At 41.0% G+C, this 124,926-nt stretch overlaps 4 protein-coding genes and 1 long non-coding RNA gene across 5 annotated transcripts; 2 read left to right on the top strand and 3 right to left on the bottom strand.

Moving 5' to 3' along the window:
- Positions 1-20,685: 20,685 nt before the first annotated feature.
- Positions 20,686-30,498, bottom strand: exo1 (exonuclease 1). Its single transcript, XM_061087141.1, has 13 exons — positions 30,338-30,498; positions 30,086-30,205; positions 29,122-29,245; positions 27,921-28,058; positions 26,644-26,856; positions 26,018-26,205; positions 25,801-25,903; positions 25,498-25,711; positions 24,965-25,151; positions 22,723-23,260; positions 22,465-22,545; positions 21,108-21,304; positions 20,686-20,803 (listed from the first exon to the last, which is right to left on the bottom strand). The coding sequence occupies exons 1-13, from the start codon at positions 30,496-30,498 to the stop codon at positions 20,686-20,688; spliced, it is 2,382 nt and encodes a 793-aa protein (XP_060943124.1).
- A 5,766-nt stretch (positions 30,499-36,264) lies between these two features.
- On the top strand, positions 36,265-44,098 carry yipf4 (Yip1 domain family, member 4). Its single transcript, XM_061087158.1, has 6 exons — positions 36,265-36,502; positions 38,585-38,738; positions 39,171-39,342; positions 40,726-40,803; positions 40,917-41,030; positions 42,803-44,098. The coding sequence occupies exons 1-6, from the start codon at positions 36,445-36,447 to the stop codon at positions 42,938-42,940; spliced, it is 714 nt and encodes a 237-aa protein (XP_060943141.1). The 5' UTR covers positions 36,265-36,444; the 3' UTR covers positions 42,941-44,098.
- Positions 44,099-52,350: 8,252 nt separating this feature from the next.
- On the top strand, positions 52,351-53,946 carry LOC133020340 (tripartite motif-containing protein 16-like; the record flags this gene model as incomplete). The annotated part of the gene is made up of 2 exons (XM_061086865.1): positions 52,351-53,181; positions 53,404-53,946. Coding segments are annotated over 2 exons (1,374 nt in total), but the record flags the coding sequence as incomplete, so codon positions are not given.
- A 1,874-nt stretch (positions 53,947-55,820) lies between these two features.
- Positions 55,821-80,031, bottom strand: wipf1b (WAS/WASL interacting protein family, member 1b). The gene is made up of 10 exons (XM_061087064.1): positions 79,976-80,031; positions 72,883-72,992; positions 63,953-64,055; positions 63,631-63,760; positions 62,865-63,032; positions 62,073-62,763; positions 60,097-60,194; positions 59,764-59,985; positions 58,550-58,663; positions 55,821-57,700 (listed from the first exon to the last, which is right to left on the bottom strand). The coding sequence occupies exons 3-10, from the start codon at positions 64,010-64,012 to the stop codon at positions 57,648-57,650; spliced, it is 1,536 nt and encodes a 511-aa protein (XP_060943047.1). The 5' UTR covers positions 64,013-64,055; positions 72,883-72,992; positions 79,976-80,031; the 3' UTR covers positions 55,821-57,647.
- A 1,486-nt stretch (positions 80,032-81,517) lies between these two features.
- On the bottom strand, positions 81,518-82,249 carry LOC133020781 (uncharacterized). Its single transcript, XR_009682940.1, has 2 exons — positions 82,199-82,249; positions 81,518-82,029 (listed from the first exon to the last, which is right to left on the bottom strand). It is a non-coding gene; the product is annotated as an uncharacterized LOC133020781 (long non-coding RNA).
- Between the last annotated feature and the right edge of the window lie 42,677 nt (positions 82,250-124,926).

Raw genomic sequence — 124,926 nt, 5'->3', positions numbered from 1 at the left:
GCTTACAAGCATAATTCATATTTTGAGTTATTTAATGAACAAAAAATCAACAATTACTTTCACTCACACAATTGACTAAGCATTTAAAATGTTATGGTTAAGTAATGCAATTATCAAAAGCCTTAACAGCTACATTTGATCACATGCAATGCTTAGGGAGATATTGAATAATAATAAGTAACATATTTCCAAATCAAAAATGTTTAGAAAATAAAGCTCATATAAATAACAGGAATATACACATAGTTTATAAAAACAAGCTCCATCCTTTGGCAACCAGGTAATTTGTTACACAAGAGAGATACTGGAGCCGGCTTCATCTGGTGAAAACTGTGGTAAGAGTGAGTTAAACTTATTTATTTGTATGTATTTACAATATTAGCAAACTGAAGCTGTATGTATCAGGTTAATGCAGCAGGAATTAGTCAGCATCTTAATCCTTGACATTAAGGCCGAGCATATTGGAGAGGCCGAATGACATTTTGTCATTTTCATCTGATTTATTTTCTAATTTAAAGGTACCTCCTCTGACCAAGGAGGAATCCGCTGCTTCTGTAGATGCACTGGCATTTAGACTTGGGGTGGCAAGTTTCAGATCAATATCCGTTTTCACTTCAGTTGGTGTGACATTAGTTGAGGGTGTTTTTTGCATTGCCATCTTCAATCTCTCCATAATGTCAATCTTCTCTCCCCCTGCAGATTTTGCATTTAGTATTGGCAAGCGGATCCCTTTGCTGACAACATAATCCTCTGTGACAGGTTTTGATGAGCCAGGTGTTGATAAGCCAAACATATCAGTGGATTCAATGCCGTCAATGCTGTGTCTTGGTAGTCTGTGGGATCGGAATGCAGGAATCTCCATCTCATCACCTGACTCATCAGTTTCGGTGTTAAGGCTTGTGTCTAAATTTGGAGCAGACATGTTGGCATCCGCTGTAATATTGCCTATGTTCACCTTGGGTGCATCTATCCCAACCTCAGCTGAAGGATGAACACTGGGAACTTCTACTTCAGATTTTGAAAAGCCAAATTTTGGCATCTTGAAAGGCAATTTAAAGTCACCCAAAGGAGAATTAAAAGCTGGTTTATTGAACTTTGCATCAGGCCCATTGAGGTTCGCTTCGGGTAGGTTGATATCCACATCAGGTGCTTCCAGTTGCGCTTTTGGTAGCTTGGTGTCTATGTTTGGTGAAGAAAGGCTGAGATCTGGTACTTTCAGTCCAGCTTTGGGCAAACCGAGGTCTCCCTTTGCATTAATGTTCGGGGTAGAAAGCTTTAAATCTGGTAAATCTGTCTTAAGATCAGCATCCAGATCTCCTTTGATTGTGGGGGCAGAAAGGTTCCACTTTGGTGCTTTGACATCAGCTGATGGCAAATTAACATCTACATCAGGAACAGAGACACCTGGAGTCGTTAGCGCTGCATCAGGTAACTGAGCCTTTGGTCCTCCGATGTTCCATTTTGGCAGGCTGAATGAAGGCATTTTTAATTTTCCAGGAGCCTCAATGTCAACATCTGGTGTTTTAACGTCTACATCTGGTGCTTTCAGGTTCCAATCTGGGGCAGAAATGCCACCTTTGATTTTGGGGGCTTCAAGATTCAAGTCTGGGGCTGTTAGATCTGCTTTAGGTAGGTCAGCATCTACATCAGGAAGAGACAAATCCAGATCTGGACTTCTGAGGTCAGCATCCACATCAATGTTAGGTCCTTTGACCCTTGGCCCAGATAAGCCAAACGTTGGAAATTTTATTTTTGGCATCTTCATTTTTCCAGCTGAGGCATCAACCTCTGGAGCTTGAAGGTCTATATTAGGACTTTTGAGATCAGCTTTTGGTAAACTAATGTCACAATCTAGTGCATCAATACCCCCTTCAATTTTTGGTGCGGACAAAGAGAGATCCTGTGCTTCAATGACCGGTGCTTTTAAATCAGCATCCAATTCGGGACCCTTGGCATTTAGCCCTTTAAATTTTGGCATTTTAAATGTTGGAAACCTCAGTTTTCCTTCAGGTGTGTCAAGATCTGGACCATTAAGATCCACATCCAGACCTTTGACATCAGCATTAGGCAGGCTTAAATCTAGATCTGGAGTATCTAGCCCACCCTTGATGTTCGGTGCAGAAAGATTGACATCTGGTGCACTCAAATCTGCGTTAAGGTCAGCCTTTGGACCCTTTAGTGTGCCAAATTTGGGTCCTTTAAAAGTGGGCCACTTGATCTTCCCAGATGGAGCTTCAATGTTTGCGTCTGGTGCTTTAACACTGGGTAAATTCAAATCAATATCAGGATCCAGATTGAGGCCAGGTGTATCAGCATGAATGTCAACATCTGGTGATTTCACCTTTGGTCCAGAAAGCATGAACTTGGGCTTTTTGAGTGTTGGGAACTTGACTTTGCCAGAGGGTTGGTCAATGTTGAGATCTGCTTTGGGTAAATTCAGATCAATATCTGGTGTACTTATGTCACTCTCAAAATTTGGAACTGACAGACCGACATCTGGGGTGTTCAGATCTGCATTAAGGTCCATGTCAGCTTTGGGGCCATGAAATTTGGGTTTTTTCCACTTCTTGTGAGGCCAGTTGATTTTCCCTGATGGAGCATCAAAGTCAACATCTGGTGCATTTATATCTGGGCCATTCAGCTCAGCATTTGGTAGAGTAATGTTTGGAGATGAGAGTTGTACATCAGGTGTGTTTAGGTCGGCATCTATGTCTAAGTCTGCTTTTGGGCCATGAAATTTGGGTTTCTTCCATTTCCGATGAGGCCAGTTGATTTTACCAATAGATGCATCTGCATCTAAATTAGGGACTTCAAGGTCTGCCTTTGGCAAATTAAGGTCAACATCTGGGGCATTTATCCCACCTTCCACTTTTGGAAGAGAGAGATCAACATCTGGTGTGTTCAGGTTTGCATCTAGGTCCAGATCACCATTTGAGCCATGGAAATTTGGTTTCTTCCACTTCTTGTGAGGCCAGTTGATTTTACCAATAGATGCATCTGCATCTAAATTAGGGACTTCAAGGTCTGCCTTTGGCAAATTAAGGTCAACATCTGGGGCATTTATCCCACCTTCCACTTTTGGAAGAGAGAGATCAACATCTGGTGTGTTCAGGTTTGCATCTAGGTCCAGATCACCATTTGAGCCATGGAAATTTGGTTTCTTCCACTTCTTGTGAGGCCAGTTGATTTTACCAGATGGGCCATCAATGTCAATATTTGGGATCTGAGCACCTACCTCAGGGGCTTCGATCGAAGCTTTGGGTAAGTTAAAATCAACATCTGGTGCTTCTAGATCCCCATCAAACTTTGGTGTGGAGAGGCTGACACCAGGTGCAGACAAGTCAGCATTCAAGTTACCATCTGGCCCTTTGATCTTGGCACCTTTCCATTTTTGATGCGGCCATTTAATTTTGCCTGAGGGTGGCTCAATGTCAGTTTTTCCTAAATTTAGATCTGGCCCATTCAGATTCAATTTTGGCCCATTCAGATCCATATCTAGACCTTTAAGATTGAAGTTTGGGTCTGGTGTTCCAAAGGCAGGTACATCTATGTCTCCAGACGCATGTGGTGGACTGAGCTGAGGTAGATCGAAATGGGGCATTGAGAATTTTGGGGAATTGTATTTTAAGTTGCCTGTCTTGATTTCTGGTTTCGTAACTTCAACATTGGGAGTCGAGACACTGACATTGGGTGCTTTGAGGGTGCCATCTAGATCTCCGTTTACCTTTGGTCCCGTCAGTCCTAGAGAGGGCATTGAGAAGTTGGTGCCAGCATCAGCTGAAGGCGTATTTAGACTGAGACTGGGAAGGTCTCCATTCACAGTGGGACTCCTTAATCCCCCCCCCAACCCTTTGGAAGTATTCAGCTTTCCCCTCAGGCCATCAAGGGAAAGAACTGGGGCCTTAGCAGATGCATCCAATGACAGATCCTTGTTAAGGTTGGGAATCTGTTGGGAAGGAAGTGATAAGCAAAGCAGGTGAATATACACACTTTAACATAAGAAAAAATATATTTTAAGACAGTCCTGTGTAATCTAGCGATAATCTTGCTGGAAACCATGTGCCCAATGTTAGACATAAAAAATGTAATCAGAGGGACAATTGGAGTGACGCTTATCAGCTAGTTCAGACAGCCAACCTGAGCTGCGCTGCTCCAATAATGTGACATTCTTCACTCTACACAACCCTTCAGAATACACACTCGTCACAATTTGGTGGTCGCTTCAAAATGTAAGATTTCCCATCTGTCGCTTTGCTTGTCAATGCCTCTGCTGCCTGTCAATACAGCCCCTCCACCACCCCAGATACCGCCTGTAGTCTCCAACAGGGAGTTAAAGATATATTAATATATATTTACTCCAAACTCTAACTTTGTTCTGCTGCTTAAACAAAGCATTTCAGATCTAAGTTTTCTGAATGCTATGAGCACCGCAATGCAGTCCAATTCACCAATTTGCACTGGGTTGGCATCCAAAATTTTGCCAAACAAGACCAAACTTTGGGGGAATTAAGTGATTACATATCATTTTAGCCATAACAGAGACATCTACCTCTGCAGAGTTATTGAGACCGAATCCCAAGGAGCCAAGCCCAGCAGTTGCACTCAGGTCCTTCTTTGTCAGAACCTTCATGTTGTTATCATACGGCTCCAAGACCTTCAGGATGCTAAGCACTTCGTCTTTGTTGAGGTGGTCCAGGTGGATAGTGGCTGCAACAATCTCATCCCCTGCAACAAACAGACACAATTCACCAAAATCATTCCAGCAAATCAATGTCTTTTCCTCAAATCCTTTATCTGCAGCTGCTGTTCTTAAAACTGCTGTTAAAGAGTCACCGGGTTCTGTCTTACCTGCTTTCAGGCCACTCTTTGTGGCGATTGATTCATCTCTGACTCCTGTAACGATGACTCCTTTGTCTGAGTCATCTAGGACCAGGTTTTCTAAAAAACTAGTAGTCTTGCTGTTCCCGTTCTGTAATTAAAAGTGGTTTTACACAAAATAAGACAGGTCAGAAACATTTTCACACATGTACAACATTAGTTTTGTGATCATTCATATTTTCATAAATGATGGTTGATCTATTGTCCATTAGAATCAAGAATCCATTGTGAAAGTTGCTATCAAATAAATGCAGAGTATATTTCGGAACTATTTGTTTGTCTTACTCACCATCATTTTGTGGGTGTTTATATCCACATATCATGGAATTTATATTGAAGTACAAGAAACCATGGAAACTCACAACGACTGCAAGGCTTCCTGTAAACGCCAGAGAAAAGTAACATTGGTTTAGGATTATATTAGTATAAGTTTGATCAGAGACATGAAAATACAATGTGCTATACCTCGAGCAAGATGAAGAAAGCCAGTGTGGCATTTTTAACAAATGAGCATTTTTTCCAAACTGAAAGTCTTGTGTAATTATCACTGTTTGTGAAAAAAAGTTCCCTCTTTTATTAACCTGCCTACGTCCACAACACGAATACTGCCAGCAGCAGGATTTTCCTTCCAATAAAACACGGTATGTTATGAATTTTAAAAATGTCCAAAGTGGATATGACTGTGGTGAATGTTGACAGGTCATGATTTATTCTGTGGTCTTATTAAGTATTGAACCACTGCCCAAAAACCCTTTACTATGAACATGACTCTTCAGGTTGTTTTGATGCCTAATGTAACCTGTTATGCCAAATAAGTTACTCCACCTAAGGTCTGGCAATTCCTGATAATTCATCCCAGATGATAACATAACATAGAATACTAGAAATGACCTGGACAGAGGAGAAGATGGCAATACAACAAGTCTGTCAAAAGTCAATTCTTGAAAAGAGCATGACCTTTTCTTTTATATAGATTCTAGAAATCCTTCAAACCAACACTATGTAGCTGTCACTCATTACTCTGTGTGCACATCACTGTCTGTGCTCACCTGCTCCCTGATTTTCTGACCCTAGCTGACAGAGAAACAACGACGCCCACACATATATCTTGTCACCCTTCAGGAATTTAAAACTTCTGCTAGGTTTGTGCAGGGGAATGTAGGCATCCAAACCAGTCCGATTGGGTGCATTCTGAACACACACGCAGCCCAGCCTGCAGCCACACCCCAACATCATCACATGTAAATGCTAATGTATTCCACTTGTAACATAGTCGCATATAGACTAAGACGGAGCAGACTTTAAGCTGCTCAGTGCTGGGTTGTCAAAAACAGCAGGAGAAAGAAATTAAGAATCAAACTGTGTCCTAATGCTACAAAACAAACCTAATGTGAATCAGTCAACACGTCATCTGTGCTAAGGCAACAGCCCTGAACAGACTGCTAAAAGTAATTATATCTTCAAGTGGATGAACAACAAGGCAAACAATGAGTTCGCAATGAGACGCCAAATGGAAAGAAATGTGTGCGTTATACAATTTTAAAGAATATATATAAAGTGAAAGCTATCAGCACTGATCAGAGGAGCTGATGTCACTGTTCTTGCACAAACATCCTTAATTCTCAAAGAAATAACAGATGGAAATAAGGACATATGGCATAACTGCTTGGTGGCTTCAGGCTCTGTGCATGCGACAGCAAACCAGAAACTAGCATTGAGTCCAGGAAAATAGGAAAGGCAGTTAAGTCACAAGCGATTTCTCAAAAAATTATTAGAGCTTTGCTCTGATAATAGGTGTGTTGTTTTAATCAGGGTGTCAACATCAAGACTGATACCAACCACTGAGCAAAACTGCAGGGTGTGAGTCTGATGACTGTTTGGGCGGCATGTCCCAGTTAGGAAAGCAGTATGTCGCCATCGTGGCAATGTCCACAATCCCACTTTGACAACGCGGAACGAGACACAATTCTCTTACAGTATAGTCACATATGGGAAACAGTTATTTGTCTTTATACATTTGGCTCATCCCTCCCACTGTGGTTGGGGTTGTTACAAAGTCAAAGGTCAGGATCTTCTGATGAGATCCAGGCAACAGTGCCTTAGTTAAAGCATCAGGCCAAGATTCATTCACAGGATACAGCATGATCAAGGTTACATTGTATGAGATTCATTCATGATCAATCAAAGGGGAAATTAACCTGATCATATTGTGGTCAAAATGTTACATTTCCCTTACAGTCGCACAGACGGCACTATTCATTAGCAATCAGCGTATCAAACAATATATATTTGTATCTACAGTTTAATTATTTTTAGTTTGAAACATCACTTGTCAAATAGGTCTGGGTCATGCAGCTGGTTCGTGACATATTCAAAATGCATTGTAAAAACCTTGACTTATAAATAAAAGCAGAATATATTATGAGATTACCTAATTCCAGTGAATGTCAAGAATATGCACCTAAAGTTTCAAACAGCTGTTGAAAAAGCTGTCTGTGCGTATTCAATCACCAGAACTGGGAAAAAGTTTAATTTGAAGCTTCATATTCAAATCAAATCTTTTCCTCACAACTCAGTATAACTGAAGAACAAGGAGCTAAAATCTTAATCTGATTAGTATTATATTATTTTCTCTGCCCAATTACATTTAACACAATAGAGGATGTTATTAGTTTTCTCATATTAATTTTAAAGGTCTCACCGTGTGGTGCTGCCAAGGAGAGACGTCTCCTCCTCGGTGAATCCCTTCTGCTCTGTCAGGTAGGACGAGAGGGATCTGCCTGTTAAATGCCTATAAGCTTAAAGCCAGCCAGGAGAACAGGTTAGGCCACCTCAGAACCGCCTCTCCTAGTACCCCCTTTCCTCCATGCAAAGTACACGCACACACACACCCACACACACACACACACACACACACACACACACACATATGCACACACCTTGACTTCGAAATGTGTCACAGAGCAGAGCAGCCGAAACCGGGCTAGAAAGCAAAGGAGAGAGGGACATAGCAGCGAGAGACACACCACTCCTTATTAACAGGACTAACCAGGTTTACAAAGTAACAAATACGTAGCAACACTGTCGAGCACACAACAACACTTCACTAGCACATGTACATCATCTTCATATGACAGGCCACAGAATACCAACTTCGAGTCATTTTATCACCTTGGATTCCAATTGTCTTCCATAATTTGCCTATTTAAGTAATTTATAAATTCCCTAATAAATGATTTATTGATGTGTATTTTCTATATTCCTGGTTTCACTAGTTTTTAGTCATATGATCCCATGATTCCAATCAATTTGTAGAGCTTCCGGACTGCTTTTATAGCTTGAACTGTTATTGTTGTGTACGGACGTTGGAAATCAGTCAACACCACACTTAGATAACAGCAGTAAAAGCTGACTTGACAATGGTTTGTGTCTCTACCCTGAGATTTTCATTCCACAGGTGTCAATCAACGGCTGTCTGGAGGGTGGCGTTCAATACAATATGAAAATGTAATCAGTGTCACACTCAAACACACAGAGGTGTGAAATCAAGGCTGCATCCTGCAAAGAGATTGGTGTTTCTCAAAAATAAATATTGTTGAGGAACTTTTGACCATTCTCACACATCAGTGTATATGTCACTTTATATTCTGTATGTTTTGTATATTACATTATATCTGTACAGAAGAATAGAGCCTGTCTAATTCCACAGATACTCCCTTCTCTCTCTAAGCAGGACTGGTTATAGATAGAGGACCAACCAACAGTACATTGTAGTGTCTACATTGAGGGACTTTCATATCTTACTCAGATTCTAGTTTCTAATCGAGTGATGGATGTATGATAAACCAAAACTTTAATACAAGCAAGCTGCAGTTAGCAAAGCAAGGGCTCACCAGTAAACACAAACTAGACATACGTTAAAGCCAAACTGTTTTTAAGGTCCTTATAAGAAAGTCTCAATGCTCAGCAGCCATCTTGGTTTTTATTTTAGACTATTGAGACTAGGCTCCTGTCTATATGAACGGAACGCAACTGCATTCCAAAGGTCAGGTACATAGAAACAGTATGTATAGAATCCACAGTCATATCTGCTAAATGTCCCTTTCGGTGACTTTGCCCCAAGTCAAGGTTTTAAACGTACAAGTTATACTTTTACTACACATGCCCAAGCTGTCACTTGCATGAATGCAACAACACAGTTGGTTTCCTGTTTCCTGTTTGTTATAAAGCAGGGCATTGGCTCATTCATTTATTAGGCCTAAAAAAAAGCCTGAATCACCTTGCTTTATGCTAGTCAAGCTCAATGGAACCTTTTTTTAAAGCATTATGAAAAAATGTACGTATATATATATCATATATACACAGTTATATTTACATGTAAATGTCATATTTATCTAATGAAGAACCCTAGCCTAAATAAAGAAAGCATAAAATGTATTTAAAACGAAGGTGCTTCACATTTAAAAAAAACTATTATAATTCAATCAACAGCAAGCGTTAATAACATTTAATGTTTATTCATTCAGTAATTCACCATTCTATTTGGGCTACTCAGGAAACAAACAGTCCGTACAGGTGAGAGACCATTGTCATCATCGATCAGCCCATTGTCTTCTGCACATGTTTCATGAAACCAGTGGCTGCAGACCACGGGACAGACTCTTTTTGGATCATCTCTGTCCTACAGAGCAAACTGATTATTAGCTAGTTAACAAACCACACATCAGTTTAAACACACAGGGAGAGACTGTATTTAACATTAACTCCTGTCTAACAACTCCAGACATCATGCTAAATCTCTTTAGTTTATCATTGTTTTACTTCAGGAAGGCCATTAATGCACATTTCCCAATATGGAGAATTTAAGTGACTATCCCAGATTACCCAAAGTATGCTGTCCCAAATTATCAATCATGTTTGATAAAGTGGGACAAACACATTTTCAACGACTCAATATAAATTTTGTAACTTGAATACACCAGAAACATAATTTGATAACAATTACAAACATTGTCTTATTAATGACGTGTTTATATCCTTCACATCTTGTGATGCCAGTGATCTTGTCATGAATCTTGTCATGAAATTCCAGAGGTGCGGGCTTCTGATTCACATTTGCCTCGCCCCTTTCTGTGACATCCTCCCAAGGAAGTCATGTGATTTCAGTCAGATGATGTCCATACTTTTGATTTCCCACATTACCCAATGTCCCAGATTACCCAAATTCACCCTACATTAGAAACAGCCAGTTAACTCAGCTCAAAGTGAAGCCTGGAAGCAGCAGCAAAGTCTAAAGGTTGAACAAACACAACTCGGTCAGTGATGAAGCTATAAATGAAGGTTTAAACACTGGCTCTCTTCTTGAATTTGGGATGTAGCTGTGCTATAAGAGCTACTGTATAATGGACACCTTGATGCATTATTAATTACTTATTATTATTATTATATTTACATTAGCAGTGGTGGGAACTAAGCACATCTACCACTAGTACTGTAGTATTTTGAGACTTCCGTGACTATTGTACTTTCTATTCCAGCTACATTCATCGGGCAGTTTCCCTTTCACGTTGTTTTAGACGTCAAGATAAAGTAAAGAATAAAACGTTCAACCTGTTGTTATAACGAGCTCCACCAGCCACCACGTGATACTTCTGCACTCTCATTCTTACTTAGCTGATCAAAGGAAAGCACCTGATTATGTGGTCACTGTTTCATTTTCACATAAACAGGAATATATATGGGGGATAAAATATGAAATGGAATGCAATATGCCAGTAATGCAATAAATACCACCTTTGTGGTGTTTTCTCTATGTGGAAGAAGTGTTGCTTTAACCCTGTAGTACATTTTAAGTGTCTTTGAACTGGATTTTAGCTTTCTGTTATCAGGCCTTTCAGTTTTTTTGGAGGGTATTTTCGTTTGAACATTGTCCTTACCAAGTAGCATACCGAGCGATGAGTCACTACCCAACCCATCCATCAAATCAATACAAGGCGATGGTTGTATATGGGAGAGATTAAGATGGGTGTTGTTGCCAGGGCAAGACAATAGCTCAAGAATGAACTAGACCTAACCACTGTTAATTAGGAGAAGAGGAGTGAGTCACAGACTATTAGGAAACAGCTGTGATTAACTGCCTTAATAGTTCTTCATCACACGTTCTACCTCTAATAAAAGACAATGAAGCGGACACTTGCTCTCATTTAGTTACTATAGTTATTGTGAAATTGTAATCTGTAAAAACGGAATGCAACCAGTGAACAACCAGTCATTCAGAACTCTTTACTCCACAAGAACCATATGTTTGTTTTGAGCTCACAGACGTGTCCGATCTCACTGTTTGTGTGTGTTCGTGTGTCGGCGTGTGAGAGAGAGAGAGAGCAGTCACGAGGCGCTGAATAAATCTTGTGCAGCTGCAGTGAAGAAAGATTTTACCAATTTAAGAAAAGTATCAGTCAAGATTTCGGTGTCCTTCATATGTGAACCAGGTCGCATTCGCGGTCAAACTGCTGAATGTGGACACATGTAGGGATGGGTATCGTTTGGTTTTTATCCGATACCGGTTCCTAACCGATACTTTTAAAACGATACCGGTGCCTAAACGGTGCCTGAACCGATACTTTTTTCAAAAAAGTGCACAAAACGATACTTGACTGAGAAAGGCTTTTTTATTGCCAAATATATTAACTGTATAAAGTAGATTATAAATATGAATAAATACAAAACCCTTTTGAACTTAAAACTATGAATAACATACGAACTGTTAACAAAAGTTTACACTATACTTTATTATACACACTCTGACTCGTGACTCTGACTTTGGTGCCTGAGCCAACTGAAGACTGAGGGTTTCTTTTCCATCACTCAGAGACCCCCGTGTCTCCGCGGCTGGGGCTGTCGCAGGCAGACTTCGGCCCCCCGCCTTCGTCCCCCTTTTATGAAACATTTCTCGGCGTGGTCTTCGTTCCTCCAGCCCGAGCCTTTCCAAGCCGGTCCCGGAGCCGGTCCCGGAGCCGGTCCCGGAGCCGGTCCCGGAGCCGGTCCCGGAGCCGGTCCCGGAGCCGGTCCCGGAGCACCGCCAAGGAGGAAATGCGCCCGGCACGGGAGCCTGTCCTGTCAGGAGTCTGTCCACCGGCAGCTGAGCTCGCGGGGGCCCGGCGGGAGGCGCCGCTTCCCATGAAGGAAGGAGCGGAAGTGTGAGGAGGCGGGACGAGCGGAGACCTCAGTCTTCGATTGGCTCAGGCACCGAAATGAGGCACCGAAATCTCCGTTGCATTTCGGTCCGGGTAGGTACCGGTTGTATTGGAACCGGTTCCATATTGGAACCGGTTCTCGGTACCCAACCCTAGACACATGTGACCCAGACCACCTCCGAATGTGGTCAGGTGTGATTGGATTGCTATCTGATCTAAATGCGTTCACATCTGTACTAAGAGCTGTGTGTACAGGATCTATCTAGACCTGCCTGTGACCTCCTTACCCAATCCCCTGCACTTTGCATTATTTAACAGTTTTCACTCTTACAGAAGTTGCATTGGATAAAATCATCTGACAAAAAAAGATGATCATAAATTCTGAGGTAAAGCTGCTCAATCTCTGCTGAAGCTTACAAAGTGCAACCTGCACCCCAGACCAACCCCCATCCTCCAGGCTGCTCCCACCCCCGCAGCACAGTCCGAACTCTGTGAGACTCCTATTTGTATGCATATGTCCACATGACCTTTGATACGGAAATGAATTTCAGCTATTTGTGGGTTTCTGTCCTCCCAGTGCCCCAGGCCGATGGCTATAGTACAGGTGGGAGGAATGTACCATCGCAGGCTGAACACCATAGCTCAGCGTGCAGATTGTGAGGATTGATTGTACGTAGGAAAGAGATCTGCGACATAAACTGTACTGATCTGAATGAGACACCTCTGAGGAAGCTCCTCGAGGACTCTTAAGGTGTGATTATGTCACATTTGTGGCCTGCACGCTTTTTTTGGATAACCCAACTATACATTTGTGTTTTTTCCTTTTTTTTTGCCAAAACTGCAGCCACACCCAGAGGTGTTGCACAAGAATATGGTCCCTATGCATCTGTTGCATTCCCACACCCTTCTTCAGAACCCAGGCAGCCACAGACACCAATGCAAGGAACTTTGTTGTGGCAGCAGGTTGATTTCCAGTGCACCCTTCACATCTCAAATGTGTCTCAAGTATACAGAAGAAATTAAATTGTGAAAGTTGAGTCCTGACCCAACTTTACTGACCCCATAACTGAACCAAATGTAGTTGACAGTTCCCGTAATTTAGCCTATACACTGAGGGCAGCACAAGACAGGATTTCAAATGATTGAATTTTAAGTGTTTTTTTCACTTCCTCAAAAATAATGAATTTGATTTTGAACATAGGTTATTCCACCTTCTACATTAACTCAAGCGTCTGAATCCTTCCTTCACTTTTACCAGGGCTTTGAACAGGATGTGGAGACGTAGCTGGGAGGCCACAGGCAGAGCCGTGAGTGTGAAGGAACAGGGAGGGAGTGCACTTCAGTCAATGTAGGGAGAGGCTTCGCATTTGTCTGGCCTTGAAATGAGACTGGCTTGGTCTGAGTGGTTTTATCGTTGGCGATACATAAATCTGAGTTGGTTAAAAACAGCTCCTCAAGTCTCCTGGGGGGAGAGAGCAAAGACTTGCTATATTAGTTGTTCATTAACCCCCACCCACACTTGAACCATCAGTAGGAGACCACTTTCCCATCAGATTTTAAGACCCTATTGTAAATTAGTTCAAATTTTTAATTTAATTTGATCACAAAGATCTGTCATTACTAAACTTGCAGACGTGTTAGTGACAGAAGGGTGAGAAATAAAGGGAGGAATCAGTAGAAGGAAATTTAACCCTCAAAAACAGCCGGACATTTCCTTTCATTTCTGAATCAAATATATTTTCAAAGGGGATGCCTGTATGTGATTTCACTAGACTGCCCACAGTAATACTGTTCACCAATCCCAATATGAAGGCACTGAAGCCGCTCTCTGACATGAACTTTTCGGCTGAACAACGACATTCTCCGCTCAGACGGGTTCACAACAACACAGAAATCTGGATTCAGGTGAGGGGCGGAGCAGCCGGGAGAGACAGGACATGACATATCAACTCTGCTGCAGAGATCACATGTTTTAGATACTAGTGTCGGCCCTGATCACCCCAAACTCTCCTAACACCTTCGTCTGTGTCTTCTACATTTGTGCCTCCACTTTTTCTCCAAAGATATATATATATATTTTAGTGTCTTTTCAATTTGGCTTCTGTTTCGTGTTAGACACATTATCAACACCTCCACTGGCTCAAGGTTAATCCTGCAGAGGATCTCCTGCAGTTCTCTCGTTCCGATATTCTCCGGGGCTGGCTGGAGAAACTCCAAAGAAAGTCTGGAGCCTCTCACTCGGACATGTGCGCTCTCACATACAGCCCCAATGCAGAATGTCAGTCTGAAAGCATCTGAGAGTGCAGCCTGTAAATAAATGCATGATGATATCTGATGAAAGCAGGAGGGGCTGTGAGTCTGTCTTCCGACTGTTAAACACACCACACACAGACCATCTGCGTGGCTCTGTGTGTGTGTGGCGTCCCTGTGAATGACCAGAAGGCAACAGCACCTTGATATCAACCAGGTGTTGAGCTGCAGCTGATTTTGTTCATACATGTCTCTTAGCCGAGGGCTGCTTCTTTTAGAATCAGAGAGAAAGAGAGAGAGAGAGAGAGAGGTGAAGAAAGAAAATAAAGGCTCCTTGATTCATGTTTCATTCACTGTCTCCACTTCAGGTCTAAACTTGCTCCATTTAATGAATACTTGTGGAGGAGCATCGAGTTCTGTGAAACAAAGATGCACACACAAACACAGACATACACACAAACACACACACTGGTACAACAGCACGAATGTTGTTTGCATGAGTCAAACTAACTGGTAGGTTGTGGGTTCTGCAGCAGAGGTTTTGATTTCTTTGTCCAGCTATTGAGCAGCGGCCTCCTCATAGTAAAGGCAAAGTAAAATTCTTAGTTTCAGCCCGATGGCCTCTCGTTAGCTGTAGACTTGCAGTGCCGACACGTGCACTTGTCTCTGTTGTTGATGGGTGAGTGCACAGACATTGTCATTCCGGTTATTGCGTATAGCAGTGGTAGCCACAGTGGGGAAAGGCATGTGGAGCACGTGGAGGAAAGTGAGCTTTCTGCAGCGCTACAAGTTAACACTGAAACTGACACAGGCTCATTCATCCCGGCCCTGAAGTGTGCCAAGGGTTACATACCTCGTGTTTAGGTCGCTAGCAGCTCGTTAGGAAACCAGCCGGCAGAAAGACTTGTTGCTTCTCTTACACGCTTTCATTCACCCTGAAGACACTTGCAAGATGTTTCAGTGTCACTGCAACGCACACAGAGAGCCAGGGGCTAACCCAGAATCACTGCTTTGTTTCATCGAGACACACAAAGAGTGAACATGCTCATTCCAAAAGTAATGCTGCTGCGGCCTCCGTCAGTCACATGAATATGATGTCTCAGGAACACTTGGAGGGAATTTCCATATTTTCCACAACGTGCACTTCTCAGAGGATGAACAGATTTGATTTTGGTTGTCAAAGATCACTGTGACCTCATGTTTTTGACCACAAGTCAAATGTCCGGTTGGATAAAAATGATGATGTGATGACAATTTGCCTGACAAAGGTCAAAGGTCAACCTCACTGTAAAAGCTATCTCAGAAAATTTCTGGAAGCTGTTTTATGGAATAGCAGAGGGGGGAGGGGGAGTCAAATCTTGTTGTCCTCTCCAGCAGAGACATCCTGTTTAACCTGAGCCATCAGTTTCAAATAGCTGATAACAAGCTCGAGCTAGGGCATCCATCAGTTAGTGCCGGGCCCGATTCTTCAGCAGGTCCCAGCCATCGCCAAGATATTAGTTAATAATTACTCCATTAAAGTGTAACTGCACAATGGCTAATTATTATTCATTAAAGTAGACAAGTGCAGTGGCCGTTGTAAACCTGTCTGTTTGAGAATATTAGTTTAAGGGCAAGAAAGAAAATGATACCTTTGAGCATTCCAGAATGTCAAATTAAATAGGGTTCATATTCATAGAATTCATTAAAGATTCATTTTGTGTCATTCTTTTTATTTTGAACAGAATAACTTATTCTTGGAACAACAACATAAGGCTTTGTAACGGCGTAGATGGCTCTGCTGCATAAGGGCTCAATCGTTCAAAGAAGAGATGCACGATCTGAGATATATTCCTTTGGGGTTTTTGTATAATTAGATGGGTTAGGTTTGCCTCCAGAAATATGATCTTGACAATGTCACATATGTATATTCATGTAAACTTACTACATAGCATCAGCTGTATGCGGACCTCATGTATAGTAAATAAAGCTATGGTCAAAGGCAAAAATAACACAAAGCAAACAAACTGAAATAATGAAATAAACAAAAATAGGTCAAATACTATACCAACATTATTATATTATATTACATAATATTTGTTATTTAATAGGTCCACTATTATTATTGTCCTTTTTTATATAGAAAACCAAACACACACACACACACACACTCTGCTATCTGCTTTGTCATCCCAATCTGTTAGCTGGTCTGTACTCACTGTTTCTTGTCATACATTGTTAAATAAAAATATAAATTGATAAAAAGAATACAGTTATATCTGGTCCCAGTGTAACAGCGGTGTTTACCAGGCTGGTAAATGTTGAAGGTATTTCTTTAATATCCTCAATCAGTTCTTCAACTGCTTGGTGAGAGCGGCAGATATGGAAGCCGGATGTCGTGGTCACCACCGTTTCCTGATTATGGAAATCGCTTGTTTCCTTCAACTAATTTGATTCAATGATTTCTAGATTACAAAAATAGTAACACAAATCTTTAAATTGCATTTAATATGTCATATTTTTCAAGTTACACGATATGAAGTAAAAGTAGTACAGCATAAAGGATTCAAGCTTGTGCATACACTCCATCACAAATATAACAGTGGGTAAAGATACGATATGTGAGTGCCTCCCCTCCCCCGCTCTGTCTGAGGATGTGGTTAATAGGTGGTAAGAAACGTTCCATCCTCACAAGGCATCATTAGAAGATGGAAAGAATGCTAAGTGTTTGAACTATCATGGTCAAATTATGTAATGTATTCTTAAGTATATGTTTTATTTTAAACTAACTTTGAATAATCCCCCATGGTCAGCTGAAGGAAAGGAAATAGGCTTTACAGTTACACTTTTAAAACCATTGTTATTTTAAGGAACGAACTCTGGTCCAACACTGAAGCTCCAGTACAACACGTTAGTTTACCAGATACACAGAAGACAACAGGTGCTGGATGATAAATGTTTCATACACAGCTTAATGTGATCATGTGTGAAAGGAACGTGTTGAGACAGGCCTGTCTTTTTTATTAAAGCCTCCCATTAAAAACCTGTGAACCGGATCAAGCTGTCATAGCAACAGGTTTCCATGGTATCGGTCCTTGATATAGTGCTAGTACTGACCATATACTGTATGTGAAATGCATTAACTATGGGTTTGAAGAAGCTGTGGTATGCACTCATCTACTCATCTTGAACGTTACACTCACTCACACCTGTGACATTGATCTTCAGTCCGTCCTGGCAGAGGGATTCCTCACATGAGACTCTAGGGTTTCAGGGGGGGTTCACCCCTTTTCCAAAGTTGCACCTGTTAAGCCCCATGAGGCAAATTGTGATTTGTAAATTTGGGCTATATTAATACAATTTGATGACTGTGACACTTTGTATGCGCAGCCCCTTGAATTGTTGAGCCACAAGGTGAAATATAATGACCGTCACTGTGTAATTGATTTAGGTTTGTTTTACTTAGATTTGTTTTAACAAAAAAGTGTATTTTACATGGACCTGCTCGTGTCATGTGTTCAGAAGGGAATGCTGTGACACTGCATTCCTGGCACAGGGATGTGCAGAGCACATATTTCATTTCTGACTCTTTAAAGCTTCAACAACACATCCGCATCTATTCATTGTAGATAAAAAACGTTATATCCTATAGGTACATGTGATGAGTGAAACAATTACATCTTCTCTGCTGGTATCCAGTACCACAGACATTCCAAACATTCTGCAGGTTTACTTCCACGAGCATTCTACCAAAGCAGGATAATTGTACATCAACATCTGCACAAGTTTGTACAGGTAATATTATCTAACTAACCCTGTATTAGGAAATGAATACTTGGAAAGTAACCATGTCACCATGCACATGAGGAATCCTATTTCAACACTTGTAAATAACACAAATGCTTAACTGTGGTTTTGTGATTGGGATACGTGTGACCTGAGTGGTGCACCTTACTCCTGTGATTTGATGACTTCTCATTCACATTCTGAGCAACTCCTGCTTTAATTGCTTCGTAACAAGGTGGAGCACAGCCGGTAGCATTCTGCCAAAACTAACAGTTGAGTCTTCAAGTATGAAACATTTCTCTTCAACTGGTCCAGCAGCTTCGTATTGTTTCATTAACCGTGTTAAATGTCCCTTTGCACCTAATTTTTCTAATTTGTCCCATTTCCCTTTGAAACACCATTTCTTTTCACGAGATTGTGAAAAGGCAACATAAACAACAAGATATACAAGATCACACCTCAAAAAAACAGTTCAAATAAGTGGGATACAGACAATTACATCATATGAGCTGTTGTTGTCTCTTTAGCTGTCCTGTAACTAGGAGGCACTTGAGTCAAGGCTAAAGCAGTGATTTATTCCAATGGCCCCTGAACAACAATAAGTCAGGCTGGTTGAAAAGCGACTGAAGTATGCCTGGTATCTGGGTTAGCTCTGGTATTCTGGCCCACAGCAACATTGAGCAATGATTAAAGTAATAAACTTCCCTTCATACACACTCACCTTCTGTGACAACACGTATAGACTATGCTAACTATGACAGATAAAGCTCATAGAGATGGGAAGGTCTCCCTCCTTAGTCATGGAAGAACTATTCACACCACTTACTGACTAAAATACCAACTGAAGTAAGTACGATAGTATTATCAGATATACTGTTACAGCATTTCATGTTGTAGCTACTTCTTTATTTCAGTGGTTCCCAACTAGAGGGGAGTCGTCCTTTCATTGAGCTGCTAATAACTCCCAACTTAACCCGAACTTGAACTGTGAAGAGGGGCCCCGACTTTACACCTGAAAGGTTTTAGTCCCTAAAAGTCAAGTGATAATACTTTTGAAAATCATGAAACAAATAAAACGTGTGCGTCACTTTGCTTCATACAAACACCACTGCTCTGCTTCCTATGTGCAGGGGCCAGAAGCTTTATCTGGCTAAACTAAAACGAAAAAGGAAAGATGAAAAAGAGTGTGTTTTCTTCAATGTAAGTCTGTTTTTAATTTTATGTGAGTCAAAAGCATATGTAAAAATAGCAGTGGGCATGGGGGAAATCTTGGCTTTAAAATGTCCTGGAGGACATTTATGTAATGTTACAAATGTAATGAAGAAATATATCTGTTTTTGCATTTTACTCTTTATTTAAATTTTTAGGTCTTGTATATATATTTGTTTTATATACAGTTATTTCTTTCTTATGTGAAGTACTTATTGTGTTTTTATGCTTTATGTTAAATGTATGCACCTTTTTACCAAAGAAAATTCCAGGTAGGTGTAAACCTACTTGGCAATAAATCCTTTCTGATTCTGAAGTTACAATAAAATGTTCTGGGTAGAATTTTTATTTCATTAGATATAATTAATGAATATAAAATATAAAAAAGGAATGTCACCAGATGTAAGAAACCTATCAGTAAAGTGATGCAGCAACAGGTGTCAGCAAATCCACTTTGGGATTAGGACTTTGGATCGGAAGGTGAACTGAACCCGTCTTGTGTTTTGGAAAACTTTATACATATATAGTTTATAAAGTAGATGTGTGTGTGTGTGTGTGTGTACACAGCTGATGTCAAGTTTCAACAAATCGGTAAAATTGTAAATTAAAAGTGAATCCCTTGGGGTCAGGAGGCCTCAAGGCCTGACTCTGGGGACAAATAATTGGGGGTAAAATTGTCACCTTAAATCAGCCCGGGGGACGTTTCAATTCAGGAATTTCTGAATAAACTGGGTGGTACATGTAAATCTGATAATTTATAGACACAGAGCCATTACATCCTCCTCAGAAGTACTTGCACTTTGTCAGAAATGAAAAGTGCAAGCAGGATTACAAGAACCAGCCTTATCAGGGGTTTTATTCTGTCAAGTGACACAACTATAGATGAACGTAAGAGCCTTTGACATCACCACCACCATCATTATTATTATTGTTTAACAGAGCTCATACAATTCTTAACAGTCAACAGAAAAGTCTCAGCTCAGTTGGACAAGTGCAGATACTCAACACGCTTTTGAAGACGTAACAAGCCAGCAGTCTTCTCGCCACATTCTTTGGCTTGCATGCAGGTAGGAGGTTTTCAGGAAACACTCAAGTATGCATTGTGCATTCTTAGAGCCACCTTACTACATGTTACATTCTTTGACTGCTGTGCTGAAGGTAAACACACAGTTCCTGAAAGATGTTACGCAAACACTCTGGAGTATAATATAGTCATTTCAATGTAGAGTTTACTCAAAACTTAACCAAGGATACACTTTGATCATAAGACAGTTGCTTTATTTAAAACTACATTAAGAAATACAAGTTGATGAGAATATAATTGACATACATGGTATGTTTAAAAAACGTCCCTCCCACACAGAGTTGTGTGAAACATTCGAAGCATCTTTCAGAAGCTGGTGATTAAGCCGCTGTCTGTGTGAGACGAGCTGGTCAGCACGTTGTCTTTGACTGGAGACATGGGCTTCGGCTTTCCCTCAATACAGGAAGTCAGCTTCTGGGTGTCTCTGTAAAACAAAAGCAGCATGGTCTCAGAGCTCTTCCATTAGGAACTATATAAACTAACTACTGATAATAAAACATTCTGGTTTAACAGCCATGATTCAACAATGCCAGTGAGTTTACATAACGTTACAGGTCTGAGTCCATGCCTCAAAACACTTACTCTTTCCCTCAATGGCAATTTGTTTTAAACGATCAACTGTGAAGAGCAAAGAGCCAATACCTTTGGATATGGTCTTGTAAACTGAACTTATGACCCAAATATTATATTCTGATGATCTACAAAGTAATTGAGTATTCCTTATTTACTTTTTGAAGCTGAAGTTCTTCCACAGGCTGCTGATGGTGGCCTGGACTCCAGGGCTGTTCTCATTATTGGGGGAGGATACTTTCTTCCCAGATGCCACAGACTTCTTCCTCAGCCCACTGGCCCTGGCTGGGCCCAACGACGGCACTTTTGCTGCTGGACTGTGGTTGATGGACTTCAGTTTTGACAGACCTGAAACCTACAGACATAAAGACAAGATTAAACTACAAAGAAAAAAAACGGTGTTGAACTGAACTGTAACAGAAATGTCTTAAATGTTATTACTTTTAAATTGTGAATTTAATAATCTGCTGTGTGTGTTTCTTCTAGATGCTTCAGATAAAGAGACATTTGTTTGGATTATGTTATCAATTTCTAAAAGCTCTGATCACTACCATTGGACAGTATACACATCATTGACTTTATAAAGAAGATATAGATGAAAACTACAGCATCTATTGCACTTCTGTCCGTCCTGGGAGAGGGATCCCTCACATGTGTCTCTCTCTTGTTTCTATGTTTCTTTTTCTGCTTTTAATAGTTTTTTTGGTAGTTTTAACTCTACTATTCTTGTTGAGGGTTAAAGACAGAATATGTCACATCTTGTTAAGCCCTATAATACAAATGGCAAAATCCTCTGGACCTTCCACTGGTGGCTGGCTGTAGTATTGGTCATAAACCCTGCCTCCCTCATGTTAGTGGATGGGACATGGAGCAAAGTAACAACTCAAAGTACACATTAAATAATTATTAGATAACATAGTTTCTGTCAATTTATGTAGTTCTTATTACACTGTCATAAGTTTGTTGTTACAAAAGCTTTTATATGCAGAAAACTGATGTCGATGTCAAGTTAAAAGATATAATGTAAATTTACAACTAAATATCACTTATTAAATCGTGTTAAATCTGAACGATTGCGAATTAATTGACCATTTATAACTGGTGCTGATTTCACACTTCTGAACACCTGATTTTCAGCAGCTTAAGTTATGATAAAGTTGCAGGAAGTCGGAGCCCTCCTGCAGAGTTAAGGGCGGCTGTGGCTCAGGTGATAGAGTGTTAGGTGATATATGCACTGATTGAATGTGTGTGAATGGTTGAATAAACTGTACGGTCAAGTGAATTTAGTGGTCATCAAGACGTATGGTGTTAAATAACAGCAGGATCAGTGTTATTGCAGAACATTATGATGTCAAAGTGAAGTTGGCCTTTGACCTTATGGATATAAAAAGTCATCATTTCATTATTCAGTTACACATTTGTCTGGAAATGTATCATAATTATTATATTATTTTCTAAATACACAAGACTTAAAACTAAGATAGTACCCAAAGTCTGCTGGATGCTCAAACCCACCTTTGACCCCAGAATGCCAGATTTCTTATTTGAGTGTGTTGGACTCTGTTCCACCTCGGGATCTCTGTGCAGATTCATTTCCTGAGGAAGCACGTGAAAAACACATGTAAGAACACAATGCCAAGCGACTAAAATAGCTTTCTGCACACCCACTCATCAATCTATGATGATGATGATAATGTATTTGTGAAGGCGGGCCCAACTACATGGGATATATAATTAGGTTTATAAGTATAATGGAGATTTGTGTGAACATACAGATGTGTCGTCATTCTGGATGCTGTGGATGGGGACTTCCTCTTTGTGGCAGGCTGTGTGGTCAGGCTGAGACTGGGAGAAGTAGGCACTGTCCTGGGACGGAGGGCAGTCCGGGGGGTTATCCTCTGGGTTTCCGTCAGTGGGGGACGGACACAAGGACGACGTGTCTTTACAGGGATGTTGGGTCTTTGGAGAGGAGGAAAAACTCTCCCTCTTAAACTGAAATTGCTGAAGGGCAGCCAGGCCAGAGGTGGAATTAGGGCTTTTTGATTTGTCCATGGAGGAGGAGCTGCCCGACCAGTTAAACAGCCGGAGGCCTTGACTGGATGAACTGGGGGGTGAGGTGCCTGGTGATGGAGGTGGGCTCGGGGTGTCCACAGATGGAACATCGGGACCGTCGCTGTCATTGGTTTGGTCGCTGGGAGAGGACTTGTCGTCAGTGGGAGTTACAGCTGTGGGCTCCACACCATGAGGTAAACCCCCCCGAGCAGACTCCTGGGTGCTGAGACTGACTGTGGAGCTGGAACTGCTGAAGAATCTGTGTGCGGGAATAAACGCAACATCGTCATAATATTCACACGTACAGCTACTTGCTTAAAGGGACAGTTAAGACATTTTTGGGAATATACCCATTTGGTGTTAGTCAAAATGAAATTACACACAGTCCACACAAAGTATGAAAATCCCAAAAAATGGCCGAGGTATGTAAAACCATCAACAGGTGGGATACCGGCTGGAAATCAGCTTTACAAAAATAAACAAGACTCCAAATAAACACCACCTCTAAATCTGTAAAATTACACATCTCTATCGTATAATTAACAATCTTATTTGTTTAATCTGTACACAAAGAAATGTAAAAACAGTAACTTGTGCTTTCCTGGAGAATTAAATGCTCAAACTAATCACAGAATACTGCCAGGCTGCATCTCTGGCTACAGGTGATGACAAAAGTTATAAAAGTAGTGTGAAATCACCCAAAGCAGCATTTTGGAGCACCTATATATATTTTAACTTTCTTTTATTATTATTAAATTACTGCACTCTGCCGGAATTTAAAGGGCTGCGAGAAACGGAGTAATAGTTCTACCTGTTTTCAACCACGTAGCGAACTAACCGATAGCAACATAGCTAGCCTTGAGAGCTATTTTGACCAGATGTAGCAAAGCTTGACAGCAACTAGCCAGGTGATCAGTCACTATGTCAACCTGCATTTTGTCAGACTCATGTTAGTTTATGGCCCAATGCTTCCAATTTTATGCTGAGCTAAGCTAACCACACCCTGATTACATGTCCCCAACTCAATGCACTGGCATGAGCTCATGGATCATCTTATACACTCTGAGAATGAGTGAGTACGCTCATTCTGTCTAATCTAAAACTGTACTTAGGTTAACACGTTGATTTTAATAGGTTTGATCCATGACATATTTTTACGTGCATCGTGTGTCAGAGCAGCTTCCCTTATCTAATTGAGACTCTCTACTATTGTTTTACATGAGGTGCAGCTACATCTTTCTTAAAAGGTTCAGTGTGTAAGATTTAGGTGAAAGGGATCTATTGGCAGAAATGGAATATAAACTAATCCTAGTTATGTTATCACTGATGTGTTTTATCCAAATTGTATGAATTGTTCATTTCTTTACCCTAGAATAGACCCTTTATATTTAAATATTTGAGTTTTATATCGGGAGTAGGTCTTCTTTATGGAGGCCGCCATGATTTTTACAGTAGTCCAGACTGGACAACCGAAACCCCCTTTGAGTTTCTTTATGACCGGTGAAGGCTACCACAGGTTCTCTTTCATGTTCGGAAAGGGATGTTGATGTGAGGGGTATTCAGCTGCAACATGCAACTTCACTACTAGACGTCACTAAATTCTACACACTGAACCTTTAAAGAATTTCTTTAATAACAAAATCTTCAAATTTCAGATAAATCATTCTTACAAAACACTGCTTTCAGGATTTGATCCAGTAATCTCTCTGATGCCTTCTTCAACAATGTATCTCCAGCATTTTCCTGAAATCATGTGTTCTATGTTGTAATTCTTTTACAACATAGTTCTTTTACTCTTTTTGAAAAGGATCAAATGTATTTAAAGGCAACACATCCCTGCATTGTTAATGCACACAGCTGTACAGTTAAACTATTTGTGTTACTTAGACTAACTTCCTCTGTTAATAAACTGTAGTCTCAATAAAAGAGATGATTAGATGTGGTTAAGGCCATATGATGTCACCTGCTGCATGTGGCCTGGCCATCCTCCGCAGCTTCCTGGTTCCTCCTCTGCAGCAGCGTGGCGAAGCGGTTGCGTGGCTGTGACTGACTTGTTAGTTTGGGCTTGTCAGGCTGTTGGTCTGTCTTGGATCGTTTCTGACTGGAGGAGGAGTACTGCTGCAGCACATCCTGGTCTGACACTACAGAGTCTAAGGGAGAAAAAATGTACAATCCTGATATTAAAATCTGTTATACTACTAATACTATTACTAATACTTTTTTCCTCTGTCATAATAGGCTCTATACTACTAGTCTATACCTGCTGAGTTGGGTGAATCAATCAAGCAAACTAGGTACATAGAAACCAGGAGTCATATTTTCGACTTTTTAATGTTTTGGTCCATGACTTAGACGAGTCAAATTTTTATGTGTAGACACAAATGATTGGGTTTCAACAATGATTGTCAAGCAACATGGATTTCGAGCTGTAGATCAACTATGATTGTATATTGCAACAAATGGTATGTTGCAGTGAAACAATAGTTAGCAGCTCACCTTCTCTTGGTCTCTTCACCTGCAGCTCTCTGCAGGGCAGCCTCAGACCTTGTAAGCCGATGACTCTCTCCTTCCCCCTGGTGGAGGAAGTCTTGTCTGGAGACTCAGCAGAAGAGGGCGGGGCAGCAGGGGTCGGCTTGAAGCCTACACTCCAGATACTAGGCCCAGTGGGAGCTGGTGAGTCATTCCAGGACCGACTACGGCGTTTAGACTTCTGAACAAACATTAGAGAAGTTGTTATGCTTTAAATGCAACTCTTCACTTTGATAATCAGGTCTTATTTAACTGATCATGATGTGATACCTGTGAAGTGGGTTTGTCTGGGTTGAAGTCATCTATCCTCGCCATTGTGTTGATGTCCACGTTTCCTAAGGCCATTTGCAAGCCTTTGTCATCTCCTACATTTCTGGATTCAACATTGTCAAGGGCACAACAGTGGTAGATTGACTTTAACAGTATCTATTTTGAAAGCGAATGCAGAGATGTGACACTTCATCAGGTGTAATTCGATCCAGGATACGTTCCAGCGTAGCTGAGTGTGTCTGGGTCAATATGCTCAGGGTATGGGTTGAGCGGTACAACCTTCCTCCCGATGGGATCGAAGACGAGCTGGTGAAGGAAGGTGTTGTTGGCTCTGATGAACCCTTCGATGTAATCCTCGGGAACCACTAGACTAGATTTTAGGTACTGGCCCATCTTTCTGATCACCTAATAAAGACATAAAATTATTTTGTATTCAATTGTGAATATTATTCCTTAATCTGTAAACACTTTCATCGTCATTAGTTATAGTATTTTGTCATTGGTAAAAATGTAACCAATATTATGTACTTACCTAATTCATTTGGATTCTGTGGATATTATTTAATATAATTCAACGTAACATATGTTGATATCTATAGCATTTTTATGGGCACAGAATATGGAATCTTCTTTCATGCCTCTCACTCAAAAAACTGTCAGACCGTCTAAGAATGGTGAAGTCATATTTTTCAGTCAGCTGATTGCTAAGACAGCAGACCTCTTTGTCTTGGTTTGAGTCTGATGCCCTGAACATACAGCACTGTCTTCAGAAGCAGCTGTGGAGTCCCAAGGTCAAACAGGGGTTACATTGCTAAAAGCTTCATCCACTTCAACTGGTCTTACCTTCAGGATATCTGGGTCTTGGGCCAGCCGCAGCAGCTTGCAGGCTTTGCCCAGGCCAATGCCATGCAGGGAGGGCAGATAGTCGCAGCCAGAGAGGATGCACATGTACCGGAACTTCTCCTCTGTGAACACGTTCCCCAAGCTGCGACATCGGCCCAGGTTACTTTGGTCTATCTCCAGACCGTTGCCCTGCTTGTCCATTTTCAGAATCACCTAAATGATTGTGAAAGACAACTGTTGAGTGGGGTAATTGATTTTTTTTTGGGTAATGTCTGTTTTTGTTGAACTTTTAGTTTGCTGTAAAACAGACACTGCACACCCGTCCATGATATGATTCTCCTTTCTCTTCCCCATGATAAACCAATCAAATCGGTGTTCTTAATATAGTACATAAAGTATGCACCAGTGCTTTTCTCAACCCATTCTGTTTTGTCTGAATGAACAGCCGGTAACCTCACCCTTCACTATACAACTATCAGGGCTCCTCTACAGTTTATCTTCTTGGTCTTCTCTCCCTCAGGCTTTGAGCTTTAGTACATTCAATTTTAAATAAAATAATGGAAACTAAGTTAAAGTACCAAATTACAGCTTTGATTTAGTAGTTTTACACCAAATGTACAGTGCCAACATTTTGGCGGTGTCAAATTAAGTGGATACGAAGTAAAACAACATCATCATATGATATATTTAGTGGAAACTCCTTTACTGACAGTGTGAAATCTTCCACAGTAACAACTTATGACGCATTTGACCGAATCTGAACACAAAAAATACTCCTGTATATCTCCGATTTGCAAGAAATCTTCTTGCGTTTAATCATTAATTAATGTACCAGTGAATCAACTCCATTGGCAGCCATACATTCCTAGGGCATTATAGAACCAGCACCCTGATTGACTGATGAGGTGGTGGCTTTGTGTCCTGAGCCATTACGTTTTTCTCATTTTCCATAATTTTGACTCTGAACCAGTGAACTTTGAGAATAAATTAACATTGAATGAACAAACGCCTGCCCAAGAGATAGTTAGCCACCAAATAACCAGTTATGGTGCGTTAAAGGGATATATCTCATAGACTGTTGTTCTTTCATATAAATGTAAAGCTACCCAAAATAAATGTGACCCTTCAATGCGGTATCCATTGTTTTATGTTCAATTGAATGTTCTTGAATTCGGAGCTTGAAGAAAAAAAATTGCAATCGTTCAAATACTTGGACGTCTTGTCCATATATATACTATACTGTGTATGGGAATGCAGTCCCTGGTAGCTCTTCATACCTTTTTACAGCCAAAAGCCAGCAGGTCAGAGTCTTCGGTGATGACAGCCTGGGCCAAACCGGATTTATTGAGGTAAGCTAACTGAGCATCAGCTTCATATGGAGCCACCACACAGTCCACCCCTCTTGCTCTTGCAACCTGGTGGAGAAAAAAAAAAGTCACCCACAGAAAATCGTGTTATAACAAGCTAAATTATGGCACAAAACCAACGGAAATCATGTTACCCACCATCATCTTGCCAATGCACCTTATCTACCTATTGTATTGTATTTTATCTTTTGCTTCTGTTTTTTATTCTTTCTACCTCAATATTTTTAATTTTATTGTATTGTATTTTATTGTATTCAAATATACCGGCTGCTATGACAACTTAATTTTCCCTTCGGGGATGAATAAAGTACTTTATCTATCTATCTATCTATCTATCTATGTAACATGACTTCATTCAACAGTCTGGTTATAAATACAAATAGGTTAAGGCATTATTAAGTGTGCAACATTGGTTTAATCAATACAGTAGACATTACTGATATAACCAACAAACATCCTGATATATATTATATATATATATATAGCTTCATATTTCAGATTTGTTATTCTCCACTTTCTGTTAAATTGTGTGATACAGAAAAGACTATGTTTGACCGTACTTCTGAGTGCAGCTCCTTTAAGTTGAAGGTTTCTAAAAGTTATAGAGGTCTGAGAAATCTCCTGAGTTAACACACTAGAACTCTTCACCCTCCAGGCTGCACTCAGAGTCCCTTCCTGAGCTTGGCACACATGCTCAACAGGCCCATGGCTGATGGCTCATCTGGGAATTACACACAGTCTGCTGGTCAGGAAGAATGAAACAGAATGAGAGTAACAAATGTAACTGGGTCCTGTCTGTGAATACTGGCTCTGACATTGTTCACGTCACTTTTGAATCCAGTACGGTAGATTCTGTAAGGGACGACTGCTTGGTGTCAGGCTCGTGCATCAGGATTCCGATGTTGCCCAGGTCACACATGGCTTTTTCAGTACTAGGTCTCAACCTCCTGCACATGTGCATATCGAGGAACACCTCCCGTTACTGTCACAACATTTGTATGTCCTGTCTTTTGAGAGATTTAATTTACTGATGATTGTTTTAAGAATATTTCCCCCTCTCAAATCACCATAGTGCATTTGTAAAGACAGCATCAATAGCGTTGAGGCTCACCTTAATAAGATTATGAGCCATGGCTGGTGTGATGTTAACACAGCGGGTAAAACAGTCCCTGGCCTCGGACAATTTACCTTCACGGAGGAGCTGTCTGCCTTTTTGAAGGTTAGCTTGTCTGCGCCTGAAAGGTACATGAATGAAAGAGGATTACTATATCAAACACTCTCGACCATAGACAGTTCCAAGTCTCACATTGTAAAAACTAAATCAGAAGGAGAGAAGGGGGATATGTCCTAAAGCTGAGGTCTGATTCTGGACAATGATGCAAACCCACAAACAGACAGCTGTCTTGGTAAATTACTGTAAGATGTGTGTTTAGTTGAAGGTATCTTCAGACGCAGAGGAAGGTTTAATGTTGTGGTCTCACTTTTAAGTCGCTGCAAAGACAAAATTAGGACAGTGACAAATACAAATCAGTTTTCTTGTCAAGGAATTTTGGACGCCCCTTTGGATTCATGATGTTTAAACACGTTTGTGGGAGGGTGTTTGGTCTCACCTGTCTGCAAGTATGTACATTCCTCTCAGAAACTTTACACAAACAGTGCGGTTCTGTTGCTATTTTGAAATGCAGTCCTTCAAACAAACCAAGCATTGTCTCAGCCAGTTTGTTACCAGGTATGAGAAACACTGGATTATTGTGTTTGGTGCAGGACCAGAGTATTTCTCAGAAACACATGCTAATCTAGATGCACTTTTGTTGTCGGTGCAGCATTCTCCACTGAGTTCATTCCTGTTTAAGTGAAGACCTAATTCCTGTCTGACACATCTTCTTTACAAAAGGTTGGCGCAAGCATTTGTAGAATATCTGATCTAAAGCAGCAAATAAGCCATTTTTGATTAATCTGTCCATTATTTCTTAGATTAGTCTTTAAATGATCTATCTTATTATATCTATATTGAATTGTTTTTTCCAGAGTGTTCAGCATCCTCACACTCATCCACAGCGGAGGTAAATACTCACTCTCTGCGAGCCTTGTCCACTCCTTGTTTGGAAGGCAGGTTGCGTCCATCAAACACCAGCACTGGTTTGACCCCAAAGGTCAACAACATGTCCACAAATTTCATGCAGTACTGTACATATCTAGGTTTGGGAAAAATGAAATTATCCAAATCAGTTTGGGACGTTAAACACTTGTTACAGGCAGATTACAAGGTAAATAAATACTGATGCTTGTGAAAACATTCACTCGTGTAAAATGATGACCATGCTTACTGGTCAGTGGGTTCTCCTTTGGCCAGCTTCTCAGCACATGAAAACGCTCCTTTGTGCAGCCAGCAGTACGTGTCCACAGCCACTGTCTGGCCTCTGTACTTTTTCACGCTGATGGGCTCAGATGCATCATTGATGAACTGTAGTAGACCAGTGATTCCCATCTTCAGCTGCAGCTCTGAGCAACACAGAACCTGTGAAATAAACATCAAAATACTCAAACAATGCTCGTTGTTTAAAAACATATATAACATTAAGACCATTCCAGAGAGGAAGCAACTGCTATTTGGATCTGGAAATATATCTTATCCACCCGACTGTTAGATTTAATTTAAATTGAGTGAATGCAGCGAGTGGAAAATATAGTTTGATGGATATTCTTCCAGCATCTTCCCCGGTTTAAAAAAATGAGGCCAAACAATTCAATATAGATATAATAAGTACCTACAGCATCGAATAAAACCTGACTTGAATCCTTTATTATTATTACCGTCTATCATTGTACAATGCATATTCAGTACACGTGGACCTGCTTCTAAAATTAAACTGATCATGGGCTACAAAGAGACTGACAGAGTCTCTCAAAGACCTGATCCTGGAAAGAGGTCTGGATTTAAAATGTAGATTGTTTTTTTCTGTGTGAGGTTTGCCATGTATATGCAGTCCAGTCTTTCCTCTCCGTTCCCTCAGCTGTGACAAGGAATTGGACAGATATGTTTTCCTTTCCTGCCATATTTATTTTTCCCCTCACAGTTATTTGACTTGTTGCTAATAAGCTGTCCCTGCCAATAACGAAAAAAAAAAGATAACTCATAATTAATGTGTGTTAAGAATATCAGAGTACAATGCAAAGCCACAGATGTTTATGTTAAGCAATAAACATGTTTAGTAAATCACAGTAATTACAGGAAAAGTAAAACTTCAGTAAAGACAAAGCAATGACAGGCGTTCATTGACCTTTGACCTGGTTTAAATAAAACAGAGGAAAATATTTTAGGAAATTATATTATATTATATATAATATATATTATAATTATATTTAATTATGGTTATTTTATTTCATCCTCACTGTATAACCGTAATACACATACCGTTTAATAATTATCCCTGCACCTCTTTTCTTAGACTGTCGCACTGTTTGTATTGTATTGTTTTGTTTTGTGATGTGTATTCTGTGTAAGCACACTGAGAGCCACTTTACCGAGTCAAATTCCCTGTTTGTGCAAACTTACTTGGCCAATAACCCTGATTCTGATTCTGACATAAGATGAAGTGGAGTGATTACACATGTGAGGAGATTGTGATTAAGCAAATATGCAGTATTACTAAGTACAATAGTTAAAAAACCCTGATTTCTGATCCAACTCTATATTTCTATGAGTAGCAGCATAGCTCGAGCTGATGTGAAGTGATGAGATGTTCTCCTGCACACAGAAGCTCTGTGCTCATCCCCTGGTACGTGCAGTGAACACCTACAGCTGAGATCAGGTTGTACAGATACAGATCAGGTAAATTTCCGGAAACTTTCCATGGGAAGTTTAGCTCAGGAATTTTGGGAATTTTGAAAGAAAAACAAATACGCACAATTAAACGCTGAGCAATAAAAACATCATTCAAAACTCTATTGTAAAGATGTATGGAACGTTGAGTTTCAACCCTCCACTGTGCATTCTTCCATCACATGCACAGATAACTCCCAGCATGCTTCACTCTACAGCAGGGCTACTGAGGCCTGCTGTAGAGTGAAGGACTAGTCAGGTAAGTTTCCATGATATTACTGGGGAAAATATATTAGCATGCTGATTGAGGATTGTTCATCTGATCATCTAGCCTATTTCCATTCATTTATCCATCAATTGTAAAATATGAGTACAGATGATTCTAATTGTTTGGCTAACTATTTATATCTCTGGCATTGCATTAGTGTTTTTTTACAAACTTTTTTCTCATCTTATTCTACAGAACAATGCCACGTGCACTCTCTCATGTGTGGAGACATTTCACCCCATCCAATGTAGAAGGAAAGGCTGTGTACATTTGCAAATACTGTGCAAAGACCTATGTTAAGAATGACACAACGATGCAGAAGCATATAGTCAAGTGCCCAAAGTTTCCTCAGGGCTCAAATCAGCCTATGACACAACAAAATGTTTATATTTATGTTTGTATATGACAAGGTAAATACAGTTAGTATAAATTACCCACAACATTTCCAGTTTATTCCCGTTAATTCCCGCATATTCCCGTTAATTCCCATGGAAAGTTTCCAACTTGGAATATTCCCGGAATTTTGCAACCCTACTGCTTCCTGAGGTTTCTGTTGAGTGGCACTGACTGCTGGACGCCAGGGTGAATGTGGAGGCTGCTGCTCTCACATGGTGATGGAGACAAGGTTCACTGATCTGAATCAAACCGTATGAAATCATCGACATGTATCTGGTGAGAAGTTATGATCCATCACCTCCCTGTGTTTCGGGGTTTAGTGGTCATCAGTTATTCAAGCTTTGTGCGTCCAGCAGAGCTACAGGACAGGGCTAACCCACAGCTAGCTAACACCACACAGCAGTTTAACTAGAGATTTCTGGCAACTGATGAAGCCGAATTGAACAGATAACCCGGTCAGACTGAGGAAATGGTATCGAGTTGTTGTATCTTAGGATTTCTGAGCGTTCATTTATAAGCAGGTCTGTGTTCAATGAGGTTTTGACCGTGTGGTTCTCCGGGTTCAGGACCAGCGAACACTGACGGCTCGTTCTTCTCCTTCAACCGAGCGAAGGGCTCCAAGTGATTCACAGCAACACAACCAGTGGGCAGTGTCTTCGTTAATCTAACACAAAGTCCAGTGTGTCACAGGACGACACACAGGAACAAACATGCAACACAGGGAGTGTGGAGTTCAACTCACTTCTGTCCTGTTGTATTTATCCAAACACTCCAGCAGCTGCAGGAAGAAGAAACTGGAGCGAGTTTGGTTTTAGCGGTAAAACAAGGGCTTCAGTATAACCTGCTGTGATTGGTCAGATGGACCCAGAGGGCGGGGTTAATAGCTGTAAAGTGGAGAGGGTTGCCATGTCCGCGGTTTTCCGGATGAACTGGGCTTCATCTGAAGGGTTGCCAGAGATGCTGCCCATAAACGGATGGAGGACCATACATGACATAAGTATAAATAAATACAGAAATAAATACAGAAATAAATAAATAAAAAGGAAATTAATTAATTAATACAGAAATAAATAAATAAATACGTTAATAACAACAGAAATGTCTAAATAAATGTCTTCCACATTTATTTATTTATGTATTTATTTCTGTTTTTATTTCTACATTTATTTATTTATTTATACTTATGTCATGTATGGTCCTCCATAGCTGCCCTCCATCTCCCTCAATATCATATCATTGTTATATTATGATTCACTGAACGGGTTTGCTTCTGGTTTCATTCATTCATTGTGGCCATAGGAGGCCACGCTTTACACTCTGTCTTAAGTAAAAGGCTAGGAACTTTGTATGTATTTTAACATATGTTGTGTTGTATTTAAATTATTATATTTAAAGCAAGGCTTTAAGGGTAAAATCTAGAAATGTGGTCTAAGGGACGTTTTGGCCCGAACTTGGCCAGCGATTATAGAAAATATGATAATAATATAATATACTTGTGTGTATGTGCTGCAACACTGTTACTTTCAGCCCTGTCTTTCTATATGAGGGAGGCCTGGAATTTCATGTTTATTTACTGACTATGATTTCAGTCCCTGTAGCTGATACTGTTAATAAAAGATGATTTTCTGTTATATTTATTGTTAGAGCTAACCAATCAATGGTTGGGGGTAAAAAGACACAAACAAATAAAAAATGGGGGAAAAAATCATAAAATTTTATTACAAGATTTTAATACAAGTTAAAGCAACAAATCTTGACATTTGAAAAGCTGGATCCATAAAATTATAAATATTTTTGCAAGAATACCAAGTACCAAAGTATTCTTCCACCGTTTGCTGTCAATCAAATCATCAAATTGTAGAAGTTCTCTCCATGTTTTGTAAATAAAATCTTAACCATAACTTAAGCTGTAATATAAATGTAATTAATTGAGAGAGACAGCAATTCCATCTGAACTTAAAGTGGCACAAAGTACAAGTAATTCATACATTCCAAATTACATGCATAAACAAAGCTGTAATGATCTCCACCAGCCACCTCTTGATTTTGAACAAATGACTGTATGGACGACAAGACAGCTCCCAAAGTGAAGCCAGAACATTTTCATTGTCCCTCAGGTGGTTGGCTGCAGGATTTGTCACAAGCCTCGCCCTTCGTTCGCAGATGAGACATAATGTAAACTTCTTATTTTTTTAAATCAAAGAGTGCATCAATTTATTTTCCCCACAAAATAAACCAAACGGATGCCTGTTTCCTCCATAAACTCTTCTTCAGCACATTTTCAACAAATACTAATTCTTACAATAAACCCTGCCTGTTATATAAAGCACACCGACAGAACTCATTCAATTCATTATATTGTAATTTTACAGCGCCTCATCACAACATACATTGTTTCAATGAACTTTTGGCAACAGTTGAAAGAAAAAACAAATATGGCCATCTTACAGGGTGAGGACTCAAGCAGAAGTAGACTCAGGGTCTAAAAGTACAGAGATAGACGAGAGAAGACCAGGAACAGCCATATAACTGTTGTATTTAAGCAGATAAAAGTGTAATCATAGTGAGGTGCAATAATGTAGCATCACTACAACAGCACCAATGATAAAGCAGCATCAATAAACATTTTTACAATGATAAAAATAAATGATAGTTGAGTAGCGGTACCTCATCTGGATCATGCAGCTTCAAGTCACATACCTGCATAATGAAAACACGGAGACGGACGTCATATATTTCATTAAATAATCATTAGATTTATCACATCAATCATTCTATCACCCTGAATTTACACTGATTTAACCATTACCTTAAAGTTTGCCTCTCGATTGGTTTTGATATATTGAAAATATTATGATAACTACCCAACCTTTAAAATGTTTATCGATACATTTTCATATCATAATCTGAAGACACAAATTTAAAAATATTGAGTCAAACAGTGTGTGAAAGACAATCTCAACAACAGTTTGTTTGTGTAGACTATTGTTAACAAATCTCTGGGGTCATGCTTGACAAAAAAAAATGCATAACTAAGAATAACGTTGATATTCACATTTTTAAACAAGTGAAATCTTTTTTCTAGTAGCATGTACATACCCTGAATGAATGTGTGTAACTTCTGTGGTGATTAGTTGGACTACACATGTACATATATTATGTCCAAATACATTTGTGTGCTTTTCCTATTTAGTACGTAGACGTTTCCAAATATGATACATTTGAACGGGTAACTTTCCACGACACGAATATAAATATTGACCTATTGAACGGGTGTATTTGATATTTATTCATACATGTTGTATATATATGAATCCTACGGAGGAGGATTAGGGCCACTGTGGAAAAAACAAGTGAGTTCTGAGTTTAAACTCAGAATTCTGATTTGTAAAAATATTTATTGATGCTGCTATATCATTGTTGCTATTGTAGTGATGTTACATTATTGCATATATTAGTTTAAACTCAGAATTCTGAGAAAAAAGTCAGAATTCTGAGTTTAAACTCAGAACTCACTTGTTTTTTCCACAGTGGCCCTAATCCTCTTCCGTATGAATCATTGCTTAAACTAACCAGAGGATATATCTTAGTTGAGCTCACAAACTATATATAAAACTTCTACAATTTGATGATTTGATTGACAGAAAATAATGAAACTCTCCATACAATATGATTCTGTTTTCTTGGCAATGGGTTGTCTCTTTTCCCAGCTTTATGTCCCGCTCTGAATGCATCGTAAGACGTGTCTCATTACCCAGCATGCCCCTCTCTTCCGGCTTTCAGCAGCAGTAGTGACAGACGACTCGAAAAACAATATGACAGTTTAAACTTTAAACCGATGGGCTGTGTGCAAGTGACAGCGTCGTGAGCGCTTCCAGACAGTTTCCACTGAGCGCTGAGTTAAATGTAATTTCTCTGGACCTGAGGTAGGGACAGAAACAACAAGGATGCAGTTTCCTCCCACCAACGGAGACTTCACGTTCGTGTCCTCGACAGAAGCTGAAGGTAGGCTAATGCTAATGCTAGCGCAACTCTACGGCTAGCAGGCCTTCAACCAGCCAACCACATAGATGTTTACGTGTCTTGTTTTAGTTTTTCATTAGTTAGCGAAATAACCAAAATACGAAGCCAGTCGTTACTACTTGTGTTGTGCCGTTTGAGAGAGAGCTGGTGTAACACGAGTATTCGTTGGGTGAGCTATCATCGGGTTAGCCAACTTAAGGAAGTACTGCTACGTGTTGTTTATGTTTGCGTGAGAGGAACGAAGCCAACCAGAGAGCAGTCAGGTCAGACCTGAAGGATCTGCTACTCAAGTCCTTTAGTTCTGTGTCAGTGGATAAACGATCCGGATTGATATGTCCCTTACTCTGTTGTTTACACTGCTAACCCTGGAAATATAGATAGATATATAGACAGATAGATAGATAGATAGATAGATAGATAGATAGATAGATAGATAGATAGATAGATAGATAGACAGACAGACAGACAGACAGACAGATAGATAGATAGATAGACAGATAGATAGACAGACAGACAGACAGACAGACAGACAGACAGACAGACAGACAGACAGACAGACAGACAGATAGATAGATAGATAGATAGATAGATAGATAGATAGATTACTTTATTCATTCCCGAAGGGAAATTAAGTCGTCATTGCAGCCGGTATATTTGAATACAATAAAATAAAATACAATAGAATAAAATACATAATATTGAGGTAGAAAGAATGAAAAAAGAAACACAAGATAAATAGGTAGATAAGGTGCAGTGGCAATATGATGGTAATGTTATTGTTAGACAGTATATAAAATTAGTACAGTATAGTATATAATATATGATAGTAATTAAACCAATATAATAGCAGTATAGAGTAATAATGGCAGCAATAGTATATATAATAATAATAGTAAATATAATAATAATAACATGTACACATGCATAAATGTGTGTATATAGACTTATATTTACAAAGAATATACAGAGAGTATGATATAATATATGATATATAGTAGAGGTATAAATATAAGTATTTGACTATACAATAGATAATATAATATACTATGAGTGTAAGAATATGTAGACAGAGTGTGCAAAAGACAATATTATTGTATAAAATGATATATAATATCAATATGGTTTATATTAACACATATCACATATGATGTGAAGTAAGTGTCTATGGAGCGGAGTGTTGTACAGGACGCACAGTGCAAGGAGACAGGTATGTTTAGTGCAGTTCTGTGATGGTGGCTCTGACAGAGGTAGATGAGTTCATATAGTCACATCTTGTGGCGGATTGGAGCCTGCGAGGATGATTATTGGATATAGATTATAATATACCTTAACATTTGACTTCGTAATAGGGCTGGGTAATAGTAAAGTAGAAATGTGTATTTATTCAGCCAGTGTCTTCAAATTTTGTCACATTTTGTTACATGACAAGAACAGATGAGGAAGTTGTGAATCATTAAGCAAATATAATTGAGATAAATATGCAAACTAGTAAGATTATATCACATGTTAAACAATGATAGTAGTATGTAATATACAGCAGTGCAGGTCAGTTTTTTTGTTTTAAAGCGCAGCTTTGTCCTGTGCCAAATATTCAGATACTTGTTGTGAGGGTTAGAAATGCAATATTTGAACTTTTACAGCAGATGAATCAGAATCAGAATCAGAAGTATTTTATTGCCAAGTACGTTTACACATACAAGGAATTTGCTCTTATTGGTTATTGGTGCATACAATGAACGTAGAAACATAAAAACGCAATAAATACAACATACATAGGAGAGCAATAAAAAATAGGAAACCAGTATATATTTACTCACTGTTTACTTCTTATTAACTCACTTTTTGCCAATATTTATACAAAGTAACATTTATTTTGACATAAACATTTCTGAATAAAAATATATAAAAGATAAAAGATATAAAAAGTGAAGTAAAAAGTGAAATGCTAAATGCAAAACAGTGAACAGTGTCAATTGCAATATGCAATGTACTGCAATGCAATGCAATGCTCACTTATGTTAACAATGTGACGAATGAAAGTGTAAATACACATGTTCTCCATAGACCTCAGCGGCACCATAAGTGCCCCAGACATCAAGCTGAACCTGGGCGGTGACACCGGTAAAGACCCGTACACCACCACCTTCCTGAGGCAACGAGGCTACGGCTGGCTGCTGGAGGTGGAGGAGGATGATGGGGAAGAGATCAAACCTCTCCTGTGAGTAAATGTTCTGTCCAGTCTTCTTCTCTTTACAAACATGCCTGTTGTTTCATGTAATTAGGATCATTTAAATTGTGGTTGGAGACAGACAAATCTGCATCCTTCTTCAGTGTAAGAAAAGCTACAACAGAGCAAGGTGATTGGTTGATAGTGGTTCTGGTTGTATCTACTTATGACAGATAATACAATTAGTTTGGTGGCTGCTTCTACCATTTCAACTCATACACATACTGTTAAAGTTCACAGCAGTAAAATGAGAACATGCTTACCAGCTGAGTAGCAATATATCGTTACATACCTACACACGAAGGCCAAACAGTTTGGAATATTAGAAGAATTTGTTTTAATTTGGTTCAGATCTGACGTCAATAATAAGAATCCTGCAATTTTATGTTGTGTGTGTGTGTGTGTGCACGTGTGTGAGAGCAGGGAGGAACTGGACATTGACCTGAAGGACATCTACTACAAGATTCGATGTGTCCTGATGCCAATGCCATCGCTCGGCTTCAACCGGCAGGTGGTCAGAGACAACCCGGACTTCTGGGGCCCTCTGGCTGTGGTGCTGCTCTTCTCCATGATCTCCATCTATGGACAGTTCAGGGTGAGCAGGACATAATAAATACCACTTTGTGATCTGCCTTTGTAAAATCAAGCATTATTTCCCACCGTTTTAGCTCTTTTTCACAGTAACTTAACAGCCTGTTACCTGGAGCTTCTAACAGTGTAACCTTCCAAGGATGTGGGGAGGCTTTGGTGCCATGGTTTTCCTTGCTTCTACACTGTATTTTAATAAGCTTGTATGTTTTGGATTTCCTACATAAAATAATCCGACAATAAATCCTTATTGCCTACACTGCAGGGAATTGAAGAAGGTGGTTGTCGGAGAGACAATAAAATAATTTGGGATATTATCATTGGTTTTCTTTCATGTTGTGTCATACTGAATCTAGAGCACGGCTCAGGCTGGCAAAAGTCCAAACAACAATGGTGGCTTCTAAGAAGTTTAGCATAGATGCTGCTTAGGCATTGTTCATATCTTAACTGGAGAGTATTTCTTTATTTGAAGAAGAGCAAAGAATGATTTTCTTTACAGTACAGAAAAGAAGTTTATACTCTTCTCCTGACTCTCTTCAACAACTATGATAGATGATAAAAGACAGACAGTTCTTCTATCACCCACCAAATACTTTTGAAAGCACCTGTCCTTTGCTAAACAGATTCCACCAAAACCTTCTGGTGCATCAGGTTTACCTGAACTTGTAGTGCCAGGGCCTCGGCCCCAGAGGTCAGTCAGTAGAATTAAAAGCAGAACTATGTTATAAATGATGTTGCATTTGTTTAGTTCCTACAGTGAACTAGGGGTTAACCTGAAAATATCAGGATGAATATAGAGAGTTGTTTGTGTATTGAGCTGTTTTAGTTCATGTGGTTGAATCATGTTGATGATGTAATGTAAATGTCATATAACTAGTTAAGTTTATTGACTCATAGGTTTATTATATATAATTATTCTTTGTATATATAAGTCTATATACACATATTTATACATGTGTACATGTTATTATTATTATTATATTTACTATTATTATAATATATACTGTTGCTGCCATTATTACTATATACTGCTATTATATTGGTATAATTACTATCATATATAAATATATATTATGTTATATTATAAACTATATATACTGTACTGTTTTTATATACTGCCTAACAATAACATTACCATCATATGATCAGTACTATTACCATCATCTTGCCACTGCACCTTATCTACCTATTTATCTTGTGTTTCTGTTTTTATTCTTTCTACCTCAATATTTTTTATTTTATTCTATTGTATTGTAATTTATTGTATTCAAATATACCGGCTGCTATGACGACTTAATTTCCCTTCGGGGATGAATAAAGTAATCTATCTATATATCTATCTATATCTATCTATTCAATGATGACACCAAACTCCGCTTTGATTTCACAGGTTGTGTCTTGGATCATCACCATCTGGATATTTGGATCATTAACAATCTTCCTGCTGGCACGTGTTCTTGGTGGTGAGGTAGGTGCAGCCTATTCAGCCAATCGAAAGAACCTCAGACTTGACACTAACGTGGTTATCATAAAACATAAACGTTTTCTCATGGAGTCTTGTCTTGTGTTTCTTTTTGGTAGGTTTCATACGGCCAGGTTCTTGGAGTGATTGGATATTCCCTTCTTCCTCTCATCGTTATAGCCCCTCTGCTGTTAGTGATCAGCCGATTCGAGGTTGTCTCTACACTAATCAAAGTGAGTCAAAGACCACGTAGGAGTCTTTATATTCTTCATGGTGTGAAAGAACAAATGTATAGAATCTGTACAATGACAGTTGATAGGAGGGTCTGCCTCAAATTAAAGCAGCATAATCTCTGTTTTGTAATGCAGCTCAGGAAGATTTGCATTGTACTGCATTACAAAACAGAGATTATGCTGCTTTAAATTGTCATGTGTTTGCGGGAAAATAAATTCTTTTTAAAAAAATGTTTTTTCATAAATACTCATGTATCCTTATGAGAATTGTTATATAATACTATATATTATATTATTATTTGTAGCCTAATATCACAATCTCTGAGATCAACCTACAAGATGTTTAACATTAAATTGTCACTTATTGTCACTAATGCCCTAGTTTATCATCTGTGATATGAAATCATAACATTTCCGAAGGGTCAAGAAAAAAAAAACAGTTGAGTTATGAAAAAGCAAAAAGTGCCTGTGCTGCCGGGCTCTATTGCACAGAGGAGGGTGCACCTACTGACGTCTCACTCACCAGCATTCAGGCGTTGGTGCAGCCCACAGAAACAGGTCGCTCCGCATTGCTGTTCTCACCGTTTCCACTACAAACAACATGTGATCTATGTTGGATCAGTAGTGTCGTGGCAATTTCTACAATCCCACCTTAGCAACGAGGAAACAAGACACAATTCTCTTACAGTATTGTCACACTTTAATGCTCAGAGCCTGGTGCATACCACAAAGTTTAGTTTGTAATATGCACCCGGATAGAAAACAGTTATTTTATACCTAAGGCTAACCCCTCCCATACTGGAGCGGGTGTGTTTAAACAGTCAAAGGTTGAGATCCTTTGATCACATGAATACAACAATGCCTAGTCGAGAGCAATAAAGTCAATATACATTCAGTTTCTACAGGAAACACAGCATGATCAAAGAGAGGAATCAGACCAATAAACATTTAGTGTCTAGACAAAATTTAGGTTACAGTGTGTAGAGATTCAATCATGATCAATCAAAGGGGAAATAAACATTTTTATTATGGTCAACTGTTATATTTCCTCTACAGTAGTCAGAGGATCTGAGCCATGACTTTGTTGTAAAAGTTTAGAGTCCGCTATGCTGTTATTTTCCATTGCTGCGTGCATTGACATGGCTAAAAAAAGGGCAGGGATTTAAGGTTCAAAATGCTGCCCAAAATAGTTTGGGGCAGCCTTAGAAGCAAAAACTGGCCCAAGAATTGTGGAATGATGTTTGAAGTATTATTATTATTTTTGATTAAGTATAAAGCGGCAAATCTTCATTTGTAGGAAGAATGGAAAAAATGTTTTTGCTTGAGTACTTGACTCGGGTCAGAGAACCACAGTTACTAACTACATTGTTGAGACTAGATGAACTTGTTCACTTGTTTAAATCCAGCACACATCACCAGCTCTTTCAAACACTTCTTGAGGAAGAGTGTTCAAAAACTTTGTAACATAATGATTAATACATACGAACCTCAGAATTACAATCATAAGCCTGCTGTAAGTATGTTTATTCAAACCAGAAGAGCTATGAACTTTTATCAATCAATTAACAGAGTAAAATGTAGCATGTTGAATTTCCTTGTGATGTTTGTAAACAGTGAACTCAGGAACACCCAAGAAATAGTGTTTTATTCCAAAAATGGCATCAGAACACAAGACCTACCCTGAATAGTTCAGCCTGTTAGTAAATAAGTTTATATATAAAGTTTGGATGGATTAATGTATTGATTCTTTCTGGTTTGCTTTTGTGTTTCAGCTGTTGGGAGTGTTCTGGGCTGCTTACAGCGCTGCTTCACTGCTTGTCGGAGATGAATTCAAAACGAAGAAGCCCCTTCTCATATATCCCATTTTCCTTTTGTACATATACTTCCTATCGCTATATACTGGTGTGTGATCGGAGGAGTGGAGACTGGACCTTCTAATGGACAGTTACTCTGGATCATAGGGGAATAAGTCAAAACTTCGGGAACCAGGATTTTTTAAAAAGGTGTTTATTTCTTTTTTTAAGTCTGTTAAACTCCAGATGACAGGGATGCTGGGAATACAGTATGTATCAATGTATATAGTTTTGTCCCTTTTGTCTTTCGTCAATAAAATGTTTGTTGTTTGCACAGCTTCAACTTTGGTATGCAGACTTCTCGCTCACCAGTGCAATACAGTCACTTTTGTCCTATGTTTATTTGTAGATCATAAAGCTTGAAATAATCAGAGTTCAACATTAATGTAATGCTTTTTTTATGATATAACACTAAAAATGTTTTGCCAAATATTCGTGGCTTTTTTTTGCATTTTGAAGGAATAAGAAAAGCAGCACCATAGAAGAAGATTGTTGATCAGAAGGTTCTTTATTGTTGTTCACTGTAATGTACTATGAGAAATGTACATTTATGCTTTTAATGTTTCATGGACTTGTCAGTTGATTTATGGATTAGGCAGCCGATCAGATGGACAAGGGCAGTTACAGTGATATGAACCATTGTCTACTGAATGTGGTGCCTTGTTTTCCCTTCCATGAGTCTTGTTTGTCACTACAGGAATATAATTATTTGATCAACAATTACAGTAAATTATAAGAGAAATCATTTGGTATTTACTGACTTATTGCTGCTTAACATACTGTCAACACAGCTGGTCACCCTAATATAAAAATGAATGCTGTAGATTAATCACATTTGTGTTGGTCTCCAATGGATTCGCTCACAAAACCTCTTTCAAAATAATGGCTTTTGAATAAGTTGCTACATGCTAATGCTAAACATGTTTTAAATGTCAATGGTTGTCGGTTGTCACATTAGAGAAGTGATTAAATTAATTGTACTCTTAATGTGTATAGTGATTCTACAGCTGCACTACTGCTTCGATGAGGCTGGACTTAAACTCAGCAGTGCTTTCAGTGGAAATCATGTGAACATGCTTTAATGATGACCATTTCCAACATGTGAAACTGTCTTAGCATCACACACAAATTTGCTTCAGCAGACATTTTTAGAGTGAAGTAGGACCTCTCAACGGCCTAACAGGAGGTTCAGTGAATAAAAATGATGAAACGCAAGTGTGTTGGTGATCAAATGGAAGTTATGTATCTGTAACTGGTTCAACAGGTAGTTTAGAGAATGAGCTTCACCAGGTTATCAGTGTCAGAAACTAGCGAAAGCCTTAGGTCAGACCTTGTTCTATGTATTTGGTGTAGGTCTGACATACAGCTTTATTTGCTCAATTAGTGAGTGTATGGAATCAAAGAAAAATTATAAATGATTACATAGGTATCCAGAAATTGAGTGAATTGACAGAGTATGCTTAGTTTGAATGAGGAGGTTCCTGTTTCTTTACATCATCTGGTGGGAGACCCACATATAATACTTAAAAACATTCTTGATTTAAATAAAACTAAATAAATAATAAACTCAATAAAATAATCAAATAAAATGTCATAACCATATGAAATTATTTCATTAGAAAGGATTTGATACCCTTTCTGCTGTTTCATCCCCACTATTTATTCATTACATCTTGGACCTACACCTCAAGTTCTTCAGTGTGTTGCATTGTGGGAGAACAGCACAATTCAACAGAACAACGTTTGTGGTTCTCAGGTCTGAGCAGACTTACTGTCACACTTTCCTTGGTGAACACAATACACACTCAAACTCTGAACTATATGTAGCGTATACCAGAGTCATGTCCCAATCATTTGGAGTCAGAGATGAGAATAATGATTTCAAAGGTCACTTGTCAGTATGCTTGCAGCCTGTGGTTTTCTGAATGTGATATATCAGGGATGCTCGGAGGAAATTTAATTACGTCTGGCACGAAAATGCACTTAGACTTGAAGATGACATGATTAGAATGCAGAGGTCAAAGGCTAATATTCCTTACATTATGTTGTCAGAACAGCAGTCAAATACTGACAAGATGCTACTAACTGTGATTGTGAAACAAAAGCCTCTTAGCACCAACGCCGCCAATGGACACGTGGAAAGAGAGACCTTGCTGTCCAAAAACGGAGAAATAACATGGTCCTCGACGCCGTACGGCCGAGAGGGGCGATCCGCCTCCACCTCCTCCTCTACTTCCTCCTCCTCTGCTACGCCCGTCGGGGTCCCTTCCCCGGGCCCCACGACGCACGCGGGCGGGCGTGTACAGGTCCCGGGGCGAGGCCGCCGCCAGCCTGTGGGGCGCCGAGAGCGGCTGCGCAGTATTCCGCGCCACGATGCCCCTCAAGGTCTTTCACACGTACTCCAGACTGCTGCGCTTCGACGACCGCGAGACGAGACGCGCCTCTGACAAATTGGCGGCAGTTCGAGAGTTCTGGGACGCTCAAAGTGACCGTGGACGAGCAACTGGTTCCGTTCAGAGGTTATTATTTATTTTTTTTGTATTCTTTATTTTTTTCTTTGTTGTTGTTGTTGTTGCGTTATGTTACGTGGCCATGGCTAGCCAGCGACTGGCTAGTCCTCGTCGGTTGTCCGCTGGCGACTCCGAGCCTTCTTCTTCTTGTTCTTCTTCGTTGGTGGAGGTGTAGTTGTGAAGACAGAGGAGGTGAAGGAAAGCGCGTTCAAACTTATTCAGGTTTCTGTATGTTTATTGTATGTTCTTTGTTTTGTAGTATAAGTGTACGTTTAGTGTAGTTTTTCTGTGTGTTTGCCGTGTCTCGTGGCAGGGATGGCGTCCGCAGGGACGCCGCCGATGTCCCTGAGACATGGCGTCAGGCTCCCGGTTCGGCGGCGGCAGTGCCGGTGGCTGCGGTGAGGTCAAAGAAGGGATGTGAGAAACAGGTAGTAATAGGAAAGGTGGTTGTTGCCGAGCAGGAGCAGGAGAAGGAGATGCAGTGTGGTCCTGCACAGCAGGCAGGACCGGTACAGGCTGAAGTAAACAACAGTCAGGTTAGTGAGATGGATGTGGAGGAAGATTATGAATCTGATAATGCGTCTATAGCTGACAGCGTCTCACTAAGCGCGGATTTATATTCATTAAAAGAGGTCAATGAGTTTCTGGATGAATCATTTGGCAAAGCAGTGGAGGTAGGGGAGTATTTCCCAGACATAAAAAGTTCATTCAGACAGTCAGTACACTGCAGAAGGTGGTGGGGACGGATGTCCTGGATGAGAAAAGAAGATATAGGCTCAGGAAGCTTGTCACTGCGGCTAAAAAAGGTCTACCATGTAAGATACGATCCAAGAGAAGAAAAAGTTGTAAATAAAATTGACCATGACCATTCATCACTGGGTGTTTTTTTTCTGCTGTGTATACCTGTTTGTCTTTTTACGCTGTATTTTTTATCCTCTCATGGCATTAAGGGTAGCCTCATTAAACATAAACGGGGGTAGAAGTGCTCACAAAAGGTTTTTAGTATCAGAACTTTTTAAAGTAAAAAAGCTGGATGTTCTTTTTTTACAGGAGACTCATAGTGATTGCCCGAATGAGACAGACTGATCTAGTGGACCCGTGGAGGAGGCAACATCCTTCAGCCAGGCAGTATACCTGGATAAAGATAACAGACGGGAGGATCCATGGTGCCCGGCTGGACAGATTTTATATATCCGCTCCTTTTATCACCCATGTGACAAACTGTCAAATTCACCCGGTTGGTTTCACAGACCATCATTTAGTTCTAGTAGAGCTACTTTTAACTCCTGCTAGAAAACCTGGATCCTTCTGGCATTTTAATGTTAAGCTTTTAAAGGATTTAAATTTCTGTGGAAATTTTAAACTATTCTGGACCAACTGGGGATCAAAGAAAGAGTTGTTTCCCTCCCTGACTCAGTGGTGGGAGGTTGGAAAGGGTCAAATTAAGGTGTTCTGCCAGCAATACACTGCCTACTCTTCAGGAAACATTAAAAGAGCAATGGAGCAACTAGAGGCCGACATAAAGGAGCTGGAAAGTGTACCTACCAACACGGAAACATTAAAAGCTAAAAAACAACAACTGAACTCTTTTCTCCAGGAGAAGGCCAAAGGAGCTCTGGTTCGAGCTCGGTTCCAGAAATTAAAAGACCCACCACTTTTTTTTTTAATCTGGAGAGATCCGTGGCCCAGGGGAAGCAGATGGTGGGTCTCCGGCTGCTGGATGGGAATATCACAGCAGAACCAGCCGAGATGAGGAGACACGCGGTGGAGTTTTATACCGACCTGTTTGGGGCAGAGGAGTGTGACGCTGAAGCTGTGGCCGAGCTGTTGCAGGACCTCCCACAGCTGAGTCCAGGTGAGCGAGACATCCTGAGCTCGGACATCACTCTGGAGGAGCTGACCACTGCAGTGTCACAGATGGCTGCAGGCAAGTCACCAGGTTTGGATGGATGACCGGCAGATTTTTAAAAACATTTCTGGAACATTATGGGACAGGATCTGCTGGATGTCTTGAAGGACTCGTTTGGGAAGGGGCTTCTTCCAGCCTCCTGCAGACGGGCTGTAATATCACTCCCGCCGAAGAAAGGGGATCTAACCCTTCTGAAAAACTGGAGACCCGTCTCTCTTTAATGTAGTGACTATAAGGTTTTATCTAAGGTTTTAGCAAATAGATTCAAGGTTTTTATGGAAGTGTTTATTGGTGCTGACCAATCTTATTTTTGATTTGTGTACAACGTATAATATTAATATTGGCATTATTTCCATTGACCAGGAAAAAGCATTTGATCGTGTTGATTGGTCATTCCTGTTTGCCACACTGCAGGCTTTTGGTGTCGGGGAGCATTTTCTGTCCTGGGTGAAATTATTATACGTATAATGATACGTGTTGTGTTGTGAAGGTGGGGGGAGGGCTGAGAAGACCTGTACCAGTTGAAAGAGGGATAAGGCAGGGATGCCCCATCTCAGGCCAACTTTACAGTGTGGCCATCGAACCTCTCCTGTGTCGGCTCAGGACTCGGCTGAAAGGCCTGCATCTGCCTGAGCTGGCTCACAGCCCCCCGATAGTAGTATCAGCGTATGCGGACGACGGGAATATCTTTGTCCAGGATCAGAAGGATGCGAAGGCTTCAGCAGCGAAAGTGAACTGGGGAAAGAGTGAGGCCTGTGTGATTGGTCAGTGGGACGCAGGGAGAGTACCCCGTCTCCCTGGGAACCTGACATGGGAAATAAAAGGGTTAAAAGTCCTTGGCTTGCATATCTGCAGTGAAGAGATAGAGAGGCAGAATTGGGAGGGAGTGCTGGGGAAGGTGCAGGTCAAGTTGTCTAAATGGAAATGGTTGCTTCCCCAGTTGTCCTACAGGGGAAGAAGTCTGATCAATAACCTGGTTGCAGCATACCTGTGGCACAGACTCCAGGTGCTTACGCCTCCACCGGGACTCATGGAGCAACTGCAGAGGCTGCTGGTGGATTTCTTTTGGTCGGGTCATCACTGGGTTCGGGCGTCCGTTCTGTACCTCCCTGTGGCAGAGGGGGGCCATGGACTAACAGACATCATCTCCAGGACTGCTGCTTTAGACGAGTCTCATCACAACAAGATGGAGTACTAAAGTTATCAAAAGATCAACATTTTTCGTCAGAGCGTGTGACTGTGGCCTGGCGTCAAAGTTTGATTGAACGCCATCAAAACACGGGCTTCTGTATCTCAGACATATTTGGTCCAATCAAGTCCAAACTAGACAAATAAGACAAGAGTTGCGACCTGAAGACACCTACAAAGACACCATCACTTAAAATCACAGCGACACCTACTGGCTACAGGAAGTGAAGCGTTTATCCTTGCCCCAGTGCGCAAACGCATGCAACGCGGAGACGAGCGCTTGGTCATTGAACGCTCTCTCTTCCCTTCTGTAGCCCGTTACTGCTACAATGTAGCCCTAGTATTTGATTGTTTCCTAATGTTTGCCTTCAATTATTCATGTTCAACATGTGAAGCATATGAGAGATGTTGAAAGAGTTGTATTATTGTTATGTATTAATAATAAAATATATATTTACCAGAGAGCCTTTCCTGATTTTACCTAAATTAGATTTTAGATTTTTATAAATTAATTTGTCTTTTAGAGTTATTAGGGTATTTTGAAGGATTGTATTTCCCTTTTGGGCTTTTTAAGGCCTAGATGCTCAAATTCTTACCAAAATTTGCAGGAAATTCAAAACCATACAAAGTAATTGTATTCTGGAGTAATTTGAAATGGGCGTGGCAAAATGGCTCAACACCCCCATCTATGGAGAAGCCCCTCAGTTAGCTTTCACGGATCACCACAAAAATCGTAGCCCAGGTGTATCATGACTAGACAAAAAAAAGGTCTAGAGGTGCAAGGGAAAAGCCTAACAGGAAGCCCGCCATTTTGGATTTATTCGCCATTTTGGCCGTTTTCTAAATTGTTTCTTTGGCGTCCTTGTCCCAGGGTTTTTATCAGATCAACTTCATATGGACATGAGTGTCCTGACAACAAGATGGAGAAATAAGCTACTTCGAATTTTGAGTTTTCATCGGACGGTTTGATCCTGACGTGGTGTAAAAGTCTGATTACACGCCATCAAAACACTTGTTTTTGGAACATCTTACACTTGGAAGTATTCCTCATCACTGACTGCAACCATGTCAAACTGTATCAAAAGTGTCTCAAGACATTGATAATGGCATAAGATTACTGGGACTTTTCGTCAAACACCATATTAGTTGCGTGGCGTCAAAGTTCATCAATTCGTCCCTAAACACGAAAATGCTGTAACTTCAGTATTCATGCTTCAGTCTTCCTCAAAATACATATGTGTAACAACTAGGGCTGTCAGTTTAATGCGTTATTAACGGCGTTAACGCAAACCCATTTTAACGGCGTCAATTTTTTTAACGCGAGTTGAAGCAGAGCTGCAGCTGCAGCTTCAGTATCTGTGTTCGCCTCCAGTCTGACCTGCTCTCGCTTTTTGTTTTAATATTTCGCCAACTAAAATCTATATTTTAAAGCTATCGTAGCGTCCCCGCTTACACAGGACACGGAAGTTCTTCGTGGTTCAGTAACTTGTATTTTCCTCCACACGAACATGTACACTTCTCGCTCTTACTCCGTCACTCGCACACATCAACAACCACAGATATGAACACTAGATATCTCGGCCGCGTTGCCGGCCAACGGAGACAAACGTCACCACATGGCGGCCATCTTGTTGCGGGAGGCTCTCTCACCCATAACATTGTGTTGGTAGTGGTAAATAACCATAACTTGCTCAATTTTCAACCGATTTTGAAACGGTCTGGTTTGTTATAAACGTCAGAGATGTAGATATGACACTGTGTACTTATGAATAATTATGTTATTTTCTAAAAAAATGAATAATTTATGCAGTGTCATAACTACATCTCTGACGTTTATAACAAACCAGACCGTTTCAAAATCGGTTGAAAATTGAGCAAGTTATGGTTATTTACCACTACCAACACAATGTTATGGGTGAGAGAGCCTCCCGCAACAAGATGGCCGCCATGTGGTGACGTCCGGCTCCGTCGAGCGAGATATCTAGTCTTTATATATATCTATGTCAACAACACTTCACTTCCTCATTGATCCCCGATCCCGAAACAACCCCATCCTATTGGTCCAAACAGTCACATGTCCCACCCAGACCCCTTCAGTGACCCTCAGGATATCAGAGCGCTCCTTCAACACAGTGTTTTACTGAACATACGTCAAAACCAAACATAAACCCAGTCCGTTAAACTATTAGGCTGCAGCTATATGTTTTTATTTTTTCAAAATAGGGTACTTCTTATTTCAAACATTTTCCACAAATAAGGGGAGGACTCAAATAGCCCTACAAATTTCTGTGTTTAATTTATTTCAAAGTAGGCCGACACTTGCCTGTGCATTTTGTTTGTTTGTTATTTTGTTGCTTGTCTGTTTGAGTAGCTAGCTGAAAGCAAAGAAGTAGTAGGCTTACTTTTTATTGGTAACCCAACTGTTATGGTTCATTGTTTCTGAAATAAGAGGCCTGACTGCTATGTTCACAGCAAACTTGAAAAAAAGAAAATATTAAGCCATGGTTTAATTGCACTATAGGCTGAGTCCTTGTTTACCTGAAATGTGCACTTTATAATTTTATTTTGTACCGCCCTGTTTGGCAATGTTGTTTTTCAATAAAATAAAACCTTTGCATAAAGCAAGCCAATCCGCTTTTCCATGTTGATAAGAGCATTAAAACGAAAGTAAAATTATGGAAAAAAAATAAATGAAGGGACATTTAGAATAGATAAAAATTTGCGATTAATTGCGATTAATGACATAAATGTGATTAATCGCGATTAAATATTTTAATCATTTGACAGCTCTAGTAACAACAGCACCCCTATGAAGATATTAATATGGTTTTAATGGTTTTAAGGACAAATTAATTGAATAACGCCTCCTAAAGTGAAGCTCCGGCAATAACATTGGCCGACATGTACAAAAATCAATAGGGACATTTGTCTTTTCATGACAAACAAATAAGGCTGATGAACTTATATGTTTATATGATTTCATCACACAGTGTGACCGTGGCGTGACATTTTTCTTGATTCGCCAAAAAAAAGGGGTTTATTATAACTCCTCTGTGCATTTTTCTTTCAGCCGCAAACCTCATTCACACATTCACAGTCCCGCCCTGATCAGATCCATATCAATATTGACTCATCATTACAGCGCCACCTGCTGGCTACAGGAAGTGACATGTTTTAAACTTTGATGAACTGCTCTTGGCTGCTTTATAATATACAGCTCAAATGAGCTGTACATATGAAAGAACACTTCAAAGGATTCATTGCAAATAATTATTTTTTGTCAGTTTGCTTAAATGTCACAGTGTCAATGTTGTTAGAATCCTTTGATGTCTTAGATGTAAAGATGAAAGATTTATAAGATCTGAAGAGAGAAATTAGTGTTTTTGACCTGAATAGATCTATGAGTAAAGTGATAGTGATAGCACCACCTACTGCCAAAAGGAGGTAAACCTCGTTTTAAAACTAAATTCGATTAAGAGAAAGTTTTCACTACGGGGTCTAACTTGATGGGGTGGACCCTAATGCGTGATTAGTGAGCGTGGTCCAGCGGTGCGTGACAGACGCAGGAAGTGAAGCGCTTATCCTTGCTGCAGTACGCAAAACACATGCAATGCGGAGACTTGCGCTTTGTCATTGATCGCTCTCTCCACTAACTGCTTTGACATAAGGGCAGCAGCTGCTGAGGAGAGGTAAGACCAAACTGTTGCTCTTTTCAATAGTATGTTAGAACGTGGGAAAAAGAGGAAGTGAAGGAGAGAGGGAGGAGCAGAGATCTGTTTCGATTCAGAGGAAGTGAATATGTTCTACAGTCTCTGGCAGCAGCTGAAATGGAGCAGCAAGAAAATCAACTGGACAGAGAAAGATTCTGCTGTTCGATCTGTGTGGATCTACTGAAGGATCCGGTGACTACTGTCTGTGGACACAGCTACTGTAAGAGCTGTATTAACACCCACTGGGACAAAGAGGAGGAGAGAGGAAGCTACAGCTGTCCTCAGTGTAGAGAGACCTTCACACCGAGGCCTGTCCTGGAGAAAAACACCATGTTAGCTGATTTAGTGGAGGAGCTGAAGAAGACTGGACTCCAAGCTGCTCCTGCTGATCACTGCTCTGCTGGACCTAATGATGTGGCCTGTGATGTCTGCACTGGAAAAAAACGGAAAGCTCACCTCCAGCCTCATCTTCAGTCCCCTCCATTGAAGAAGCACAAGCTGGTGGAGCCCTCAGAGAAGCTCCAGGAGAACATCTGCTCTCGTCACGACGAGGTGATGAAGATGTTCTGCCTCACTGATCAGCAGTGTATCTGTTATCTCTGCTCTGTGGATGAACATAAAGACCACGACACAGTGTCAGCTGCAGCAGAAAGGACTGAGAGGCAGAGAGAGCTCGGGCTGAGGAGACAAACAATCCAGCAGAGAGTCCAGGACACAGAGAAAGACGTGAAGCTGCTTCAACAGGAGGAGGAGGGCGTCAATGGCTCTGCTGATAAAGCAGTGGAGGACAGTGAGGAGATCTTCACTGAGCTGATCCGTCTGCTGGAGAAAAGAAGCTCTGATGTGAAGCAGCAGATCAGATCCCAGCAGGAAACTGAAGTGAGTCGAGTCAGAGAGCTTCAGGAGAGACTGGAGAAGGAGATCACTGAGCTGAAGAGGAAAGACCATATACTGAAGGAGCTCTCAGACACAGAGGATCACAACCAGTTTCTACACAACTACCCCTCACTGCCATCGCTCAGTGGATCTACACACTCATCGAGCATCAGGATCCGTCCTCTGAGGGACTTTGAGGAAGTGACAGCAGCTGTGTCACAGGTCAGAGGTCGACTACAGGACATTCTGAGTGAGACAGAGACAGAGATTTTACAGATTGTGTCTCAAGTGGATGTTTTACTGCGAGAACCAGAGCCAGAGACCAGAGCTGACTTCTTAAGATATTCACAGGAAATCACACTGGATCCAAACACAGCACACACACATCTGTTATTATCTGAGGGAAACAGAAAAGTAACATGGATGTGTGAAGATCAGTCTTATTCTGATCACCCAGACAGATTCACTGATTTTTATCAGGTCCTGAGTAGAGAGAGTCTGACTGGACGTTGTTACTGGGAGGTGGAGGTGGGGGTGGGAGTAGTTTGTGTAGCAGTCACATACAAGAATATCAGCAGAGCAGGACGCTCAAAGGAATGTATATTTGGATTCAATGATAAATCTTGGTCATTATATTGTTATAGAAACAGATATGAATTTTATTACAGCAACATCGACACTCCAGTGTCAGGTCCCGTGTCCTCCAGAGTAGGAGTGTACCTGGATCACAGTGCAGGTGTTCTGTCCTTCTACAGCGTCTCTGACACCATGACTCTCCTCCACAGAGTCCAAACCACATTCACTCAGCCTCTCTATGCTGGAGTTTGGGTTAAGTATGGAGCCGCAACTGAGTTCTGTACACTCAAATAGACTTGAGTCATTAAAAGCAGTGATTAAGATTCTGTGTTTAAATCTTTAACTTATTTAGTCTCCATGTTTGTTGATCAAAGTTCGTCGTGGTGACGTTTCTGCTCCGCACAGAGATCAGCTGTCAATCAAACACTGACCTTCCTTTATCACACATATTTAGTTCTCACTTTATAAAGACAGAAATCTATAATTACACTGACATGAATGTGTTTGAAAGAACCCGAGCACCGAGCGGTGGGAGGCTCTATTGTATTTCGAACAACTTGCATTTCCATTTTGGGCTTTTTCAGGGCGAAATTGCAGTAACTTCGGTGTTCGAGGTTCAACCTTCACTCTGCATTATCCAACCAGCTCTGAACTACTGACCTATGATCACATTACTGACCTGAACACATCCATATATAAATATTAGTTCAGGGTCATGGCGCCACCTACTGATCAGTGTGAAATTAAGTTGTTGTAACATTGTCCAATTAACACAAAATTGCTCACAATATATCAGAGCGCCTACTTGAACAGATATATTCGTCTGTAGGTAATAATAGTGATGGCAGCACCTACTGGCAACAGGAAGTAAGCTTTGTTTTACAGCTATCATTCGATTTACATAAAATCTTCCCAGTGTGATTTGATAGCGTGGACCGTAATGAGCAATTAGCAGGCAAGGATCGACGTCGCGTGACGGACGCAGGAAGTGAAGCGTTTATCCTTGCCGCAGAGCGTAAAACGCATACAACGTGGAGACGTGTGCGCTTGGTCATCGATCGCTCTCTCCACCGACCGCAACAGACTTCAACGTGCGGGTGCTCGGGCTCGTTACTGCTACAAAGTAGCCCTAGTTTGACAATGTGTCTTAAATAAAGTTATTTAAAAGTCTTTTTCTTCTTCTTGTGGGTCTTCTTCTTCTTCGTCTTCTTCTTCTTCTTCTTGTTCGCATCACCTTGAATACACAACGCGGACAGCCGGGCGGGTCCGACGTTGCGACTCTCAGGGTCAGGGAGACCCCGAACGACAAGAGACAGGCCCTACGTAACAAATACATATGCAAGGGCTGTTCGCTTTCCTATTACCCTTTGTGCGCGTGCTGATGTGTGGTGGGCTGTGCGTCTGTGTGTTTGAAGCAGGGTATCACAACAAGCGTTGGTTAAATCGCTACCCAAACACTCACAGTCAACAGCATGGGGAAGCAGGGACAACACGAGGGTTAAGGCACCATGTCCGTGATTTAATTTGTTTACAGGTATGCATTTATTAGTTTTATACTAAATTCAGGTAGTTGTAATTCCTTTAATTGGTGAATTATTAAAGACTAAATTATGCTGACAATCCTAGTGCAGTGTAATGAGAACCTTTTGTAGTTACTCTGACTCCTGTGTGTCAGTCAAGATATAAGACATATCATTTTAGCTAATATGTCTTTGTCCAGGGAACTTTAACCAGATAATACACAAGGTCCCTCTGTCCCTGACAATGAGAAACTGAAAAACCGGGAACTTCATGATTACACAATGTGACTGGACAACAATGATGAATGACAACAAATATATAAACAATATGTCTACGTAAACATCTTAAAATTATAAATCTCGAAGTAAGAATGACTGATGCCTGCAAATGTTTATTTTAGATTGGTACAAATTATAACATAAAAAAAAAACATTCTAGACAAATTTCCAGACGTCTTAAATATCATGACACATTTTTGTATCAAATTAGTACCCAATTTTATTGCACAAACGTATAAATGATCCATACCACTTATCTGATGATACCCAACCAGTCACTACGTCTGTTTGCTGACGCTGCGACTCACCATCCTCGTTTATACACAAATGATTTACAACCTATAGTCCAATAAAAGCACAGAAAGCAGATTAAAGCATTTTATTTATTTATGTAAATAGACTTTATTCGAGTGTGATTGTCTTAAAGTAGAAGTTTCTTTGTCCAGCACATGATAATAATACATCACGTATACAAAAGACCACTCAAAGCAGTGCTGGGTGAAGCGAAACATCTTAATACTGCACAGTTCTTAGACATAACTTAAAAATAATACAGTCCTTTAATAGCACTGGATTAAATCTCACAGGCACAAACACGGCTCCTTCACTGCTGCTCTAAACAAAAACAGCAAAAATAATAAATCAGATCACCTGTAAACCAACACCCTGTCCTTTAAAACATCTCAGTCATACACATCACATGCACGCTCATATCTCCTGTGACAAAATGAAAAGTACCGTTCAGTGGATCCAACAGAAACACGTACAAGTGAAAACACAATGTGAAGGCACACGTGGCTTTGGCAAATCAAACGTGCACCCCCCCCCCCTGATCGTTTTATGCAGCGGTGGCAGGAAGCTGGAGCCATTTATAGTTTTGTTTCATGTTTAAGTATTGATGCTGGAATCAAGACACACATTTGCTTAATAATGTAGATCAGGGGGTTTCCAGGTCTGAGAGCATGGGCGTCCCCTCCGCTCCACAAAAGGCACTAACTCACTTTACTTACTGCTTGGTTTTGCTAACGATCGTGATGCTTGTGTGATTATGATCGTGTTATTTAATCCTATAAACACTCAGTTGAGAAAATGAAGCCTAACTTTGCTGTTTCATGTTACTTCAGATCAAATCAAACACATTAGTTCGGTCCATCTTAAGGCATTTACTGGTTTCTGACTGAGAAAGTGGGAAACGCAGGAACCTTACCCAAGATTACTGTATCACTAAACACACACATTTAGTTTATTCTACCTGATCTCCTTCTGAGGATACATGTGAAAACCTTGGCTCTGAATGACGTGGCCATCGAGCTGCTGTATTGCTTTATTGTTTTACATCAACAGAGGTGATCGAACCCTGGAGAGCAAACTTTTATTTACATCATTTAAGGCACAAAAAGGCTATTTCCCTCAACTGTTTAACAGCCTCAAAGTACAATCCTGAACAGAAAAAGGCACAACGAGAAACACAATGAGAGAAACAGCTTATTGAAACACTTAAGGAAAGCAACTGGTTGCATTAATATTACCATTAAAGAATGACTTATCCATATATTTTATGCTTTATCGGGGAGAACATGCAAACTGCGGACAGGAAGACGTGTGAGGTGACGGCGCTAACCCCTGTGACGCCCTTACATGTTGAATTACATTTCACAGAATGCTGTCGGGGTTTTGTAAACAGGTTTGGAGAAGTCACATGTACAACCTGTCAAATGCTGCTCTGTCTGTCCAGCTGGTTTTCTGAAAGTGCAGCTTGTTGATAAAATATAATAAGCAGGCAATTTATGGAATGTAGAGGAAAGAAAAGAAGTTTATGAACAACACTATAGTTCTTGAGTTCTTTACGTTTCACCGATGCCACATCGACAAAGCATCTTCCACTCACATGGTTGTAAACCATAAAAAAAACAGATTTCTCTTCTAGTACCCAAAGAGGTACGAGTCTATTTGACATTTGATCTGAACACAGTGTACCGCAGGGGAAACAGGCTTTGGTCTTTCAGAGGCACAGGATGTAAACTCCACGGTGGTTGTTTGGTGAGTCTGTCCTTTTACTTGGTCGACTGTGTTTCACACGTTGAGGTCACCACAAATAACAAACGCTGTCGTTTAAAGCAGAATGAGAGCAACACAGACGAGGAGGGAAACACAGAGAGGAGAGTTCCAGGTGTGGTGGTGGCGGCTGCCTCCTCTTCACCTGGGTATCGGAGGAAGAGGAGGAGCTCCTCTCTCCTTTTTACCAGAACCTGGAGAGAAGAAAGAAAAGAGAGGAGTCAGGGTTTTGAATTTGTGGTCAAACAATCTTTCTTCCACCAGGTGGCACTGTGTGGCATTTCAGAGGAATCTTGTAGGATGAAGTTATATAATTCAGTATTTAAATCTTTAAAAGAGAACCGTCTTGTTATTGAGTTCTCTCTCACTTGTCACTGCAGTCCAACATAACATTTAGAAGAGAATTTCTCCCCTGGTATCATGAGAAAGTGAGAAACTGTAGGTTTTTATGAAAACTTATGAAAAGACGAATCAACCACTGAACACTGCAGCGTTCAGGCATCTGATGATTCTCTTAGATCCTGGAAAAACCAACATTTTGGAGATATACCCTCATAACCAAATGGTGATATGAGCATGTTTTAAAGACAATGAGAAACTGAAAAACCGAGAACTTCATGATTACACAATGTTGATGGACAACAATGACAACACATATAACAATGTGTCTACGTTACCATCTTAAAATGATAAATCTCGAAGTGAGAATGACTGATGCTTGCAGATATTTATATATATATATAGATATTTATTTAAGATTTTTGACTGGTACAAATTATGCTAATAACAAAATAAAATACATTAGTCAAATTGCCATACGTCTTAAATATGACACATTTTTGTATCAAATTAGTACCCAATTTTATTGCACAAACGTATAAATGGTGCACACCACTTATCTGATGATACAAAACCAGTCACTACATCTGGATTCTGAGATTCACCTTGTTTATACACAAATGATTTACAGCCTAAGTCCAATATAAGCACATTATGAGCATGTTTGAATCATATAAAGACACGTGTGCACGTCTGTGTCTGACCTCTGCTGTCAGTCTTGCCGATCTTGCTGGGGTAGCTCTTCTGGAAGGGCACGTAGGGCTCCGGGGGGGGCAGGTCCGACACCGGGTGGAAGGTGAAGCGACACTCCCACTCGTCTGTGAAGAGAGAGAGAGAGACGGAGAGATCAGTGGTCGTCGTGTTTATCAGCAGAACTCAGAGTTCCAGAGAGGTGTGATGAAGGATATGATACGGATCTGTGCAGAAAAGATGATTTAAAAACTCAAGCACTCAGGCGCTCGGGACCCCCCCTCCCCCCCTCTCTCTCTCACTACCTGTCTGCACCATTCAAACTTACTGTCTTGGTTCAATGGGACAAAAGCAACACACTGGGAGGTCAGTGGGTTCCTCTGCCATCGCTGGACACAGAGGAACATGTGGCAAAAACAACACTGGGGGGGGGCGGCGGGTTTCTCTTGTTCCAACTATGCGAGTGCAGGAGCCTCAACCAGGCAAGTCACCAAATGAGGTGCACATGAGTTTATTTATTGTATATTAATTTCCTGCTTTGCTTGATTAAATGGTTTTTACTGTAAATAAATCTATTCTGCTGATGAAGTTCTGTATTTCTGGGTTTCGTTTGTGTCGTGTTTAGGGTTGCAAAATTCCGGGAAAGTTGGAAACTTTCCATGGGAATTAACGGGAATTAACGGGAATAAACTGGAAATGTTGTGGTAATTTATACTAACTGTATTTACCTTGTCATATACAGACATAAATATAAACATTTTGTTGTGTCATAGGCTGATTTGAGCCCTGAGGAAACTTTGGGCACTTGACTATATGCTTCTGCATCGTTGTGTCATTCTTAACATAGGTCTTTGCACAGTATTTGCAAATGTACACAGCCTTTCCTTCTACATTGGATGAGGTGAAATGTCTCCACACATGAGATAGTGCACGTGGCATTGTTCTGTAGAATAAGATGAGAAAAAAGTTTGTAAAAAAACACTAATGCAATGCCAGAGATATAAATAGTTAGCCAAACAATTGGAATCGTCTGTAAACATATTTTACAATTGATGGATAAATGAATGGAAATAGTCTAGATGAACAGATGAACAATCCTCAATCAGCATGCTAATATATTTTCCCAGTAATATCATGGAAACTTACCTGACTAGTCCTGCACACTACAGCAGGCCTCTATCAATATCAATATTCATAACCCACCCGACCAGCAGCACCCCCGACTCACCCTGGACCTGGTTGTGGTGAGAGTTCTGGAAGCCGTTGCCCATGGGTGGCGGAGGAGGGGGAGGGGCTCCTCCCGCCCCGGGCCTGTCTGGAGGTAGGGGGGGTCTACCGCCACCGCGATGGGGATCCGGGGCGGGCCGACCAATCGGAGAGGGAGCAGGCGATGACCTCACACTGCCACCGCCCACGCTGCGCCCTGAGGGAGGGGGGGGAGGAAGAGGCCCTGGGGAGGAGGAGGTGAGCCGGTGAATAATGGCTCCTGACGTTTTATGAAAAATCGGTGGCACATATTCATCATGTCTTTTGAACGACCAGTGTGATGAAGGTGGTTCACCTGAGCGTACTGACGGGATCCTCCCGAGAGGGGGCGGCCTCTCGTTGGGCGGGGGGGGGAGCGGTCCTGTCCGGCTGTGGGGCGGAGCTTGACCGAGGCTGGTGAGGAGAGGCAGAAATCTGATTATCAGTTTATCATATTCACAATATCTCCAGAATTAAGGAGTCATCTTGAAAAGAGGGCGTGGCACGTGATGGTCAAACACCCGGCTGCTGACTTCCTGTTTCCAAATCACACCTGGACACAAACATCCTCTCCAGCAGAACATGTCAAACACACATTTAAATTTGAATGGAACATCTCCATCTGTATCGCCCCCTGGTGGCTGGTTACAGTACAAGTCATACACCTCCTCCATGTTAGCAGACGGGAGCAAACAACAATCTAAGTAGACGTTAAATAAATGTTTGTAAAGATGTTTCTGTCGTTTCAGATGCTGGATCATGATCCTGCTGCTGACCAGAGACTATGATGCAGCAGGACTGTTTGACATTTAGTATTGAAGTTATCCTTCAAAATGATAACCCTCATCGATGCTGCTAAAAACTTTATCCTGATGATGTTCTCCTCTACACATCTGTTGCACTTGTGTCCGTCCTGGGAGACCGATCCTCTCATGTGTCTCTGAGGTTTCTACCTATTTTTACCTGTTAAAAGGGTTTTTAGTAGTTTGTCCTGACTCTTGTTGAGGGTTAAGGACAGAGGATGTCACACCATGTTAAAGCCCTATGAGACAAACTGTGATTTGTGAATATGGGCTATACAAATAAAATTTGATTGATTGAATGATGTATTTGATCGTAGTGTTGTGCAACTGCAAAATATAAACCTCTCCTAAACATCACAAGTTAAAAAAGTTAAAAACAAGAAGCCACCGAAGAGGTTTGGTTGCGAAAGTTCCTGTTTCTGCCGGAGAGAGGGAAGTATTTATTTGTATTTATATGCTGTACCTAACAGAAGTATGATTCTCAGAAAATTAGATTTGAATCTATTACTGGTTCAACTATCATGAATATTATCTCAGCGTCTGAAACACATCTGGCTTCACTGCGACTCAGCCAATGAGAGTGAAGACTCCATTATGCTTCTACGTGTCCGTGGCGAGGAGAGGGACGCACGGACACCACGGACTCTTTTTGATTTATGCTTCTCGGACAACTTTTCACCGCCAGAACAGTAGGTGGCGCAACGGGAGACGAGCTTAGAGAAGCCTAACTCTAGGTTCAAAGAAGAAGTCCACGGATGTTTAGCTCCTCCTGGCTTGCGTCCCACACACTGAACCATGGCAACTAACAGAACTGAATAAAGTGACACCCAGCAGGTCAAAATGCTGATGTAATCGTTTCTTAGCGCAGCGGTTCCCCGGTCTTGTTTCCGAACTGTGTTGCTAATTCCACAGCTTGAAGCTACACGGAGCTAGCTAGCTTCCCCCCCCCCAGCTTCCACACACAGTCAGCAGGGACTCCCGACACTAACCACTACCCAGTGTTTGCTTCTAACCTGACGGTATTATAGAAACAGTGTCATGATAGTGGTTGAATTGACAGCGGGTTTGTGCGCTTTTACCACTGCAGTTAGCATGGTGGCTAGCCTAGCCCGCTAGCCTAGCCCGCTATCGCCGTTATGACACGGCGTTATAACCGTATGTGACCGTGCACACATGCCCTCAGTGCCCTAACGAGCCACCGTCAGCCGGACAAATCCGCTGGCTTAACACACACGTCACATTAATCGTAGAATCATAGTTGTGTTTGGGTTTGTTCAGACACAGGGAAGGAAACAGGAAGTTTGAGGTCCGGAAATGGTGTCGTCCGTAGGCGCTCTGCCCACGGATAGTTAGAAAAATCAGAGGTGCACGGAAAGCTCTCGAGGCGCTCGGAGTGGGCGGTCCCAGCGGAGTGGGCGGTCCTATCTGTCCGTGTCTGTAAAAACAGAGAAGCATATATCGACCTTCAGAAGTCAAACCCCCCCGGTACCTGCTGAGCGAGAGGTTCCTCTGGGGCAGGCGGGGGGTGCTGTTGTCGTCCGCCCCGGCCGGGGTGGGTGGGAGAGCCGGTCGGCCCGGTGGGAGAGGAGGCCCCCCCCCACCGGGTGAGGAGCGAGGAGACAAGGAGCTGGAGACGGAGGGGGGAGGTTTGGAGTTGACGGAGGGGGGTGGGGGGGGCATGTCGCGGGGCATGGAGGGCCGGTGACCCCCCACAGGCGGTGGGGGGGGCCGGTCGTCGGGAAGCGGGGGCCTCCCTCCAGGAGCCGCGGGCACGGGGGGGCGGCTGCTGCCCGGAGGAGGAGGGGGGGGTGCAGAGAAGCCCGGTCTGGACCCGGGGGAGGAGCCTCCCGGTGGGGGGGGGAGGGGTCCGTGTCTCCCTGGGGGGACACTGGGAGTGACGGGAATGGAGGCCGGGCCGGGCCGGGGTCCTCCAGGGAGCGATGGGGGGGGCGGACCCCCCCGGGACGGGAAGGTCTGGGTGGGTCGAGGTGTGTTGGGCACAGGGGGGGGGGCGCCGCCTGGAGTCTCTGGTCTGGAGGAGAAGTTGTGGCGTCCCCCGGGGGTGCTGCTCCGCCCGCCGCCACCAGGGGCTCCTGGGAGTTTAGGTGGTCCGCCGAAGGGGGAGGGGCCTGCGGAGCGGCCCCCCGGGGGGAGCACGGGACCCCGGCTGGGTGCAGAGTCTGGAGCAGGAGAAGGTTCAGTTAGTTGTGTTACCAGGTGCAGTTTGTGTAGTTGTGTTGTTCATCTTCATCAGTATTAGAATCATAGATATTTATTTTACCAGATGTGCCTCGGTTTCCTGCAGACTTCAGTTTCGGCATCCCTCCTGCAAACAGACCTCCTAAACTTCCTCCTCCTCCTCCTCCACCTCCTCCTCCACCACCACCTCCTCCTCCTCCTCCACCTCCGCCTCTGCCTCCTCCTCCTCCACCTCCTCCTCCTTTCGGTTCTGAGAGGATAAACAAAGAATTCATGATTTTTTGCACACAATCTGTTCTGCTTCACACTTGTATAACCATGTGGATCTTTAGTTCCTCTAATTCTTTAAAAATCTCACCATTATACATACATTTATTGTAAACTATGAGTTTTAACACTATATATAAAGATGGTGGACGTGTCTCCACTTCCAGAAATGAAGCCAAAAATATCCCAGATACGAACGCCGCCATCTTGCACATTTGAGGCCAGCTATCATCATCATCATCATCGTCCTGGTAACCGGATGTTTAAACTCACTTGTATAAGCATGTGGGTCATTAGTTCTTCCAAAATCTCACCATTATTATTGATTTTATTTATTTTTTGTAAACTATGAATTTTAAGACCATATATAAAGATGGTGGACGTGTCTCCACCTTCCTGCCACGATCCAGAAATTAAGCCAAAAAAAACCCAGATAGGAACGCGGCCATCTTGCACATTTGAAGCCAGCTATCATCATCATCATCACCATCGTTGTCCCGGTAACCGGACGGTTAAACTCACTGGCTTCAGTGTGAGTAACCTGGCTAACTAGCAGCTCACTAGCGTTCCTGTGAACTCACGGTCAATGAGCGGCGAGCTGCGGTCGTTGGTCACAGCTTTCTTTAATTTGGCTCCTTTAGAGATGTCCGTCAACAGAGCGTTCCGACCCCGCTGCTCCGAGCCTTTCAGGTTGGGTTTGGTTGTGTTGGCCTGAAACACACACACACACACACACACACACACACACACACACACACACACACACACACACACACACAGACACACACATACAAACACACACAGGGTTATATAGTCGCTGAGTCAGAGTAAAGCTGCATAAAAGCAAAACTGCAGTAAACAGTGAGAGGACTCAACCGGAGCAAATGTGTGTCTTTGACTTACAACAGAGAAGGTGGGAGGAGGGGGGGGCCCGGGGGGCGGTGGGGGGGGCGGGGCTGGCATCTTCCTCTCTCCAGTTCACTCTATCTGCACTGGACGCTGCACCCTGGAGGACGGACCACACAACACACACTTCATCAAACAGAGAGCGGCACAGGAATCGAACTCACGGGTTCTGGTGCAGGTGCTTCCTGGAACCGCAAATGGGAAAAACAAATAGGTTCCTGATAACTAATTATGAATTCAGCCTCTGCATCATCACTTTATTCTGAATGTGCAACGGGAGCTCATTGATTTTTCACTGCTATTTTCAGAATGCGGTAGGCACCAGGAAATGACTCACAATTATTACAATCACCGATTATCATAGAATAAATAATCAAGTGTATTTATATAGCACATTTCAAAAAAGCTGCTGTACAAGTTAGAAACTAAAGACTGAACCCAATGAAATGACTCAAAATTATTAAAATCACTGATAATCAGAGAATAAATTGATTGAATAGTTATTTCTGCCGGAGAGAGGGAAGTATTTATTTGTATTTATATGCTGTACCTAACAGATTTATGATTCTCAGAATATTAGATTTGAATCTATCACCGGTTCAACTACCATGAATATTATCTCAACATAATATTTAGAAGACATTTTCTCCCCTGGTATCGTGAGAAAGTGAGAAACTGCAGGTTTTTATGAAAAACTTATGAAAAGACGAATCAACCACTGAACATTCAGGCATCTGGTGATTCTCTCAGATCCTGGAAAAAACAACATTTTGGAGATATACTCTAATAACCCAGTGGTGATATGAGCATGTTTTAATCATATAAAGACACGTGTGCATGTCGATACTATCATGAATATTATCTCAACGTCTGAAACTCAGAAATATTTATTTAAGCCTCGGCAAACACATTGAGGAATAAGACCCTCATTTACAATTGGGCCGAGGGTACAATTAAGAGTTGATACATTGAAGAGTTAATACATTGAATAAATAAGAATGAAATAAATATGCATATATATATATATACAGTAATACAAGGTATACAAAAATTTGTCAGTATAAAATACTATGGCCAAGTCAACTAGCAGTTACAACCACTGCAGGAGAAGTCAGCTGCACATGAGACCAGACTCGAGAACTCCCTCGATGAAACGAATGAGCACAACCTTAAAGATTTAAATAATAAATAATTAAATAATCAAGTTTATTCATATAGCACCTTTCAAAACCCAGTTACAAGCTGCTGTACAAGTTATAAACTAAAGACTGAAGCCAGTGAAATGACTCAAAATTATTAAAATTACTGATAATCAGAGAATACATTTATTGAATATTTATTTAAGCCTCGGAAAAGACATTGAGGAATAAGACCCTCATTTACAATGGTGCGGAGGGTAAAATAAAGAGTTGATACATTGAAGAGTTGATACATTGAATAAATAAGAATGAAATAAATATGCATATATATATATATATATTTATACAGTAATACAAGGTATAACATTTTTTGTCAGTATAAAATACTATGGCCAAGTCAACTAGCAGTTACAACCACTGCAGGAGAAGTCAGCTGTACATGAGACCAGACTCGAGAACAAATGAGCACAACCTTAAAGATTTAAATAATACATAATTAAATAATCAAGTTTATTCATATAGCACCTTTCAAAACCAAGTTACAAGCTGCTGTACAAGTTAGAAACTAAAGACTGAAGCCAGTGATCAACCTGAAAAGACAGATTCCAGGAGAAGTCTGTTTCTCACTCTCCACTGAGACTGAGGCTTTAAGTGGTTGTTTTCAATTGTGACAATTTTAAGGGAGTGTTGATAATATCATGAATTCTTGGAGGGACTGAAAGTTCAAACAGCCCGAGGAGAAAAGATTTCACTGCTGTTAAATATGTCAAGAAAAACCGGTTTCATCAGTGATCAGGTGATAAGAGCACTGAAGGACTCATTATTAATGTTTAATGTGTCAGGAACCTGAGTGACAAGTTCCCTAAAACACAACTTTAAAACATGCACTTCATCTCAATACTCATATACTTCTTATTGCCACACACCCTCCTCCAACCACTGATCATTTGAACATTTGTACATTTCCACTAACTGTTAATTTTTTTACTACTGTATTACCCCGCCTATAGTGTATTCATATTTATATATATTTATATTTTTTTCCTCCTCATAGTGTATTCATCGTCCTTATATCTTACAATTCCTGTTAATACTGTAATATTCCATATATATTTCTTACTGTACAGATCTTATTTATTTACATTTTCACTTTAATATGCACAATACTCTGCACTTTTACTGCCTGTTTTTTTGCACTTCTGGTTAGATGCTAAACTGCATTTTGTTGTATAAGTACTTGTACTGTGCAATGACAATAAAGTTCAATCTAATCTAATTTGTAAAAGTCAGACACCCGATGTCTGCGTTTCTGTTTGTGCTGTTCCTCAAAATCCACTTCACAGCAAATCCTCCGTGCAACATCTCATCAAGCAAACAACCACAAACACGTTTCTGACTGATTTGAAACCAGCTGCAGACACACGGCTGACTCTCTGTGACCTTCTCCTCTCACAGGGTCGCGGCATCGTGACCGGTGCGACTGGAACACACGTCGCACATACATCAATGATGCATACTTCAGATAAAGACGTTAAGAATTCGAGAGCCAGTTAAACGAGAAGAAGAAGAAGAAGAGGAACGATTGTACGACCTGCTCTCCCTCCGTGCATTCTTTCACATTCACACCTAAATCCTCCTGTTTCTCGTCACATCACTTCTCACACAGCTCGGCCTCTCGCCTCATTTAAAAAAAAAGAATCACACACAGGTCACACCTCTGACTTCCTGTATGCTGCTGACAAACAGGAAGTCACCGCAGCGCTCCGGCACCGCAGCTATCCGGTTACCAGGACGAGGAGGATGATACCTCTGCATCTCAGCTTCCTATGAATTCTCCTCCGGCTTCCTCTCAGCCGTGCATCAGCACCTCCGACGTGTTCATCACTTTTGTTTTTCCTCTTTCTCTCTGGTTCTGCACCGTCCTGATGTTCGTGCTCTGCCATCACGAGGTGAACTCGAACTTCTGCATCATCTAATCTAACTGACTTTGTCTCCATTGGTGTTAGAAGACAGAGATGAGAGGAAGGAAGACAGTTATGCTCACTGTTTGTTGCATTCACCTTTTGCAGAAACCTCTGATATGAATTATAAACTGTAAACTGGAACGATGGAGACAGTAATGTTTGGCTAGGTTTAAAAAGAAACAGCACCCCAAGGTTCTGCGGTTGCATCTGGGGACTTAAAAATGTACATTTGTTTTTTTTTTCTTTAGTTTTAAATATAACCAGTTTCCAGTTATTATCACCGATACACCTGCTCGACCAATCAGGCTCAGCCTCGAACACTTGAACAAACATCAGTGTGAGAAAGAAAAACATACAATTTCTAAAACTATCTTAGATAAAAAGCTCCAAGTCCCGTCTTCCAACATGGAGGAGGTTGGGTTTATGGCCTACACTACAGTCAGCCACCAGGGGGCGATCCAGCTGGTTTGGCTTCACTTTTGTGGGGCTGTCATATTGTCCATCTACCACATATGCATCAAATTAAAAAAGATTCTATTCTGCTCATTTACCTGGGAGACTTATGACATTACTATGAACCTCGGTTATACTCAGCTGCATCCATGGCTCAGTACTTTAATGCTTAAAGTCTTTATATAGCATGTGTATAAAAACACAATAATTTAGTGTTTTTCTCTGAATCTTATTCTATAGAAAAATATTCAGCCCATTATCTCCAGGTCAATCTTTCCAGTGAACAGATGATGACAATCTGACCAGATTGCTGTTATATCAGCACAGACAAATATGACATGTTTATTGAAATGATCATTCAATCTTCAGCCTGATATTTTTAATGGGCCAGTTAATGTGTTTTTAAAAAGATAAGCTCTTTATATTTATCTTCCATGAGACTGTCGAGAGCTTAAAGCTTTTCATGCAGATTGTGAAGCTAAGTTAATAAATTAGTAAAATTCAGGACACACTATTACAATCTTAAACGCTAGATGTCTGTTTAATCAAATAATGATATGAAAGCCTGTTATGACTCATGCTCCAGTGAACCAGTGAACCAGTGAGACCAGTGAACCAGTGAACCAGTGAACCAGTCCTTGGAAGGGGAACGTTACTGGTTTGCACAAACTTGAGCTGAACAGGAAAACGTCGCTCACAGATCAGAACCGGCAGCCGGAGCAGATTCAAAGATTCAAAGATTCAAAGCCAAACGCACATGTGCTTGTTCCCACTGTTCTAAATACTACACATGTTTCCACTGGAGCTACACAACGAGACTTTGGGAAATTTCCGCTCACCACACAGAACTTTAAACGAAGGAAAGTCAACTAGAAAGAAGTGAGAGCGAACACTGTCCCAGTCTTATGAACACAACTGATAAGAGTTTTCAGTTTGAATCAGGATGTAGAGAGTTACCACATCGACTGGTTTCCTGCAGCAGCGATGACTCGGAGGTGAAAGCAGCAGATTAAACATCTGTAAGTAAAAAACCCTCTGATGGGAAACTTTGGAAAATGTAATTTACACAACGTCCTTAAGAAACGTTCAGATGTAAAGAAACATGTGAAGTGAGTCCAGATAGAAAGGGACTGTCGGTTTGTGCAAGACGAGACTGACACAGAGAGACGTCTACTTCCTTCAGAGGAAACAGGCCTGGGTGTCGAAACCCAACATGCACAACTTCTTCCTTTTCTGGATAGCACACACGAGTACACACACGAGTAACCACACACATACACAGCCTAATATTAGCTAAGCATTCACAGAGAGAGAGAGAGAGAGAGAAGTTTAGGGGAGGAAAGGGAGATATGAGAGATTCCAGGGTGTGGACCCTTTGAAGAGTCACCGTCAGGACACACACACACACACACACAACACGCACACACACAACACAGACACACACTATGGCTTACATATGTTTCAGTTTAAAACTGGCCATAAAAAGGGTTCTCCATCCTGCCACTGAACCCCCTCCACAGCCTCATTAGACACACACACACACACACACACACACACACACACACACACACACACACACACACACACACACACACACACACACACACACACACACACACACACACACACACACACACACACACACACACACACACACACACACACACACACACACAATGAATGTTTAACCCGTGTTAAACCTTCTCTTTCTACAATATAGAACATGTATAAGATATATAGAACTCCATATCTTCTGATTCTTCAGTGCTTCTATACGGACAGAAAACACAGACAGAAGCACAGACAGAAGCACAGACAGAAGCACAGAGAGAAACACAGACAGAAAGCACAGACAGAAGCACAGACAGAAGCACAGACAGAAGCACAGACAGAAGCACAGACAGAAGCACAGACAGAAAGCACAGACAGAAAGCACAGACAGAAGCACAGACAGAAGCACAGACAGAAGCACAGAGAGAAACACAGACAGAAAGCACAGACAGAAAGCACAGACAGAAGCACAGACAGAAGCACAGACAGAAAGCACAGACAGAAAGCACAGACAGAAGCACAGACAGAAGCACAGAGAGAAACACTGACAGAAAGCACAGACAGAAGCACAGACAGAAGCACAGACAGAAAGCACAGACAGAAGCACAGACAGAAGCACAGACAGAAAGCACAGACAGAAGCACAGACAGAAAGCACAGACAGAAACACAGACAGAAGCACAGAGAGAAGCACAGACAGAAGCACAGACAGAAGCACAGACTGAAGCACAGACAGAAGCACAGACAGAAGCACAGACAGAAGCACAGAGAGAAACACAGACAGAAAGCACAGACTGAAGCACAGAGAGAAACACAGACAGAAGCACAGACAGAAGCACAGAGAGAAACACAGACAGAAACACAGACAGAAGCACAGACTGAAGCACAGAGAGAAACACAGACAGAAGCACAGACAGAAGCACAGAGAGAAACACAGACAGAAAGCACAGACAGAAGCACAGACAGAAGCACAGACAGAAGCACAGACAGAAAGCACAGACAGAAAGCACAGACAGAAGCACAGACAGAAGCACAGACAGAAGCACAGAGAGAAACACAGACAGAAAGCACAGACAGAAAGCACAGACAGAAGCACAGAGAGAAACACTGACAGAAAGCACAGACAGAAGCACAGACAGAAGCACAGACAGAAAGCACAGACAGAAGCACAGACAGAAGCACAGACAGAAAGCACAGACAGAAGCACAGACAGAAAGCACAGACAGAAACACAGACAGAAGCACAGAGAGAAGCACAGACAGAAGCACAGACAGAAGCACAGACTGAAGCACAGACAGAAGCACAGACAGAAGCACAGACAGAAGCACAGAGAGAAACACAGACAGAAAGCACAGACTGAAGCACAGAGAGAAACACAGACAGAAGCACAGACAGAAGCACAGAGAGAAACACAGACAGAAACACAGACAGAAGCACAGACTGAAGCACAGAGAGAAACACAGACAGAAGCACAGACAGAAGCACAGAGAGAAACACAGACAGAAACACAGACAGAAGCACAGACTGAAGCACAGAGAGAAACACAGACAGAAGCACAGACAGAAACACAGACAGAAAGCACAGACAGAAGCACAGACAGAAGCACAGACAGAAGCACAGAGAGAAACACAGACAGAAGCACAGACAGAAGCACAGACAGAAGCACAGACAGAAAGCACAGACAGAAGCACAGACTGAAGCACAGACAGAAGCACAGACAGAAGCACAGACAGAAGCACAGAGAGAAGCACAGACAGAAGCACAGACAGAAGCACAGACAGAAGCACAGACAGAAGCACAGACAGAAGCAACGACAGAAGCACAGACAGAAGCACAGACAGAAACACAGACAGAAGCACAGACAGAAGCACAGACAGAAGCACAGACAGAAGCACAGACAGAAGCACAGACAGAAAGCACCACAGAGCAAGCAAGCAGCCCAGTACAGACAGGTTCAAAACGAACACTGCACAAGTTGTGTTTGTGTGCGTTGTGTTTTTCCAGGCATTGTGTTATCAGTGTGTGGACGTATATACGTATCATTGTGTTATCACCTTTTCACTCAACTCGAAAAGTTACATAAACAATAAGACAATCAAACACACCTCATGTAAAACATTCAAACATAATATGTTCATATATATATATAAACTTGTCTCCACCGGTGATGAACGTGTAAAACATAAAGAGCTGCTACTGTATTTTCAACGTGACCTCGGTGAAAAGGTAATTTCAGACATTTCGAACGCGGCTCAGGGTCGAAATAAATGTGTCGGCTGTGCAGGAACAGTGCTGAGTGGCTGAGCTAACATCCTGTGGTGTGTTCACATGCACACAGACACACACACAGACACACACAGACACACACACCAGCTGTAACACATGTGGTTCATTTAGACTTTTAGGAGTTTTATTTGAAGAAACGATGCTCGGCAGGTTAAATTTACCCACAAATTAATTAACTGCTGAGAACATTTCATATTGGAGAAGTTCCACAGATGAATAACTTCCTCCAGAGGCTCGTTTGTATTCGTCTTGAGCTTGAAGGGATTTCTGAGTGTTGCTGTGTTAGCAAAACACGAGACTTCAGGACATTTAAGTGATGACTCTATTGAAGCTGTAAGGAGAGAGAAGAGGTTCCTGCTCACAAGCTTTAAACAGAAACCTGGGAAAGTTATCAGACCTCAAACTGAGGCAAATCCACTCGGTGACAATCATGTAATAAAACAACTTGTACGTTTTGTTCTTGGATTTCCTTCAAACTAATTTTCTTACTCAGTAATTCTGGAAAGTCAATTCCAACGTTTATTGTATTTAAATAGCAGATACCTTTTCCTGATATCCATCTGCAGGTGCCAATAAAAAACTAAATCAATTATGATAAAGTGTTTTACATCTGCAGTACATGTTATCTCAGCAGGACGCCGAGTTTCTGTATGAGAAACATGTTATATGTAAAAGATGAATCAGCTGAAATAAATCCAATATTAAAACCTTAATGATCTTCTCAACAGACATTTAGGAAACTGATGTTTCAGCTGGAGCTGCAACGACGAGTCCATCAGTTAAATTACTGTTCTGATAATTAACAGGTTCAAGCAAAAATGCCAAACAGCTGCTTTTTCGTCTCCTCGTATCTGATTCAACTCTTCTGTTTTCTGTTATCGTAAAATGAATATCTTGATGTCACGGACAAACCAAGTCGTCTGCAGACGTGACCTTGAACTAGCTGACCTTGACCTCTGACCTTCCTGTGGAGCTGAGCATTATAAAACACACTTAGAAGATAGAAAATAAAACCAGACAATGCTTGAGGAGGCAAATCAATATTCCCATTATTCACCAACTGGCAGAGTCCCAACTTTAGAGCTAATGTGTTCTGTCTCTCTCCACGCTCAAGAACGTCTGACATCTGGGTCGATGGTTTAAAAATACATGAACAACAAATCAATTATCTAAATACTTTGGACTTTCCATAAATCAATTAAGATTTAGAGCCAGATCGTTTCAGTCCAAACAGGAAACACCAAGTCAGATAGTTTTAACAAGACTGGGCTGTCGTCTTCCATTAAACTGCAGCCACACACACACACACTGACACACACACACACACACACACACACACACACACACACACAGACACACACGAGCAGTTCATTTAGTTAATTTACTTCATCTCAACAGGCAGAATAACAACTGCAGAGAAGAAGACACACGCTTCAGGCAAATCTACTCTATTCGGCTCTTTTCTTTACTTTTGCAACGTGCTGAAAATGTGACATCGGACTAAAACACACACACATCAGCGTCTCTCTACTCACTCAGTCTGTGTCCATAGAAGAATCAGCAGCGAGTTCAGGAGACAGCCGAAGAAGCTCCTTAGTTCATTCCTCCGGAAAATTCAAAAAGTGAAGAGCAGCCACGTAAACAGCTGAAAACAGAGAAAAAGAGGAAGATCAGCAGCATCTAAAAATGTGTTAAAAAAACACTCAGAGTCGAGTTCAACTTCTTGATTCCTCTTCCTCTAAACTCAGAAGAGAAGAAGTCAGACACGCACAACCGCACACACACACACACACACACACACAAGCCTTATATACAGCAAACACCACTTCCTCTTTCTCAGTTCTCCCATAGACTGTATATAGTTCCTCAACTGGGGGAGGGAGTCCCGCTGTGGCTCTGGATTCAAATAGAGTCTTTAATGACGTGTCGCAATAAGATAACCATGTTTATGATTTAATGAGATCATTTTAACCCTCCCGGTCGAAGGTCAGAAAAAATATAAGAGAAGACATTTGGCAAGAACCCCCAGGGCTCCACAGTCCTCCAAATGTAGAATAACTAATAATTTATATCAGTCTTAATATTGACAAACGCATTAAATAACTATTTAAGTAAGTAGCTGCATCCTCACTATTTATAATGCATTTATAAAAAATTAGAACGGAGAAATGCAACGTTAGTGTCATGCAGCCTAAACACAAAACTGTGCAGCCAACGCATGTTTGGAGTCATAATCATAATCATAATCTAAAAAGTTTAGTCGATTCTTTGGCGTTAAATTAGTGAGATTAATGAATGAATCTCGTGAGAGAATCGGATCCTCTTCTCAACTGATGAAAGATTCCAGGCTGTTCTTCCGCTGCGTTGTTCTTTGAGACGGAGACAAAGAAAAGCTCATGACGTGGAAAGCGTGAGACATCAGCACAGAACCGGGATTGTTGACACGCAAAGTTCGGCCGTGACTCTGTGCACGAAATCCCTTTGCAGCCCGATGAAGACGATGCAGAAGAGACGAAGATGAAGAAGAAGAAGAAGAAGAAGAAGACGCAGCAGCAGCAAATACTGGAGGAGAGTCCAGGACAAGTCATGGCACAAAATCACAGAAAGTAAAAGGCCTGTGTGACGCTGTTGCAGATTTCTGCATCATGTATTTGTCATTGTCTATTTCGAGTTTTTGTTTTCATTGTGTGTAACTAAATCTCATGAAGTTGAGTCAATAACATCTTTCCTCCTTGATCTGCAGCTGCCGGAGGACTCGACTATCGATCAACTTCATGTCTGAGACACACGTGAGTTCAGAGACACACCAGGGATCAAATGCACGAAGAAAAACAAACATTACACGAAAGACTTTCCTCCGTTTTATTCATAGAAACTAAAGTTCAGCTGCTGTTTTAACTGAAAGTGAATTGATCCCAGGCGTCGGCGCTTCTGGACAGAAAAGGGGTTCCACAGCTGCCACTTCCTGTGCTCTCAGTGTCACACTTCCTGCCTCGCAACACAGTCAGCGGCAGCGAGCCAGCCCTCCATCGGCTTCAGTACCCTCCCCCCCCCCTCCGGCTCGTTTTCCAGCCGAGGCAGAGCCGCATCTCAGAGTCACCTTGGCTTTCTTCCCTGAGCTCAGCTGCTTCTCTCTCCACCAGGATCCAGTCGAGAGGGGAAACGTGTCCGAGCTGTTACTTCACTCAACCAGTAGAAAAATAAAGAAGGGACCAGTGTTTCCCGTAGAGGAACGCCGCGATGCTCCAAACCACGTGTTCTTCACTGGAACTGATGAAGTGACTGAGAGTGAAAGAGCTAAAAACCCAAATAAACCTCCACATCCTCCAATGTAAAAGGTTAAAAAAAAATCTTCCTTGGAAATCTGGAGAGGGATTTCTGTCATTTTAAATATACTAAATGTCTAAATACATAAAGAAGCTAGTTGAACAAACTCAATGTTCAAGTTTCAGTAACACTCGTGATTCAAATTGTACTTTTAAACAAACCTTACATAACACTAATCTACACAAGGCTGGGTCCACTCAGGGTTTTCCAGTCGTACGTTTGTCTGAAGGAAAAGAGAGACGCTCTTATTGTAGGCGACATGCACGAGCGTGTGCATTTCAAAACTAAAACCATCTCTGTTCACACAAGATGCAACTGGTCCTGACGACGAGTGTTTCTCACGCAGCGCTGGGAGTCGAGTCCCGACTGCTGAGAACCAATCAGGACGCGGATGTGGCTGATCCTCATCTTCTCCTCTTTCCAACGCTGCCCCAGAGTTTTCAAACCAAAAGCTGCTTTTCCAAACATCTCCTAAAGTTAATTGGGACATCACAACTAACAGAAGATAACTTCGGTGAGCACACTGAGTCCAGAGGGTTTCTGCAGGGAACACGGTGTGAAGTATTGTGAGGAGAAATAGATCATATGATATCACTGCATCTCGGGCGACTCTTAATTCCTCCTGAGCTTCGTCTCAGTGTTTTCAGCTCGTCCTCTTCCTCACAATCGACACACAATTTCTGAAGTGACGTCATCGGGTTCGAGTGTTTCTCGTCCCACACGAGGTCGTGAAGCTCCGCAGGGCGAACGCACTCATTGAATCCATCGGCTTCAACACAAAGAGAGAGAGAGACAGCGGAGAATCCGTCCGGTGTGTGTCACAGTCACATGGGCGTCAGCGGCGCTCGCCCGCAGGCTCCTCGCTCACTTTAGATGCTTTGTGATCACTGGTCACACCGCGGGTGACTCACAGACTCTGGGCCGAGCCGAGACGCCACAGGATTCAAATGCTTCAGCTGTGTGAAAAACTGATTCTGAGAGATGAATCAGACAAAGGTTCATTCAGACGCAGAGAAAGACTGAGACACAACCGTCTTGTTATCAAAGAACCTCAACTACTTCCACTGTGGGATGTCATCTAGATTCTTTTATTCTCTTTCAACAGAAACGTTTCCTCGCAGGGTTTCACTGAGCATCGCATTCAGTCTGAAGAATCTCAGTCATCCAGCTCAGAGTATCTGCACCAGGTGAACTTGAGAGAAACTCAAGCAACGCCATTTACCTTTATGTGTATATGTACAACTCTTTAACACAACATTTTCATTCTTTAAATTGAAATATATTTTCCGTCTGGTGCAGGTTTGTGGTTTAGAAACTAGAGCAAAATCAAGTATTTATAAGTGTTAACTTAGTATTTTACCTCCACCACAGTCTAACAGTCACATTTAAATTCATTAGAACTAGATTTTAATTTGGATTTTCAGTAAATTGTCACACTTATGAATATCAGTTCCCTAAACACGCCTCCTGGATCTTCTCCACACGAGTAATCCTGCTGACTTACTAACAAACACCGATGAAAACATCACCTCCTGAATTGACATTTACACAGAGATTAAAGCTTTATGTAGAAAAAAAAAGAAGAAAGTTTAAAGAAGGGATTAAAGAGCAGGAACAGATGTAGCAGGTCTAATCTCAGCGGGAGAATCAACCCAGAGGCAGAAACACGACGAGCTGGACTGAAGGAAGAAGCTGAGCCGCTGAGCCGCCTTCAGATTCAAGTCTAGAGAAGGATGGGTTTTATTTTTAAAGCAACACACACAAATACATAAAGTCGACAGAACTAGAAACGCACAAAGTCATTTCCCGTCCTTATAAATAACTTTAAACCGGTGACTTGGACCTGTTGCATTATCAACACTCGGTCATGAGGCTGGAGCCGGATGGACCGAGAGGTGCCAGGGTCACGTGGTTTCCACAGGAAACAGAGCCGAGCACACACGGCACAGAGCTGCATTATGTTTCTACTACTGCCCACACACGCTAAACAAATGCACATGCCCCCCCCCCCCCGACCGCAGAACACGCTTTACATCACGGCACACAATGCTGCGATCGCTTTAAACGGCTCATCGCTGAGTGCACAGCAGGAAATGATGAGAGCTCCTTAAGATTGCAATATTGCAATATTTATATTTTCCTTTATACTATCTTGTAGTATTATTTATATTATGGTCACTTACTTTTAATTATTTTTTCTGTATCATGGTCACTACTGTTGCAATATTACTTATAATACTTTTGTTTTCATTACAATAACACTTACATCACTCCACTTTCTCCCCAGTACCTGCTTTTGCACAGTGTCTGTTTTGCAGGTTGTTTTTTGTTTTTGTTTTCTGTATATTTTTTTACTCTCATTATGTGTAGTTTAGTAAGTGTATATATTTTGATCTTTCTTTTTTATTGTTGCTTCGGCACTGTTATTTAAATTCTGTTTTTCTCTTTTTTGCTGTAACAAGTGAATTTCCCCGTTGTGTGGATAAATAAAGAAATCTAATCTAATCTAAAGAGCTTCTGACTTCACTCCGAGGCCGTGGAGGAGTTTCACCCAGCCGCTCGCTTCCTCACCGACTCGCAGCTCCGGAGGAATGCCAAGAACTCAAGAGCTGAAAACTAGTTCTGTCACAAAGCGCGTGGATGAGACCAGAGGCAACACGAGGGGGGGGCGTAAACAAGCCACCACGACCACATACCTCCACGTGTGGTTTAATCCTCCAACAGGCTCGGCTGCTGACGTCCTGCAGAGGAACCAGCTCAGTCCAAACCAATAAGAACCACGTGCACACGTCTATTCATAGATTTCCTATTACTGCAAAAATGAAAAATAGCCAGATGAGGTCAAGTCACGTGGATTAGTCATAAAAAGCCTCAGACTGCCGAGAAACACCAACATGACATCACCGACGTCACAAATAACTCTCCCTTTTCTTCTGGGACTTTTCTGTGCTCTGAAAAAAATCTGAGACAAACTCATATCTTTGTGAGATTGGACACATTTAGGAAACTGGTGTGGGAAGATCAAAGGAAAAACCACCGTTCCACGACCTTTCTGCAGCTCTGAGGCCTCGTGTTACGCTTCCAGCTGCAGAAGAACATTCCTCCATCACAGTTTGATGTTTGTCGAGCTGCATCTCGTTGTGTTGCTCTGTGAAAGCGTCTGATTTATGACGGTTGGTTCAGGTTTGACAACATCTCTGCTGCGTTCGCTGTTCAAACTGCAGCTTCAGGATTCAGGAGCCGCATGAGACGAGTGGAGGAAATTAGAGGATTTAATCGGTTCTCTGCAGTCGATTTGGGATCATGTGCATTGAGTAGAAGAATAAACCAAACAGGAGATTCAAAGGAAGGCGTCGGGACAAGTGGCAGAAACTTGGACTACTGGCAGAAAAAGGTCTCTGGTTCGACTCCACGGTTCGACTCCCCGGAGTTTCAACAAAAACTTACCTGGATGGAATAACAACAAAAAGACGAACCTGAATCTGTCCAAAAAAATCAAGACTATTCTCCCTACCCTGTCTAGTGCCCCTGAGCAAGGCACCTTACTCCCCCAACATCTGCACCAGATGGGTTAAAAGCAGAGGACAAATTTCCCTCAATTGCATGAGTGTGTCTGTGCATGTTTGTGCATGTGTGTGGGATAAATAAAAATGTATCTTATCTTATCCAAACTATAGCATATCCAACCTTACATGCAATATGAAGGGGGAGGCATTCCAAATATTATTCTTTGGGGAAATCTGCATTCAGGATGGTGACCTGATCAATGGTTATCGTTTTCTTTTACCTCAGTTTTCAGTGGAATCATATGTTCACATTACAAATTGAAATTAAAAAATAAAGCAGTGTTTTTTGCTTCGGTCCACTTGTTGTTTTGTTGGTTTGTTTGTCAGCAGGAGGTAAAAAACTATAGAACAGATTTCAGTGAAACTTGAAGGGAGAAGGGAGACACAGGCCAAGAAAAGAAAACATTACATATAAGCAAATTTTGAGTTCAGCAACTTCACAATATTCAGGGAACAGAAATCTATAGGTGTGTATAAATGTAAAAGGGGTTGAGGCATGTGCTCTATTCTCGTCGTTCTCGTCCTATTGTGATTCCTGTGTTTACTGTAGTCGAGCCCTCGAGATGTGATTTACATGATTGCGACATCCCATTCAAATAAAGCGAGTCAATTCATGTGAGATCAAGATAACAGAGGGAGCAGGTTTGAGGGAAAGCCTGATCGGAGGGAGAGATCCGAGGGAGAGATCCGCCCGGCGCCCATCAGATAACACACGTTCATTTACTCTGAATCCCGCCATTCAAAAGCAAACAGGCCTTTATAAACTAAATGTTTAGAGAAGCGAGTCCAGTGTGTGTGTTTATGTGCTTACGGCCAAATGGCGTTCTGTCAAACAGGTTGTGAACAAACACACACACACACACACACACACACACACACACACACACACACACACACACACACACACACACACACACACACACACTCCTCATAATGTACAGCAGTAGATTTGAAGGCATAGAAAGCATTTTACTCGTGTTGTGGAGACTAAAGATATAGTAAAAGTGACATTAAGGGAATAGAAACATTACACTTCAAGTTAAAGAAGCCCTGGAGACGTGTGTGTGTGTGTGTACTCGTTTGTGTGACCTTCCCAGGATCAACACTGACTTTGAGCAACCAGCAGTCTTCATGGGAACCATCAAACCCAGCTTGAGCTTTTGAATGGAAATCAATGCAAAGTCCTGAACAGGCACAAAGCTGCACAACCCTGAGAGTCCCACTCTGTTAGAAATAACAAGCCATGTGAAACCAGTGCAGTTCTGCTCACTGACCACAGGCCTGATGCTGTGTGTGACTGGGACCAGCTGCATCCTCCCTGCAGACACACACACACACACACACACACACACTGAATCCAACACACTGCTGAGGAAACACAGTGTGTGTTGGAGACAGAAACGCACAAAGCTCGGCCCGCAGCCACAGACACAACCAGCCTCAACCCAGAAACACACAACCAGCCTCAACCCAGAAACACACAACCAGCCTCAACCCAGAAACACACAACCGACCTCAACCCAGAGACACACAACCAGCCTCAACCCAGAGACACACAACCGACCTCAACCCAGAGACACACAACCAGCCTCGCTGCAGGAATCTGCTCCAGACACTTTCCAGAAGATGACAACTTCTCTCTCTCCGCTGGCGAAACAACTCGACTCTCCCTGCTCTGTACACACAACTACACAACTACCACACAACCTCACATGCAAACGTGTGCTGCACCTACCTGGGGCAGAAGGAAACGCTGTGCACGGTTAATGCGCGTCCATGGAGTGTCTCTCACACCGAGGCTGTGCCCGCGGACCAATCAGGAGCCAGAAGTCTGCAGCCAGAGCCACGCAGCCGCCGGGTTGAGTCAAGGCTCTGCTAATGGGAACAGCATGTGAGGAGGGACGGGATCATGGAGGAGGAGGAGGACGAGGAGGAGGAGGAGGAGGAGGAGGAGGAGGAGGAGGAGGAGGAGGAGGAGGAGGAGGAGGAGGAGGAGGAGGAGGAGGAGGAGGAGGTTTCATACCAGGAGACCATAAATAGCAAAGAATGAAGAAGTGAGTGCTGAAGATATTATTTAAAATAAGCCACATCCACAGATAGCAGACCAGAAACATCTGGTTCTCCAGGCAAAGTGTCTGAAGTGGCCCTTGTGTTAAATTATTAAATATGCATTAAGCATTAAATATTTTACATTTTTAAATTATTAGAATTTGATCTGGGTCATAAATGTGGTTCAGAAGATACAGGGCTCACCAGGCTCATTTCTTCAGAGCAACTTTGGAAAATGGAAATATTAATTTGACTATGTGTCTCTGTCCTGAACTGACTCTTGGTCCCTGGTCTTCCTGTTGACTGAACCCGGGCTCTGCGTGGCTCTGGCCGCTGCTGATGCAGCTGTGCCGGCTGGCTCTCTGATCATCCGGGGTATTAGCAGTGATGCAATGTTTCCAGATGTGGAACCTGAGGGAGAGAACATCTGGGTCAATGGAGCCTGGGGATCAACAGTTACTTCTCCACAACAAGTACATGTGTACGTGTGTGATACTGGTAGAGGGTAGGTGTGTGTGTGTGTGTGTGTGTGTGTGTGTGTGTGTGTGTGTGTGTGTGTGTGTGTGTGTGTGTGTGTGTGTGTGTGTGTGTGTGTGTGTGTGTGTGACACTGATGAGTGTGTTGGTTCTGTTGTTGTGTAGTTTAATGTGTTTTTCACATATCATATTAAAAACATTTGATGCCAGTGCCACTTAATCCTCAGTCAACACATTTGAAATAGTATAATTACATTTTCTTACTTTTTTTATTCTTTAACGTTTATTGAAAAAAATTGAAAGTGAGTTCAGGTTAAAATCATTTGACAGATACATGTAACTCAACATTATCAGCCTCCACAGCTGGAAACAGCTGAATCATCAGAGGCAGGACAAGGGCGCCTCCTGGTGGACATCACATGAGTAGTTATAAGCTCAGGTAATGAAAAGACAGTAAAATCTGCCTTGTGAGATATTGGGTTGTTATTTATCTGCTAATTTCAAAACACTTTCATCCCTGATTAGAGACCGATGAATCAAATGATCTCTCATAGTGTCATAGAACCTAATCATAACCTTCAGTCATGATTTATTGTGGTGATATTTACATTCTGAGACTAGAATGAATCGCTTACATTTCAAATAATGTTATGATTCTTATGAATAACTTTGTGTACAGAGATCTGCAACTTAGTGCAAAGTTAAAAATGCATTGTTGTTTCTTGGATGAAAACAAAGCTTTGAGGGAAAAATATCTTCATAACTTTATTTAAATTACAGGCTTTTCATACATTTCAAAAAGCATTAATATAATGAATATATGACAATTGATTTTGCAGACTCTGAGCAGATGACGAGTCAGAATAGTTTCATCCTTTGATAATGTTACTATTCAAATGTAATTATATAAAACAGGCATTAACCTTTAAAAAAACTTAACCAGAAGAAGTTCTTCACTTTCTCCCGTTAAATTCTCTCTGCTGCGTTCAGACCACTCTGCATAAAACACACTTAATACTCTCTTTAACACAATAAAGACTTGGTTCCCAGTTCTTGAAACCAGCGTCTAAACAGCAGGTTTGGTGAGTTGTGCACAGACAGATGCTTCTCACTTGTCTGGCAGCTCAGAGACAAAAGAAGAAGACATGAAGCTGATGTGCTGCTCAGATGCTCCTGCTGGTCAGACACTGGTTCACCACCTCAAGCAGAGAGGAGTTCTCCAGAGCTGCTGCCACTCGCTCTTTGTCGGCCAGCTGCTTGTTCACTGCACATGAAACAACAACAACACAAGTCACGTAACATAGAAACACATTCAACATGACCAGTGAATCTGATGATTTGAACACAACACACCAGGATAAAACCAGGAAACTCAACAGGATGTATCTGTGGGAAATGTTACAGTGGATGGGAAATATACTTATTGTTTTTACCTGCTTCCTCTGAGGCGTGAGTCCCAGGTGTGATCTGGACATCAATCTGAGGGGAAACCGGAAGTGAACCCGCATTTGGTTTAAGTTTTGTTTAGGCTGTTATATGAATAGTTGGCTATGCCTTCAAGTAATAATTGTGTTAAATATGTGACCATGCATTGTTCCAGGCATCTGGAATTTAGTTTATTAGCTGTTAAAGCTTCTGTGTTTTTACGGACCTGGAACACCCCTGTGGAGAATGTTATATTGGTTTGTTCCAGTGGTGGGGGCGGGGTTAGATACCATTTAAGCCAGACCTTCACTATGTGAAGGGGGCTGCAACTGAGAGGACGTGAGTCTGCGAGCTCCCTAGAAGTATTTTCACGGAAAGTATATTGATATTGTAATCATTTTTTCTTATTTTCAAGTGTTTTTTTTTTTTTGCTCTTTTGTTTTATTTTATATTTTACTGCCTTGTAAGCATTATTTTGGTAATAATAAAATGCCCTCTTACAAACGGCATCTCCAAGTACTCCTGAGAGTGATTTCCAACTAGCTCAGCCGCTCATCGTCATACCTACCTTTAACATTTGGTGGCAGTGGTGGGATCCAGTGGCCATGAGCGGCTCTCAGTGAGAAGAGATGGAGACAAGAAGTGGACGTCCGGCACCTCCTGGGGCTGACCCTACAGGAGACCCGGGAGCAAGGCCGAAATCTGCAGCGTTGTCCAGTACGCACCCTCCAATGGCCGTAGACCGGACTGATCGGCTGGAGCATATTATGAAGACGGTGGTGGACTGTCAGCGGAGGCAACAGGACCAGTTGGACGTAGAGGCACAACGGCATGACCAGAGGTGGAAAACCATGGAGCATCAATTTCACCAACTACAGCGGCTGGTGAGAGGGCAGCAAGACAACCCGCCCATCTCCCGCCCCTCTTCGACTCAAGAGCTACTTCCCCCTGTACCAGCTCCAAAGCCACGTCCCGGTCTAGTACCAGCGTCAGGACTACAGAGCTCCCTGAACTCCTCTGCTATCAGCCTAGCCACGTCTCCACACTTCCATCCGGGGTGGTCGAACCCCAAAATGTCCCCATATGAAGAGGACGAAGATATTGAACATTATTTAAAGACATTTGAAAGGCTCGCGGCAGCCAGTCAGTGGCCCTTAGATACATGGGCATTGTGTTTAGTGCCCTTGTTAAAAGGGAAAGCCAGAGCTGCTTTCGTAGCAATGAACATTGAGGACAGTCAGGACTATGTCAAAGTGAAGCAAGCCGTTCTCAGGAAATTTGAGATCAATGCAGAGACCTATCGCCAGCGTTTCCGCTCCAAGACTATCCTGGAGGGAGAGACGGCGAAGGAGCTCCAAGATCGACTCAAAGACCTCCTGGAGAAGTGGCTGGACCCAGAGACGAAGTCCAAGGAGCAGATCTGTGACCAGGTCATACTGGAGCAGTTCCTGGGGATGCTTAACCAGGAGCTACAGATATGGGTGAGAGAACGCACCCCACACTCCTCGGCTGAAGCGGCGGAACTGGTGGAGACCTTCGTAGCCGCCAGACAGTCCAGACGGTGCTACCAGCTGAGCCCACACGAGTCCTGGAGAAGACCTCAGCAGACAGCCCAGCATGAGCCGCTGAAGACACCGGTCGGTAAGCCTGAGGGTGGTAGTGGTCGTGTGTTCAGTCCCTCTAACAGCCCCTATAGGCCCAGCCCCAGTGTGAAGCCCCCTCCAGCTAGTACATCTCGGGTCCTGATCTGTCACCACTGTGGTCAGCAAGGCCACATTAGACCCCATTGCCCGGTGATGCAAGCCACTGACTCAAGACTGTGTTATCTCTCGGGCCCTAGTAAACACATAGCATTCACTCCGGCTGATGTAACTGTCCCCGTCATGATAGGAGGCAAGACGCTACAGGCTTTGGTTGACTCCGGTAGTAGTCAATCTTTTGTTCTTAAATCCTGTATGAAGTCTAATTATCAGCCACTAGGTAGCGTTAGAGTCCGCTGTATCCATGGTGATGAGTCTGTGCATCAGACTTGCGAGGTCCCCATTGTAATCAGCGGTCAAAAGTATTTACTTACCGTAGGGCTCTTGGATAAATGTCCCTATCCTGTGATTCTAGGCCAGGATGTGCCAGTCTTAACAGAGTTGTTGCAGAATGTTAACACAGCGTCTAGCTATGTTTTTTTTTTTTTTTTTAAATATATTTATTATTTTCCAGAATGAAAAAGGAACACAGGACAAACAAAAAAGAAAAGGATAAGAAAAAAGACTCCCACCCCAAACTAACAAATAAACTAAAAAGCATGAACAGGATCAGCACATCCTAGTAAAGAATTAACAGAAGCCACAGTCATGACAATAAATTAAACATACAAATTTACAAAAGACTACACAAAGTGAAGAGTAAACTAAAAGGTACACACAACAGGCGTTTCACAATGATCCATACTTTAGTCCTTTCCTTGAAACAGTTGCAGTACAGGGTCCCACATCCTATCATATATGTCTCCCCTGTCTTCATTATGAAATCTAGCTATGTTTTAACTAGGGCACAGGCCAGTAAGAAAACAGAACCAGATTATTTATCAGAGTTACCGTATAGTTGCCATGGGGGCAAACTAAAAAAATCCAAGGCAGAGAAGCGTAGAGCTAAAGTGGCAGGTACAGCGGTGCCAGAGAGTCTTTCCCTGCCACCACTGGAGGGCAGTGAAGTCCTTGTGCCAGATTTTGGCAAATTACAGCAGGAAGACCCGACCCTTAGCTCTAGCTTTGCCTCGGCGAAAACCCCAGATGAGGCTAGGGAAGACATCAAGGAGGGAGGTGTTTGTTTTGTCATGCATGATGGGAAACTGTACAGGGAGAGTGCAGACAAGGAACAGTTAGTGGTTCCAGAGGCTCTGAGAGGCCGAGTACTACAGCTGGGGCATAGCATTCCGTGGGCAGGACACTTAGGCAAAGAAAAGTCTGAGAAAATAATTGTGAACAGGTTTTACTGGCCTGGTTTTCAGAAAGACATAGCGGAATACTGCAAGTCATGTCCGGAGTGCCAATTGTCTGCTCGCTCGCATAGAGACTTGAAAGCTCCTCTCATCAGTCTCCCCATTATAGATGTGCCTTTCAGTCGTATAGCCATGGATGTAGTTGGTCCCCTAGAAAGGAGTAGGGCGGGCCACCGGTATATTCTAGTTATATGTGATTATGCAACACGTTACCCGGAAGCTTTCCCCCTCAGAAATACAAAAGCTAGGCAAGTAGCCAACTGCTTAATTCAATTATTCTCCCGGGTGGGGATCCCCAAAGAGGTATTGACAGACCAGGGCACCAACTTCACCAGTAAGTCTTTAAAGCAGGTGTACTCCATGTTAGGGATCCGGGGAGTCAAAACCACACCCTATCATCCGCAGACTGACAGCTTGGTTGAGAGGTTCAATCAAACCCTGAAGTCCATGCTGAGGAAATTCGTGTCTGACTCGGGAGCTGACTGGGATCAGTGGCTCCCCTATCTGCTTTTCTCCTACAGAGAGGTACCGCAGGCATCCACCGGGTTCTCCCCCTTCGAGCTTTTGTACGGCCGGGAGGTGAGAGGCCCGCTTGACATTCTCCGTGAGAGCTGGGAGGGGGACGCTCCTCACCAGCCGGTAAACATCGTGAGCTATGTCCTAAAGATGCGGGAGAAGTTGGAACAGCTGAGCTCCATGGCACATCACCATCTGGCCAAGGCTCAGACAAGACAAAAGACATGGTATGACCAGACTGCACGCAGCCGCTCTTTCAATCCTGGAGAGAAAGTACTGCTGCTTCTACCCTCATCTGAAAGCAGTCTGTTGGCTAAGTGGCAAGGGCCATATGAAGTGCTTCGCAAGGCCAGCGAGGTAACCTATGAAATTGCCATGCCGGACAGACGTCGCTCAAGGCACCTCTACCATGTCAACCTACTGAAGAAATGGAACGACCGTCTGGCGGCCGTCCAAAACCAGCTGTGGGCGCGGACCGTGGAACAGGAGGAAGAACCAGTGGAGCTGTATTTTCCTACAGCTGGTGGTGAGTCTCCCTACCCCTCCGTCACCCACCTGACACCTGAACAGCAGGAAGACCTGCTGAGCATCATCCCCAGAGGCCTGTTCCGAGACTAGCCAGGGCGGACCGAGGTTATCACCCATGACATCCAGCTCACGTCTCCAGGTCCCATCCGGCAGACCGCTACCAGGGTTCCAGCACGGCTGATATCTACGCTGAAGCAAGAGGTACAGGACATGCTGGAGATGGGGGTGATTGAGCCTTCGCACAGTGAGTGGTGCAGTCCGGTGGTCCTAGTTCCAAAAAAGGATGGCGGACTCCGCTTCTGTATTGACTTTTCAAAGCTGAACAGCATCTCGACATTTGATCCCTATCCCATGCCCCGAGTGGACGAGATGGTGGAGCGCTTGGGGAGGGCAAAGTTCCTCAGCACTTTGGACCTGTGTAAGGGGTACTGGCAGGTACCACCCTCCCCCCGAGCACAGGAGCTGACCGCCTTCCGTGCTCCATCGGGTCTATACCAGTTCTGGGTCATGCCCATTGGCCTTCATGGCGCCGCAGCAAGCTTCCAGCGTCTCATGGATGAGGTGCTGAGGGGCGCTGAGGACTACGTCCGCGGCCTATATTGATGACGTTATTATACATAGTTCCTCCTGGGCGGAGCATCTTCATCACCTCCGCGATGTCTTCCGGCGGATCCATGGAGCAGGGCTGGTGGTGAACGCCAGCAAGTGTCAGCTTGCCAGGTCTGAGGTCTGTTACCTAGGCTACAGCCTGGGTACAGTATGTGAGCCGTAAACTGTTCCCACGCGAGACTCGCTACTCCACTGTTGAGAAAGAGGCGTTGGCTATTAAGTGGGCCATTGACACTCTTAAGTACTATCTGATGGGCAAAGACTTTGTCCTTGAGACGGACCACAGAGCCCTACAGTGGCTCCGTCGCATGAGGGATTTTAATTCAAGGATTACCCGTTGGCACCTGTCGTTGCAGCCCTACAAGTTTACTGTGAAGTACAAGGCTGGCAAAGACAATGTTATTGCGGACTTCCTTTCGCGCCATGACATGGACGCTCTCTCTTAAGGAGGGGGGTGTGTGACGGAGCGCACGGCGTCCGTCACGTCAGTAGGACACTGCCCATTTAAACATATAAGTATGACTAATGTTAAGTGTATGCTTTGCTCGTTACCGTGGTTCAGTGTCGCGTCGGTGTTTGGGGAAGGCGAGCAGTCCGGAAGTACGGATATAAATAGACACTCACTTCCGGTTCACTTCCGGTGTGAACCCGCATTTGGTTTAAGTTTTGTTTAGGCTGTTATATGAATAGTTGGCTATGCCTTCAAGTAATAATTGTGTTAAATATGTGACCATGCATTGTTCCAGGCATCTGGAATTTAGTTTATTAGCTGTTAAAGCTTCTGTGTTTTTACGGACCTGGAACACCCCTGTGGAGAATGTTATATTGGTTTGTTCCAGTGGTGGGGGCGGGGTTAGATACCATTTAAGCCGGACCTTCACTATGTGAAGGGGGCTGCAACTGAGAGGACGTGAGTCTGCGAACTCCCGCATGAGGGATTTTAATTCAAGGATTACCCGTTGGCACCTGTCGTTGCAGCCCTACAAGTTTACTGTGAAGTACAAGGCTGGCAAAGACAATGTTATTGCGGACTTCCTTTCGCGCCATGACATGGACGCTCTCTCTTAAGGAGGGGGGGTGTAGTAGTAGAGTAGAAGTATTTTCACGGAAAGTATATTGATATTGTAATCATTTATTTGGGCCATAGTGCTTATTTGTTTTCTTATTTTCAAGTGTTTTTTTTTTTTGCTCTTTTGTTTTATTTTATATTTTACTGCCTTGTAAGCATTATTTTGGTAATAATAAAATACCCTCTTACAAACGGCATCTCCAAGTACTACTGAGAGTGATTTCAAACTAGCTCAGCCGCTCATCGTCATACCTACCTTTAACAGAAATTAATAACTTAATAAGGAAGTGCTTAATATAGCACTCCTCTAGTTTGATCAACCACCTAAAGGAACTTTCACTGAGGTTCTCTAGCAGAGGCCTGGGAGTCTGAGGGTTCTGTGTCATATCTTAACTGTTCCCAGGACTGTACTTTCCTGGACAGAGGCTTCAGGTGTTATACTGGGATCAGCTGGAACCACTACCACCACTGGGAACACATTGTATTTCACTGGTTGTAGCTGTTCTTTCCGCCCTTGTGTTATGTTCTCACACATTCTTGTGCCTCCCTCTCTTTACTCTCTGCTCTCCTCACAGGTGGATCTGATCATTGTGGCAGGAGAGGCTGTTCGATAACTTACTTACTTCACATCATATGTGATATGTGTTAATATAAACCATATTGATATTATATATCATTTTATACAATAATATTGTCTTTGCACACTCTGTCTACATATTCTTACACTCATAGTATATTATCTATTGTATAGTCAAATACTTATATTTATACCTCTACTATATATCATATCATACTCTGTGTATATTCTTTGTATATATAAGTCTATACACATACTTATACATGTGTACATGTTATTATTATTATATTTACTATTATTATTATATATACTGTTGCTGCCATTATTACTATATACTGCTATTATATTGGTATAATTACTATCATATAATATATATATTATGTTATATTATATACTTTATATAATGTACTATTTTTATATACTGTCTAACAATAACATTACCATCATATCATCAGTACTATTACCATCATCTTGCCACTGCACCTTATCTACCTATTTATCTTGTGTTTCTGTTTTTATTCTTTCTACCTCAATATTTTTTATTGAGATAGATATTTATCGGGGATGAATAAAGTAATCTTTCTATCTATCTAATGTGGATTCTGTTTCTTTTGTTTCTTTCTCTTTGTGGCTGGAGGTCTGGTTGTGTAGTTTTCTTGTTTCCTCTCTAGTTCAGTTTTATTTTGAAGTTTGTCAGTTTAAAAGGAGGAGGCCCAGAGTCCTACACTTCCTCATCCTTTTGGGATCTTTTAGCCAGACCTGCAAAACTTTTACATTTTGTAAAATAAACTTGATCTTGTGTTCAAAAACCAATGGGCAACATCCTGGCCTGAGCGATGAAGCCGATGCGGAAGTGAAAAAAGCTGCAGTTCCATGGGAAGCCGCTACGCCTGGCTGCAGAAGCAAAAAAGTCCCATTGACTCCCATGTTAGAAAGCCCGATTTTAGAGCAGAATTAAACCTGTTTACAGCCTGGTACAAAATTTGGTTTTAGTCTCAATCGCGAGGTTGTTCCTTCAAGATAACTCTGAGGGGGGTGAATTTAATTCTAACTCCCTCGTTTAAGCGATAAAGAGGTTTGAAATTCACGTGACGTCACAGTAAACTCGACAGACTGCCACTGTTAGCCTGGTGTCTGCTCGGCTCCACCGGAGCTAACAGGCTAACTGTTAGAGTGAACACAGCCTGAGACCGTGGACAGGCTTCACCCACACATCGGATGTGTAACACGGTTTGAAGAGCTGCTGGTTCTCCACACGGAGCAACTAGAGGTGTCTGCGCTCCCGTTTCTGTGGTAAGTGAAGTTTAGTCTTATATTTAGTTGTGTAATTAGTTATTCCCAGGTACCGATGTCTCTGTAGTAGGCTCGCTAGCTTAGCTACGCTAACCAGCAGTCAAGAGACCACCAGTAATAGGGATGCTAACTGGGCTAACCGGACCGGACGGGAGTTTACCTACACGCACCGGGATGCGCCGATCCCCCAGCACAGAGAAGCGGTAGAGTTTGGTGATGAATCTTTTAAACTGAGAGAGGAGACTGTGTGTGTCCGGAGCTAACGTGTCCGGAGAATTAGCTTCACCACGTATCATAACTAATGTTATAAAGCTGGTTCACTCACCATCCCATTTGACTTGACTGTGTGACACAGATTATTGTTCTGCAGAAACAGATTTACTGTGATCAACTGAACCCTGAGTATTTAAAGTCACATCTGCTTTGTAAGAGCAGCTGTTTAAAGTAGCCTAACGTCTCCTAAAGCTCTTTATTCAGAGTATTGGTGTTGATGTGTTGTAACGTGTTACAGTGAAAACTAATCGTGTCTGCTACCTTCAGTTTCTACATCGTTAATCTTAGGCAGACTTCACTGAATTATTGTGTTAATTATAAATAAATTATAGGAAGTGTAACTTTACTAGAATAGACAGTCACATAGAGAAGCTCAGGCTGATGTACACAACCTATTTCCTAAGCTGAAATGATTATGATCTGATGAACTTTGAAGTAATAAACTTTTATTTTTACCATGTAAAAGTTGTTAAGGAGTTAACCTGGCACATGTATGACTTAACATATGTGTATTTGTGTTGAATGTTCGTCTAGTGTTTTCATTACTTACATTCAAGCAAAGTATTGCACATAATACATAATGTATTAAATAATATATGCAATACTTTTAATGTGAATGAGCTCCATACTGTACATTAATTGTCTTGGTAGTGCACAGTTTAATCCAAAAGCATATTCAAATACATAGTTGAATATCCACAGAAAATAAGTACACAAACTTTGTTCATAAGTATCACTTCCTCGACAATAATGCCATACTTTTATGTTTCCTATCATTTTATTAGTTACGGATGAGCCTGAAGGACACAGCTGTGCTGACCGTTATTGACAATACACCACTGTTCACACACATACACACACTTTAACGTGTAGTCAGATACACATAGCGTAAACACACAAACATAACACATAGTTCTTCTCCTGCTTCTCAACCTCAGAATGTTTCATACTCCTTAAAAAGGGAGTCTGGCATAGCGGACAGATAACAGGTTTTCAAACCTCTGGCTTCATGAATCACTTCATTATATTAGTTCTGAGACTCCCTCACACACACACAGCGGACAGATTAGACTAGAGGTTTTCATGCCTTTCTCACAGTTTTCTATGACCTCACTTCACTTCACACACACATAAAATAAGCGCACACACGAGGCAATATGCTCATGAACTCTAGTAACCGACACCGCTTGCACGTCATCATGCAACGCCAGGAGGACGACCAAACAACGCCAGGAGGACGACCCGACGAGATCCGACCAATCCCAATCCAAGAAGAACCTCTGTCAAGCCCAGTATCGATATATAAGCTTTGTACGCACTCTGACTAAACGCCATTTTTCCTGTACAGGATCAGTGGACCATGCATGATCATTTGCTAGACACCGCAGTTTCCTGACCTGTGACCTCTGAATAAACCTGCTTAATTTTAACTTGAGAACGACGCCTCCTGCCTTTGATTTCCACCCGCAACACTTTACTCGACTGAACTAAAACCCACATGCTGTGAGGCAACTCTTTGACCTAATAACCAGTGTTGGGAGTAACTGTTACTGTAATTCCACTACTTTTAGCGGTAACGAGCATGTAACAAAGTATTTTTTTAAATCAAGTAACGCAGTTACAATTACTGAAATTTAAATGAGTTTGTTACTCCCGTTACTCTCTTTTGTGAAAAATTAACACTTGCAGACAAGAAGACAAGTGAAGCAGATCCCCCGAAAGATGGTCGAGACTTAAACTGATGTTCTGGTCGTTTATTTGAGCCGTCCTTGTAACACAGTACACCTTAATACAACTTCGAACAACTTAGAAACACCTTAAAACAACCGTGGACACCGTAAGAAATTGTGCTTCTTCGGAGGGTCGCTAAAAACATAATCCTTTTCCGGAGCGCCGTTGTCGTCATCACAGGATGTCCGCGACTCTACCGGAACCGTTTCAAAATAAAATCATGTAACATTTTCACAATAAAATAACTTATTACTTTTGATGTACAGTAACTGGTGAAGTAATTCAATTACCTTTAAAATAAGTAACTGTAACTAATTACTAATTTTCAGTAACTGGCCAGACACTGCTTATAACTGACATAGGACACAGTTCATACAGATAAAGGTCGCTGGATAAAGGTCAAACCTAGTCACTAGATACGAGGACATTCAAGGCAGGTTCACCTTTAGACTAGATATGACCTAAGTCACTTGAACACTGTCATATATGAAGACATTTAACTTTGCTACTAGTCAGTAAGATATTGATGATGTTGTATTTTCAATTTGCACGTGTTTTCCTCCTTTGTTGTGCTTTGATCTCTCTAGGTCACAGTGCTTGTGGTTTATTAAAGGTCACGTATAATAGTTGTGAAGTATACAGTGGAGTATTATAAAGAAACAGGAAGCAGGAAGAGAGAGAGAGACAAGAACAGCATCAATATAACATGGGATCGTTTCCAGCTCCCACTGCATACCAACATAAATGTTAAATAAGATATGTGACCATAAGTTTGTTTTGAAAGTTGTGGTTTAAGTGTAAATGCTCCCAATACGTGTAACTTCAAACAGTTTCCAGTAAAACAGGGAAGCTCTTGTACTAGCAGCTAACAGAGCTAGCAGCTAAAGTTAGCATCACAACACAGCACGTTTGACACAGCTGAGATCAACAGAGAAGTAACATTAGAATAACTCACTGTCAGGCGATCAGCCCCAGATATTAAAACAGGTTTGTTGTGATTTCAAACCAGAGTTAATCAAAGTGCTAATCCAGTTAGCTAACAACAACAGAGCAGCAGGAAACTACGCTAACACGATGACGTTTCTGGTGTTTCTCTCTTTCTCTTTTGTTAGCATGTTGTAATTAGCACTAGGCTAAATAAACACTTACATTCTGCGGTGTTCTGCGTGTTTCTGTTATTCCCGGTCACTCACACTACATATACGTTGTTGACCTATAGAACAAAAGCTGCTGCGAGCATTAAAAGTTCAACTTTTCTCTGTCTCATCTTTTCTTGCTGCATCTCTCAGGACGAAGTGAACCAGATTGTGACCAGTAACGTTGTGTTTCTTTTTTTATATATATTTCTATTTGCAGAGCTGCCAACTTTTCAAAAAACCTTGGAGTGAGATTTTGTCGGGACACACGTTGGTGGCTCAAATATCAGGGATTGGAATTAATTTGGCGTTGTACCCATGTTGTGTATTCTGGTGGTTTGGGGGGCCCAAAGTCGTTGATAGGGGCGGCCTACTGGAGATGGACAACATTGGTTACATTCTGTGAAGCAAAGACATAGCTGAAGGTCCACCCCCAGGAAATTTTGGTTTAAGTAGATGTTATTTCCTGCATTCTAGTGGATTTTTGGGTGGTTTGCTAAAGATGTGCAATACCTGAACTTATTCTGATTCATGTTCATCTGATCATGACTTGTAGGGCCTTATAGACTTGAGCTGAACATTCAACTAGAAAACTATTGTTGTGGCTCAATGACTGTCTATGTACCACAATATAGCCTAATTTATAGACCTGTGTTCAAGATTTGACCAAGGTAGGTTGATTGACGTTTTGATTACAATGGTATTCAACTAATTCTTAACTGAAACCTAACCTTTATTGTTAATAATTGTAGATAGATTTTTTCTTCTCTAGAAAACACATGTCTGTAAAGTATTGAGTATTACTTTTCTGTCTGCTTCATGTCGCACAACATGTCACACAACAACTCATGTCACACAACAACTCAACAATAAAGGTCAGGAAATTAGACTTGTTTTCCACCATTGAGTCTTCTGTTCCAGGTGTTACTGAAGGGGAGCCTCCCCCTTCATTCTTCATCATTTCCTCTACTTCACCACATTTAGTAACTTTCTTAACAGCCTCAGCATATGTGGTCCCTTTATTCATTTTTCTGCGCTGCTTCACCCTCTACTTTGCTCCTCAATGACCGTTCTACTGTTTGAGGGGTTTCTTGGCGGTTTTAGCTCATAGGTGCATTATTGCCACCTTTTGGACTGGAGTGGGAGCTTTAGCTTGGCAGCAGACAAAACTAAACAAAAAATGTTATTATTATTTTCTTAAGTCCTGTTTCTCTTAAGTAGTTCATTAGAACTAAATGTATATTCCTTGATGTATTCCCTAACAAATTTTCTAAAGTAATATTTAGCTTCTCGTGATAACAATTCCCATCTTTGTTCATTATATATGTCAAACTCTATCAATACATCGGTGACAGTTTCCGTATTTTTTTTATTTTTTTGCAACCAAATAGAAGCCTTAACACATCTCAACATCCAGTATATTTTACATCAATCAATCAATTCAATTGTATTTGTACAGCCCATATTCACAAATCTCAATTTTTCTCGTAGGGCTTTAACAAGGTGTGACAACCTCTGCCCTTAACCATCAACAAGAGTAAGTAAAACAATTAAAATTAGAAACACTTAAAACAGGGTAAAAAGAAAGTAGGAACCTCAGAGAGAGCCACATGTGAGGGATCCCTCTCCCAGGACGGACAGAAGTGCAGTAGATGCCACGTGTAATGGAGAACATCAGAAAGATAAGGGTATTTACAGCATTGATTAGAATAAACAGTTTGTAGCATAATGGAAGGTAAATTAATTGATAGATTATTGTCAGTAATGGCAGAATATCAGAGTAGAAATATTATATATCATGCATGTGATTGTCACATGCCCAGCCACAGAAAGCTGACATGAGCTGTCTGGTTACCATAGAATAATGTGAAACATTACTTCAGGATATTTTTACAATATATATATCATTATGTTGGCCTCTGTGAACATTTTGTGGATTCATCAACATAACTAAAATGTCCTCTATCTTGTGGTATCTGTCGAAAATCTCTCTGTATTCTTATTTAGCTGTAATGTGATCTTCATACCTCTCAGTCAAGTAGAGGCCATTCAACTGAGTCTATCGGTTCATATTTACCACCTCTTGTAATTTGTCTGTACTCTGCACAAGTCAGAGTCCTGTGGTCACAGTTGATTGAGGTCCTGGGCCTGCGTATTCTGCAGAAGTAAAATTGGTTTTTGATAAAAGAGGAAAACCAGATAAGCTCAAGTTGATGCTGTTTACTCGGAATGAGTTTGATCTAGAGACAATTATTTATTATAAGTGGGAGGGGGGAAATTATGTGTGAAAAAATCACACATATTTATGTGTGCAATTTGCTCAAAATACAAATGTCGAGTCGTAAAGTAATAGAAGTAAAATTAAGTAGTAAATCAAAACACAAAGTCCGTTCTGTAGCAATCCAACCAACGCTATGAGCAGAAGAAATAACGTTCACTTTAACTTTTATAGAAAAGCCTGCACATGAATAACAAGATGACAGGACGTCCCTGGAGGTAATGACACTTTAAATGAATTCCTTGTGATTGAGCTTTACAGTCAAATAGGTCTTAGTTGACAGAGCTGATAACTGCTCTACAACTGACCAGATCCATCCATAGTGATTCAGTTTCATCAGAATCTAACAGTTAAAAGCTGCAACTCACCTGCGGAGGCAAACAGCTGCAGTGAGGCCAAAGAGGAGCAACACAACTCCAGGTAGAATTGTGTAAAGATAATACCACGACAGGACTTCTGCAAGAAAATAAAGTGTATTTATGCAGGTAGCAGGACGGTGTGAACCTTGACTTGCACTAAGCCCGGTGCCCTGCTTACCTGAAGGTGTCCCAGCCACGGTTAAATTCCACTTGTTTCTCCATGCACCTTTTCTCCCACTCACACTACATTGATATAGTCCTGAGTCTTCATGTTGAGCGTCTGTAATTTGCAGCTTTGAAGGAAAGTCAACGTCTATTCTCACTCTGTCAGAGGTGAAATTTGAAAAATGCTGATTGTCTAACACACGGTAAGAATAAAGAAATCTGCCTTTGGACCAGTTCATTTGTTCTGGTTTGTTTGTAGATATGTTGCAAGTGAACGTGACAGAGTCTCCGCTGGACACCAGTATACTGCTGTTGTCATCTGGAAAAAACTCTAAAATCTCTAACAGGTAAAAGAGAAAATCAGTCAGTATACAATTAAATGTGTAAATTACATCTGCAGAAAATCACGCATCTAAAAACATAAACTTCTGACGTACCTGCGAGGACGGGACATATAACTACGAGATGAACAGCGAGCAGAGCAGCTTGGTTCAAGTGGAACATGGCGGCCATTAGACAGAGAGAGAGACAGACTGGAGCTTCACAGACTTTATCAGTGTTTGTGGAGGAGGCACAGAGAAAAGGAAGTGGTGAGTTGCTCTTTGTCGAAACCTGAAACTAAAGTATGCCTGATGAATGTGAATGAAACCACAAATATGATGATTCACTTCAAATGACAATATTGAGAATTCAAGCACCATCCTTCTTAATGCTAAAATGATGATGAAAATTGTGGGTATAAATATCACAAACGAAAATATATAATGTATGTAGTTGACATACTCAACGGCAGGAAAACCACATATGTTCAAGATGCTTACAGAGTGTGACCCTCCTGCTGAGTGTGGTTTCATATGGGGTGCCGTTTGTAAAGCAGCTCACGCAGAAAATAACAGCAACATTTTGTCACATTTAGCTTCAAACCATGTTTAAAAAACTGATGTGAATTTTTGAGAGTCACTTTTTTGCACATTTACAACAATATTTGTCAACTTAGAGATATTTTAAATATTTAAATCCAAATGTTAAATGTTACACTTAAATGTTAAATGTTAAATGTTAAATCTAAATGCTAAATCTAAATCTAAATCTAAATGTTAAATTTAAATCTAAATCTGAAATCTAAATGTTTAATCTAAATCTAAATGTTAAATCTAAATGTTAAATCTAAATGTTAAATCTAAATGTTAAATTTAAATCTAAATGTTAAATCTAAATCCAAATGTTAAATCTGAATCTAAATCTAAATGATAAATCTAAATGTTAAATCTTAATCTAAACGTTAAATCTAAATGTTTCGGTGAAACTAAATATTTAAATAATATGCAAAGTCAAATGCTGGTAACAGGAAGTAACAAAATAATGTAGTGGCTACAGGTCATAAGTCCGGCATCCTTCATCAAAGTGACACTATAAACTCAAAGTACTCTTCAAATAAAGTTTCTCCAAACGTGTTTGTTATTTTATGTAGTTAATATCACGATAATCCATGTCCAAGAGTCCATTTCCCCGGATAAGATTAATTTGTTATTTGCCACTATAAACACACTCTGACCTCCTCAAGCTTTTATTTTGTTATTTCCTGTTACCGGCATTAGAATTAGCATATTAGTTAAATATTTAGTTTCACCCGAAACATTTAGATTTAACATTTAGATATAGATTTGGATTTAACATTTAGATTTAACGTTTAGATTTAGATTCAGATTTAACATTTAGATTTAACATTAGATTTAAATTTAACATTTAGATTTAGATTTAACATTTAGATTTAACATTTAGATTTAACATATAACATTTAAGTGTAACATTTAACATTTGGATTTAAATATTTAAAATATCTGTAAGTTGACAAATATTGTTTTAAATGTTCAAAAAAGTGACTCTCAAAAATTCACACCAGTTTTTTAAACATGGTTTGAAGCTAAATGTGACAAAATGTTGCTGTTATTAAGATTTTCTTCAGCAATAGATTCTCTTCCCGAGTTTCTCCCGCGGTTGTCTTTGTAACTCTTCTTCTGTCCCTAACTTCGGGACTCCTATACTCTTTGGGGTAAATTGGATGTCTATGCAGCGAATAGGGTAAACGATGCGCTACTTAGCGCCATCTACCGTCGTTGAGTTTGAAAAGGAACGAACACGTCTCAGCCCAAAATCAGTTTTTTTTTTGCCGTGAGAAATTGGATGTGTGGCGTGAGTGCGTGTGAAAACATGCAAAAGCGTATGTTACACGGCGAAAGCGTGAGAGTTGGCAGCTCTGTCATCTTCCTCTGTTCGGCCTCCACTTGTTTTGACCTTTCCTTGCTCTAGAAAACACATGTCTGTAAAGTGTTGATGGCTCAACCTCTTCAATTCCAAGAACCCTCTCAGCAGTTTTCACCACATCTCTAACCACATCCGATTTACTTTTCTGTCTGCTTCATGTCACACAACAACTCAACAATAAAGGTCAGGAAATTAGACTTGTTTTCCACCATTGTTACTGGAGTGGAGCCTCCCCCTTCATTCTTCCTCATTTCCTCTACTACTGGGAGCTTTAGCTTGGCAGCAGACAAAACTAAACAAAAAATGTATTATTATTTTCTTGAGTCCTGTTTCTCTTAAGTAGTTCATTAGAACTTAATGTATATTCCTTGATGTATTCCCTAACAAATGTTCTAAAGTAATATTTAGCTTTTCGTGATAGCAATTGCCATCTTTGTTCATTATATTTGTCAAACTCTATCAATACATGAGTGACAGTTTCCGTATTTTTTTGCAACCAAATAGAAGCCTTAAAACATGTCAACATCCAGTATATTTTACATCAAGCAATCAATCATTTCAATTTTATTTGTACAGCCCATATTCACAAATCACAATTTTTCTCATAGGGCTTTAACTAGGTGTGACATCCTCTGCCCTTAACCATCAACAAGAGTAAGTAAAACAATTAAAATTAAAAACACTTAACAGGGTAAAAAGAAGGTAGAAACCTCAGAGAGAGAGACACATGGGAGGGATCCCTCTCCCAGGACGGACAGAAGTGCAGTAGATGCCACGTGTAATGGAGAACATCAGAAAGATAAGGGTATTTACAGCATTGATTAGAATAAACAGTTTGTAGCATAATGGAAGGTAAATTAATTGATGGATTATTGTCATTAATGGCAGAATGTCAGAGTAGAGATATTATATATCATGCATGTTATTGTCACATGCCCAGCCACAGAAAGCTGACATGAGCTGTCTGGTTACCATAGAATAATGTGAAACATTGCTTTAGGATATTTTTACAATATATATACCATTATGTTGGCCTCTGTGAGCATTTTGTGGATTTGTTTATTTGTATACATCATCATAAACAAAATGTCCTCTATCTTGTGGTATCTGTTCAAAATCTCTCTGTATTCTTATTTAGCTGTAATGTGATCTTCATACCTCTCAGTCAAGGAGAGGCCATTTAACTTAGTCTATCGGTTCATATTTACCTCCTCTTGTAATTTGTCTGTATTCTGCACAAGTCAGAGTCCTGTGGTCACAGTGTCTCTTGTTTGAGGTCCTGGCCCTGCATATTCTGTAGAAGTAAAATTGTGATAAAAGAGATGCCGTTTTTGATAAAAGATGAAAATCAGATGAGATCAAGTTGATGCTGTTTACTCGGAACGAGTTTGATCTAGAGACAAATATTTATTATAAGTGGCAGGGGGGAAATTTTGTGTGAAAAAATCACACATATTTATGTGTGCAATTTGCTGAAAATACAAATGTCGAGTCGTAAAGTAATAGTAGTAAAATTAAGTAGTAAATCAAAACACAAAGTCTGTTTAGTAGCAATCCAACCAACGCTTTGAGCAGAAGAAATAACGTTCACTTTAACTTTTATAGAAAAACCTGCACATGAATAAAAAGATGAAAGGACGTCCCTGGAGGTAATGCCACTTTAAATGAATTCCTTGTGATTGAGCTTTGCAGTCAAATAGGTCTTAGTTGACAGAGCTGATAACTGCTCTACAACTGACCAGATCCATCCATAGTGTTTCAGTTTCATCAGAATCTAACAGTTAAAAGCTGCAACTCACCTGCAGAGGCAAACAGCTGCAGTGAGGCCAAAGAGGAGCAACACAACTCCAGGTAGAATTGTGTAAAGATAATACCACGACAGGACTTCTGCAAGAAAATAAAGTGTATTTATGCAGGTAGCAGGACGGTGTGAACCTTGACTTGCACTATACTTGGTGCCTTGCTTACCTGGAGGTGTCCCAGGCACGATTAAATTCCAATTGTTCCTCCATGGACCTTTGATGTCCGATCTCCGCTGGACACCAGTATACTGCTGTTGTCATCTGGAAAAAGCTCTAAAATCTCTAACAGGTAAAGGAGAAAATCAGTCAGTATAAAATGAAATGTGTAAATTACATCTGCAGAAAATCACATATCTACAAACATAAACTTTGACGGACCTGCGAGGACGGGACACATAACTACGAGATGAACAGCGAGCAGAGCAGCTTGGTTCAAGTGGAACATGGCGGCCATTAGACAGAGAGAGAGACAGACTGGAGCTTCACAGACTTTATCAGTGTTGGTGGAGGAGGCACAGAGAAAAGGAAGTGGTGAGTTGCTCTTTGTCGAAACCTGAAACTAAAGTATGCCTGATGAATGTGAATGAAACCATAAATATGATGATTTACTTCAAATTAGAATATTGAGAATTCAAGCACCATCCTTCTTGATGCTAAAATGATGATGAAAATTGTGGGTATAAATATCACAAACAAAAATATATAATGCATGTAGTTGACGGCAGGAAAACTACATATGTGCAAGATGCTTACAGAGTGTGACCCTCCTGCTGAGTGTGGTTTCACAGTGTGACCAGTGGTGTACAAAGTACTTGAAAGCCATACTTGAGTAAAAGTACAGATATCTTCCCTGAAAGTGACTTTGGTAAAAGTAAAAGTCACCAGTCAGGAAATGACTTGAGTAAAAGTCTTAAAGTAGCTCATATTAAATGTACTTAAGTATCAAAAGTATCTGGTGTTGAAATGTACTTAATTATCAAAAGTAAAAGTACAAGTATCAAATCAAAAATGTAAAGTGCTTTTTATAGTAGGCCTACACAGAAACAAAACAACCTAAATTGTTCTATTCAGGCTTTATTTCAACTGATTTCAATTATTATTTATAAAATAATATAGAACTCATACATGAACCAGTGAAATTGGAAGTGATGAAACTTAAAATAAATATTAAATAACATTTTCTTACTTTCTAACAAAGAACTTTAACCACTTTAAACAAAAAATGTCGGGTTGTATTGTTACCGTGCCATGACAACCATGCCATATAACAGGACTTAAAGCGACACTTGTAGAACATAAACTGACAATGCATAAAATTACAAAACCCAACAGTGTTTTTTTCCTTTTTGTTTGTATTTACAGTGATTGATAAGGTCTGATTTTGAGACCCGTTTCACCATGCAACTACACAACCCAAACCTATACCAAAGTTTACAATTTTGAAATAAGCAGACCTAAAAACTCAATGCAGTGGTTAAACTTTGGTAGAGGTTTGGGTTGTGTAATTGCATGGTGAAATGCCTATAATTACTTTAATTTGTCATAGTGCTTTATTAAAAGTCAACAAACTTGTGGTTCATCTTCAGCAGAAGTTGACTCTCAAAATTGTGCGAATCCAGCCGAGCTCTTCGAGGGCTTAAGACAAGTCCTGCATAGCTAAACAGTCGTTCACAGGCTGCAGAGGCAGGCAGAGGTGTGTTCAGCTTAACAGACAACTTGCAGACAGCAGGGAACGTCTTCAGTACATCCATCTGATCTGCTGTAAGGGCCAGGTATCCATCTAGTTGCTTGGAGCTGTCTTGAGTTACGTGAGAGCTCTTCAGCGAAGAGAAGAAGTCTCCCTCATCAGATGAGCTGGATCTGGTGGCTTCTCCTGACAAGGAAGGATCCGCGATGTGCTCCTTGATGTAGTCCATTCCTGAAATACAGGGAGGGTCAAAATAGAATTAGTACAGCTGAAATACCATTAACCCTGATTTCATGTACACTCACATATTATTTTCCTTTACAAATGTCAACATTTATCATCTTCATTTGTCTTACCGATTCTGATTGTAGCAATATCTTTTGTCCATGCAGTTCTAAATTTAGGGAGGAGAATAGCAGCGGCAACCAATTCAGGGTCTGTTGACATGTGGCCAAAGCGCTTGTTTATCCCCACTTGTAAGGCTTCAACCAACGGCTTGCAGTACTTTAGATGGAGCTTGGCTTTCTCCAGTTTTGAACTCAACAGGGTAATAGTCGGAAGCAGCCATCCCATCTGGACATTCGTTTCGGCCTGAAGAATGTTGATGGCCTGGGCGACTGGGCTCATGGTGGTGACATACTCAGTTAGGAAAGTGAGTTCAACTGGATTTAACCTGTTCGGAAAAAACAAAACATCAGTGTTTTACCACGCTGCATAAATATTTTATCCAAATAATCAATAGCTTATTAATCTATAAGGTTTTAGGCTAAGGTTTTAAAGTAAATCATGTAGCCAATTCTGGGGTTGTCTACCGGTTCCTATTGTGGTTCAGTTTATTGGGGCAATAAAATATTTTTACCACTACTGGAGTTGCAGTAGTGGATAGGTTGTTGAAAGCTGAACAGGATTTGTAATGATGGATCAAAAGTGGATAAGTAATTTCCCCTTAGGGATCACTACATATGCCGGATTTTTTCTAAGGGGTCAAGAACAATATATAAATGTAGGTGTTGCTGTAATAGGTAACAAACCAGGGACATTCACCAAAGCCATGACAAAAGCATTACTATAAATTCAAATTCACACAACACATAATCCCAACTTACATTGGAACCTTCAATTCTGTGCAGACAGCTCTCAAAGCTGTCTCTCCCTTGTCTTTCAGAATCTTGAGCAGCCTTTCCACAGCCATAAACAGTGAGTTCCACCGGGTGGCATTTGGACGTAGCAGCTGGATGGAGCAGAGGTCTTCCACTGCTTCAGCTGCTAGAGTGGATCGCCCACATTTATTCCAGAGTCCATGACACTTGCTGAATGCTGAGCGATGCAGTTTTTTGTATGCATCGTTGGCAGTTGCTTTTTCAGCATCGACTGTAGAGACCAAATTGAGCAGATGACAGGCACAGCGTTGATGCTTTGGGAGCTCAACTTCCAAGCCATCATTCTGATTTAGGATCTCTGACACTTCAGCAAACTCCACTCCTTCATCACCCTCATTCTCTTCTTCCTCCCCTGGTTCTGCATCACCGCAGACTTCATTGTTGTTTGTCTCCTCCCCGAAAACTTTGAAAGCCTTTAGGAAGTTGGAACCGTTGTCGGTGGTTGTTCTCACAATTTTGTTCCTGATTCCATATTCTGAATGGATATCATTGAGTGCGGTGGCCAAAACATCAAAGGTTTGGGAACCTCTCAAATGTCTACAGGCCAGGGCTGCTGATTTTCTGGTTAGGCTGTCAGGGTCCACCCAGTGGGCAGTCACACCAATAAAGCTCCTTCTTCTGACTGACCAGCAGTCTGTAGTGGTGGCGATGTGATCCACAGCCCTCATGGCCTCAGATACCAATATTTTCATTTTCTTGGCGACAGCTTCAATCCTCGAACGCAGGGTGGCCCTTATGATGAATTTAGCATTAGGCTGTAGATCTGTGACAAAGTCTCTAAAGGCTTGATTTTCCACTGTAGAAAATGGCTGGAGCCCTCTGACAACAAACTTCACCACAGCTTTGTCTATTGAGCTTTGAGAGATGGATCTGGCATTCACCAATGTGGTCTGTTTGAGGGTGGAAGTCCCATTTTCCAAAGCCCGTTTTCTTTTCAGTGCAGTCAGCTCCTCGTATTTGGTTTTATGATTTGCATGCTTTCTCTACATCAAAAAAAGAAGAGAAAAATATCAGTTTGATGCTCATCACACAGCAGTTATTACAATGACAGGCAGCCTACAGTTTGTTTAAACATGAATGTTATTGTTAATACATTTTAATGTCCCTTTCACAGCAGAGATTTTGACACTAAACTAGTAGGGTAGGGTAAACAGTTATTATCAATGATATCTGCAGATGAATATATTACATTGTATATAAATAGAATTGCATCTTTCCTAGGTTACTGAGGTAGGATATGCAACTATATGTTGCAGCCAGAGAATATAAATGGGGGAATAAATTACCAACTGCACTCAGACAATGGACATACAGAATATACATAGATTCAGCAGAAAGAATATACTCTACAAATAGCTGTAAATGTAGTGAACTATAACAATTATGAGCTACATGCAATCCAAACAACAATTTGTGTATGCACGCCTCCGCTTGGACCATACCTGGACTCGCACGCACGTGTCTACTTTGTAGACACGCATGTTAAGCATGTTAAGTAAAATGCTCAGCTGTATCTGTTCTGTTAGCAAACTATATTTTACCAGCGGGACTTTTGCACTTATTCCTGGCACAATACATAACATGACTCTGGCTGCCATTACTTAATTCACTTACCTGAATGTGTTTTTTGAGGTTCGACGGAGAGTTTTGAAACGCCATTATTTCCGTCTCCCTCGGTAGACACAAGAGGCACTTCATTCGATAGGATGCATCTTGTATCCCCACGAAGGCAAACATGTTCGCGAGATACGGCCACGGGTGTGGTTGATTTGGTTCTTCGGCGGTGTCTTCAGCATCAGCGATGGATGAGGTGGATGAGGTAGCCATGGTGGTTTACTCCGGTTGAGTCGGGTTGACGGCTAACTGCTTATCTCCCGTGCCGCCCTCAAGTTATCCTCGCGAGACACCGTCGGTTCACGCACAGTCCGGATAATCCAATCGCGATGAGAGACAATTATAATTATATTCATATTTTAATTTGTAACGAGGTGTTCAATGAAAATGTAGCGGAGTAAAAGTATATATTTTTTCTTTTAAATGTAGTGGAGTAAAAGTAGAAGTCCTGATGAATAAAAATACTCAAGGAAAGTATACATCCTCAAAAAAACTACTTAAGTACTGTAACGAAGTACTTCTACTCCGTTACTTTACACCACTGAGTGTGACAAACACTGTCTGATGCTCATGAGAAGAAAGATAACTGTTTATATCACAGGACAATTGTACACTTTTACCTCAACTTGATCTGTTAAGTTAAAAATAACCTTTCTCTGTACCAGGGTGCTTAAATATCCACTGGTGACATTCATCTAATCCTAAACCCTGAACCATCTCTTAAAACGTACCTTTACTAAATGCTTGTTGTTTCAGATGTCTTGTTTTCTTGTTTTTATTTGTCCTCTGTGTGAAGCACTATGTAACAGCTGTTTTGAAAAGCGCTATAGAACTAAAGTCATGGCAAATACAATTTTGTAAACTCTTGCCCATTGGCCACGAGACTCCTGACATTCCACTGGAGGATAAGTATCATCACCTCAGAGCTGCAAACTTTTCAAAAAACCTTGGAGTGAGATTTTGTCAGTTTTGCTAAAGATATGCAATACCTGAACTTATTCTGACTCATGTTGATCTGATCATGACTTGTAGGGCCTTCTAGACTTGAGCTGAACATTCAACCAGAAAACTATTGTTGTGCCTCAATGACTGTCTATGTACCACAATATAGTCTAATAAATAGACCTGTGTTTAAGATTTGACCAAGGTAGGTTGGTTGACATTTTGATTACAATTGTATTCAACTAATTCTTAACTGAAACCTAACCTATATTGTTAATAATTGTATTCTTAAGATTAGGTAATGATTTATGTTCAGCAAAAAATGACACAAGATTAGTTAGGGAGAAATATTTTTCATTATTCAAAGCCTCTCACCACACGTTCCATCAAACAAAAAAGTGCAACAGATAAAGTGCTTAAAGTGCTTAAACATTAGCCTTTTTCAGCAATACAATGGATAAAGATAAATGCTATGTGAGCAGCCAAAATAAACAATGCTATGATGTTTTGAGCATGCAGTATACCACGAGGTTAACAAGGTGCTCTCCTGCTGCTTGTTATGACAGCTGAGTTAACATTCACAACACAAAATCAAATACAAAACACAAACAAATAATTTCTTTCAAGATTTAAAGTTTAAGAGAGTGAGTACTTAATTGAACCACATGTCATTAACATACCTAGTCTCTGCTCAGACTGAAGACTCAGACTGAAGATTTTCTTCAGCGATAGATTCTCTTCCTGAGTTTCTCCCGCGGTTGTCTTTGTAACTCTTCTTCTGTCCCTAACTTCGGGACTCCTATACTCTTTGGGTTAAATTGGATGTCTATGCATCGAATAGGGTTAACGATGCGCTCCTTAGCGCCATCTACTGTCGTGGAGTTCCAAAACGACCGAACACGTCTCGGCCCAAAATCAGTTTTTTTTTATGCCGTGAGAAATTGTGTGTGTGGCGTGAGTGCGTGTGAAAACATGCAAAAGCGTGTGTCACACGGCGAAAGCGTGAGAGTTGGCAGCTCTGCTATTTGTGTAGATGTGAAATAGCTTGAAAAATAAATCTCATTCAGTCGATACGTTTCACTGTTTCTTGTTGTTTTATCCACAGGTCGGACTTATTCCTGATCAATAAACTTGAGGACGACATTTAGGAATCATAAAAACACAACTATTGGTTTCTTTGGTTGCTTAAAGCACTTTATTAGACGTGCCATGCGTATAATAGACAACCAGCATTGGCAGAGAAGTACCAGTTAAACACAAATCAGAAAGTTCTGCCCAATGACTCAGGGTTCGCTGAGATCAACAACTAATGAGAAACACACTCAAAGGAAATCCTATGTGTCAGGTGTTTGACCCACAGGAAATATTTTGCTTCTTAAACCTGTGTTTCTGTGACGAGACGACACAGGTGATACAACATATTTACATTTGAACTATTCACAGTAACACGATGTTAGCCGCTAGCTGTGAGAAAAGGCTAACTCTTTGTGGGAGGCGTCGAAGAAGAGGAAAGAGAAAGTGACCAAATAAGAAACAGGAGAATGAAAAGAAGGAAAATATGAGTCCAATCCACAGTCTTCAATCTATGTGGAAACCCAACAGCAATTCATATTTTGTGTTGCGTTAATAACAAGAATAAACTGTTGTCACTAGTTCTCGTCGCTTCTTATTTGAATGTTGACATTGGACAGATTACACTGTGAGAAAATGAATATACGAGCAACAACCAAGGCACCAGCAGTCGGATGGCACATTTAAAACAAGCAAATTAATGAACGCACAAAGAATAAATATTTCAACACACACACTTGTCTTCAGCACCCTGAGGCGACACAATCAAAACCAGGCAGATACCAAAATACTTGTGTTAGATACAAGTGACATGTTTCAAAAATTGGAGCAAAATCGTAACAAAATACACCGAATAAATACAAAGAGAAATTCAGTTCAAATTATGTCATATTCATAGTCTAACCCTAACCCTAACCCTAGACAGCTGTGCATTTGGCAAAAATTATAATGAGACGTAGATAAATCAGCAGTAGTGGTGACAATTTAATGTGTTTTTCAGCTGTTTTACTGTTGCTCAAAAACCCAAATAAAATCCTCAAGGTAAAAAGTCAGCTCAGTCCCCGTCACAAAGAAAATCAAATAAACAACCAATTAGAACTTAGACTTTTGCCCTAACTGTAACCACTATGGACCCTTTCCTAAACCTAACCTCCAAACTAGACAAAATAAAACTGGCCGTGGCCTATTGCCCTAACCATTTTTAACCCATGCCTAAACCTAAGTCTCTTCTACTATTGCCTAAACCTAACCCACGTTCTCTCTGCCTAAAACCTAACCATTGGCCCTACCCCTAACCATTATGGACCTTTGCCAAACCTTAAACCTTCTTACTTGAGAAAAACAGTGTTTATCTAAGTCCAGATATTCTGTACAACATATTCTTGAAATTACACTAATCAAAAATAATAAATAAACATATATATATTGATTTACTCACAAGAACAAGAAAGAAACTCACAAATCACAAAGATTATTGAAAAAAGACAATTTGTGGATATTACGATGTAGTAATAACAACATGGTGGATCACAAAAAGACTACATGGATGTAAACAACTCGAATAACACTAAGGAAATAAATAATATGTAATTTGATATGTGACTTAAAACAATCACAGTTTATCGATACGAAATTCATTTAAAGTCACAAGTCACAATTTTATTTAAAATAGAATATAAATAAATAAATCACTTAGGTCAAATAAAATATAATATATTCATAGATACACGGTATCATGAATGAGAATATATATAAATAAGTTTATTTGTATTGGCAGTTATAGAATTAAAGGATCACAGCGGAATAGACAAGAGGGAGGAGTCTGTGAGAGGCAGCCTATAAATAGAGGAGCCCTCTGTCTCCTCTCTCACTCTTGCTCTGAACGTTGTAGTGGAAGGACCTCACAGCTCAGATAGAAATGTTTTGTTTTACTGCACAGCCCCGATTAAACTTAGGATGTAATAGTTCTTATTAACCTTCATTTTAAAAACTTTAGTCCCAGTCATGGAAAATGTCGACTTGGTCCATCTTGTGCAGGTCGTCATGGTGATTTTCCTCTGGTGAGAATCTTTGTAGGACTGAAATATCTCTACGTAAATCCTGCATCATAGTTCAGACCTCTGGACCTGCAGGCATCCAGGTTTCATCATCACCTCTAAAACAAACATGCGTTCCAATGGTTGTCCAAAGTTGAGTTTCAGTTTGTGACAATTGTCCATATTAACACAGCTCAGGAAAACCATCTCCAGCTAGAGAAGATGAGAACAGCTACTTTAATCAAACCCGACAGGGAACTAAAAAGTCCAACCTGTTGGAAATATGCAGTTGACAAGATGTTTTGATTAAAATCGGATTTTATTACAAAGCTATAAACGCTGAGGAGATTAAAACGAGTAGCACTCATTGCAGCACCACCAGAGTGCAGCCGCAGCCAAGGCTCCTTCCTCTGCTCCTCCCTCTGCTACCTTCCATCTGTAAAGGAACAAATAATAATATTTAAAAAATCTGTTAAATGTCTCCATTTTCACTCCTATGGTAAAGCAGCATCGTACTTGTTATCTTTCTGCTTTGTATTGATGTGTGTCATACCTTGTCCTGGCCTGGGAGTCTCCTGTGGACGCACTGGGGTCGACTCCAGGTCCTGCAACACAACAACAAACAAGCGTCAGATAAAACAAAGATACAGGCACAGAAACACACAGGAAACCCGTCCATTGTTCATCCAAACTTTTCCGTGCATGCTTCCTTCAACCATTACACCACTACAGTTTAAACACCTTTATACCCGTAGGTTTTCTGTTAAAATCACCACGCCACACAATGTCTTGTGTTATAAATGTTCCGTTTATTTAGTTTAAAATCTCACAATAATTCCATAGCAGTCGACTTCCGGGGTAACCGGAAGTGAACCCGCGGTGTTCTAATTTTGTTTAAGCTGTGCTATTATTAGTTGGCTATGCCCTTTTGGAGCAATTGTTTTGTAAATATGTTGCCGGGTATTTTTACAGCCATATGGAGTTTATTGTATAAGCTGGTACAGCTATGGGGATTGCCTTACCTGTGACACCCCTGTGTATGATGCTATTTTGGTTTGTTCCAATTGTGGGGGCGGGGTTAGGTCCCATTTAAGCCTGGCTGTTCATTCTGTTAGGGGAGTGGCGACTGGAAGGACGTAAGTCTGAGAGCTCTCCCAAGAAACATTTTCTGGAAAGTATAGTGTTATTGTAATTATTTGTCTGGGCCAATGTGCCTATTTATTTTCTTATTTTCAAGTGTTTGTTTTTTCCGCTCTTTTTTTAAATTTTATATTTACTTTGAATAATTCTGCCTTGTCGGCCTTACATTTGGGAATAATAAAAATGTCCTCTTCCTACTGAATCTCCTGCGATGCATTCTTGCACTGAGAAGACTTTAACTGCAATGCTTTATCTTTCTGTTAAAATAACCTAAGGAGACCCAGTTTTGTGAATTCTTGCTCACTGCTTGTGTGCGTTTCTATCTGTGTGTGTGATACTCTGTACCTCCAGAGGGGGGCGCACTCGTCTTCCTGGCCGGATTCAGGAAATAGCACTCCATACAGCGGAATGCTGGAGGGACAGAGAGAGAGAGAGAGAGATTTCAAAACAATAACCAAGAACTGAAAGTAACATTTACAGTTTGCTTTGTAATGACTTCTGACTCAAGTTCTTACCCAGGTATTCAAACTCCCGTTCAATGGCCATGCCATTATGGGAGGAACATTCTTGGCAGACCAATGCGTATCTGCGGGAAAGAAAGAGGAACGGAGGGAGAGACACTATTTATTTAAGGGTTATGAGACCTTACACAAAGGTCTTTACATCTGAAGCAGAATTACAAACAGTCAAGTTGAAGGAAATACTGTCACAATATCTCCTTCTGTTCCTGGGTCACAGGATTCGAATAACAGTGAGGAATGTGTCAGTGCAGAACATTGTGATGTCACAGTAAAGTTGAACTGTGACTTTCTGGACGTCATCATTTTATCCAGAGGCGTGAAAAGGGCTCTTCACCTGTTCCGTGGTCTGTCCACCAGCGGGGACTTCTTTGCCTCCCCCCCCTTGTGGGATCTCTGCATAGAGGAGAGAAACTCATTTGAACTGCGATGCATTCCTATGACAATAAATCCCTTGTTGTAAATCCCTTGTTGTAACTCTGGCCTCGTTCCAGTGGAGCTCTGGCCTGTCTGAGAGCACTGAGAAGACTTAAACTGCAATGCTTTGTCTTTCTGATTAATATTGATGTGTGTCATACCTGGGGTCGCCTCCAGGTCCTGCAACACAACAACAAAAGAGCGTCAGATAAAACAAAGATACAGGCACAGAAACACACAGAAAAAAAACAGCACTCACAGCCTTCCTCTGCGCTTTGGGATTATGGCGCTCCACTGTCTCCATCCCGTCCTTGAGCTGGAAAAACAAGGAAACAATTGTGGTACCTTTATTAAAACACACAGGAGAAGAGAGGCAGTCGGCTGCAGAACGCAGCGACTCTGAACATTAAACTGCGTTGAAAAAACGAAGTAAAATGAAATGTGAACTATGAAGGATTCAACACTCACAATCTTTTTCTTGGACACCTGTAGGTGTTCTAGTTTCTGTTCTAAAAACAGAAGCATGCATTACGTCAGTCAGTTCACTTCATATTAAATCAATTAACGACATATTGTGACAAACATATTTTGACATAGTGTACTGATCAATTTATACTATTATATTATCATACAGCTACATTTGTGGTGTAAGTTTCTGCAGTCTAAACTATAATTCAATTATTATTTTCTGCTGTTTACAACACTAAACTAATCTCAGCTGTCTGCATGCAGAAAAGATTATGTAAGTATGTAGTCGAAATGCCATCGGTAATTTCTACAATCAAATAAATAAAATTACAATTATCTGTTAACTAGATGGAGCAAATGACAACTTACTGTTTCTCTCAGTGAGTTTGGAAAATAAATAAATTAAAAAATCTCTGATGAGCCAAACTCTGTTGAGAGGAAAGAAAGAAGAGAGGCAAAGTGCATTCAAGGAAACTGTTGCACAATGTTTCCAGATGACACCTCTTAGGTTCTGTTTACCACGTAGGAAATAACAAAGAGCATTAAAAACAATGTGGGCACTCACAGCACAAGGTATAAGAGTGAGCACTGGGCCACGGCCACTCTGTACAGCCAGTGTCCCGGCAGATAAATTAGACAAAAGACGACATATAAGGTGTATGAGGCGCACAAAAATCGAAGGATCCACAGCTGCAGACACAGACACACAAACACACAGACACACAAACAGCGGTGAGGCAAAGAAACAATGATTTAAGAACATCATTTCATGTTGCTGATGTTTTGGCAACTTTACCTTTTGCAGCCGTGGATACTTTTTCATGAGCGCCTCCCGCTCTTGTATCTCCTACAGGAGGATACAAGAAGGTTAAAGGTCCGTTATGAAAAAGCTTATTGGGAAACTGGACTTGTGGGCACAACGTTTCTTCGATATATGTGTACATAGCTTCTGATATAATGTTAAATCAGTACCTTGTCAATTATGTCCTCCTGCTGGCTTGGGGTCAGCTTCGTCTTAATTAAGGATTAAGATCAGAGAATCATCATTAGGTTCATTCAGAAGAAGTAACACTGGGTCTCTAAAGCTTTCAGACCATTTCAGACATGAACTCAGGCAAAGGTATTTTGTTTGATAGTTTGTCTTTAGCATGTGAAGAATGCAGCAGGACCGGTTCGTGAGTTGATGACTCACCCTCCAAAGAATCCTTGAAATACATTAATCAGTTAATGTGAACTAATTAAAAACTCTGCTTTGAAAAGCTCAGAAATAGGTTTGAGACTGGAGAAGAAACGACTGGTTGTCGTTGCAGGTTACAAAAAAAACATTTACGATTTTATGACACATGTATTATTTTAGTTATTTCTCATTTCTCTGATCCACTCACCTTCCAGCGGGATGGGATGGCCTCCATGTTCTCACTTTGACCTAATAACTGACATAGGACACAGTTCATACAGATAAAAATATTACCATTAAGTTTGTGTTGAAAGTTGTGGTTTAAGTGTAAATGCTCGCAACACGTGTAACTTTCAAACAGTCTCCAGTAAACAGGGAATCTTTGGTGTTAGCAGCTAACAGAGAAACTTTACTTGTAAACTGTAAATATCGTCGAGGCGTGCCCCACACCGAGCCTCCGGCGGCGTGGAGAGGAGGATGACGGGGCGACTGCTTTTTTCAACCACTGGTTGAACTTACTGGTTGAAAATCACTGATCTACCCCGCTAGCTCCGTGATGTTAACCCACAATAAAACACGCGTCTTCCAAACTCACCGACTCTAGTCTGGGTGAAATAAATCCTTAGTTCACAGAGTTAGCTTGATGTGAATATAGGTCGTCCTCTCTGTCTCCTGCCCCGGCCCGAGTGGGTGTGTACCGGTGTTATTACGCCGCATGAGCTGAGCGTGACTGGGCAGCGGCCCCCGTTTTTTCCCGGTGAAGGTACGGAGCCACTAACCAGAACTGTAAAACTACGTACCCAAACCCGTTAGACCGCAAAATAACGCTTAGCGTAAAGAGTTACCTGTGGTGCTTTCACACAGTGAGACTCGACTCCATGCGTAGATAGCCACCGCAACAAACATGACTTATATAATAGCTTGGCTCTTATGAAAACATAACAACATATTCAGGGTACAATTTAATACCTTACACGTGCCACGTTTTCCCACACAGTCCACATTGCCCTTTATTTCCTCCTCTTGGCTTACCGTAGTGGTTGGGGTATTTGCGCTTGTGAGTGACTTCCTGTATAACCCCCGTCGTCTCTCCTTGCATGCTGACTTGTGAAGCAACCTCCTCTGACTGCCTGACTGTCTCTATAGTCAGCGCTAGCGTTAGGTCCTTCGTCAGCTGCAACTTCTGTGAGACGTCTTTGTCGAGTATTCCAACTACGATCCGTTCGCAGATATTTTCATCTCTGTTCCCGCCGAATTTGCAATGTTCCGCCAACTCGTACAAAGCCCTGATAAAAGTTTCAGCTTTCTCTCCCGGTCTTTGCACGCGCAGATGGAAACATGCACGTTCGTGTAACACATTCCTTCTCGGCACAAAGTAGTCATCGAACGGTCCAAGCACCCTAACATAATCATCTCTATGTCCATCTTCTGTGAATGCAAACAAACGGAAGATGTTCTCCGCCTCGTTTCCCATGGCGTATATCAGGCTGCTCACTTGCACGGCGCCGTCTTCCTTGTCCAGCTTGGCGGCGATTCTGCATCTCACAAAACGCTTCTTCCACTCCAGCCATTCTCCTGGCTTATCAAAGGAAAAGTTTGTCGGGGGTGCGAACTTTGGCAGGACTCTGTTTTCACTTCTGACGCCATGTAAAGCAATGCTATAGAGGCTTCTTAGTTGCTAAGTTCGCTTTATTGAATGCCCGTGTCTCACAACATGCATCACTTACATGCGTCCGCAACTAGCGTATCTACACTAGTGAGTGTACTGTCATCATCAGTATCTTCCAGAATGTAGTCTCTCAGATACCCCGGGGTTTTACTCTCTGGTGGGATATCCCCCACTGTCTGAGGCATGTGACGTCACCCTAGGGTGCTTCTCGCCATCATCCTCTGGTGCTGACTGTGGACCGTCAGTCTGTACATCTGTGCTCAGTACACTAGGCTGTGGAGTCTCTACTCTCGTCACAATTTACTTTGGGGTCCAGTCCTAGCTCCTGTGTCTGAGTCTTGTTTTCACAGGTTGTCTTGGTGACAAACTTTACCAGTCTGTGCTTCTGCACTTTTCCTTTACCGGGGTAGTAAACTAGATAGGCGGGACTGCCCTTGTTATGCCCTACAAAGAGTCCTCTCCCACACCTGGAATCTAGTTTTCCGCTGTCTTGCTGACAACTTTACCTTTTGCAGCCGTTGGTTTTTGGCTCTAAACTCCTCCAGTCCTTGTATCTCCTGCAGGAGGATACAAGAGGGTTGAAGGTCTGTTATGAAAAAGCTACGGATGTTTCTCTCTTTCTCTTTTGTTAGCATGTTGTAATTAGCACTAGGCTAAATAAACACTTACATTCTGCGGTGTTCTGCGTGTTTCTGTTATTCCCGGTCACTCACACTACATATACGTTGTTGACCTATAGAACAAAAGCTGCTGCGAGCATTAAAAGTTCAAGTTTTCTCTGTCTCATCTTTTCTTGCTGCATCTCTCAGGACGAAGTGAACCAGATTGTGACCAGTAACGTTGTGTTTCTTTTTTTTTTATATATTTCTATTTGTGTAGATGTCAAATAGCTTGAAAAATAAATCTCATTCAGTCGATACGTTTCACTGTTTCTTGTAGTTTTATCCACAGGTCGGACTTATTCCTGATCAATAAACTCGAGGACGACATTTAGGATTCATAAAAACACAACTATTGGTTTCTTTGGTTGCTTAAAGCACTTTATTAGACGTGCCATGCGTATAATAGACAACCAGCATTGGCAGAGAAGTACCAGTTAAACACAAATCAGAAAGTTCTGCCCAATGGCTCAGGGTTCGCTGAGATCAACAACTAATGAGAAACACACTCAAAGGAAATCCTATGTGTCAGGTGTTTGACCCACAGGAAATATTTTGCTTCTTAAACCTGTGTTTCTGTGACGAGACGACACAGGTGATACAACATATTTACATTTGAACTATTCACAGTAACACGATGTTAGCCGCTAGCTGTGAGAAAAGGCTAACTCTTTGTCGGAGGCGTCGAAGAAGAGGAAAGAGAAAGTGACCAAATAAGAAACAGGAGAATGAAAAGAAGGAAAATATGAGTCCAATCCACAGTCTTCAATCTATGTGGAAACCCAACAGCAATTCATATTTTGTGTTGCGTAATAACAAGAATAAACTGTTGTCACTAGTTCTCGTCGCTTCTTATTTGAATGTTGACATTGGACAGATTACACTGAGAAAATTAATATACGAGCAACAACCAAGGCACCAGCAGTCGGATGGTACATTTAAAACAAGCAAATTAATGAACGCACAAAGAATAAATATTTCAACACACACACCTGTCTTCAGCACCCTGAGGCGACACAACCAAAACCAGGCAGATACCAAAATACTTGTGTTAGATACAAGTGACATGTTTCAAACATTGGAGCAAAATCGTAACAAAATACACCGAATAAATACAAAGAGAAATTCAGTTCAAATTATGTCATATTCATATAAGACAGCTGTGCATTTGGCAAAAATTATAATGAGACGTAGATAAATCAGCAGTAGTGGTGACAATTTAATGTGTTTTTCAGCTGTTTTACTGTTGCTCAAAAACCCAAATAAAATCCTCAAGGTAAAAAGTCAGCTCAGTCCCCGTCACAAAGAAAATCAAATAAACAACCAATTAGAACTTAGACTTTTGCCCTAACTGTAACCACTATGGACCCTTTCCTAAACCTAACCTCCAAACTAGACTAAATAAAACTGGCCGTGGCCTATTGCCCTAACCCTAACCATTTTTAACCCGTGCCTAAACCTAAGTCTCTTCTACTATTGCCTAAACCTAACCCACGTTCTCTCTGCCTAAAACCTAACCATTGGCCCTACCCCTAACCATTATGGACCTTTGCCAAACCTTAAACCTTCTTACTTGAGAAAAACAGTGTTTATCTAAGTCCAGATATTCTGTACAACATATTCTTGAAATTACACTAATCAAAAATAATAAATAAACATATATATATATTGATTTACTCACAAGAACAAGAAAGAAACTCACAAATCACAAAGATTATTGAAAAAAGACAATTTGTGGATATTACGATGTAGTAATAACAACATGATGGATCACAAAAAGACTACATGGATGTAAACAACTCGAATAACACTAAGGAAATAAATAATATGTAATTTGATATGTGACTTAAAACAATCACAGTTTATCGATACGAAATTCATTTAAAGTCACAAGTCACAATTTTATTTAAAATAGAATATAAATAAATAAATCACTTAGGTCAAATAAAATATAATATATTCATAGATACACGGTATCATGAATGAGAATATATATAAATAAGTTTATTTGTATTGGCAGTTATAGAATTAAAGGATCACAGTGGAATAGACAAGAGGAAGGAGTCTGTGAGAGGCAGCCTATAAATAGAGGAGCCCTCTGTCTCCTCTCTCACTCTTGCTCTGAACGTTGTAGTGGAAGGACGTCACAGCTCAGATAGAAATGTTTTGTTTTACTGCACAGCCCCGATTAAACTAAGGATGTAATAGTTCTTATTAACCTTCATTTTAAAAACTTTAGTCCCAGTCATGGAAAATGTCAACTTGGTCCATCTTGTGCAGGTCGTCATGGTGATTTTCCTCTGGTGAGAATCTTTGTAGGACTGAAATATCTCTACGTAAATCCTGCATCATAGTTCAGACCTCTGGACCCGCAGGCATCCAGGTTTCATCATCACCTCTAAAACAAACATGCGTTCCAATGGTTGTCCAAAGTTGAGTTTCAGTTTGTGACAATTGTCCATATTAACACAGCTCAGGAAAACCATCTCCAGCTAGAGAAGATGAGAACAGCTACTTTAATCAAACCCGACAGGGAACTAAAAAGTCCAACCTGTTGGAAATATGCAGTTGACAAGATGTTTTGATTAAAACCGGATTTTATTACAAAGCCATAAACGCTGAGGAGATTAAAACGAGTAGCACTCATTGCAGCACCACCAGAGTGCAGCCGCAGCCAAGGCTCCTTCCTCTGCTACCTTCCATCTGTAAAGGAACAAATAATAATATTTAAAAAATCTGTTAAATGTCTCCATTTTCACTCCTATGGTAAAGCAGCATCGTACTTGTTATCTTTCTGCTTTATATTGATGTGTGTCATACCTTGTCCTGGCCTGGGAGTCTCCTGTGGACGCACTGGGGTCGACTCCAGGTCCTGCAACACAACAACAAACAAGCGTCAGATAAAACAAAGATACAGGCACAGAAACACACAGGAAAAAAACATCACTCTCAGCCTTCCTCTTCGCTTCTGGAGCAAAGCGCTCCAGGATGACTTTGGCATTTTTATACGTTTCAGTTTCCATCACGTCCTCGAGCTGGAAACACAAGCCACAGAAACTTTATTTACAACATATAGGCTGAATTGTGGTACCTTTATTAAAACACACAGGAGAATAGAGGCAGTAGGCTGATTCTAATTCTGTTCTAATTTTGTTTAAGCTGTGCTATTATTAGTTGGCTATGCCTTTTTGGAGCAATTGTTTTGTAAATATGTTGCCGGGTATTTTTACAGCCATATGGAGTTTATTGTATAAACTGGTACAGCTATGGGGATTGCCTTACCTGTGACACCCCTGTGTATGATGCTATTTTGGTTTGTTCCAATTGTGGGGGCGGGGTTAGGTCCCATTTAAGCCTGGCTGTTCATTCTGTTAGGGGAGTGGCGACTGGAAGGATGTAAGTCTGAGAGCTCTCCCAAGAAACATTTTCTGGAAAGTATAGTGTTATTGTAATTATTTGTCTGGGCCAATGTGCCTATTTATTTTCTTATTTTCAAGTGTTTGTTTTTTCCGCTCTTTTTTTAAATTTTATATTTACTTTGAATAATTCTGCCTTGTCGGCCTTACATTTGGGAATAATAAAAATGTCCTCTTCCACCTGAATCTCCTGCGATGCATTCTTGCACTGAGAAGACTTTAACTGCGATGCTTTATCTTTCTGTTAAAATAACCTAAGGAGACCCAGTTTTGTGAATTCTTGCTCACTGCTTGTGTGCGTTTCTATCTGTGTGTGTGATACTCTGTACCTCCAGAGGGGGGCGCACTCGTCTTCCTGGCTGGATTCAGGAAATAGCACTCCATACAGCGGAATGCTGGAGGGACAGAGAGAGAGAGATTTCAAAACAATAACCAAGAACTGAAAGTAACAACATTTACAGTTTGCTTTGTAATGACTTCTGACTCAAGTTCTTACCCAGGTATTCAAACTCCCGTTCAATGGCCATGCCATTATGGGAGGAACATTCTTGGCAGACCAATGCGTATCTGTGGGAAAGAAAGAGGAACGGAGGGAGAGACACTATTTATTTAAGGGTTATGAGACCTTACACAAAGGTCTTTACATCTGAAGCAGAATTACAAACAGTCAAGTTGAAGGAAATACTGTCACAATATCTCCTTCTGTTCCTGGGTCACAGGATTCGAATAACAGTGAGGAATGTGTCAGTGCAGAATATTGTGATGTCACAGTAAAGTTTAACTGTGACTTTCTGGACGTCATCATTTTATCCAGAGGTGTGAAAAGGGCTCTTCACCTGTTCCGTGGTCTGTCCACCAGCGGGGACTTCTTTGCCTCCCCCCCTTGTTGGATCTCTGCATAGAGGAGAGAAACTCATTTGAACTGCGATGCATTCCTATGACAATAAATCCCTTGTTGTAACTCTGGCCTCGTTCCAGTGGAGCTCTGGCCTGTCTGAGAGCACTAAGAAGACTTAAACTGCAATGCTTTGTCTTTCTGATTAATTTTGATGTGTGTCATACCTGGGGTCTCCTCCAGGTCCTGCAACACAACAACAAAGAGCGTCAGATAAAAGAAAGATACAGGCACAGAAACACACAGAAAAAAACAGCACTCACAGCCTTCCTCTGCGCTTGGGGATTATGGCGCTCCACTGTCTCCATCACGTCCTCGAGCTGGAAAAACAAGCCACATAAACTTTATTTACAACATGCAGGATGAATTGTGGTACCTTTATTAAAACACACAGGAGAAGAGAGGCAGTCGGCTGCAGAACGCAGCGACTCTGAACATGAAACTACGTTGAAAAAACGAAGTAAAATGAAATGTGAACTATGAAGGATTCAACACTCACAATCTTTTTCTTGGACACCTGTAGGTGTTCTAGTTTCTGTTCTAAAAACAGAAGCATGCATAACGTTAGTCAGTTCACTTCATATTAAATCAATTAACGACATATTGTGACAAACATATTTTGACATAGTGTAATAATCAATTTATACAATTATATTATCATACAGCTACATTTGTGGTGTAAGTTTTTGCAGTCTAAACTATAATTCAATTATTATTTTCTGCTGTTTACAACATTAAACTAATCTCAGCTCTCTGCATGCAGAAAAGATTATTTAAGTATGTAGTCGAAATGCCATCGGTAATTTCTACAATCAAATAAATAAAATTACAATTATCTGTTAACTAGATGGAGCAAATGACAACTTACTGTTTCTCTCAGTGAGTTTGGAAAATAAATAAATTAAAAAATCTCTGATGAGCCAAACTCTGTTGAGAGGAAAGAAAGAAGAGAGGCAAAGTGCATTCAAGGAAACTGTTGCACAATGTTTCCAGATGACACCTCTTAGGTTCTGTTTACCACGTAGGAAATAACAAAGAGCATTAAAAACAATGTGGGCACTCACAGCACAAGGTATAAGAGTGAGCACTGGGCCACGGCCACTCTGTACAGCCAGTGTCCCGGCAGATAAATTAGACAAAAGACGACATATAAGGTGTATGAGGCGCACAAAAATCGAAGGATCCACAGCTGCAGACACAGACACACAAACACACAGACACACAAACAGCGGTGAGGCAAAGAAACAATGATTTAAGAACATCATTTCATGTTGCTGATGTTTTGGCAACTTTACCTTTTGCAGCCGTGGATACCTTTCCATGAGCTCCTCCCGCTCTTGTATCTCCTACAGGAGGATACAAGAAGGTTAAAGGTCTGTTATGAAAAAGCTTATTGGGAAACTGGACTTGTGGGCACAACGTTTCTTCGATATATGTGTACATAGCTTCTGATATAATGTTAAATCAGTACCTTGTCAATTATCTCCTCCTGCTGGCTTGGGGTCAGCTTCGTCTTAATTAAGGATTAAGATCAGAGAATCATCATTAGGTTCATCAGAAGAAGTAACACTGGGTCTCTAAAGCTTTCAGACCATTTCAGACATGAACTCAGGCAAAGGTATTTTGTTTGATAGTTTGTCTTTAGCATGTGAAGAATGCAGCAGGACCGGTTCGTGAGTTGATGACTCACCCTCCAAAGAATCCTTGAAATACATTAATCAGTTAATGTGAACTAATTAAAAACTCTGCTTTGAAAAGCTCAGAAATAGGTTTGAGACTGTAGAAGAAACGACTGGTTGTCGTTGCAGGTTACAAAAAAAACATTTACGATTTTATGACACATGTATTATTTTAGTTATTTCTCATTTCTCTGATCCACTCACCATCCAGCGGGATATTATGGCCTCCATGTTGCACAGCTTGGCTTTCACTTTGACCTAATAACCAACATAGGACACAGTTCATACAGATAAAAATATTACCATTAAGTTTGTGTTGAAAGTTGTGGTTTAAGTGTAAATGCTCGCAACACGTGTAACTTTCAAACAGTCTCCAGTAAACAGGGAACCTTTGGTGTTAGCAGCTAACAGAGAAACTTTACTTGTAAACTGTAAATATCGTCGAGGCGTGCCCCACACCGAGCCTCCGGCGGCGTGGAGAGGAGGATGACGGGGCGACTGCTTTTTTCAACCACTGGTTGAACTTACTGGTTGAAAATCACTGATCTACCCCGCTAGCTCCGTGATGTTAACCCACAATAAAATACGCGTCTTCCAAACTCACCAACTCTAGTCTGGGTGAAATAAATCCTTGGTTCACAGAGTTAGCTTGATGTGAATATAGGTCGTCCTCTCTGTCTCCTGCCCCGGCCCGAGTGGGTGTGTACCGGTGTTATTACGCCGCATGAGCTGAGCGTGACTGGGCAGCGGCCCCCGTTTTTTCCCGGTGAAGGTACGGAGCCACTAACCAGAAAGGGACTGCCCTTGTTATGCCCTACAAAGAGTCCTCTCCCACACCTGGAATCTAGTTTTCCGCTGTCTTGCTGAAAACTTTACCTTTTGCAGCCGTTGGTTTTTGGCTCTAAACTCCTCCAGTCCTTGTATCTCCTGCAGGAGGATACAAGAGGGTTGAAGGTCCGTTATGAAAAAGCTTATTGAGAAACTGAACTTGTGGGCACAACGTTTCTGTGATTTATGTGTACATCACTTATATAATGTTAAATCAGTACCATGTCTACGCTCTCAAGCTGCTTCAGTGTGGTCGGCTTTGCCTGAATTAAGAATAAAGATCAGAGAATCATCATTTGAAGAAGAAAAAGGCTATGAGGAGCCGCCGTGGCGATGTAAATAAACAGTCGACGACGACTGCCACACACGAAGAAGAGACGACTTTGACAAAAAGCATTACTCCGCCTAGTGGTCTGGCGGTGAATAGCTTTGCATCAAGCGCAACCCTATGGGAAGCATGAATTAAAAAGAGTCAGTCGACACAGCTGCGTGAAAAGCCGCAGACGCCGTTGCAGAAGCATGCGCCGGCCTTAAGAGAGAAGATATTCCTTCTTTACTCGAGTGAACTAAAACCCACATGCTGTGAGGCAACTCTTTGACCTAATAACCAGTGTTGGGAGTAACTGTTACTGTAATTCCACAACTTTTAGCGGTAACGAGCATGTAACAAAGTATTTTTGTAAATCAAGTAACGCAGTTACAATTACTGAAATTTAAATGAGTTTGTTACTCGCGTTACTCTCTTTTGTGAAAAATGAACACTTGCAGACAAGAAGACAAGTGAAGCAGATCCCCCGAAAGATGGTCGAGACTTAAACTGATGTTCTGGTCGTTTATTTGAGCCGTCCTTGTAACACAGTACACCTTAATACAACTTCGAACAACTTCGAAACACCTTAAAACAACCGTGGACACCGTAAGAAATTGTGCTTCTTCGGAGGGTCGCTAAAAACATAATCCTTTTCCGGAGCGCCGTTGTCGTCATCACAGGATGTCCGCGACTCTACCGGAACCGTTTCAAAATAAAATCATGTAACATTTTCACAATAAAATAACAGTAACTTATTACTTTTGATGTACAGTAACTGGTGAAGTACTTCAATTACCTTTAAAAGAAGTAACTAACTAATTACTAATTTTCAGTAACTGGCCCAACACTGCTTATAACTGACATAGGACACAGTTCATACAGATAAAGGTCGCTGGATAAAGGTCAAACCTAGTCACTAGATACGAGGACATTCAAGGCAGGTTCACCTTTAGACTAGATATGACCTAAGTCACTTGAACACTGTCATATATGAAGACATTTAACTTTGCTACTAGTCAGTAAGATATTGATGATGTATTTTCAATTTGCACGTGTTTTCCTCCTTTGTTGTGCTTTGATCTCTCTAGGTCACAGTGCTCGTGGTTTATTAAAGGTCACGTATAATAGTTGTGAAGTATACAGTGGAGTATTATAAAAAAACAGGAAGCAGGAAGAGAGAGAGAGAGACAAGAACAGCATCAATATAACATGGGATCGTTTCCAGCTCCCACTGCATACCAACATAAATGTTAAATAAGATATGTGACCATAAGTTTGTTTTGAAAGTTGTGGTTTAAGTGTAAATGCTCCCAATACGTGTAACTTTCAAACAGTCTCCAGTAAACAGGGAATCTTTGGTGTTAGCAGCCAACAGAGAAACTTTACTTGTAAACTGTAAATATCCTGCATTCATTACGGATATTTGTCACCAGGCGTTGATAACCACTAGGAAAATGGTGTGTTTATGTTTATATAGGGAATATATAGAATATTGGCCAATATATTGATACTGTAGTTTTTTACTCCGTAATATTGGTATTGGTACAGCTCTACTTCACCAGTTAGAATTAATAAAATGCACTCGGGCTAGAGCAATACAAATTAAGATTTTAAACAGATTACATATTTCCCCTCACCGCAGGTCTTTCTTCAACCGCTCTCTCTCCCCTCTGTGTCTCAAGTGTAAAACTGATGTGGGAACTTTAACTCATTGTTTCTTGTCTTGCTATAAACTTCAAAGATATTGGGCTGAAGTTATAAGTGAAATAGAGAGAATTTGTCATATAAATATAGGAATGGACCCCATATCTCTGAATCTAGGTCTCCCAAGTGCCTGTTTAAAAACAGCAGTCAACAAAAGATTGTATAATATTTTAACATTTGCAGCTAGGAAAAATATTCTTGTGCAGTGGATTAGTGACAAGGTCCCTTCTGTCTGTGGTTGGCGCAAAATAATTTTTGAATTGTTCCCTTTAGAATATCTCACCAACATCATACATCACAGTGTAGATCAGTTCTACAGAGTGTGGCGCCCATTTTTGGATTATATCGGTCTAGACCTTTCTTCCACCCTATTAAAAGGACTGCTGTGGACTTGAATGACATTCGTGCACTGTGAGATTCATCACCTCTTGTATCATGCCATATGTTTATCCCTTATGTAAGAGCTGTTTTGTTTTGTGTCTAGTTTTGTAGACACTGTTTGTTTGTTGAATAGAAACAAAAAAACTGCAATAAAAACAATGAAAAAAAAAAAAAAGAATTAATAAAATGAAGATTACTAATGTACGTGCTTTAACGTAGACCTGGCCGTGGCCTATTGCCCTAACCCTAACCATTTTTAACCCATGCCTAAACCTAAGTCTCTTCTACTATTGCCTAAACCTAACCCACGTTCTCTCTGCCTAAAACCTAACCATTGGCCCTACCCCTAACCATTATGGACCTTTGCCAAACCTTAAACCTTCTTACTTGAGAAAAACAGTGTTTATCTAAGTCCAGATATTCTGTACAACATATTCTTGAAATTACACTAATCAAAAATAATAAATAAACATATATATATTGATTTACTCACAAGAACAAGAAAGAAACTCACAAATCACAAAGATTATTGAAAAAAGACAATTTGTGGATATTACGATGTAGTAATAACAACATGTTGGATCACAAAAAGACTACATGGATGTAAACAACTCGAATAACACTAAGGAAATAAATAATATGTAATTTGATATGTGACTTAAAACAATCACAGTTTATCGATACGAAATTCATTTAAAGTCACAAGTCACAATTTTATTTAAAATAGAATATAAATAAATAAATCACTTAGGTCAAATAAAATATAATATATTCATAGATACACGGTATCATGAATGAGAATATATATAAATAAGTTTATTTGTATTGGCAGTTATAGAATTAAAGGATCACAGTGGAATAGACAAGAGGGAGGAGTCTGTGAGAGGCAGCCTATAAATAGAGGAGCCCTCTGTCTCCTCTCTCACTCTTGCTCTGAACGTTGTAGTGGAAGGACCTCACAGCTCAGATAGAAATGTTTTGTTTTACTGCACAGCCCCGATTAAACTTAGGATGTAATAGTTCTTATTAACCTTCATTTTAAAAACTTTAGTCCCAGTCATGGAAAATGTCGACTTGGTCCATCTTGTGCAGGTTGTCATTGTGATTTTCCTCTGGTGAGAATCTTTGTAGGACTGAAATATCTCTACAGAAATCCTGCATCATAGTTCAGACCTCTGGACCCGCAGGCATCCAGGTTTCATCATCACCTCTAAAACAAACATGCGTTCCAATGGTTGTCCAAAGTTGAGTTTCAGTTTGTGACAATTGTCCATATTAACACAGCTCAGGAAAACCATCTCCAGCTAGAGAAGATGAGAACAGCTACTTTAATCAAACCCGACAGGGAACTAAAAAGTCCAACCTGTTG

This window comes from Limanda limanda, chromosome 15 (genome assembly GCF_963576545.1).
Source record: "Limanda limanda chromosome 15, fLimLim1.1, whole genome shotgun sequence".
Taxonomy (NCBI): Eukaryota; Metazoa; Chordata; class Actinopteri; order Pleuronectiformes; family Pleuronectidae; genus Limanda; species Limanda limanda.
The sequence above is the reverse complement of the archived record's forward strand: the minus strand, read 5'-3'. Positions and strand labels throughout refer to the sequence as shown.

Coding starts and splice junctions, on each gene's coding strand:
- exo1 (XM_061087141.1), bottom strand. CDS start 30,498: ATGGGAATCACTGGTCTACTACAGTTCATCAATGATGCATCTGAGCCC. Junction 30,206..30,337: donor AAAGGAGAACCCACTGACCA/GTAAGCATGGTC, acceptor TCCCAAACCTAG/ATATGTACAGTACTGCATGA. Junction 25,152..25,497: donor GGTGAAGAGACCAAGAGAAG/GTGAGCTGCTAA, acceptor TTTCTCCCTTAG/ACTCTGTAGTGTCAGACCAG.
- wipf1b (XM_061087064.1), bottom strand. CDS start 64,012: ATGCCAGCCCCGCCCCCCCCACCGCCCCCCGGGCCCCCCCCTCCTCCC. Junction 63,761..63,952: donor CTCCTCCCACCTTCTCTGTT/GTAAGTCAAAGA, acceptor TGTGTGTTTCAG/GCCAACACAACCAAACCCAA. Junction 63,033..63,630: donor CAGCTCGCCGCTCATTGACC/GTGAGTTCACAG, acceptor TTATCCTCTCAG/AACCGAAAGGAGGAGGAGGT.
- yipf4 (XM_061087158.1), top strand. CDS start 36,445: ATGCAGTTTCCTCCCACCAACGGAGACTTCACGTTCGTGTCCTCGACA. Junction 38,739..39,170: donor GAAGAGATCAAACCTCTCCT/GTGAGTAAATGT, acceptor GTGTGAGAGCAG/GGAGGAACTGGACATTGACC. Junction 40,804..40,916: donor CACGTGTTCTTGGTGGTGAG/GTAGGTGCAGCC, acceptor TCTTTTTGGTAG/GTTTCATACGGCCAGGTTCT.